Source organism: Coregonus lavaretus (genome assembly GCF_964263955.1).
Source record: "Coregonus lavaretus genome assembly, chromosome: 33".
Taxonomy (NCBI): domain Eukaryota; kingdom Metazoa; phylum Chordata; class Actinopteri; order Salmoniformes; family Salmonidae; genus Coregonus; species Coregonus lavaretus.
In genome coordinates, this window is record NC_140020.1 from 13,581,950 (window position 1) to 13,722,333 (window position 140,384).

Sequence of the window (140,384 nt, forward strand, 5' to 3'; positions counted from 1 at the left end):
GTATTTAGTCAGCCACCAATTGTGCAAGTTCTACCACTTAAAAAGATGAGAGAGGCCTGTAATTTTCATCATAGGTACACGTCAACTAGGACAGACAAATTGAGATTTATTTTCCCAGAAAATCACATTGTAGGATTTTAAATGAATTTATTTGTAAATTATGGTGGAAAATAAGTATTTGGTCACCTACAAACAAGCAGGATTTCTGGCTCTCACAGACCTGTAACTTCTTCTTTAAGAGGCTCCTCTGTCCTCCACTCGTTACCTGTATTAATGGCACCTGTTTGAACTTGTTATCAGTATAAAAGACACCTGTCCACAACCTCAAACAGTCACACTCCAAACTCCACTATGGCCAAGACCAAAGAGCTGTCAAAGGACACCAGAAACAAAATTGTAGACCTGCACCAGGCTGGGAAGACTGAATCTGCAATAGGTAAGCAGCTTGGTTTGAAGAAATCAAGTGTGGGAGCAATTATTAGGAAATGGAAGACATACAAGACCACTGATAATCTCCCTCGATCTGGGGCTCCACGCAAGATCTCACCCCGTGGGGTCAAAATGATCACAAGAACGGTGAGCAAAAATCCCAGAACCACACGGGGGGACCTAGTGAATGACCTGCAGAGAGCTGGGACCAAACTAACAAAGCCTACCATCAGTAACACACTACGCCGCCAGGGACTCAAATCCTGCAGTGCCAGACGTGTCCCCCTGCTTAAGCCAGTACATGTCCAGGCCCGTCTGAAGTGCATTTGGATGATCCAGAAGAGGATTGGGAGAATGTCATATGGTCAGATGAAACCAAAATATAACTTTTTGGTAAAAACTCAACTCGTCGTGTTTGGAGGACAAAGAATGCTGAGTTGCATCCAAAGAACACCATACCTACTGTGAAACATGGGGGTGGAAACATCATGCTTTGGGCTGTTTTTCTGCAAAGGGACCAGGACGACTGATCCGTGTAAGGGAAAGAATGAATGGGGCCATGTATCGTGAGATTTTGAGTGAAAACCTCCTTCCATCAGCAAGGGCATTGAAGATGAAACGTGGCTGGGTCTTTCAGCATGACAATGATCCCAAACACACCGCCCGGGCAACGAAGGAGTGGCTTCGTAAGAAGCATTTCAAGGTCCTGGAGTGGCCTAGCCAGTCTCCAGATCTCAACCCCATAGAAAATCTTTGGAGGGAGTTGAAAGTCCGTGTTGCCCAGCGACAGCCCCAAAACATCACTGCTCTAGAGGAGATCTGCATGGAGGAATGGGCCAAAATACCAGCAACAGTGTGTGAAAACCTTGTGAAGACTTACAGAAAACGTTTGACCTGTGTCATTGCCAACAAAGGGTATATAACAAAGTATTGAGAAACTTTTGTTATTGACCAAATACTTATTTTCCACCATAATTTGCAAATAAATTCATTAAAAATCCTACAATGTGATTTTCTGGATTTTTTTTTCTCATTTTGTCTCTCATAGTTGACGTGTACCTATGATGAAAATTACAGGCCTCTCTCATCTTTTTAAGTGGGAGAACTTGCACAATTGGTGGCTGACTAAATACTTTTTTTCCCCACTGTACTTATTTCCCTCATTAAAATGCAAATCAATTCATAACATTTTTGACATGCGTTTTTCTGGATTTTTTTTTGTTATTCTGTCTCTCACTGTTCAAATAAACCTACCATTCAAATTATAGACTGATCATTTCTTTGTCAGTGGGCAAACGTACAAAATCAGCAAGGGATCAAATACTTTTTTCCCTCACTGTAGGTATTACAGACTGGGTCAGGGAGAGCTTGAAAATGTCAGTGAAGACACTTGCCAGCTGTAATCCGTCTGGCCCTGCGGCCTTGTGAATGTTAACCTGTTTAAATGTTTTACTCAAATCGGCTACAGAGTGTGATCACACAGTCGTCCAGAACAGCTGGTGCTCTCATGCATGGTTCAGTGTTGCTAGCCTCGAAGCGAGGATAGAAGGTATTTAGCTCGTCTGGTGGGCTCGCGTCACTAGACAGCTCGCGGCTGGGTTTCCCTTTGTAATCCGTGATAGTTTGCAAGCCCTGACACATCCGACGAGCGCCAGAGTCGGTGTAGTAGGATTCTATCTTGGTCCTGTACTGACACTTTGCCTGTTTTGATGGTTCGTCGGAGGGCGTAACGTGATTTCTTATAAGCGTTCGCTGCACCTGCTATAACATCTGGAAAATATGTGTACACGACCAATAACATTTTATTTGATTTGGCTTGGGAGACTAAGTATGAACCAGTAATAAGGTTACAATAAGCAGATGTTAAAATATATGTTGTTGTTGCTATTACATTCAGATGAAGACTACATTTTACATTTTAAATAATAAACCAGGGTTTCCCAGAGTGCAGAGATATCCTCCCACTCATCGAATAAGAGACATGTAATAAAAATGTAATTAACAGTATCTGATTCCACAGAAGTGGTAGCTCTACAGACACAGCTGTGTAACTTCACACAGTAAGGCCAGCAGGCCAGATGTCTGAAAAGAAGGTGAAGGACTGTTGTGAAAAAATGCACTGATTTCCTTCTGAGAGCTGGAGAGACTATATCCCCATGGCAACCTGCTCCTCAACATTGTCCTCGTAGTCTCTGCTAGTACATTCCTCAACCATGTTTGATCTCACCTCTAGAGTGTCAGAGCTGGTGCTAATAGGCCTGCTGTTGTTCTGAAATATTTTCTATCTTCTAGAAGATGGTTACATGATATTCAGTTACAGTTACAGTAAAAACGGTGGTAGATCTACCTCATTCATGGTATGTACTGTACAGTAGTAATGGAGAGTACTGAGTGTGCTGTGGTAATGCAAAAACAGCTGGAGGTTTGAGAAGTGGAGCGGGCTACAGATCAGGTCTAACAAACATCCTGACAGGCTGACCTTTACTCTATGTAAACAATGTAAAACTAAAGTGATGGGCAACACTTAGATAATAGACACTACATACCATTGTCTCACGTCAGAATGTGCGACGGCCATCTGCAACTGCGTGTCCCATTAGAATGACACCATCTGACGGAAGACATTGCACTTCATACTGTTGCATCACAAGGTCACATATAGCGCCTCTCTATGGAGGTAGTATGGAATGATTATTTGGTTGAATATGTTGAAACCAATAGTTTCTCATTATATTCAACCAGCCTTCTTTCCCTAATGAGATTCACCACATGAGAATCCCCAAGTGATTATTCCAGTTCCAATCCTCACCTCCTCCAGTGGAATACAGAGATTTGATATGCTCTTAACACATTTCAATGACTGTCACATGAAAAGCTTCATTGGCTCTGTTATGTGTGTCATTGCATTTGTTTTCAGGTCACCCTTCTGGTAAATTCATTTTCGTTCATTCCCAGTTTCTCTGTTGGAAATGGAGTTTGCAATCGTGGAAGAATGTGTATTTCATTACATTTACATTTACATTTTAGTCATTTAGCAGACGCTCTTATCCAGAGCGACTTACAGTTAGTGAATACATTTTTTATTTTATTTATACTGGCCCCCCGTGGGAATTGAACCCACAACCCTGGCGTTGCAAACGCCATGCTCTATCAACTGAGCTACATCCCTGCCGGCCATTCCCTCCCCTACCCTGGACGACGCTGGGCCAATTGTGCGCCGCCCATGAGTCTCCCGGTCGCGGCCGGCTGCGACAGAGCCTGGATTCGAACCAGGATCTCTAGTGGCACAGTTAGCACTGCGATGCAGTGCCTTAGACCACTGCGCCACTCAGGAGTTTAGATTCCCATCACAATGCCAGGATAGAGCAAATGGAGGATTATTTGCTCAGACAGTGTTTTTAGTATCCATCTTCTTCTGCATTCATCATGTAGCCATGCCTCTGGAGCAAGAGGCAAGGCAGAGCTGATTTTAATCACAATGCATTTTTAATGGCAATGATCATTCAATTAAGAGAAAAATAGGCACAGTTACAATACTAATGTGATTCATCATAATTCGTTCAGGGTATCTGAACTCATCATCTTAGGTTTGGTCACAAAAAATGGGTATTGATTTATTACTAAATGTAATAAGAGGTGATACTGTAAAGTGCTGCAGTCACCATTAATGATTTAATGTGTGTACTGGCATTAGGCAAATCAACTCGGCTAACACAGAGATGTGCATATGAAGGGAAAAAAGGGAAAGGGGATACCTAGTCAGTTGTACAACTGAATGCATTCAAATGAAATGTGTCTTCCACATTCAACCCAACCCCTCTGAATCAGAGGTGCATCTGCCTAATCGTGTGATTCACAGTCACGTTGTCTGTACAGTACATGCTGTAGCAGTATATTCTGCTGTGGTCTTAAACACTGCCAGTTTGATGTGATATTTCAAGATGTCAAATTCATAATAGAGAATAGAAATGGTTTTAACATACAGGCCCTGCAGGCAGCAGTGTGATAGCAGGAAACACCACTACACAATCAGACATTAACGTCACAAACACCCAATGGATCTCTGAGTGGGTACCATTGGATTTCTGCAGAAACTGAGATTGGCTGCCACCTGTGGGGGTTTCCCTTTGTAGTCCCTAAACCTGAGGTACATACGGAGGATTGATACTGACTGGCCACTTTATGCCAGACAGCCAAAGTACACACCCCTGCCCGATGCATCCTCCGTCTCCATAGAAATAGTGTCAGCTAAAAGCCCCTCCATCACACGCAAACAGCAGATTAATTGCCAATTTTCCTGGATATTTTTTATCTCCCCATTTCATACAATAATAATGTCAGATTTTGCTTCATACATTTTTAAGCATATTACAGACCGCTGGCAGGAATGTCCTCATCCTGTCCAGCATAACATCAGGAAATAAAGGTAGAAATTACTGAAGTCATGTGTGTCTGATTGCCGTACTCTGCTGCACTGTGGCACCAGGGTGATACAGTATCTTATTCTGTCTGAACAAGTCTTTGTTCCATTACACAGAGAATACACTGAGTTTTCACATGCATTTATTATTACTGATCACTGAACATTGGTTATTGGATATAGATTAAAAACATATGTATGTTTTAGAATAATCACTTCCAGTCAGATTGAATTGCATTGGTTATTTATAGCATTATTAAAGGTTGTCAGGTCAGAACAAAGGGAATCTCTTGGCGATATAGATCAGTGTCCTGCATCTTAGACAGCCTTTGCTGTGAACTCTGATAAACACAGGCAATACCATGGCTGCACTGACACAGGGAGAATCTCAATTGTATACTCCTCGTGTCCTCTCTCCTAGCCGCCATCTCAAAACCCATTGGATGAGAAAGTCATTGGTCCACCCCTCTGACCTTCTCCTCTAATGGGTTTTGAGAAGGAGGTGAGGAGAGAGGATGCGAGGAGTATGCAATTGAGATTCTCCCCTTGATAATACAATCAACTCTTCCTCTCTCTCAGCTGAGACAAGCTGTCTCAGTCTCAGAACACCTGAACTAAAAGCTTGGAGGTAGTATCTTAGTAGGTACAGTCTTCCCCTCACTCCTAATGCCTAAGCTGTGTTCGAATACCCATACTAACATACTGTATACTACATACTTAATGAGTATATACTACATACTATTTGTTCATTTTTCAGTATACTGTAAATGAACGGTATCCTTTCAGTTGAGTGTACTAGCGCTTTGCCTGTCTACCGGAAGTTGCTGTTGATATGCAACTTCTTGCTAGCATAACAAATTACTAGCTAGACATCTTATGACTTCCTTAACAATGTCCATTGAGAAAGCACAACGACTATACCACTTCCCTAAGCTAAGAATGACGTGAATAATCAAGTCAATAAATGTTTTCCTCCATCTATATTTGATGTTTCATTATTTGTGTCCATTCCTATGTTAAAACCTATATGGCTCAACTCGACAAGCGATGCACTGGATGCGGCTCGAGACAGACATACCTCACACAACTATGTAATAGTTAATATACTGGCAAGTTCGATGTATTAGTAGCCAACTAACGTTATGTAGCTAGCTAACATACCGGTACATATAAGCAACTGCTGTAATGATATGCTATGCGGTTCGTAAGGCTAGTAGCGTAGCTAACAACTTATTTGAAAAGTCATTACTTTTTTATTACATTGCTCAACATTTTTTAAACATTTGTCATAATTAGTTAAAGGAATGAATATTTACTTTTTGTACTTACATTTGTATCCGCTCTCGTCGGACTTCAAATCTGAAAATGTTGTGAAGCCACACCTTTTTTCTGAAGAATTGCATTATGGACCCTAAAAGCATATTCGAACACAGCTCTAGTCTTCAACCATCTGGTCTGTCCCATCATTTAGTAGGAACATTGTTGACCTCATGATCCAACATCCATTTAGTCTTAGATTTCCTTGATTCATGATTTGATATTATAGAGCACCTTTCCCATGTATTTTTAATTAAATGTACAATGTTAAAAATGCAGTACTGTATCAATAGGTTGATGCCTATCGAAGAGGGTATTCATTGTCTGCAATCCATGTGAAAATCTATCTTAACGTGTGTATGAATACTCGTTAGAGTGAAAATGTCACCAACTTACAAAACAACAAACCAAAGATCTTGGATTTTGGATGCATGATATCTAACAAGATGGATCTTTGCACTGAGTGAGAATGAAGCTGAGTGTTGATTGAGGCTGTTGAGAATGAGACCCCCGGCCCTAAACCAATCTTCACCTTCGGGGTGTCAGTTCCCTCGTCTCACCAGGAAATACACTGTAATTAAAGCCTATAGTGGTGACAGGTAGTAATCTGGCCTGGCTCTGGAGTCATTAGGACCGATGTGTGGGCTACAACCATAAGAAGAGGGAGGGGCGAAGCAGCAGGAGCTACTGGATCTATTTCAGTCTAGAGTTTATACGTTACAGATCAGCGCTCCCAGGGGACGTTTTAATGAGTCATGGGCTCTAGAGGGAATGAAGCTTCCAGCCTGTACTTCTATGCCACTCTGGGAAAATACCATCTCAATAGAACAATAGACAGGGGAGTCATCAGGTGCTATTGTTATTCTACCCCCACAAAGGGCAAGTGTCAAGCAAGTGGTGAATCACTGACAGTTAGTTGTTATACCGTTTCCATAAACATCTAATCAACTGTAATTCATTAATGTTGATATCAATCTAGAACAACGTCAGAAAATAATCCGCTTGTCTATGCCAGAAAAGGTGTAGCACCCAACTACTGTAGCTCTCAGTGTCTTAAACATTTTCAAAGTGTAGTTCACAATGCTGACATACCAACCCATCCACTTCACACCTTCTATAACTTCAAGTACAGTACAATACAAAAATCCAAACACAAAAGTTTCTGACAGGAGAAATAGCTGTGGGGACTTCACTGCTATCTGCTTTAATGAAAAGGTAATTCCCATCCAGAGTGAAGTGCCGCTACACTCCTCTGCCTGTAGGATTCAGATGAAAGACAGATGAGTCTGCAAACCAAACAAGGCAATGATACCAAGGTGTGCTCCCTTGGACTTGGTTTGAGCTATTTGAGGGTAGTGTGTGGAGTCTGGAGCCCCCTATGTGGCCAGCTCATCAACCTGCTGGGCCACATACAGGACAGATAAGGACAATCATATTTCATTGTGAACAAACATACAGTACAACATACAGTAGACATGCCACTCAACACAGCTGGTGATGTTGTGACAATGGAGCCTGTCAGTACACCAGTATGGGATGCATGACACTGGATATTGTAGTACACAGGAATAAGTTGAGGACATTGTTAATTTGAGAATACAGTATTTTCAGTTCACATGTTATTGCAGGACCAATGATGGAATCCTAATCAACCTCACACACACACACACATTACATGCTGATGAATTTATTGGGTTGCTATGCCAACCATGGAAAAACATGTTTCTACAGAGAGGCTGGAATCTCATTGTAATCCTTGACGCCAATCAAACAGCAACACAAAACACTGCCAATTAGGAAGGAACTCAAATCTACAAAAGAGCACAAGAAAAAGTGTGATGTTACATTCACAGTGAAGACATTAAGTTACCTAACAACTTTTCATTGACAATCCCAATGCATATTCAGACATTTCAGACAGAAGTTGAGGGATATAGTATACTTAACTAATTAATCTTAGATTTGAAGTCAAAGATTGAGACAGATCCTAAAGACAGGCTGTATCTGGGTTAGGCTTTTACATGTCAGGTAGAGTCAGTAAGGGAATATGTTCTGCTGCTACTACTAATAGGAACATTCTCCACAGCTTTGCCCTAGCAGCCCCAGACTCCAGCCTGGAACAGACAGCCAAAAACACTTCAGTCCTGTGGGATCTGCTGCGTTCTAACCACTAAATGCTGTTCCCTGGCAATGACTGGTATAAAGTACACAGTCAAAAACCGCATTAAAAGGAAAGTTACAATTTGACAAGACTGTTCTCTACAAGCAGAATAAACACAGAACAGACATACATTATTTACATTAAGACGTGCTAAGAGTTTGTAATCAAGTATGACCTTGAAGCTTTTTTTATTCACTATAAAGTCGTCTCCATTACGGCTCCTTACCTTCACCGTTATATACTGTACTTTTGTGTTCAACATCTTCTGTTTTATCCCCTTCTGAAAATCCCAGATGTGAACTTGGAATCAGTGAGAAAGGTTTTGTACTGTAAATGTGGTCCCTAGAGCCTTTAACTTCACAACATAGCTCTGTAATGCTGTTTCCAAACTTGACAATACTTTCCAAATAATCCCCTTCTGACAGCTAGGATCTCTACTGTAGCTACGTGTTAAAATACATGGCTCTCTCAATTCATGTTACAGTGAACTTGTGGAGTGTAACTAAAATGTAAATGTAAAAATGTGATATCTGTACTGCAGCGAGTTGGGGTTCGCCACATACCTTTATTTTTTTAGGGGTCCCCTGTAGCTCAGTTGGTAGAGCATGGCACTTGCAACACCAGGGTTGTGGGTTCGTTTCCCACGGGTGGCCAGTATGAAAAATGTATGCACTCACTAACTGTAAGTCGCTCTGGATAAGAGCGTCTGCTAAATGACTAAAATGTAAAATGTAAATAAAACATACAGTCAGGTCCATATATTTTTGGACATTGACCAAGTTATTATTATTTTAGCGGTCTACCACAGCATATTGGAGATGAAATTAAATAATGAATATAAGCTAATTTGAGAGTATTTACATCCAAATCGGGTGAACGGTGAAGGAATTACAGCACTTTTTATATGTGGTCCCACCCTTTTTAAGGGACCAAAAGTAATTGGCTGCTCAGCTGTTCCATGGCCAGGTGTGTGTTATTCCCTCATTAGTTAATTTACAAGTAAGCAGATAAAAGGTCTAGAGTTGATTTCAAGTTTGACATTTGCATTTGGAATCTGTTGCTGTTAACCCTCAATATGAAGTCCAAAGAGCTGTCACTGCCAGTGAAGCAAGCCATCATTAGGCTGAAAAATCTAAACAAATCCATCAGAGAGATAGCAAAAACATTAGGTGTGGCCAAATCATCTATTTGGTACATTCTTAAAAAGAAAGAACGCACTGGTGAGCTCAGGAACACCAAAAGGCCCGGAAGACCACAGAAAACAACTGTGGTGGATGACAGAATAATTATTTCCCTGGTGAAGAAAAACCCCTTCACAACAGTTGGCCAGATCAAGAACACCCTCCAGGATGTAGGTGTATCTTTGTCAAAGTCAACAATCAAGAGAAGACTTCACCAGAGTAAATACAGAAGGTTTACCACAAGATGTAAACCATTGGTAAGCCTCAAAAACAGGAAGACCAGATTAGAGTTTGCCAAAAAACATCTAAAAAAGCCTGTACAGTTCTGGAACAACATCCTATGGACAGATGAGATAAAGATCAACTTGTACCAGAATGATGAGAAGAGTATGGAGAAGGGAAGGAATTGCTCATGATCCGAAGCATACTACCTCATCTGTGAAGCATGGTGTAGGTAGTGTTATAGCGTGGGCATGTATGGCTGCCAATGGAACGGGTTCCCTTGTATTTATTGATGATGTGACTGCTGACAAAAGCAGCAGGATGAATTCTGAAGTGTTTAGGGCTATATTATCTGCTCAGATTCAGCCAAATGCTTCAAACCTCATCGGACGGCGCTTCACAGTGCAGATGGACAATGACCCAAAGCATACTGCGAAAGCAACCCAATAACTTTTTAAGACAAAGTGGAACGTTCTGCAATGGCCAAGTCAATCACCTGACCTGAATCCAATTGAGCATGCATTTCACTTGCTGAAGGCAAAACTGAAGGAAAAACGCCCCATGAATAAGCAGGAACTGAAGACAGCTGCAGTAAAGGCCTGGCAGAGCATCACCAGGGAAGAAACCCAGCATCTGGTGATGTCTATGGATTCCAGACATTAGGCAGTCATTGACTGCAAAGGATTTGCAACCAGGTATTAAAACTCACAATTTAATTTATGATTATGTTAGTTTGTCCAATTACTTTTGAGCCCCTAAAATTGGGGGGCTATGTATAAGAACAGTTGTAATTCCTACACGGTTCATACAATAATTTTGACAAAACCCTTCAATTAAAAATTTAAGTCTACACTTAAAGCACATCTTGATTGTTTCCTTTCAAATCCATTGTGGTGGCGTACAGAGCCCAAATTATGCAAATTGTGTCACTGTCCAAATACTTATGGACCTGACTGTATTTCACCTCAAAGCAGGCAAACAACTTCCCATGTTGTCCCAGATATGATGGCAGATGGGCTGTATTAAAGAAACCATCCCCTTTCTTTTTTGGAGAAGAGGAGGAGAAAAGGAGTCAGCAATAGCAATTACACAGAGGTCAAGCTGTATGTCACTAAATCTACAGCATATGCCATGCTTATGCAAAACATTTTGCTGTTACACACTGGTTCCAACCGTTGTGTCTTTGTGAGACGCGGTGTGGGTGAACGGATGATCTCCGCATGTGTATTTCCTACCGTAAATCATGGAGGAGGTGTTATGGTGTGGGGGTGCTTTGCTGATGAGACTGTCTGTGATTTATTTAGAATTCAAGGCACACTTAACCAGCATGGCTACCACAGAATTATGCAGCGATATGCCATCCCATCTGGTTTGGGCTTAGTGGGACTATCATTTGTTTTCAACAGGACAATGACCCAACACACCTCCAGGCTGTGTAAGGGCTATTTTACCAAGAAGGAGAGTGATGGAGTGCTGCATCAGATGACCTGGCCTCCACAATCCCCCAACCTCAACCCAATTGAGATGGTTTGGGATGAGTCGGACCGCAGAGTGAAGGAAAAGCAGCCAACAAGTGCTCAGCATATGTGGGAACTCCTTCAAGATTGTTGGAAAGCATTCCAGGTGAATCTGGTTGAAATAATGCCAAGAGTGTGCAAAGCTGTCATCAAGGCAAAGGGTGGCTATTGGAAGAATCTCAAATATAAATATATTTTGATTTGTTTAACACTTTTTTGGTTACTACATGATTCCATATGTGTTATGTCATAGTTTTGATGTCTTCACTATTATTCTACAATGTAGAAAATAGTAAAAATAAAGAAAAACCCTTGAATGAGTAGGTGTGTCCAAACCTTTGACTGGTGCTGTATATTGTAAAATGTCCCGAGATAACAGCTATACTACATTGATTGTGATGGCCAGAATATATTACTGTTCCATAATCACATTCAGAAAGATGTACCACAAGATGGATTAAAGACAAATCACAATGAAATACACAATAGTTTTATCATAACCCACGTGGGAGGGAATAGTCAAGACGCAAGCCTACTGTATCTGTGTTCTTCACTCATACAACAGTGTTTACAGAAGTGGAAAAACGGGAAGTCCCCCCTGAGGCACAATCCATTAACAGAATACTAAAATTATTTCAAATGTTGGTTGATAAGCATTCAGTGTTTGGGTCCAAGCCGTTACTCACCGACACTCAAAGTGATGAAAGAAGAAATCATTATCACTCCTACTGTCCCCTGTGTCCAACACAAAACATCAAACTCATCTTTTAACAAACTGTATTTTACATCCATGTTTGTATTCTGGTATATTTTATATTCTGGTATATACACTTGGCAGCTTCTATAGAATGAAAAACAGGTTTAAATGCATCCAGTAAACTAATGAGACCTCAGGGGAGAGATAAAGGAAAGGGTGTCTGGTACATGTTTATCAGGGACAGGTTAGAAGAGCCGTTTACACAGCCACACACATACACACACACACACACACACACACACACACACACACACACACACACACACACACACACACACAGACACACAGACACACAGACACACAGACACACAGACACACAGACACACAGACACACAGACACACAGACACACACCCTCAACAAGGTACAGAGGCTCGCTGTGAGGAGTGATAACACAGAGGGCAGAGGTCAAATGCTTATACTCAAACATTCTGCTTCAGAGAAGAACACCTGCTGTAACTATATTTCTCCCTAATGAATCCCTCTCCCTCCTTTCCTCCTCTCTCTTGCAAATGGATGTATAGCCACACAAGCAGCTGTGTAAACACTCAGCCACCTTTATATGTAATATAAATGGCAGAGAGCTGCAGGCTCTGGTAAACGAGAACAAGCCAGCAGTACTACCAAAGTAACCAGTTAATAGATAAACATGTTATGATAGTCAGATATGAAGTTGTGCTTCATCCTAGATTTTCAGTGCCCTATCAGATTCTGTCTTCTTCCAGTGTCTGGCTGTGCTCCAGTTGGGAGAGATCGGGAGAGTCCACAAAGATGAGACAGACAGCAGGACTGATGGACAGAACAGAAACCCAGCTTGTCGTGCTCAAAAACCTTTCAGGGCCTGGCTAATTGCCACCCTGAAAGAATGGAAAAATGTGCGTCATTCAAACCCTATTGAAGCAGCTGGCAGCACAGCCTTGTTTTCAGGAACACCGTTTACACAAAGGTTTCAAACAAGCCATAATATAAAATTGCAGCAATAACACCCTGCTCAATGCAAAAGAGCAGCCTACTAATTAGAACCAAATCTCAACTCCCAGCCCTTCCAACCCTGGCCTAAAACAGCTCCTCACAGACAGATGTACTTTATAACAATGTCTCCAAGACACCCCGGTAAATATGAACACATCATCAGCTCTGCAGTCCTCCACTGCAATGCCTATACAGTGCCTTCAGAAAGTATTCACATCCCATGACTTTTTCCATATTTTGTTGTGTTACAGCCTGAATTCCAAATGGATTAAATTTAGATTTTGTATCACTGGCCTACACCCAATAACGTCAAAGTGGAATTATGTTTTCGAAATTTGTATAAATTAATAACAAATGAAAAGCTAAAAATGTCTTAATGCGTCAATAATTATTCAACCCCTTTCTTATGGTAAGCCTAAATAAGTTAAGGAGCAAAATGCGCTTAATAAATTGCATGGACTCACTCTGTGTGCAATAATAGTGTTTAACATGATTTTGGAATGACTACCTCATCTCTGTACCCCACTTATACAGTACAATTTTCTGTAAGGTACCTCAGTCAAGCAGTGAATTTCAAACACAGATTCAACCACAAAGACCAGGGAGTTATTCCAATGCCTCGCAAAGAAGGGTACCTATTGGTAGAGGGGTAAAAATAAAAAAAGAAGACATTGAATATCCCTTTGAGCATGGTGAAGTTATTAATTATACATATGTGACTTTACAACAGTTACAGAGTTGAATGGTTGTGATAGGAGAAAACTGAGGATGGATCAACAACATTGTAGTTACTCACAATACTAACCTAAATGACAGAGTGAAAAGAAGGAAGTCAGTACAGAATAAAAAATATTCCAAAACATGCATCATGTTTCCAATAAGGCACTAAAGTAAAACTGCAGAAAATGTGGCAAAGAAATGAACTTTATGTACTAAATACAAAGCATTATGTTTGGGGCAAATCCAACACAACACATCTCTGAGTACCACTCTTCATATTTTCAAGCATTTTGGTGGCTGCATCATGTTATGGGTATGCTTGTCATCATCAAGTACTAGGGAGTTTTTTAGGACAAAAAAAAAACAGAATAGAGCTAAGCACAGGCAAAATCCTAGAGGAAAACCTGGTTCAGTCTGCATCCAACAGACACAGACAAATTAACCTTTCAGCAGGACAATAACCTAAAACACAAGGCCAAATCTACATTGGAGTTGCTTACCAAGACGGCATTGAATGTTCCTGAGTAGCCTAGTTACAGTTTTGACTTCAATCGGCTTGAAAATCTATGGCAAGACTTGAAAATGGCTGTCTAGCAATGACCAATTTGACAGAGCTTGAAGAATATTAAATATATTGTACAAGAATGCTTCACCTGGAATGCTTTTCCAACAGTCTTGAAGGAGTTCCCACATATGCTGAGCACTTGTTGGCTGCTTTTTCTTCACTCTGCGGTCCGACTCATCCCAAACCATCTCAATTTGGTTGAGGTCGGGGGATTGTGGAGGCCAGGTCATCTGATGCAACACTACATCACTCTCCTTCTTGGTTAAATAGCCCTTACACAGCATGGAGGTGTGTTGGGTCATTGTCCTGTTGAAAAACAAATGATAGTCCCACTAAGTCCAAACCAGATGGGATGGCGTATCGCTGCAGAATGCTGTGGTAGCCATGCTGGTTGAGTGTGCCTTGAATTCTAAATCAATCACAGACAGTGTCACCAGCAAAGCACCCCCACACCATAATACCTCCTCCATGCTTTACGGTGGGAAATACACATGCAGAGATCATCCGTTCACCCACACTGCGTCTCACAAAGACACGGCAGTTGGAACCAAAAATCTCCAATTTGGACTCCAGACCAAAGGACAAATTTCCACCGGTCTAATGTCCATTGCTCGTGTTTCTTGGCCCAAGCAAGTCTCTCCTTCTTATTGGTGTCCTTTAGTAGTGGTTTCATTGCAGCAATTCAACCATGAAGGCCTGATTCACATAGTGTCCTCTGAACAGTTGATGTTGAGATGTCTGTTACTTGAACTCTGTGAAGCATTTATTTGGGCTGCAGTTTCTGAGGCTGGTAACTCTAATGAACTTAACCTCTGCAGCAGGCGTAACTTTGGGTCATCCATTCCTGTGGCGGTCCACATGAGAGCCAGTTTCATCATAGCGCTTGCTGGTTTTTGCGACTGCACTTGAAGAAACTTTCAAAGTTCTTGAAATGTTCCGGATTGACTGACCTTCATGTCTTAAAGTAATGATGGACTGGCATTTCTCTTTGCTAATTTGAGCTGTTCTTGACATAATATGGACTTGGTCTTTTACCAAATAGGGCTATCTTCTGTATACCCCTTCTGTATATTGACTCAAACGCATTAAGAAGGAAAGAAATTGCACAAATTAACTTTTAAGAAGGCACACCTGTTAATTGAAATGCATTCCAGGTGACTACCTCATGAAGCTGGTTGAGAGAATGCCAAGAGTGTGCAAAGCTGTCATCAAAGCAAAGGGTGGCTATTTGAAGAATCTCAAATATAAAATATATTTTGATTTGTTTAACACTTTTGTTATTTCATAGTTTTGATGTCTTCACCATTATTCTACAATGTAGAAAATAGTAAAAATAAAGAAAAACCCTTTAATGAGTAGGTGTTCTAAAACTGACTGGTAGTGTATATAATGTACATATTGGTATGTATGAAAGACAACTCCTGATTTAACCTTGAAGAAGCATTATGCTGTGGAGTGGGATCAACAGATATCAATTTATGTGTAGAAACAGAAAGCACTCTATCCGGTTCCGGTGGCATTCATTGAAACGTGTGCCCTTCGTGTTTTGTGTGTGCAAAATAACTATGAATTAACAGACTTTTCTAATAATTGTCAACATATAACACTATATTAAGGTATATTCACTGTATTACAAGGAACAACTAGCAGGTCTATTTCACTCCAGCAGCTAGCATAATCTGTCCGTTCACAATTCACCTGTGGGAACATGGCGGCTCTCAACACCCAACAACAGAAAGAGTACTATTCGAGAGATTGTTCGTGAGGAAATTACCTCTGCACTCGACTTGCAATTAAAACAGGTAAATTAATCTCTTGCACTGCTCACTTCTAAAGTGGAAACCTACTGAACTAAAGTGGAAAGTTTGGCCAATGTGACAGAGGGGCGACTCCATGACCTGGAAACAGCACAAACTAAGTCAGAGGGGGAAAATCTATCTCCTAAAGAAGAAATAGGAATCACTCGAACACCTTTTCTGTAAATTCAATGTGCGGGTCACAGGACTTGAAACTGGTGTGGAAGCAGGCAACCCAACTTCCTTCATGACCAATCTTTTCTATGAACTGTTTGGGCAGGAGAAGATGGGTCCCATGCCACTGATAAACATTGCGTACCGCACGGGTCCTCTCTGTAACGGATCCCTCTGTATGATTGTACGAATCCACAGTTTAGAAGTCAAAGGGCAAGTTGTTCGCCTCGCAGCAGAATCGGGGACTCTGACCTATGCTGAGAAGAGGATCAGCATTTACCCAGATCTGAGTGCCGAGCTGCTGAAACGGAGGGCGACCTACAACGAGGTGAGATCCCAGCTACACAAGCTAAACCTGAGATGCGGCTTCATCCACCCGGCAAAACTCATCTTGACCTTCCAGAATACAACACACACGTTTTCCACTGCCAAGGAGGCTCAAGACTTCTTCGAGAAGCACATCAAGCCCAATACACAAGGGGACGAGCCGATAGATTTAGGCTAACCCCAATTTGACTGGCTCAATATTCAGGTATGTCATACACGCACAATCATGCAGCCTAGGCTATGGCTGTGATGCTGAACTCGGCATAAGACAATGATGAGGACACCCCCACAATAGGGTAAAAAAAAAAAACTATTATTGCTGAACATTGGACTTCATTATTATTGTATTGCCTATGGTCCAGGACATTAAGAAAATGATGACTCCATGGCAATTAATGAACAATGGACAATATACTGAAGTGTCATACAGACTGGAGCTGCTTCCTTGTGTGGGGATACAGCGCATTGCATCCCTATATGGGCTAATTATGGCAATATAAATGGGAAACTATTCCCCTATTTTTTATTGTCCTACTGTTTGAGAATAGATGGCCAGTCCTATATGGGCTACCACACAATTCCTTTTTTGTTCGTTTAAAAAAAAATCTTCCTGTTGATGGCTGTCCCCTTCAGTTTACTCTGCTGAATTAAGCTCCCAGGAAGTACTTGGCCTACAGATCTAAATTATAGACTGCATTTCTTGCACATACCCTGTCCTTTTTTAGGTGTTGTTATTGCTTAGTAGAGAACCTAAATGCTTAATACAAATTGACGGTACATTTATGTTTAAGGCCATTTAAACCATATTGCTAATAATAATAATAATCATGAGGATAATGGATGAAGAGCTATTATTCCTACAGCCATCCTATTTTACTGTCTAGGCTTGCATTTCTGTTATATCTAGCCTACTTTTTTCATTTTCTTTAATTAAACCACCCTAACTCATCAAGTATACTAACTTAAATGCAAAGTTCTGAAGGGGTAAATGGTTACTTATTTTGTGTTGTACTTTTTTTTATTAATACCTAAAATAAAATACAAATAATATATATATATACAGTGGGGAGAACAAGTATTTGATACACTGCCGATTTTGCAGGTTTTCCTACTTACAAAGCATGTAGAGGTCTGTAATTTCTATCATAGGTACACTTCAACTGTGAGAGACGGACTCTAAAACAAAAATCCAGAAAATCACATTGTATGATTTTTAAGTAATTAATTTGCATTTTATTGCATGACATAAGTATTTGATACATCAGAAAAGCAGAACTTAATATTTGGTACAGAAACCTTTGTTTGTAATTAATCCATGACGGCGTAGTGTGTTACTAATGGTTTCCTTTGAGACTGTGGTCCCAGCTCTCTTCAGGTCATTGACCAGGTCCTGCCATGTAGTTCTGGGCTGATCCCTCACCTTCCTCATGATCATTGATGCCCCACGAGGTGAGATCTTGCATGGAGCTCCAGACCGAGGGTGATTGACCGTCATCTTGAACTTCTTCCATTTTCTAATAATTGCGCCAACAGTTGTTGCCTTCTCACTAAGCTGCTTGCCTATTGTCCTGTAGCCCATCCCAGCCTTGTGCAGGTCTACAATTTTATCCCTGATGTCCTTACACAGCTCTCTGGTCTTGGCCATTGTGGAGAGGTTGGAGTCTGTTTGATTGAGTGTGTGGACAGGTGTCTTTTATACAGGTAACGAGTTCGAACAGGTGCAGTTAATACAGGTAATGAGTGGAGAACAGGAGGGCTTCTTAAAGAAAAACTAACAGGTCTGTGAGAGCCGGAATTCTTACTGGTTGGTAGGTGATCAAATACTTATGTAATGCAATAAAATGCAAATGAATTACTTAAAAATCATACAATGTGATTTTCTGGATTTTTGTTTTAGATTCCGTCTCTCACAGTTGAAGTGTACCTATGATAAAAAATTACAGACCTCTACATGCTTTGTAAATAGGAAAACCTGCAAAATCAGCAGTGTATCAAATACTTGTTCTCCCGACTGTATATATACAGTGGGGGAAAAAAGTATTTAGTCAGCCACCAATTGTGCAAGTTCTCCCACTTAAAAAGATGAGAGAGGCCTGTAATTTTCATCATAGGTACACGTCAACTATGACAGACAAATTGAGAAAAAAATATCCAGAAAATCACATTGTAGGATTTTTTATGAATTTATTTGCAAATTATGGTGGAAAATAAGTATTTGGTCACCTACAAACAAGCAAGATTTCTGGCTCTCACAGACCTGTAACTTCTTCTTTAAGAGGCTCCTCTGTCCTCGACTTGTTACCTGTATTAATGGCACCTGTTTGAACTTGTTATCAGTATTAAAGACACCTGTCCACAACCTCAAACAGTCACACTCCAAACTCCACTATGGCCAAGACCAAAGAGCTGTCAAAGGACACCAGAAACAAAATTGTAGACCTGCACCAGGCTGGGAAGACTGAATCTGCAATAGGTAAGCAGCTTGGTTTGAAGAAATCAACTGTGGGAGCAATTATTAGGAAATGGAAGACATACAAAACCACTGATAATCTCCCTCGATCTGGGGCTCCAAGCAAGATCTCACCCCGTGGGGTCAAAATGATCACAAGAACGGTGAGCAAAAATCCCAGAACCACACGGGGGGACCTAGTGAATGACCTGCAGAGAGCTGGGACCAAAGTAACAAAGCCTACCATCAGTAACACACTACGCCGCCAGGGACTCAAATCCTGCAGTGGCAGACGTGTCCCCCTGCTTAAGCCAGTACATGTCCAGGCCCGTCTGAAGTTCTGAAGATCCAGAAGAGGATTGGGAGAATGTCATATGGTCAGATGAAACCAAAATAGAACTTTTTTGGTAAAAACTCAACTCGTCGTGTTTGGAGGACAAAGAATGCTGAGTTGCATCCAAAGAACACCATACCTACTGTGAAGCATGGGGGTGGAAACATCATGCTTTGGGGCTGTTTTTCTGCAAAGGGACCAGGACGACTGATCCGTGTAAAGGAAAGAATGAATGGGGCCATGTATCGTGAGATTTTGAGTGAAAACCTCCTTCCATCAGCAAGGGCATTGAAGATGAAACGTGCTTCATGAGGTAGTCACCTGGAATGCATTTCAATTAACAGATGTGCCTTCTTAAAGTTAATTTGTGGAATTTACTTCCTTCTTAATGCGTTTGAGCCAATCAGTTGTGTTGTGACAAGGTAGGGGGGGTATACAGAAGATAGCCCTATTTGATAAAAGAACAAATCCATATTATGGCAAGAACAGCTCAAATAAGCAAAGAAATGACAGTCCATCGTTACTTTAAGACATGAAGGTCAGTCAATACTGAACATTTCAAAAACGTTGTGCAGTTGCAAAATCCATCAAGCGCTATGATGAAACTGGCTCTCATGAGGACCGCCACAAGAAAGGAAGAGCCAGAGTTACTTCTGCTGCAGAGGATAAGTTCATTAGAGTTACCAGCCTCAGAAATTGCAGCCCAAATAAATACTTCACAGAGTTCAAGTAACAGACATCTCAACATCAACTGTTCAGAGGGGACCGTGTGAATCAGGCCTTCATGGTCGAATTGCTGCAAAGGAACCACTACTAAAAGACACTAATAATAAGAAGAGACCTGTTTGGGCCAAGAAACACGAGCAATGGACATTAGAACACTGGAAATGTGTCCTTTGGTCTGGAGTCCAAATTGGATAGTTTTGGTTCAAACAGCCGTGTCTTTGTGAGACACGGTGTGGGAGAACGGATGATCTCTGCATGTGTAGTTCCCACCGTAAAGCATGGAGGAGGAGGTGTTATGGTGTGGGGGTGCTTTGCTGGTGACACTGTCTGTGATTTATTTAGAATTCAAGGCACACTTAACCAGCATGGCTACCACAGCATTCTGCAGTGATACGCCATCCCATCTGGTTTGGGCTTAGTGGGACTATCATTTGTTTTTCAACAGGACAATGACCCAACACACCTCCAGGCTGTGTATGGGCAATTTGACCAAGAAGGAGAGTGATGGAGTGCTGCATCAGATGACCTGGCCTCCATAATCCCCCGACCTCAACCCAGTTAAGATGGTTTGGGATGAGTCGGATGGCAGAGTGAAGAAAAAGCCGCAAACAAGTGCTCAGCATATGTGGGAACTCCTTCAAGACTGTTGGAAAAGCATTCCAGGTGAAGCTGGTTGAGAGAATGCCAAGAGTGTGCAAAGCGGTCATGAAGGCAAAGGGTGGCTACTTTGAAGAATCTCAAATATAAAATATATTTTGATTTTTTTAAACACTTTTTGGGTTACTACATGATTCCATGTGTTATTTCATAGTTTTGATGTCTTCACTATTATTCTACAATGTAAAAAATTGTAAAAATAAAGAACAACCCTTGAATGAGTAGGTGTGTCCAATCTTATTATATGGAAGGTGTACTGTTTCTGTGTTTTAATGTAGGTGTACTGTTTCTGTGTAGGTGTGTTTTCATTCAATTTTTGTTTTCCAAACAATTCCCTTGAGACATAAAAAAAAAGATGGGAAGGAAGTTGTGTTGGGGAGAGAGTTGAGTTATTGACTAGACTGGTGGTGGCTCGGGTTGGCTAGGTGGTCTGGCTGAAATTTGATATAGAGGATGTCTTAAAGACAATCAAAAGTTGTCTTTGTACTTCATTTTTAAGAGTTGTTCATTTGTTAGGCTATTGGTTAAAGGTGCAACACAATATGTATTTATTGAATTATCATGGATCTAGTACAGTCTTATCAATCACTTAAAACATATTTAATAATCTCTTACCTTGCTTGATGACTGGGCAATTTTCCCTACTTTTTATTGATCTAAATAGAGACAGCTAGAAGGGCCATGGGTCATATTAGATTGTGTAGAAATGCAGGAAATGTGCTTTAGATGCCCCCCAAAATGGGAGGGCCCCGACACCCCCAGCCAAGTTATGTCCTCCTCTGCAAATAGCACTGCTGGGGGATTTAAAAAGTCAGTCAATCAATCAATAATATAATAATACTCTTAGCAAAAATGTTTTTTAATTTACAATATGTAGAATCTATGAGAATAGAAAGGTTCAGAACTTTTGTGAAACATCACAGCACAGTTGAAAAATATATGGCAAATAGAAAGGTTCAAAACTGTTCAGAGATAGATGGGAGGGGTTGAGTGGAGTTGAAGGATGGGACTAAAAACAAACAAATGATAACTATTGTCAAATATACTGTGTCCATTAAATGTATATAGTATGTACAGTGAGGGAAAAAAATTATTTGATCCCCTGCTGATTTTGTACGTTTGCCCACTGACAAAGACATGATCAGTCTATAATTTTAATGGTAGGTTTATTTGAACAGTGAGAGACAGAATAACAACAAAAAAATCCAGAAAAACGCATGTCAAAAATGTTATGAATTGATTTGCATTTTAATGAGGGAAATAAGTATTTGACCCCTCTGCAAAACATGACTTAGTACTTGGTGGCAAAATCCTTGTTGGCAATCACAGAGGTCAGATGTTTCTTGTAGCTGGCCACCAGGTTTGCACACATCTCAGGAGGGATTTTGTCCCACTCCTCTTTGCAGATCTTCTCCAAGTCATTAAGGTTTTGAGGCTGACGTTTGGCAACTCGAACCTTCAGCTCCCTCCACAGATTTTCTATGGGATTAAGGTCTGGAGACTTGCTAGGCCACTCCAGGACCTTAATGTGCTTCTTCTTGAGCCACTCCTTTGTTGCCTTGGCCGTGTGTTTTGGATCATTGTCATGCTGGAATACACATCCACAACGCATTTTCAATGCCCTGGCTGAGGGTTCTCATCCAAGATTTGACGGTACATGGCCCTGACCATCGTCCCTTTGATGCGGTGAAGTTGTTCTGTCCCCTTAGCAGAAAAACACCCCCAAAGCATAATGTTTCCACCTCCATGTTTGACGGTGGGGATGGTGTTCTTGGGGTCATAGGCAACATTCAATCTCCCTCAAACACAGCGAGTTGAGTTGATGCCAAAGAGCTCGATTTTGGTCTCATCTGACCACAACACTTTCACCCAGTTCTCCTCTGAATCATTCAGATGTTCATTGGCAAACTTCAGACGGCCCTGTATATGTGCTTTCTTGAGCAGGGGGACCTTGCGGGCGCTGCAGGATTTCAGTCCTTCACGGCGTAGTGTGTTACCAATTATTTTCTTGGTGACTATGGTCCCAGCTGCTTTGAGATCATTGACAAGATCCTCCCGTGTAGTTCTGGGCTGATTCCTTACCATTCTCATGATCATTGCAACTCCACGAGGTGAGATCTTGCATGGAGCCCCAGGCCGAGGGAGATTGACAGTTCTTTTGTGTTCTTCCATTTGCGAATAATTGCACCAACTGTTGTCACCTTCTCACCAAGCTGCTTGGCGATGGCCTTGTAGCCCATTCCAGCCTTGTGTAGGTCTACAATCTTGTCCCTGACATCCTTGGAGAGCTCTTTGGTCTTGGCCATGGTGGAGAGTTTGGAATCTGATTGATTGATTGCTTCTGTGGACAGGCGTCTTTTATACAGGTAACAAACTGAGATTAGGAGCACTCCCTATAAGAGTGTGCTCCTAATATCAGCTCGTTACCTGTATAAAAGACACCTGGGAGCCAGAAATCTTTCTGATTGAGAGGGGGTCAAATATTTATTTCCCTAATTAAAATGCAAAGCAGTTTATAACATTTTCGACATGCGTTTTTCTGGATTTTTTTGTTGTTATTCTGTCTCTCACTGTTCAAATAAACCTACCATTAAAATTATAGACTGATCATTTCTTTGTCAGTGGGCAAACGTACAAAATCAGCAGGGGATCAAATACTTTTTTCGCTCACTGTATAAGCTGGAAGTAGAAGCCTAAGTGTTGTTGTCCATTAGTTTACTCCAATTAGGGGAGGGATGGTAGGGTTAGGGGAAAATAATAAAGGAAAATATATGTAAAAAAATTAATACTGTATATATTTACAAAATATTACATGGAGGATTGGAAATTATGCAGACAATTACATTGATGGAAGCCACAATCTGCAATATTAAAGATGATCTACCCTGTAAAATAAATAAATATATATATGTATTTATTTATTTATATTATTATTATGTCCCCCCCACTTCTAAAACCAAAGTTGCGGCCCTGATAAACACAGATATTCAACGGTTTTCCAAAATGTTGCCGTCCCATCTCGAGACTTACTTACCCAAATTGGTCCAAAATGACCAAAACAGGGTTTGTTAAAAAACTTTTATCCTTGGATAACCTCCGTCAACTATTACATATCTTAGATGCTTCATCAGAAACAACAGCTCCTTGGACTATATTATCTCTCGATACAGATAAAGTTTTTGATAGACTAGAATGGTCATATCTCTGGTCTGTCTTAGAACATATGAGAATTGGCTGCAATTTCATTAATATGATTAAAATACCATAGGCCAATACCTCAGCCATAGTTGTAACAGGCAATATTGGTTCTGCTCTATTCAGAATCACTAGAAGCATCAGAACAAGGCGATCCAATTTCCCCTTTGCTATTCTTATTATCCATGAACCCCTGGCCCAGGCAATTCGTCAATCGAAGGAAATAACACCAACTTCCCTAAACTCTACTTTTCACTTAATCTCATTATATGCAGACGATATTTTACTATATCTAGACAATGTATTTGAATCGCTCCCAAACACATTGAAGATCATAGATAAATTCAGCTTCATCACAAGTTATACAATTAATCTTCTCCAGCCCCCGATGGAGGACTCCATCTCTACTTATGGAATCCCAATAGTTTCCCATTTTAAATATATGGGAATAGATATATTTCCTTCTTAGATAAAACCATTTCCAGAAACTTTAACAGAACGCTCAAATCAATTCAATCTGACCTCAGTGTCAAAATGAATATATTGCAACGGCTGAATTTCTGTAGTTCAATGCTTCCCATTCTGGTTATTAGGATAAAATTATTAGTTTCAAAACGTATATGGCAAGGTAAACGATCACGGATAAAATGAACACATTTACAAAGAGGGAAAGCCGTAGAAGGACCATCCTTTAAATTGAATTTCCAGGCACTAGCATTTCGCCACATCCTAAATTGGTTTAGGCATGATTCTTCTGCCCCCTGGCTGAGTATAGAGAGAAATATGGTGTATCCTATTGCCCTGGAAGAGGTGGTCTTCACTGATATATCTCTTAAATAATGTAAACTACGCTTTGGTCCTATTATTGCTCACACAATTTATATTTTGGCGCAAAATTGAAAAACAATATAACTGGGAATCAAAATGGCATGCCCATACTCCAACATTTAAAAATAATGCCTTGATATCTGGAGGGCGGCCTTTTGCATCCCCCCAAATGTTAAAATGTGGAATCCGTACCCTTACCGATATCATGGACAGTAATGGTTTGAGAACATTTCAAGATTTGAAACATACGGACATTTTACCAGGCAACTCCTTTTTTCTATACTTACAACTTAGGTCAGCTATGCTGGCCTATCGAGTCCCTTGGGAAACCAACTACCGAACAATCCAATTATGGGATTTATAAATAAATTATCTGGGTTCCCAAAAGGACAGATCTCTATAATATATAAACAACTTTTGGAAAGCGCATACTCTGAGCTAGCCATTAAAAAAGTATGGTCCACAGATCTAATTGAATCTGAACAACCCTTTAACTGGAAAAAGAATATGAAAAAATATGACCTTGGCATCCCTTAATCCGAACCATCAACTTTTTACATTTGTTCACAGACTGTATAACACCACTGATAAGCAACCTCTGTTGCTGGGTGGGATGGGAAGGGGTGGGAGGCTTGCTTTCTTCGGTAAGCATTTATTTGATTGTTTTTTGCCTGTAACCCCCACCCTCTGAAAAAATTATGACAAAACGAAATAAAAAGCTGGTAAAAAAATAAAAACGATCTGTTGATATAGTACATTAGCTACAGCAGTTCCATGTGTTTGGGCTGGTCAGAGTGTGGGTTTAGGAGAAAGGTTAAGACCATCTCATCCCATCTTCAAATCAATGAAAGGTAGTGGGTCCACTTCCCACAGTACTGACTTTCTGTAGACAGCAGTCCTACATTTACTATGGTCAACACAGGGGGTCAAACAATCTTTTCAGAGATGAGCAGAATCAATAGGTGGAAGAGGAGGAAGAGAGAGAGAGAGAGAGAGAGAGAGAGAGAGAGAGAGAGAGAGAGAGAGAGAGAGAGAGAGAGAGAGAGAGAGAGAGAGAGAGAGAGAGAGAAATTACTGAGAACGTGTGATCTTGAAAACTGAAATAACCTTGTGTTGATGCTGAGTGCTGGTGACTAGAAATAGTCCGCTGGTTTCAAATGAAGCCTGATGGCATGCATAGAACATTGGCAACTCTGGATGAATACATAACAAAACTCCAGAAAGGAATTGAAAATGCTTTTGTAGTCTCACCAACATACAAATGGATGTTATATGCTCATTTCCTATCTAGGAGAGAAAAAATGGTGACTATACAGTATGCTCCCCATGACTGTCAGCATCAACAGTAATGATAACGCCAATGACCAATTTAACCTTGATTAACCACACTATTAGAAGCCCCTCCCTTATGTCTCGTCCAGTGACCGTCAATATGATTGACAGGCATGTGATTGAATGCATATAATAGAAGTGTGATGGTGGGGCAATGAGAGTGGGCCCAGACCTGATCAATGTAGGGGCACATCCACTTACAGATGTAGGATCTTAAATTTGAGCCAGTTTGCTACAGCAGGAAAATAACCGTGCAGCAGCAGGAAATTTGAGGGAAAATCAAGTCTGAAATTACAAAATTGAAATTACAAACTTCAGAAGCCTTTTTAAACCTCAAATACACTACAAGTTTAAAATCTCCAGCATTGCAGGAAAGATCCCCTGCAACAGGGTGATCAAATTAAGATCCTACATCTGTACGGTCTCTCCTCAATCATGGTTTAGTATCATGGTTTTAGCTCCTAAAGTCTGAGGAGGTCTAAACATGACTGCCTAATTAATCCCGTCTCTTCTGGGTTGGGGCTAGGTAATTACAGTTGTAGTCGGAAGTTAACATTCACTTAGGTTGGAGTTATTAAAACTCGTTTTGCAACCACTCCACAAATTTCTTGTTTACAAACTATAGGTTTGGCAAGTCGGTTAGGACATCTACTTTGTGCATGACACAAGTACTTTTTCCAACAATTGTTTACAGACAGATAATTTAACTTATAATTCACTGTATCACAATTCCAGTGGGTCAGAAGTTTAGATACACTAAGTTGACTGTGCCTTTAAACAGCTTGGAAAATTCCAGAAAATGATGTCATGGCTTTAGAAGCTTCTGATAGGCTAATTGACATCATTTGAGTCAATTGGAGGTGTACCTGTGGATGTATTTCAAGGCCTACCTTCAAACTCAGTGCCTCTTTGCTTTACATCATAGGAAAATCAAAAGAAATCAGCCAAGACCTCAGAAAAATAATTGTAGACCTTCACAAGTCTGGTTCATCCTTGGGAGCAATTTTCAAACGCCTGAAGGTACCACGTTCATCTGTACAAACAATAGTACGCAAGTATAAACACCATGGGACCACGCAGCCGTCATACCGCTCAGGAAGGAGACGCGTTCTGTCTCCTAGAGATGAACTTACTTTGGTGCGAAAAGTGCAAATCAATCCCAGAACAACAGCAAAGGACCTTGTGAAGATGCTGGAGGAAACAGGTACAAAAGTATCTATATCCACAGTAAAATGAGTCCTATATCGACATAACCGGAAAGGCCGCTCAGCAAGAAAGAAGCCACTGCTCCAAAACCGCCATAAAAAAGCCAGACTACGGTTTGCAACTGCACATGGGGACAAAGATCGTACTTTTTTGAGAAATGTCCTCTGGTCTGATGAAACAAAAATAGAACTGTTTGGCCATAATGACCATCATTATGTTTGGAGGAAAAAGGGGGATGCTTGCAAGCCGAAGAACACCATCCCAACCGTGAAGCATGGGGGTGGCAGCATCATGCTGTGGGGGTGCTTTGCTGCAGGAGGGACTGGTGCACTTCACAAAATAGATGGCATCATGAGGAAGAAAACTTATGTGGATATATTGAAGCAACATCTCAAGACATCAGTCAGGAAGTTAAAGCTTGGTCGCAAATGGGTCTTCCAAATGGACAATGACCCCAAGCATACTTCCAAAGTTGTGGCAAAATGGCTTAAGGACAACAAAGTCAAGGTATTGGAGTGGCCATCACAAAGGCCTGACCTCAATCCTATAGAAAATGTGTGGGCAGAACTGAAAAAGTGTGTGCGATCAAGGAGGCCTACAAACCTGACTTACACCAGCTCTGTCAGGAGGAATGGGCCAAAATTCACCCAACTTATTGTGGGAAGCTTGTGGAAGGCTAACCGAAACATTTGACCCAAGTTAAACAATTTAAAGGCAATGCTACCAAATACTAATTGAGTGTATGTAAACTTCTGACCCACTGGGAATGTGATTAAAGAAATAAAAGCTGAAATAAATAATTCTCTCTACTATTATTCTGACATTTCACATTCTTAAAATAAAGTGGTGATCCTAACTGACCTAAGACAGGGAATTTTTACTAGGATTAAATGTCAGGAATTGTGAAAAACTGAGTTTAAATGTATTTGGCTAAGGTGTATGTAAACTTCCGACTTCAACTGTAATTGCTACATTTACTATCAATACAGCATTAAAACATTGTTTTCCACATTGCATTTTCACCCCAAAAAATATTGGGATCTGAATATTGGGGCGCGACTGAGACGACCTGGTCCAATTTGGGTCCCGAGGCAAAACCAGTTGAGAACCACTGGTTTAGATCATAGATTAATCCTAATTACATGCTAGTAGACACAAATCCTCCTTTCAAAATATTAGTTGTTTCTGGCACCATGGAGGCCTATACGACTATTCATATAAAAGCAGCACACCCTGGCCCCTACACTCTTTCAAAACCCAGCCTAACCACACACTTAAACCTGTGACCGCCCCACAAACCAGAGCGCATGATACCCATTCAAAACCCCAGTTAGTGTGCCAATGTAACGGGACGCAAGCGAGCTGTGGAAATGTCAGTCATGACTAATTCCTGTGAAGCAGTATGGCCGAGTAAGAGACACACGGCCTGATGGAAGAGACTATTATACCAGCTGATTCCATTATGAGAGAGGGCTCAACTCATCCAGACAGTGACACTGTGCACATGGAGTTTGATCACACACACACAGCTCTATCTGTCTGGAACTGAGCTTGACAGAGCTTCAGGGTTTTGTGTTGTCTAAAGCCAAGCAGGAGGTGTATTCTCTTACTATGGTACAGCAAGACCTAGGACCCATAGAATAGCCACCTACAATGCTGAATGCCATTGAATAGCCTACATCTGTATCCAATAATAAGCACAGTGATCGTTTGATGTTAAGCACAATCTCTCTCCGGAGAACATGAGAGCCAGTGATACAGAGAAAATTCCTTAAAGCTAGAATCCTTAATTGAAAAAATAAAGCAGCCACTCTGTTTTGGGAAAAAGCTGAGGGATGGGCCTGGAGAAATTCAAACTCAAATTCATAGATAGAGCAATGGATGCAAGGACTAACCATCCATGATATCAAAATGATAGTTTTAAATCATGTTGAGATGATTACAAACTTTGGGGTAAATAAAACTAATATTTTGGGTTATGATGGGGTACGACAGCTGAACTAAGCTCATGAGGCATTTTCAAGAATCAATGGGTATATTTCATGAGGCATCTTCAAGAATCAATGGGTATATATCATTAATTTAGAAGTCCAAAAATGGATGTAGCAACCAAGGATTCTATCTTCAGTTGCTACAGAAATCGCCAAGAAACCATGATGCCTGGCAGTGCAAAATGTATTTGTTGCCAAAATAAGCTAATCAATGGGAGAAGAGGATACATTCTAATTCATTGATCATGATGGTTGGAAGTCATCATTAGTGGTCAAAGTGTTTGTCCCACAATCTGATAGCTGAGCGGTGACGGTAGTTGCTAGGGTCGAGGGATTAATCACACTAAGCACATCAAAGTTTTATCCGATGGATTTCTCCATCTATGCAAATGAACAAGAAACTACGAAAACAAGAGAGCCTCAGAAATGGCCTGATATGGAGATGATTGAGAAAATGGCTTTTTAATCGCAGTATCCCAATGGGGGGGGGGTTCAGAATTGCTCATTAAGTGTTGTAAATCCCTCCTCTAATCATATCAGGCAGAGTCTTTATATCTTTAGTGTGCAGGGAATATTCTCTCATGTTTATTTAACAAACACTGTATATTGACAGCATGCGATAGCTGAACTTAATTAAGTTCAAAGACGCAGTGGAGAGTAAAGCCTATGTTTTTAATCAAACAGTGCTTATCGTGCCAATAATGAAAGTTAGGGAACATCACCTGTTTATAGACCCATGGGGCGGCGCACAATTGGCCCAGTGTCGTCCAGGGTAGGGGAGGGAATGGCCGGCAGGGATGTAGCTCATTTACATTACATTTACATTTTAGTCATTTAGCAGACGCTCTTATCCAGAGCGACTTACAGGAGCAATTAGGGTTAAGTGCCTTGCTCAAGGGCACATTAACGTCATTTAGCAGACGCTCTTAGCCAGAGCGACTCACAAATTGGTGCGTTCACCCTATAGCCAGTGGGATAACCACTTTACAATTTGGGGGGGGGGGGGGGGGGGGGGGGTTAGAAGGAATACTTTATCCTATCCCAGGTATTCCTTAAAGAGGTGGGGTTTCAAATGTCTCCGGAAGGTGGTGAGTGACTCCGCTGTCCTGGCGTCGTGAGGGAGCTTGTTCCACCATTGGGGTGCCAGAGCAGCGAACAGTTTTGACTGGGCTGAGCGGGAGCTATGCTTCCGCAGAGGAAGGGGAGCCAGCAGGCCAGAGGTGGATGAACGCAATGCCCTCGTTTGGGTGTAGGGACTGATCAGAGCCTGAAGGTACAGAGGTGCCGTTCCCCTCACTGCTCCATAGGCAAGCACCATGGTCTTGTAGCGGATGCGAGCTTCAACTGGAAGCCAGTGGAGTGTGCGGAGGAGGGGGGTGACGTGAGAGAACTTGGGAAGGTTGAACACCAGACGGGCTGCGGCATTCTGGATGAGTTGTAGGGGTTTAATGGCACAGGCAGGGAGGCCAGCCAACAGCGAGTTGCAGTAGTCCAGACGGGAGATGACAAGTGCCTGGACCAGGACCTGCGCCGCTTCCTGTGTAAGGCAGGGTCGCACTCTCCGAATGTTGTAGAGCATGAACCTGCAGGAGCGGGTCACCGCCTTGATGTTGGCGGAGAACGACAGGGTGTTGTCCAGGGTCACGCCTAGGCTCTTTGCACTCTGGGAGGAGGACACAGCGGAGTTGTCAACCGTGATGGCGAGATCATGGAACGGGCAGTCCTTCCCCGGGAGGAAGAGCAGCTCCGTCTTGCCAGGGTTCAGCTTGAGGTGGTGATCCGTCATCCATACTGATATGTCTGCCAGACATGCAGAGATGCGATTCGCCACCTGGTTATCAGAAGGGGGAAAGGAGAAGATTAGTTGTGTATCGTCAGCGTAGCAATGATAGGAAAGGCCATGTGAGGATATGACAGAGCCAAGTGACTTGGTGTATAGGGAGAAAAGGAGAGGGCCTAGAACCGAGCCCTGGGGGACACCAGTGGTGAGAGCACGTGGTGCGGAGACAGCTTCCTGCCACGCCACTTGGTAGGAGCGACCGGTCAGGTAGGACGCAATCCAGGAGTGAGCCGCGCCGGAGATGCCCAGCTCGGAGAGGGTGGAGAGGAGGATCTGATGGTTCACAGTATCAAAGGCAGCAGACAGGTCTAGAAGGACAAGAGCAGAGGAGAGAGAGTTAGCTTTAGCAGTGCGGAGAGTCTCCGTGACACAGAGAACAGCAGTCTCAGTTGAATGACCAGTCCTGAAACCTGATTGGTTTGGATCAAGAAGGTCATTCTGAGAGAGATAGCAAGAGAGTTGGCTAAAGACGGCACGCTCAATAGTTTTGGAAAGAAAAGAAAGAAGGGATACTGGTCTGTAGTTGTTGACATCAGTGGGGTCGAGTGTTGGTTTTTTGAGAAGGGGAGCAACTCTCGCTCTCTTGAAGACGGAAGGGACATGGCCAGCGGTCAAGGATGAGTTGATCAGCGAGGTGAGGTAGGGGAGAAGGTCACCGGAGATGGTCTGGAGAAGGGAGGAGGGGATGGGGTCAAGCGGGCAGGTTGTTGGGCGGCCTGCAGTCACAAGTCGCAGGATTTTATCTGGAGAGAGAGGGGAGAAAGAAGTCAAAGCATAGGGTAGGGCAGTGTGAGCAGGACCAGCAGTGTCATTAGACTTAACAAACGAGGATCGGATGTCGTCAACCTTCTTTTCAAAGTGGCAGATGCTTGGAATTTAGAGTGGTAGAAGGTGGCCTTAGCAGCAGAAACAGATGAAGAAAATGTAGAGAGGAGGGAGTGAAAATATGCCAGGTCGGCAGGGAGTTTAGTTTTCTTCCATTTCCGCTCCGCTGCCCGGAGCTCTGTTCTGTGAGCTCGCAATGAGTCATCAAGCCACGGAGCTGGAGGGGAGGACCGAGCCGGCCGGGAGGATAGGGGACACAGAGAGTCAAAGGATGCAGAAAGGGAGGAGAGGAGGGTTGAGGAGGCAGAATCAGGAGATTGGAGGGAGAAGGATTGAGCAGAGGGAAGAGATGATAGGATGGAAGAGGAGAGAGTAGTGTGAGAGAGAGAGCGAAGGTTGCGGCGGCGCATTACCATCTGTGTAGGGGCAGAGTGAGTAGTGTGGGAGGAGAGTGAGAGAGAAAAGGAAACAAAGTAGTGGTCGGAGACATGGAGGGGAGTTGCAGTGAGATTAGTAGAGGAGCAGCATCTAGTGAAGATGAGGTCAAGCGTATTGCCTGCCTTGTGAGTAGGGGGGGACGGTGAGAGGGTGAGGTCAAAAGAGGAGAGGAGTGGAAAGAAGGAGGCAGAGAGAAATGAGTCAAATGTGGACATAGGGAGGTTGAAATCCCCCAAAACTGTGAGGGGTGAGCCATCCTCAGGAAAGGAACTTATCAAGGCGTCAAGCTCATTGATGAACTCTCCAAGGGAACCTGGAGGGCGATAGATGACAAGGATATTAAGCTTAAATGGGCTAGTGACTGTGACAGCATGGAATTCAAATGAGGAGATAGACAGATGGGTTAGGGGAAAAATTGAGAATGTCCACTTGGGAGAGATGAGGATTCCTGTACCACCACCCCTCTGACCAGATGCTCTCGGGGTATGCGAGAACACATGGTCAGACGAGGAGAGAGCAGTAGGAGTAGCAGTGTTTTCAGTGGTGATCCATGTTTCCGTCAGCGCCAGGAAGTCGAGGGACTGGAGGTTGGCATAGGCTGGGATGAAGTCAGCTTTGTTGGCAGCAGAACGGCAGTTCCAGAGGCTGCCTGCGACCTGGAACTCCACGTGGGTGGTGCGTGCAGGGACCACCAGGTTAGAGAGGCAGCAGCCACGCGGTGTGGTGCGTTTGTGTAGCCTGTGCAGAGAGGAGAGAACAGGGATAGGCAGAGGCATAGTTGACAGGCTGTAGCAAATGGCTACAAAAATGCAGAGGAGATCGGAATGAAATGGGCTAAGCATCTGGGAGCGGAGAGAGCAGGGCCTCCCTCACCAAAAACTTCTACCTCAGAAACTAAAATTGTTTCACTGAACCACCCGAACAAAAACTCTCCCAACTTCCGCCTTTAGAAATCAGAATTGTTGTGAACCACAGCGGTTCAATGTTTAAAGGAATAGACTCAACCCACTTTATTCAGCTAGCCAACTATGACACCATAGCCAACTAGCAAGCTAGCATCCAATAACAATAACACACCGTTTAGCACCAACACTTGGTCACAACAAACCACCAATAATGTGATAACACACTAAACAGATCATTCGTGTCTGTGTCAAGTTCCTTTCATGACGCAGCAATGATTAGACGTTGGCTAGCTAGGACAAGTATATTGTAGTTAGCTACTACAGTACAGCTAGCTGGTCGTGTTGGGGAGCTAGCAATGGCCACTGTGTTGACTTTGTTTGAAGAACGGCTAGCTAGCTAGCTTCGTGCTACAGCCGGCACGGCCGAGGACACTGCCAAGACACAGTAACTACCCACAACAACCCACGAAGCCTAGCTATGACGCCGTAGCTAACTTGCAAGCTAGCATCCATTAACACACAATTTAGCATCAATACTTGGTTACAACAAACTGCCAAGAGTGTGTTAGCACACTAAACAGATAATTCAAGTCCGTGTCTAGTTCCTTTCATAACGCATAACGCAGCAAAAAATTAAACGTTGGCTAGGACTACATTAACATTGGAAACAGCTCTCCAGCGTTGCTAATCGTTACCAGTAGCTACCCGCTAGCTAGCTAGCCTCGTGCTTCGATACTAACCTACAATTACCTACGGAAACCTACAATAACAACAATACTAACCTATAATAAATACAATACCTAACTACAGCTAACTACCTACCTACGATCTAATACATGGTTAAGCAAAAAATTAAACGTTGGCTAGGACTACATTAACATTGGAACCAGCTCTCCAGCGTTGCTAATCGTTACCAGTAGCTACCCGCTAGCTAGCTAGCCTCGTGCTTCGATACTAACCTACAATTACCTACGGAAACCTACAATAACAACAATACTTACCTATAATAAATACAATACCTAACTACAGCTAACTACCTACCTACGATCTAATACATGGTTAAGCTTTACTCTACACCATATGAGAAGCTTACCTCCTGCTTACCTCCATCATCAGCATCTGGCTCCGAGGCGCATTCCTCTGAGACAAGGCCATACCCCAAACTATTCAATAAAATGGACATCTGTGCCCAGTGCAGGTTGTCATCTCCGGACAGTCCCGTATCTCAGCCCCTTTTCAGGTGTCCCAACTTTTCTTTTTATAAAAAATGTATTAATTCAGACTACAAGAGCGTAGACCCAATGACAATCGCTGACAGGCTCTTGAACAGCTTCTATCCCCAAGCAATATGATTGATAAAAATGTTGGTGGAGCTCAGTTGGTAGAGCATGGCATTTGCAACGCCAGGGTTGTGGGTTCGATTCCAGTATGAAAATAAATAAATAAATAATGCACTCACTAACTTTAAGTCGCTCTGGATAAGAGCGTCTGCTAAATGACTAAAATGTAAATAATAAGTAAGTCTTAATCCTTTTAAATCCTATATATGAACAACTGGAAATAGCTCGGGGATTTGGAAGACAAACGACAGTGATCTATTATCAATTCTGATTTCAATTGTATTCTGAATAAGTAACTGTTTGGGAGAAGTATAGAGACTTCCACAACAATACAGTCAGAGGTCAGTATAATAGCAAAGTCAATCTATTTTCTATCACATGTACTACAACTAAACAAACCAATCAATAGACATTCACACAGATAACCTTTCAACAACAGCTTCACTCAAAATCTCTGTTGGCCAATTACACTCTCTCAAATATCCAGTTTACTTCAACAGACCAGACGTTTCCATCAAACCCATCATACTTTCTCAGAGAAATGATAATTATACAAAGTGATGGAGACTCTCTGTATGTTTACGACATCATAGCAGGATAACAGGGGCTAACGTCTGGATTGCCCCCCAGCACTGGGGCCAGGGCTGGGTAAACTATTAACCAGGCAGCAGTAAATCATCTTAGTAAACACGGGGTTGTTTAAACAACAGAACAAAGTCTAAATCACCAGTGGTATTTCTACAGCAGCGTGTCACAGGACCAAAGGCCTCAGTCTCACCATCACCAGCTCCAACCATCAGTATGTCCAGCTTGGTGTTGTTTCTCAGAGAGGTTCTCAGGGAGGTCCCTGGATGGCTGCTGTGGGTTGTGGTCTTCCTGCCTGTCACTCTGCTGCTGATAAAGATGATTGTTTACCTGAACTGGAAGCTGAAGGAAGGTAATTAAACTGCACTCTGTTTGGTCTGTAATAACAATGAACAAATGAGTGATTCTGGACAATGTCAGTGATCTAAAATTAGACAATATACAATTATAATAATAATATGCCATTTAGCAGACGCTTTTATCCAAAGCAACTTAGATGATATAAAGATTGTCAATATCTGTAACTTGTCTGTAACACCTTACTTGTAGCATAGTTACTGGACAACCAGCCTGTGTAAACCTGGTAGGATTTGACCTGCTGCATATTACTGAATTACAGCTGCATTAGCATAGAAACAGCTCTACTTTTCAAACAAACAAAACCACCATCATTTTAACAATTTTGAGAACATTTCCCGTCTGAGAGAACTGTAACAGTCTTTGGAAAGCGGCTTAGTGTGGAGCTGGCCTTAAAGGCTCAGTCACTGGTCAATATTTTCTCCACTTCTTCATTACTGATGGTATTACTGACGGAGCTCTGCCTCAGCAGGGATCAGACCTCACAGCTTTCAAACAGTGCTGGCTGCAGACAGAGGATGTGACCACACACACACACACACACACAAAGAGACTCTCTCCTTCCTTTATATCAGTAGAGGCAGAGTTGTCTTCAGCCCCTCACCCCAGGGAGATGGCCTCCAGGCTGAGCTACAGAACCACATTCTTTAAAAGTGTTTCCTCTCAATCTTAAATAAGCATGCCCCATTCAAAAAATTCAGAACTAGAACAGATATAGCCCCTGGTTCTCCTCAGACTTGACTGCCCTTGACCAGCACAAAAACATCCTGTGGCGTACTGCATTAGCATCGAACAGCCCCCGCGATATGCAACTTTTCAGGGAAGTCAGGAACCAATATACACAATCAGTTAGGAAAGCAAAGGCTAGCTTTTTCAAACAGAAATTTGCATCCTGTAGCACTAACTCCAAAAAGTTTTGGGACACTGTAAAGTCCATGGAGAATAACAGCACCTCCTCCCAACTGCCCACTGCACTGAGGCTAGGAAACACTGTCACCACTGATAAATCTACAATAATCGAGAATTTCAACAAGCATTTTGCTACTTCTGGCCATGCTTTCCACCTGGCTACCACTACCCCGGCCACCAGCTCTGAACCCTCCACTGCAACTTGCCCATGCCCCCCCCCCCCCGCTTCTCCTTCACACAAATTCAGACAGCTTATGTTCTGAAAAAGCTGAAAAATCTGTACCCCTACAAATCAGCTGGGCTAGAAAATCTGTACCCTTTCTTTCTAAAATTAGCCGCCGAAATTGACGCAACCCCTATTACTAGCCTGTTCAACCTCTCTTTCATAACGTCTGAGATCCCCAGAGATTGGAAAGCTGCCGCGGTCATCCCCCTCTTCAAAGGGGGTGACACTCTAGATCCAAACTGTTACAGACCTATATCCATCCTGCCCTGCCCTTCGAAAGTACTAGAAAGCCAAGTTAACAAACAGATTACCGACCATTTCGAATCCCACCGTACCTTCTCCGCTATGCAATCCGGTTTCCGAGCTGGTCATGGGTGCACCTCAGCCACGCTCAAGGTCCTAAACGATATTATAACCGCGATCGATAACAGACAGTACTGCGCAGCCGTCTTCATCGACCTGGCCAAGGCTTTCGACTCTGTCAACCACCGCATTCTTATTGGCAGACTAAATAGCCTTGGTTTCTCAAATGACTGCCTGGCCTGGTTCACCAACTACTTCTCAGATAGAGTTCAATGTGTCAAATCGGAGGGCCTGTTGTCTGGACCTCTGGCAGTCTCTATGGGGGTGCCACAGGGTTCAATTCTCGGGCCGACTCTATTCTCTGTGTATATCAATGATGTCGCTCTTGCTGCTGGTGACGCTCGGATCCACCTCTATGCGGACGACACCATTTTGTATACATCTGGCCCTTCATTGGACACTGTTAACAAACCTCCAAACGAGCTTCAACACCATACAACACTCCTTCAGTAGCCTCCAACTGCTCTTAAACACTAGTAAAACTAAATGCATGCTCTTCAACCGAACGCTGCTTGCACCCGCCCACCCGACTAGAATCACTACTCTCGGCGGGTCTGACCTAGAGTATGTGGACAACTACAAATACCTAGGTGTCTGGTTAGACTGTAAACTCTCCTTCCAGAATCACATTAAGCATCTCCAATCAAAAGTCAGATCTAGAATCGGCTTCCTATTTCGCAACAAAGCCTCCTTCACTCATGCTGCCAAACATGCCCTCGTAAAACTGACTTCGGCAATGTCATTTATAAAATAGCTTCCAACACTCTACTCAGCAAATTGGATGTTGTCTATCACTGTGCCATCCGTTTTGTCACCAAAGCCCCATATACTACCCACCATTGTGACCTGTACGCTCGTTGGCTGGCCCTCACTACATATTCTTTGCCAAACCCACTGGTCCAGGTCATCTATAAATCACTGCTAGGCAAATCCCCGTCTTATCTTAGCTCACTGGTCACCATAGCAACACCCACCCGTAGTATGCGCTCCAGCAGGTATATCTCACTGGTCATCCCCAAAGCCAACACCTCCTTTGGCCGCCATTCCTTCCAGTTCTCTGCTGCCAATGACTGGAACAAACTGCAAAAATCTCTGAAGCTGGAGACACTTATCTCCCTCACTAACTTTAAGCATCAGTTGTCAGAGCAGCTTACCGATCACTGCACCTGTACACAGCCATTCTGAAATTAGCCCACCCAACTACCTCATCCCCATATTGTTATTTATTTTGCTAATTTGCACCCCAGTATCTCTATTTGCACATCATCTTTTGCACATCTATTATTCCAGTGTTAATACGAAATTGTACCTATTTTGCACTATGGCCTATTTATTGCCTTACCTCCATAACTTACTACATTCGCACACACTGTATATATATTTTCTGTTGTATTTTTGACTTGATGTTTTGTTTACCCCATATGTAACTCTGTGTTGTTGTTTTTATCGCACTGCTTTGCTTTATCTTGGCCAGGTCGCAGTTGTAAATGAGAACTTGTTCTCAACTGGCTTACCTGGTTAAATAAAAATAAAATAAAACATCACACAGGCAGAGACGACGGGCTGGGGGGAGGATGTACACCTGAGAAGGGGAACTGTTGATGGCCCCCTACTGGATATTGCCCTGCTGGGTACAGTACAGCCCTCTGAATACTCACAGGACATGCAGACACAATTGTGTTTCTTGGAGAGCACAGTGGATGGAGATGCTGAATATAAGTACTGAGTACTATCCACCGCCAGATCATGGATAAAACACCAGCTAAGCCACAGAGTGAAGCAGCAACCTGCAAAGGACTAGAATATGGAATTCCAAATCACTGTTTACAAACTGTTGGAATGCAGAGACAATGTGCATTTTTTATTACTAAAATGATCGTGTGTATTGTACCATCAGTATTAAATTCTAAGAATGCTTCAAGTTCTTTTCGGATGATTCCATATGGTTGAAAGGTCACGGAACCCAAAAGTCCACAATAAGCTTCTGCACATTTCTTTTCATTATCTGAGCCTCCTCTAAAGCACTGATGAAAACCTGTCTGAAAATGGTCTGTATTTTTTGTGCTTCAACTAGAATGAAAGCAAGAATGCAAAGATTTTTTGCAGCTGAAGGATTTGGTGTGAAAAGGAACCAAAGTCGTCCAATTAGAGAATAACAAACGTTTATTTAAACAGTGTTACACAGAGGGTGAGGTGGCTGTGGTGGAGAGGGTGAAAACACAACAAAATGTTCAAGCTGCTGAAAATCTAAGATGATCTGCTATACACAGGGTCCAAAGAGCAAATTGACACCGTCATTGGGTTTGGTGGGGTTGGTCAGATTGCAGAGAGCGCTAGGCATGAGGCAGCCATCTCCTTTATCTACAGGTAAAATATTAAAATGGTGGCAATTTTGTGTTTCTTTTAGTTGTCAAAAAACAAACCCACCTCATCAACATCTACAGTAAATCAGTTTACAGATAAATACAAAAAAGTTTAAAAGATTGCAAAACAAAAATAACATTTTCTACAAATATATTTCTGATTATTGATGCCGGAAAGTTACGGAAAATAAAAAGTTTCCAAATATTTTTTTTTTTAGGGAGGTATTGGAAAAGCACCTGCACTTTAATGGAATGCTTCGGTTTTTACTGCATAGAGAAGAAAATGTGTTGGCACTGTATTACAATGTATAAAATGACACTGTACTTCGCCCTTTGCTGGTCCCTTGGAAACTCACCCAATTAAATGAATTTGCTGTTCTTCCTTTCCCCCCCAAAAAACGGATACAATTTTGACTCCAAGACAACATGGAACAAGACCAGGTCCGAAGCTAATATACCCACTTAGTCTAACTACCTGTCGACATGCAGCTGCATGAATCCAGGAAGATAGATATTGAAATGTACTTTCTCATAACATCAGCTGTCTGTACATACTAGGAATGTGAATACTGCTCAACAATAAAAATGACCACTTGATAAATCCTACCTGGTTTTAATAATGAGAAATTTTTTCTTCTTTTAGCAAAAAGCACAAAAGAATAAAAACATGCTACAAATGTTAGCTAAGTGGTTATCTTCTGAGTGATAAAAAAAGGAAGGTGTGCGATGAAACACAGACACATAGGAGTTCAGCCTCTGGGTTGTCTTCACCTTGTCTTCTCACCAGGTTGACTCTTGGTTTGGGAAATTACAGGAGATTCTCAAAGATCCATGTATGAACTTCACAGGCTCTTCAGCTCTGAGAAAGACAGAAGGAGAGAGGAATGAATATTATATTCAGCCTGAAGGAGTACCACCAACTGGAGTAATTTAAAGGTAAGGTCCAAATATGAAGTGTCTAGAGCTCTAATTGAAATCACCTAAAATAACTCGGTATGGTAATGCAACTGCCTTGCACTGATTAACAGTGATTATACAGTTGATCATATCTACTCTTTTCTAATTTAATTAGGAAGAATTCATCTGCTTCAGTGAAAGTGGCCAAATCCTGAGCTTTAGTGCTTATACAGCATACATTTGATTTTCATTAGATACTAGCCTATTGGATTAAAAGCCACCATCTCCTTGGGGCAAACCCAAACCAGCTAGTACTCCATAGCCTGCTTCAAAGTATATTGATGAGAGAGGTATCTCTCACGTCATGCCAGGTAGGTAGTGAGGAGGGAGACTACAGCGAGACAAAAGTACTTGATGATCTGACAAGAGCTGCCGCAGCATTCTCATTGAAGGGTACACACGCTGCTTCACCAATCAAAGTGTTACTCTATTCTCAGCAGCCGCTGCAGACATGCTCATTTTCCCCAGAATTCAGCAGAACTGGAGAGGCATGACAGAACTAACACTCGGGCTGGGCTGGCTCTGGATGGGGCTCTATCTGGGCCACCTCTGAAATGGAAATGGTGGAAATAAATTGACAACTTTATTCAGTCCACTTTCCTCTTGGCAGTTATTGCATTGCTGAAGTGCAGAGCAGGCTCCGCATGGAGATGGATTGCAAACCAAAGCTTTACTATAATGTAAACAAGTCCCTGTGCATCGGACAACTGCCATGATGGGCTGTCCGGGACTGTCTGAGCTTGCCAAACGACCCATGCATATACCGCTATATGGACAGGGTGGAGGCAGAGCAATGAGCTAGTTTATACAGAGTAATACCAAAGTAATGAAGGCATATGATCCACCCAGCACCCATGGATCCGCTGTCCCTAACAATTGGCTCGGAGCCTCATCTTTGCTGTGGGTACATTTTATCCTATTGTATGGACCCACTTCTGGCTCATATTTGATGAGCCCATAGATACTGCTTTGTGACTGAAGTAATTGAGGTGTTTTCAAAACAATTCTCTGGGATTGATCCAAGCTTTATGAGACCTCAATGGATTGTAATGGTTCCATGTCCAAAGGTTGACAAGGTCGAGTGACTGATGAAAGAGCTATTGTGAAGGGCATTTCAAGCTAACCACCTACAGGGAATATTTGTTTTCTCTTCTCCTCCCTTACACCAATTAATTAGCATAGTCATTAATCTGCTGTTCCACTGTGTATGAAGTGTCATCTGTCTAGTGTAGAGTGTGCTGCCACAGTCTGCCAGCACTGTGCATGTTAGAATACAGACAGTGATGTCACAAGGTTAGTGAAGCCAGTAAAACAAAACATTTTGCTCAGACAAAATGATACATCTGCAGATGTTTTGGTTTGCTGACATTTTGTATGAATTTTGACAATTCATCCCAAAATAGCTCAGTCATAAATGCAGACAGAGCAACCGGGGAGTTAACAGAGAAGATGAAGAACTCAAAGAAAAAGACACAGAGACAGTTAGTTCCACCCTGTGGGGGACTTATTTCCAGCTGATGCCTCTGATGTGCTGTCGGTTTGGGCTAGTAGGGCTACTGTAGAGTCAGAGCAGAGGGACTAACCCCTCTAATCACCACACCCCGGAGCCTCCTGGTGGCTTCTGTTCCTTACCTGGTGCCTCAGTCCTCGCCCTCCTCTGCCAGCTCTGTCTCTTTGTGGACCACCACCCGGGTCACTGACATGTCAGGGTGCTGCTCTTTGGCTTCCTTTATAGCCTGGGCCAAGGCCTGCCCGGGGTGGCAGCACGACCCGGCAACAACACACCCAAAAGGAAAGGGAGACGATGGCATTAACGGAAATAATGGAGCACAAAATAACAGAAAACAAACAAAATGGAGGCATTATGGACACAGATGAGAAAAGTAGTGGTGGCAACAACAACAAAAATCTGCAAAACATAAAATGAGAGGACAAAGGATGGGAGGGGTTGGGGAGGGGGAGGGACGTACAAATGGAATGGCTTGGACGTCTGCCCATGCTTGTCCCTTTGGGGTTTGGGGTGAACTTCTACTGTGGAAACATATGTTGTTGTGAATATTTGTCCGTTCTACAGGGACCTCTGTGTGGAGTGTATCAGTCTGCTGTACTCTTTAGTTTAATCACCAGAGAACAGATAAATTAGCAGAGCTCTCATACAGAGGTAAAATAAACTCTTGACACTATAAATCAGAGAGCTGGGTCTTGTCACAGGAATCAATGCATCTCTTTCAGCTGAGATATTCACTACACATAATATGAGCGAGGGATTGATTGATTACAGTTGGTAGTATGGCATATGATAGATTCTCATATCATATTTCCATAATTAAGTATAAATGTTCACTAAATGGACAAATGTGACAGAATTGTATTAGGCCGACAACTTCCATTCAGTAGTACAAGCTGCTGTGGTATACTGTGTAATTGGTTCCCACCAGAGGACGTGTCTGATTGGTGTGACTGACTGACGCTCACCTGATCGTGGTCGATGTCTGAGTCACCGGTGATAACAATGCGCTTCTCGATCCTGGTTTCTGAGAGACCACCTTTTAATGTCTGCAAACAGCCAGATGTCCAGGATAAGTGCACAGACATACTGTACTAGTAAAACAACAAATCCATCAGGAGGCTTAAATTATGCACTGAGCTGATTTTCATGAAATTTCATTTAGAAGTATCCCGAGTATCTCCTTGTGGACATGTGTGCTCCCATGGAGGAGTATTTAAAGAGAAAACATCCCCAGCTATGTGTATAAATGAGTTTGGTGCCACCAGCAAGAGAGCATAGGAAAACCAGAGATCTTCAGGCGCCTGCTAGCAACACTGTCCAGCAGTGCAGGTGCACCACTGCTGTTAGGCGTCTGCTTAAGCCAGGTACGGGGGCTGGTGTTTGGCATCTAGGAGTCTGCATCAAGTCACAACAGAGGAATGCTGCCTGGGCTGGGTAGGTGCCAGCCCCAAGCATCGACACTACAGAGTTGGCTGCTCTTCATTTGCACAAAGATTACACTGAATAATGCTGCCAGATTGGAATCCAGTCCTCCCAGCAAAACAGTTTTCATACCATGGTGTTTACACAATGGACCAGGGAGAGCTGGGCCGTTACCTTGGAGATGGATGTGGCTTTGAGGTTACCATGGCAATGTGTGTGGTTGCCATGACGACATGTGGTTACCTTTGCGGTGTGTTTGGTTGTGTGGTTACCATGGCGATGTGTGTGGTTACATGTAGTTACCTTGGTGATGTGTGTGGTGGTGGTTGTGCACAGCGACTCAGATGTAATGGTTTGGGCTGTCATAAGAACGCCTGGTTCACCGTCTCCACTGCCGTCCAGCTGGAGAACAAACACACAGAGCCAGTTTGAGCATCATATTACCCGTCTGAACACTAGCAATATAGTTGTGGTGGGCTATCTAAAGAGTGGTCCTACCTGTGCAGCCTCGTATGTAATGGTCTTGGTCTCTGTGTGCACGATGGGAACTTCCTTAGTGGCAATCTCCATCTTCTGGGCCGCAAACGTGTCTGAGATGGTCACCATCTCTGTCTTCACCACAGGAGGCTGGAGGGCAGGGAGGGAGAGTCAGGACAGACACACACCCAAGCTGGTCCACTTCACTACGCAAATAACACATGCAAGGGCAAAGCAAACACAGCACAACCTCTAAAGTAGAAGGAACAGAACTCACGCACAGGCTGCAAATGGACGTTACAAAATTTCACATAACTATAAACTACAATCTCTTTGGCGTAACCATGCAACCAAGCACATGCAAGCTAAGTTACCAACTGAAAATGCAAAAAGGCAAATTAAGTCAATTTAAGTAATTATGATGTAACTGCACAATGCATTTTTGCTTTGATCTTTGCCACAGGCGACCAACAGCACGACACAGACATGCATTGACGTTCCCACAAATGAACGTTGTGACATTTAAGTGGTTGGGAGGACGAGTCCTTGAAGACAGTCACGGTGGTGCCTAAATCCAATGAATGCCAACGACCAGGCAATAACACATCTCTCCCAAGCACTTAGACAAACAAAGACCCTATACAGGGGAGGAGACACTCCCCATGCTGTAACACACACAACATGCAGTGCACAACAACAACGCCTCCACTCCCATGCAATTCACAAACACAGGGCCCAGGGGCGACCGATACATAGTGCTCACAGTATGTATAATGTATGAAGGGACACAGTACAGTACGTAGAGTAAAAATAAAACACCAACAGAAACGTGGTGCACTGAGGTGGTAATGATTACAGTGAAGTAGTCTGGGGGGTACAGATTGACAGAGGAGGGCAGCACTTTGGCACAGATCCACAACGGAAGGTGCTGCTGCTGGGGGATATTAGCCATTATTTCTTACGATTATCACTTATCAACATTTCACTTCCTTCGAAAAATAGCCCAAGCGATCGCTGTGCAGGTGAAAGGCCTTCAGATAGCCGTTCATTGCTGTGACGCTCAGGTGCTAAGCGAGAGAAGCATGGACAGACAGAGTAGAGAAGCAGCAGGTAGGTGTGTAGGTACAGTAGGAAGCTAGGTATGTAGTAGGTAGGTAGGAGGTGGGTGGTGTTCAAGGTCAGAAGTGCGTGCACGGCTCAGCACTACGCAGCTCTGGGAGACAGCAGGCATTCATTTACCTCAGAGCAACAAATAACCTGGGGGAGGCGCTCCGTCTCAGCGTGAGACGCGTCCCCGTTGACTCTGGGCTCCTCCTCTTCCTCTTCTTCTAGGGCCACCAGGCTAGGCTGGTCCTCAGGGGCCTCGGCGTGCCCGTAAGGGGCCTCGTGAGGGGTGACCAGGATGTCCTCTGTGCTCTCCTCCTCCTCCTCGGGGGCTTCGGCCACAGGGGCCGTCTCTGTCTCTGCCACAGGGGTTTCTTCCACTACTGCAGGGGCAGGCTTGGCCTCTTCCTCGACCTCTGAGAGTGGTTCTGGCTCTGCAACTGGCTCTGCAACTTGCTCTGGTTCCTCATGGTCTTTCGCTTCCTCCTTCTCCTCTTCCTCAGGCTCTTCTTTGATCTGGTCCACTGAGGCGCTGACAGTGACCTGGGGGTGGTACTCCCCCGCCTCCTCCTCCTCGCTCTCACTGTGGCTGTCCGAGGACACGCTCACAGGCCTCTTCTGCTCCTCCTTCACTTCCTCCTTCACTTCCTCTATCACTTCGTCTTTGGGCTTCTCGACCTCTGTCTCCACGGCGACAGGGGTGACCACCACCTCGGGGGTGGTGATGGTGACGGAGCCTTTGGGGGCCACCCTGATCTCCTCGACGACTACTGTCTCTTCTATCTCAACCTCTGCTGCCTGCCACGTCGCCTCGTCTGATTTCTGTTTGTCATCTGAACTCTACACCAGAGAACAAAAACAACAAACGGGATGGAGAGAGAACAACAATAACGTAAAAGATGACCACACAACCCAACAAAGGACAACAACAACAACACCAACTAAAAAACCCAACGTAACAAACATAAGGATGGATGGAAATGGCAACAGATGGAGAACAGCCAGCATAATGGCAAACAGCAAACAGAGAGATAGATGGATGAATGGCTGGAAGAAGAGATATCTGGAATAAAAAAAGATAGATGAGCTGGTGGTTAAGAGTATGTGTGGGGGAGAGATAGCAGAAGGTGGGGATGTTAGATGGGGGGGGACCACCTTAGCGACCGTGTCCACTGTGAGGTCAGGGAGAGGCTCCTGGGTTCTGGGTGGGGGGCTCCTCTGTGGAACAAAGGCAACCAACAGGCAGCGGTCACTCACACACATCAGCATGGCATCAGGAATCACTAGGGTTAGTTACCATAGCACTGTACAGGTTCCCCTCTGAGCAGGTTAGGAGGAAGAGACTCTCTCTCTCTGCCATGCACAAACATTACCATCTCATTACCCATCTGTAGGAATAGAACCTTTAACAGTTCTACATAAAAACATATAGTGTAGTAACACACAGAACACTTAAAGAAGTCAGAACATGAGCATTCAGAGAAAGAAGTGGCGAATGACAGAAGATAATGAAATGTCAAGAAAATATTCACGCCGAAGTTTATGGCCAGCCTTGTTTGCTCTATAATCTCTTACAGCTTGTGTACAAAATTAGTATGTCATCTGCGAAGAAGGTTATCTGCAAATACTTAGAATTGCATCATACTGTGCATCGCCAAGCCAATGACACATATTGTCACAATAATGTGTATACAGTGTAAATTCGGCCATTACTTTGATTGTGTGTGGTGGTCTGGACTGGTCATGAACTTGCTATAGCAGCAGAGAGATGGAACAATGGACAATACATTAGTTGTGGCATGGTAACGACACTGATGTTTTGTTGGTTTTATTTGATCTGTACTGAGGAGCACCTGGGCAGTGAGTGGAGCTGAGGCCATTGGGCCAGAGAATACAGCGCCAGCGCCCTCTGCTGTTCTTAATGGTGCTACAGCCGGGGTCAACCAGACCAGACTCACAGGCAAATGTACTGAATAAAATGGAGGTAATTTCCTCTTCTAAGCTCTACACGGGTTAGAGAATGACAAAGCAAAGAGGTCAGAGTTAGAGGACGGACAGACACACTTATGGAGAGAAGAGAAGAAGAATAGTTGTCACTTTCACAAGCTAGTCTACACAGTACAAAAACACAACAGAAGACATAGAAGTGCCCTTAAAACTATACAGTGGCTAACGGCGGCAGAGTGACATCACAGAGAAACTGGAGAGAGGAAAGCTGGAAAAGGTGACAGAGTAGAAATGTTCAGCTCTGAAACACAGAGAGAGACAGGGATGATGGAGGTTTGTGTTCTAAGAATGAGGCAGCACATCTGCAACACACAGACATGCCACACACACACACACACACACTGTTTATCACACAGGTCCAGGACCCAGCCAAGGCCTGTGTGTGAACACTATCACCTTTCTTGTTGGGTGTAGACACAGAGTGACAAGAGGCATGCAGTACGTCACTCAACACAGTCAAACACAGGTCTGAAACACAGGGTGGGAAATCACAAGAGGAGACACTTGAAGTAGGAACTCAAAAGTGAGGCTTGTCCAGCTGAAAGGAGGAGGAGCGTTTACACCGACGCACAAGTGCACGTGAATGAAGCATACCGTTTTGAAATAATACAGCAGTGAAAATTAAAGCTCAGAAAGAATGGAATTTTCAACAGTAGTGCAAATAAGCCCTTATGTTCTGTGTAAATTCAAAACGTAAGAGGCAGAGAAAATTGTGAACAGCACAGAAAAACAAGCGCAAAAGAACATTGGTTGGTGCAGCGTGACATATTGAAATATAATGTGTAGCTACAGCTCAGAACAGAAATAAAAGAGACCACAGTGCTTAAGATCTGGACAGACAGTCACTAAACTCTCAGAGCAAAAGGACAGTCAGAATTAATTCGATTGGAGGCTGACGGTTCATAACAGCCACAGGGTGAAGTACAGTAGAGAGAGAAGCTCAGCCAGCCATTGGCTGAGGGAGAAGAGAAGCTAGCTCAGCCATTGGCTGAGAGAAGAATAGTATCTACAGGTAGATTAAGGAGCCCACAGACAGCGGCCCTCGTGTGACAGTTGGGATAATGGGTAATATCTTTAAATCCACTTAACACAGTCAGTCAGAGAGATGGGAGAGCGAGACAGCGAGAGCGAGAGAGAGAGAGAGCAGCAATGCAATCCAGTGACGTGTGGAGAGGACCGACAAGTGATATTCTTAGAGAGTGATCTACTCGTCTGTTCAGGGGACTAGTGGAGGGGAGGTATGGAGTGCTGCTGAGAGTTTGTGGAATTAGGACCACAGAGAGAAGGGGAAGAGGGAGAAGGGGTGATACTTCTATATCCAACTGTCACATCATAATCAAACATAGAGAGTCAGAACCAGGGGATAGAGGTTGGAGCCAGGGCCTCCCTGCAGACTGGAGACAGATCAGAGAGAGGTGGAGACAGGGAGGAGAGTAGAGGACATGCAGGCAGGCTGGTGGGACAGGAGGACACGGCTGGACACGTACCCCTTGGGCCTGCAGACGCAGGCTGGTAGCCGGGCTGGCAGTGAGGCGCTTTTCCCACTGACTGGGACGCGGTTCAGGGGTGGCCTCCATAAAACTGCGCTTTAACTCACTAATGCTAGCCTGATGTTTCAAAACATCCTCCTGAGTCTTATCCAGGTCCTAGCAGTGTCAGGAGGACGCCAAACATAGCCATGGTGGAGAGGACAAAATGGGGGAACAACAGACAACATGTGCATTAGTCTGTAAACCATGATAGTAACAGGATGGACGCCAAGCCTCACTGACTGCCCGTTTATGGTTCATTTTAGTGTGTGTATGGGTGAACCGTTTTAGACCTAGCTCAGAGTAAAGAGTGCATTTCCTAAGGAGCCACCAGGAGGCAATATCACTCCACAGAATGTACAGGGTATTAGTGGGTACTACTTATTTCAAATGGTCATGCACACTGTCCCAATCCTGACCTCACTCTAACTAGCAGGTAACAATATCCAATTTAAAGCACTCTGGGTTCAACTTGTTGTGACCCCTTTTAGAGAAGAGGATGTAGAAAACATCCACACTGATCAAGGGTTGTGATGAGAGAGGCATCAGTGAGGCGAGGCTTTATGAGTTTTACCCTTTAGTTCAGTAGTGAACATCAAAACGTGGAACTGCCAGTGGAACCCAACCAGAGGGATACATTTTCCCTTTATGAGACTGTTGAACAAGGACTTTGAACTGCGTTAGTCTTGTTGTAACACAAGTCAGCAGGTGTGAAATTATACATCGCATGGTTCTACTAAGCTATATGGAAATGTTTTAAGGTCATACCAAGGCTCATTTAGCCATTTGATTTAGAATTTTTAGACCCCTTGAAGTATCAAAAAAACATAAAATAATTGGATGAAAAATTACTTTTGACCTTATTGCTATTAGCCAATACAAACGAATTGAATAACCGATTCACTACATGGAACAACAGATAATCCCCAAAATAAATCTAAAGGAAGTTTGATCTGAAGTGTCTGTCCTATATATGAGAGATATAAGAAAGATCAGGAAACATTTGTTACACACACACACACACACACATATATATACATATATATATATATATATATATATATATATATATATATATTTTTTTTTTTTACATGTATTTAAACCCTTATTTTTGCCACAAAACAGTCTCCATATATACTTCCATTAATTTTTTCAACTGGTACAAGGGGACCTTCAGACGAGTCTTGTGAGGCCTGTGGGCGTCCTAGAGCAAAACAACCGACATGTACGTGTTCGTGAGAGTCTCACCTTTCCACAGAGGGGAAGTTTGTAGCCCAAACAGACCGAAGTTGGCAGATCGGCTGTGCCGACTTCAGACGAGTCCCAAGACGCGTGTGGGGGTCGTAGAGCAAAACGGAGGACAAAATCGTGTTCTCATCTTTCCACAGAGGGGTCATAACAATATGATCCAGAGGGGTCATAACAATATGATCCATAGAGGGGTCATAACAATATGATCCACAGAGGGGTCATAACAATATGATCCACAGAGGGGTCATAACAATATGATCCACAGAGGGGTCATAACAATATGATCCATAGAGGGGTCATAACAATATGATCCATAGAGGGGTCATAACAATATGATCCATAGAGGGGTCATACCAATATGATCCACAGAGGGGTCATAACAATATGATCCATAGAGGGGTCATAACAATATGATCCATAGAGGGGTCATAACAATATGATCCACAGAGGGGTCATAACAATATGATCCACAGAGGGGTCATAACAATATGATCCAGAGGGGTCATAACAATATGATCCATAGAGGGGTCATAACAATATGATCCAGAGGGGTCATAACAATATGATCTTTGTGATGTCTCATGGTCTGGATGAGGTGGATTGAGACACATCCAATGCAAAAAAACATCTCTAGCTTAAACTGATGGATTTTTATGCTAATTAGATTTCCGCAGGGGCGCAGACGTCGAATCTAGGGGGTTAAATACTGTAAAAAGCCATTCTGGTAATCACACGATTTTAAAGGGCACTAATGACAGTTCCACGTTTCTAATGTGTGAGATTAGAGAACACTCTGGGTAGGTTTAGTTTGTTATTACACCATTACAAATTCACAACTCAAATCAAGCCAACCAGAGCAGGAAAATCCCTATATGGGTTAGGGAAACAACATTAGTCCTGTTAAAAACACACCACTGGAAAATACTAAATATCCAAAACAATTTTCAAATCAATAACAGGAGAGGGTAAGCGCTCATCAGCGGTCACCCTCGCCCCAATAAACCCCAAACCCTGTTTGGTCGGACATGCACCCCATCCAACATGCAAAATCATGCATTGGTGTTCAAACACACACACACACACACACACACACAGAGCTACACACAGAGCCTGAGAGTGAGAGCTAAACTGGAGTAGACAGTCTGGGACAGGAGCCAAGAGAGAGGTCACAGGCATGGGCTTTGATTCCCTTTAGTTAGGGGCCAATAGTTATCACAGTCATACCAACCTCCAACATTAAATTGCTATGTCTGACATATATATTTTCCCCCTGCACTCTCAACTTTCCGCTCTGTGGAATCAAAAAATGAAGACGCATTTGTGAAAAATACATAAAAAATGAAATAAAATGCCCAAGCAGCCAGAGGTGAGAACCTGTGCAGTCGGGACAGTTCCAGTACAGAGCAGAGGCTGTGGAGACTGGGACACAACTACACTGGACGTCCACTACTGGTCAGAGCAGACCACAATGGACCCTCTCCAAACCACACGTCACCTTAGCTGTGTAGTGATCAACTCTAATACTAATATGTAGAGATAGAGAATATTTACTCCTCACAATGTAGAGCTTATTTGGGTGTTCATCCTTAGAATGCTGCAGCTAAGGCAAGCCTATCCAGAACAATGTCCTATCCTCATCATGTTCAGCTGTGGTGGCGTGTGGTTGAACAGCAGTGTGTTGTGCTCCTTTTGTAAGCATGAGAAAAAAACCATACACGTGTCACAGAGCATCACAGTGGCACCAGCACAAAGAAACCAAAAACAAAGCCTACATTCCTGCCGCAAAAGTGAAACCCAGCATACAAAATAAAGAGCAGAGAGGATGTGAAAAAACCAAGATGATCTATAGACAAATTCACCATCAAACAACCAATCACAGTTAATCAATCAATCAACCTGCTGGGAGGAGTCTGGCTCATCTCTTTTCATCTGTGAGTGCCCAGGAGAAAAGGACATGTTAGTTTGACACCTGCACTGCCCAGAGCTCCATGTTTATACTGTATTACAAATAATCTTAAAGGTGCAGTATGATGGTAAAGATGGCCACTGCCCTCACAGACCTCAGTGCCTTCAGTAGGTGTGGCCGCCGCCCCTTCGCTAGGCTCCTCCTCTACCTGTGTGGTCTTTGTAGTGGGAATGTTTTTTTGTCGGGGAGAAAGAAAAGGTGAAATGGATGATGGAAAAGCTTGATTCCAAGCAGCACCACCTAACGGTACAATGTCATGTGACTGAGGGAGGAGCGCCCAGGCTCTGCCCACATGAGAGTGAGGCATGATGGGATGGGGGGGGGGTGCACATGCTGGCCTCGGGATATTGGTCATTTTTCTGTGTAGAGCTGATTCAACCATTGTGTCATCTGTCATTTCCTAATTTATGTTTCTTATTGTTGCCTAAATGTCAGAAACTGTGGTGTATTAAATGTCAGAAACTGTAGTGTATTAAATGTCAGAAACTGTAGTGTATTAAATGTCAGAAACTGTGGTGTATTAAATGTCAGAAACTGTGGTGTATTAAATGTCAGAAACTGTAGTGTATTAAATGTCAGAAACTGTGGTGTATTAAATGTCAGAAACTGTGGTGTATTAAATGTCAGAAACTGTAGTGTATTAAATGGCGACTAATAACAGTGAACAGGACAGGGACAGGGGGTGCAACACTGCAATAACGTCCTTATAGGGCAAAACTAACTTGATAACAGAGCTATATATACAGTTGAAGTCAGAAGTTTACATACACCTTAGCCAAATACATTTAAACTCAGTTTTTCACAATTCCTGACATTTAATCCTAGTAAAAATTCCCTGTCTTAGGTCAGTTAGGATCACCACTTTATTTTAAGAATGTGAAATGTCAGAATAATAGTAGAGAGAATGATTTATTTCAGCTTTTATTTCTTTAATCACATACAGTTTACATACACTCAATTAGTATTTGGTAGCATTGCCTTTAAATTGTTTAACTTGGGTCAAATGTTTCGGTTAGCCTTCCACAAGCTTCCCACAATAAGTTGGGTGAATTTTGGCCCATTCCTCCTGACAGAGCTGGAGTAACTGAGTCAGGTTTGTAGGCCTCCCTGTTCTGCCCACACATTTTATATAGGATTGAGGTCAGGGCTTTGTGATGGCCACTCCAAAACCTTGACTTTGTTGTCCTTAAGCCATTTTGCCACAACTTTGGAAGTATGCTTGGGGTCATTGTCCATTTGGAAGACTCATTTGCGACAAAGCTTTAACTTCCTGATTGATGTCTTGAGATGTTGCGTCAATATATCCACATAATTTTCCTTCCTCATGATGCCATCTATTTTGTGAAGTGCACCAGTCCCTTCTGCGTCAAAGCACCCCCCACAGCATGATGCTGCCACCCCCGTGCTTCACGGTTGGGATGGTGTTCTTCGGCATGCAAGCATCCCCCTTTTTCCTCCAAACATAACGATTGTCTTTATGGCCAAACAGTTCTATTTTTGTTTCATCAGACCAGAGGACATTTCTCCAAAAAGTACGATCTTCGTCCCCATGTGCAGTTGCAAACCGTAGTCTGGCTTTTTTAATGGCGGTTTTGGAGCAGTGGCTTCTTCCTTGCTGAGCGGCCTTTCAGGTTATGTCGATATAGGACTCGTTTTACTGTGGATATAGATACTTTTGTACCTGTTTCCTCCAGCATCTTCACAAGGTCTTTTGCTGTTGTTCTGGGATTGATTTGCACTTTTCGCACCAAAGTACGTTCATCTCTAGGAGACAGAACGCGTCTCCGTCCTGAGCGGTATGACGGCTGTGTGGCTGATTTCTTTTGATTTTCCCATGATGTCAAGCAAAGAGGCACTGAGTTTGAAGGTAGGCCTTGAAATACATCCACAGGTACACCTCCAATTGACTCAAATGATGTCAATTAGCCTATCAGAAGCTTCTAAAGCCATGACATCATTTTCTGGAATTTTCCAAGCTGTTTAAAGGCACAGTCAACTTAGTGTATGTAAACTTCTGACCCACTGGAATTGTGATATAGTGAATTATAAGTGAAATAATCTGTCTGTAAACAATTGTTGGAAAAATTACTTGTGTCATGCAAAAAGTAGATGTCCTAACCGACTTGCCAAAACTATAGTTTGTTAACAAGTAATTTGTGGAGTGGTTGAAAAACTAGTTTTAATGACTCCAACCTAAGTGTATGTAAACTTCCGACTTCAACTGTACACTGTAAATCTACCTGTATATGAACAAGGCATGTACAGCCAAACAGATGGGGAAACAGGATTAATTATTATTATTTTACAACACTAAAAAGCTGTAAATTATTTTGCTCGTATTCATTTAACACAAACGATTTATGACAGAGCAGCCAATACTGGTACAATAACAATGATTGTCTTAAGAACTCATTTAAAATCTCTGAAGAATGGCGAAAAATTTAAATTCTATTTAGTAATTTTAGACAGAAAATCAAGGGTTTTAAGAAGAAAGGAAACGGGAGAGTGAAACGTAACGGGGAGGGAGGAGCTGACAGGGGGAGGGAGGAGCTGACAGGGGGAGGGAGGGAGGCAGAACACACAGACCTCTGGCCGAGGTGAGGGGTGGAAGGAGCTGACGGGGAGGGAGGGGAGGCAGAACACACAGACCTCTGGCTGAGGTGAGGGGTGGGAGGAGCTGACAGAAGCCGGGGGGGGGGGGGGGGGGGGGGGTGACATTTAGGCAGCGGGGTCACACAGCTGGTCACACAGCTCTTCCTGCAGCAGGAAAGTGTGGGTGTCGGTGTGTGTGTCTAAGCAGGGCGTGGCCACGGGGGCATGAGCGGGGACAGGTGCCTTAGGCTCCAGGTAGCAGATCGACAGGGCCAGGGGCATGGCCAGGAGGAAGGCCAGAGCCAGGGACTGGGAGGCAGACAGCAGCAAAGCCAAGATGAACATGAATGAGGGCACCACAGAGGGGGAGGAGAGGGGCAGGTAGTGCTGCAGCCCCGCGGGGACCAAGCAGGCAGCACAGTCCTGGGGCAGGCTGGGGAAGCAGAGGTAGCCGTCCTCGTCCAGCAGAGAGAAGGGCAGGAGGCCCAGGCGCAGGCCCGTCAACATCCCCAGCAGGGAGAAGCCCAGCCTGGACTGAGCCGCATCCTTGGCCTGGACGGGTGACCCTTCCTGGGGCTCTGAGCTACAGGTTAGGGGGGAGGGGGGAGGAGAGGCCTCTAGAGGCTGGTGATGGTAGTGCTCTGCTGCAGCCAAGCTGTCTGCATGCTGCTGGGGGGTAAAATCAGGAACCCAAATACCCGGGTAGTCCCCATCCCCATCTAGCTGGCCCCAGGATAGGGGGTCGTCCTCCGAGATGTCAGACAGAACGTCCAGCTCAGAGATGGTGTCGAGGATGGGAGGGAGGGATGAGTTTGAGGAGGAGGAGAAGGACAGGGGGAACATGAAGATTGACTGCACAGTGATTGACCCGTCGTTTCCCCCCACATGTAGACACCATGCAGGGAAGGAAAGGGTGAGGGGGAAAAACACAAGCAATAATCACAACCGAGAGAAGAAACAAATGTGTGAAAAATGATAAACGTTAACAGGAAAGAGTGTGCAGGAAGAGAGAGGAGAGGGGAGAAAGAAACACACCATTAGTCAGTGAGACGTGTCAGGTCAGGGGTGCAGCAGAGTGACACGGGTGAAGACGAGGGGGCAGTGTGAGAGGTCAGGGGTCAAAGGTAAGGGGGTGGTCCAGGAGGTGCTGGGGGAGGAGGGTTAAGCACATTCTACATCTGTACAACAACAGGATCAGAACTGACAACACTAGTGGACAGAGGCAGAGAGTCAGAGTAGATAACAGGAGTAGGAAGAAACTAAAGCGACCCAAAAGCAGGTAGGTCTTTGCGATTGAGTTAGAGATTGAGATACAGCACAGTCATACTCTGGTTGTTCTCATTCAACTTGAATTCAAAACTCTATTACTTTCAGCTCTGTCTCCTTAATATTAACTTCCAGGTAAACCCCCAGAGAACCATAAATATTCCATGACCATGGCAGGACAACATCCCCCGGACAAGAATGCAGTTAGTGGAGTCTCGATTAATATCACAATGGTAGGAGGGGGAGAGGGGGTCCTCTTGGTGTACATTAGCCCTAGTACAACTAAGACAGTGCCCCCAATGAGCTGAGCCTTTATCACTGAAGAGATGAGCCTCTGAATCTTTTCCTCTCAGTACCACAGGTTACATAATGAACTAATTACATGGCTTTTATGGCCAAGTCACTGTTAAGTAAGGATGACTATGATCCTTTATACAGGAGTTAGCACGGCACGAAGGAGACAGTTCAGAATGTCATCCTATAGCTCGTAATTCTAAGCTAGACCGTAGACATAATTAATTGAGTTTCCTGTAGTGAAACCTTGGGGGCATTTCTTTAAGATAAAATCATTAGGCATCAGTCACAGACATAGACAATTCATTTCCAATCCAACAGGATGTCTGGTTCTTCCTTGAAAGAGAAGAGATTGAGTTAGATCATCCCCCTCCCTCCTCTCTTACCTTGGAGTCAGAGGAGAGTTCCAGGCCAGGCTCCCTGCCGTTCTCCACAGAGGTGGGGGCTGAGTCCTGGGCCTCGATCACGTTAATCACTGGAGCTGAAGGAGCACAGACAAGACAACACATATTCAAGCTTTATATAATATTAATATTCTCCATTCATTTATGCATACTTCAGAGAGCTCTTCAAATCAGCACACCATGCTAATGTCAACGCCTGGCCAGCAGAAGGTGCTCTAACCCCAGAGCACAGTTTAATCAGGTCCATATGAACGATTTCTTACCCCGCCTTTTGTGGATGAGATAAGACCAAGATTGCATGGATTCATAGTACATACCAGACATGGCTATTTGTTTTGGTATAGTAAATGCCTATGTCCAATAGCTATTCAGATGGAAAGGGGTAAAACTACATTTTACATTTTAGTCATTTAGCAGATGCTCTTATCCAGAGCGACTTACAGTTAGTGAGTGCATCCATTTTTCAAACTACAATTGTCATGCTAGCAGTAGTGTACAGTAGTGTACAGTAGTGTATTTAGCAGTGCCAACACACACACTGATTCAAGCAGACCAGACTGAGCGGTGCGGTGTAGTCGTGGATTTTTGGGGTTTAGTAGTGAGGGTTTGATATGGTGGTGTGATACATAACCTGATATCGTCAGTAACCGACCGTGCCACCCACAGCACAGCCGCCACTCCCTGTATTGATGTGCAATGTGAGAGTGGGATTTCTCCAGAGACCAGAACCAAATTCTCTTCAGCTAGCCCTGTCTCATTCAGAGTCCCAGTCCCACACCTGCTGTGACTGTATCTGAAGCTCTGGGGGCCCTAGTCAGGGGCCAGAGCAGAGAGAGAGAAGTCTCCACGGCTGGCCAGATGGAAAACAAAATGGTTCCCTCCCGCCCTCTTCTTATCTATCCCTCTACTACAGAGGAACGTGAGGGAATTAATAGCACAGTGAATTGGGCTGATGATAAATGATCAAGAGGCTCAACAGAGAGGCCCTACATACAGGAGGGGAAAGGAGGAGTGAAGGAAGCAAAGAAAGGATATTCCAGAGCAGGCCCAGGTTAACTCACAGCTGGAGTGAGTAGAGTAACCCTTAAATAATGAATGGCCCGGCTCTAGTGCACATGGGGTATTTGGGACTGTTGATTTAGTTATCCTAGATTTACAAGCTAGACAGAGAGGGAATAAAGGTGAAAGCCCTGGTCTTGCTAAATGTTATTGTAGGCTATTCATGGAAACGTAGAGTATCGAGTTATCGGCATTCCTTTGGTGATTCATGTTCCTCTAGGATTCTCCTCCTAGATTAGTGCTGCTGAAGTTGGACGCAAAACACTGACCAGTCAATATGACACACTAATCTTTCTGTCAGACGAGGCACTGTACATGTTCAAGCTTCACCATATAATTACTACTTCACTTTCAGCTACAGCGTCACCTGCATTCAATCTGCATAGCAGCCGGCCAGTCCTGTATTACTGTATTTTAGTCTAATTCCCCAAATCAAGCAAAGGTTTTGCTCAGAGCAATTTCTAGAATGCTTTTATGGTGGGAAATAGGCCTAATAACTTATGTGAGCCTTGGAATGACAACATCCTTCATGCTTGTTAATGCTTTAGTGGCACTGTTTCTTTCCCATGTTAAATGTGCAATGTAATGTATACAGCCCGGGTCCAGTCAAAGAAACACATTAAAATCCCCTGGTCAAGAATGAGTCCAGTTTCATCCACAGTCCTTCCCAAAGTTCCAACAAAGGGAAACAGATGTTGGAGCCATTTCCTGTATATAGCCAATAGCAATGATAGTGAAGGAATATGTCATGCCTACAGCTAAACACTGGCTGACATTGTACAGGACACTGCAAAATGGTTATTCTAAAAACACTTGGAAGAGAGACAAATAGTAGGCTATAGGAATGATCATCCCCAGTCATTGCAACATGTTTGACTAAATGCAAAACCACTAGCCTACATGGTATATAACACCAGCATAGTTCAGCTCACAAGACAGTTTGAGCTGACTGTAAAACTAGGAGGATAGTGGTGCGTTCCCTCTAAATTTTAATGGTTGGCATGGGAACAGGATGCATGCTGAGGCATGTTGATGATTGCTGTCACACGGAACATCTGAACAGGGCTATTTCTGTACATCTCACGGTAATGGTTTTCCTCTGATCCTGCGGGTCCATTGTTACTTTCTCTACTTCTCTCTCTCTCCGTTTTGGAGTGTCTCCCCAGCAGTTCATCTAAATGTCTCTTTGATGGCAGGGCTGAGGTAGCCTGTGGTTCTGTGACGGCCCCCCTACTGTGTCTGCACTGAGCTGACTGAATGAGAACTCTCATGGTCACAAAGAGACCGGCTGCTTGAGACACTCATCTCCTCGCCTGCAGACTTAGCTATGGACCGACTCACACTCATTACCAGAATACCAGCGCTGCCCATAGTTCAAGGTAGTGGGCACTGTGCATAAGAATACGTCAACCCAAATCCCAACTGTGTGTGTGTGTCGTCTAGTGCCACTGCCTACCTCCATCCAGGCTTCGTGAGATGCGCTTGCTGGAAGTGCGCTCGAAGTAGGGTGCCGGCCTGTCGATGAGGGTGCTGGCTTGTCGTGTCTGGGCCTGTGTGCGCCCACTATAGCGGAACTTGGAGCCCAGCGTGAGGAACTTGGCTTTAGTGGGCGCTTCTGGAGTCATCAACCTGGAGCGAGAACATGACCAAAATAAGATAAAACTATTCTGAAAACAAAACAAATACCGTATCATATACAGTGTGTAAAATCCATGTGGATATGTTATTTCAGTTTACTGGATGACAGTGAGAGTATATAGATAAAGAGTACTATCTATTCTCACGAGAAAAAAAATGAAAATGTCCTGCCTGTGACCTAGGCTAACCGCTGAGACGGAAGTGATAAACCTAGCTATCTCTGTGTGTAAATAGAGAGATTATGGATGACTCATGAAGACCCAGGTAAAAGGGATCCATTCAACAGTCTCATTGTTTGTCAGTGACCGTAAGTGAACATGAGCTGTGAAACAAGTCAAAGTCTGGGCGTCGAAGAGTAAGCTATCTCCTATTCTCCGTCGCTGGCTCTGCTCTTTGTAACAGCTGTGTTTGGGACTAGATATTATTGGGAGACAAGGGTGGTGGGGGAGCGGTGGTCGAAATCCTCCCTGCCCCTATCCTTAATCTCCCATGGCGACAGGGCTTTCCTGTCCGCCCATCTCCACCCCCCCATTCGCTTTGCAGGGCCCCTCACTCAGACATTTTCTCTCTCTCTCACACACACTAACCTAACAGGTCTTTGCCCAGCCTGAGGGGCCGGGGGGGGCACTTAAGTCCATCTTTCTAGTGGTGTCAGGTTAAGCCATACTAGGGTTGTCTCCACAAATAAGGCACAGTAGGACGGGGTCTGTTCTGTTGTTTAACCCAGGGGCATGTAGGCCAGGGCTGATTTCAACCCAATTTAAACACGCTGGCCCTGGGCGTGCTGCTGGGGTGTCAGGGTGTCTGGGGATCCCATCATGATCTCAACAGCCCGGCACGACTTCTCCGTTCCAGCCCAGCCAGGGCCTGTCATGACATCATGACCTCACAACACAGTTCAAGAAAAGCCGCTCTTTGGCCCAAATCGCTAATAAGCGGGGCGATTTATATCAGTGTACAAGACCATTAAAGTGGATGGCAGGGTTTGTAATTCAAACTTGACAGTATAAGGAGAGTCATTACTAGGAGTTGCTTTAGTACACAGAGGATCTGAATGACAGGAGAGAAGAGCAGGAAGAGAGGGGTGCTACAGGGCTTTTAGATATTAGTGGTTGGGTTGAAGGCAAGCCAGTGCGTCATTTTTGCTTTGTGTTTGTTGAGGCTTGTCTCTCCCCTCCTCGTTGTCCGTGCCAAGAACAAAACAGCTCGATCAAACAGCCGAGGATCTTCATGCCATATCTGGTTTCAATTTGGCGCGTGCCGACACCCCTCTTACGAACTGTCAAATAATGCGAGGCGCAGCAGGTGGGATTTATTACATGACTGGTGACGCAACGCACTTCCGCATTGTCTCCATACTGCTGTACTTTTTCACCCCGGACGCTTTATCTGGTCATAGATCTGCAGGACCTCCTCCAGCCGAAAACAAAACGAATTAACATGATGCCTTCTCATTGCAGTCGCTGTACTCTTAATATACAGGAGAACTATCGCCTTATGGTGAGGATAGCTGAGTTGCAAGCCGGGCTTGAGATGCAATCGTTAGGCAAGGGCAATTTAAGTGTAGGAAAGGATGATACAGCGTCCGTGCCACCAGTAAATACAGGTAGTGTTAATCCCCCTGCACAGTCCCCACAGCTGAACATTTTCTCATGGCTTCAGGAAAGAAATACTGTTTGCATGCTCAACAGGTGTCGATCATTCATCTGATAGAAACTTTTAACCGGTTTTCGCCACTAAGCAACGAGTCGGAGTCAGAGTCCAAGCACTCTCAGCTCTCTCCTCCACCCGTTATGGGGTCTGAGCCGCTGAAGCCTCCCACCATTATCTCGGACAAATTGAAAACCTTAGTCATTGGCGACTCCATTACCCGCAATATTAGACTTAAAGATAATCATCCAGCGAGCGTATATTATTTACCAGGTGGCAGGGCTACCGACGAAAAGGTTCATCTGAAGATGGTGCTGGCTGAGGCTAAAACTGGGGACAATTGCTTCCTTAATGATACAGCCCTGCAGAGTGGAAGCTAAGGAGACAGTTTAAGCGCATGATAACTGCCATGGCTTTAGGCTTCGGACGGAGAAGCTGCCTGAACAAAGTGCATAACGGCTGTTCCACTCAACTGTGCTCATTCTCCCCTCTGTCTTTTCATTGGACAGGAAGTATCGAAGGAACCTACTGCTCCCTAGAGACCGTCCAATTACACACTCCAGTTGGTACACACTTCACAGTGTGGGAGGGGGAAACCATTTAACGCTGTCCACTGACATGGGCTTGGACTGTCTGTGTTAGCATAGACACATTTCACGGAGTCAACAGGTTAGACAGGGCCTATAGATAAAGTTGCAATGTGGAACAGAACACTTTAATGAAAGGTGCAATCTTTCAAAAACAACAGACTTCAGAGGACCTAACACACGAGTTATTCCTGGTTCAGACAGTGCGTTCGAGGTGAACAGGATTAGGTTAAACCGATGTAGGGGTCGTTGACATGGGAGCTGAGTGTGATCGTTACCTGAAGAAGGTGTGATTCTCCACGCAGACCTTCCAGACCCTCTTGGCAGAGCGGTGGTTGGGCAGCTTGAAGCCCACGGTGCTCTCAAACAGCTCCGTCTGGAAGACATCAGAGTATAGAGCTGAGTTCCCCTGAGTACTAGAACTAGCCAAATTAGAAAACATATGCTCCACAAAAGACGAGATATGGGCCAAACCCCATAAAACCACCTCTCCTTCCACAAAACTAGTTTGAATTGGGCCTTGAGAAAGAAATACCTAAATGTCAGCATTTTCATCTCCACAATCAAACCATCTCCTAACATTGTCAGTATTTTGCTCAATGATGGAGTCTCTTTCCTACGGCTGATCTCTGGAGAGGGTTTTCGAAAGGACAACAGTAAAATGTGGAAATGTCTTGTTTTTCCTCTGAGAGCGGTGCTGTTCCATACCTCTCCCGGCCTGATTTTGATATAGAAGTTGCTGCGTTTATAGGAGATCTTGAGGATTTTGGGCCAGGCAAAGCGGTTTATCCGGAGTCGGTCTTTGTAGATCAGCAGGCCATTGGCACACACTCCCAACATGATGTCCACTCCCTCAGAGTCCTGCAGACACGAAGACAACAGCCAAAGCAACAGTTCAGCAAAGTACAATGAACAGAAAACACAGTCACGTATGCAGCAGTACAGACAACATGGATAGAGAACAGACAACATTCTCAGATTTCAGTTCAGAAGATTTTTAATATCGCCAAAGCTCACAATGGAATTAGATTACATATTACATACAATTGAATAAGGACGGATATTCAATCATCCCACCATAACTCAATGCTAAAGTTGTTATCGAACTTGCATGACGCCATAAAGGGCCTTTTAAGTCCAGGACGTATGGATAGTTCGATACTGAGGGACTATTGATTTGTGTTTCAACTGTAAAACGAGGAGGAAAATCCATCGCCACTGATGGGAATGGTGACTATTAGACACCAATGCATGGCTTTTAACCACTGCAGCCCTCTCACTCCCCATGGCCTTGACATGCTTTTCCACACAACCTTTTTCCCTCCCTGCCTGTCTGCCTACCTACCGAAAGAGAGAGAGGACATGAGGGCCTGAAATGCACCTTTCTCACTGATTACTGATGGTTGGGATATGAACTAAGAGCTCTCCCCCATTCTCTTATCTCCCCCCTCCCTTCTCTCTCTCGCTCCGTCCCCCCTTCCCTCTCTCTCTCTCTCTCTCTCTCTCTCTCTCTCTCTCTGACCAGCAGAACATTTCTGGGAGTATTTTCAACCCATGTCCAGTCCACCGGGAGAGAGAAGGTTTCATTCCACAGGGCTGTTCCCATGCCGATGGCCCAGTGAAAAGAGCTCCGGCTCCACCAAATGTGTTTGTACAGCTGATGCGGTGATCGGCCCGCTCTCTGCTTTAGCTTTGTGTTTTCCGCCTGCCTCTTTCTTCCACTCACTGCGCACCACATCAAAGGAGCCTCCATGAGTCTTGTGTGCTCTCAAAGGCGTTTCAACAGACTTTCCATACACAAATAATGGAGCGTAGTAGAACAGTTCCTCGACTAATGACTAAGTTTGGATACTGACCAGTAGGCTATGCCTCCTTGTTAAGAGCTTACAGTTCAATCATATTTTTTACGGTTATGAGGTTGACATTTTCTCATCGCAGGGCATTTTATAAACATCACAAATGTATTTCCTAGTATTTCCCCAAAAATGTATACAGGAATGATTTCTTTAAAATTTCTGCTTGGACATTTCAAAACCCGGTGCCGTGTGTCAGTCACCTTGGCATGGTGGAGATCGACGCCATACATCGACAACTTCTTGGCGTTTTCTAAGAACTGGGTGTCTGCTTGAGCAGGAGTCATCCCCCTAGAATGGTAGACAAAACATAGAACAATCCCATATAAACAAACACAGCGGTGAAAAGTTAAAGTCAATAATAAATAAATAGATAAATGGCAGGTGCTGAAAACAGGGAATTCAAAATATGATAATCACAGGGTTTAGTAAGGCCAGGGGTAATTTCCAATCTAATTTCTATACAGGTGTCTTTCCCCAGTCCCCACAGCCGGGTGGGTTTAAAGAGGCCCCTTCAGCTATGACTTCAATGTCAGTGTCACTTCCTCTTGCTTGCATTAAAGGGATAGTTATCGCTGAACTATCCCTTTAACACCACAAAGCCCTGACCTGTGAGTTTTGTGGAGCTCGACAACCTTCTCCTCCATCTCTTTGGTCTGTGAGGGGGCAAACTGTAAGTCGCTGATGTAGTCGAGGCGTTGCTCATCGGGGTCGTGGTCTCCCAGCTCGGCCTGCAGGGAGTAGGAACCCAGCAGAGAGTGGGTGACGAAGGAGCAGGGCAGACGCCCCGAAGCTATGTCCTGCCGGAGCTGAAGGCACAGGAGATATCTACAGGGAGAAAGAAAGAAAGATAGAAAGAAAGATAGAAAAGTTAGAAAAGATAGAAAAAAAGAGAGAGAGAGAAATAAAGAAAGAAAAGAGAGAGATGGGAGAAAGGGGTGGGGGAGGGAGAGAAAGACAGATTTACAGTCTATAACCACATTTACATTTAAGTCATTTAGCAGACAATCTTATCCAGAGCGACTTACAGTTAGTGAGTGCATACATTTTCGTACTGGTCCCCCGTGGGAATCGAACCCACAACCCTGGTGTTGCAAGTGCCATGCTCTACCAACTGAACTACACGGGACCAGACGAGGCATGACATTTCATTGAGGCATGAAATAGATTTTGTACATTTGGTCTGTACGTTTCTCTTGACACTAACCCACTACTTCAGATCTGACATAACATGCACAGGAACACTGTGGGTTGTGAGTGGGGTGTGTGTGGGGGCGTTTTCCTGTGCCTTACAGTACGGCAGCAGCCTGCACTCACAACAGCAGAAATAACGTGTGTGTGGTAACGGCACACTGGGAGAGAAAAAAGGTAGGTGTGTGTGCAGATGATTGCCCTCGACTGCCTGTGACCTTGGATCTGGGGCTGTGCTGAAACTAAACTCTGGAGGCTGAAGACAGCTCCACTGCATTCGATACTGCTGCAACCTTTTGACGGGCGCAGATCAAAGAGGGCATTTCTACGCTAGATTAGGGAGTGCACGGGAGTGATCCAGGTGAGGGCTCAGAGCAGAGTGTGATGAGACACTGGGGGAACAGATGTGGTGTGTGGCTGTTTGACCTCTGTTTCCTGATGAAAGAGACAGTACAGTACCTGGTAATATCCTCGGTTAGCTGGGATGGATCAGGAGGGTAGAACTTGACATTGAACGCTAACTGCCAGGAGGCATCTGTGGAGAGAGAACAGAGAGAACAGGACTCGTCTGATTAAAAGACTAAAGGAAATACATTATTTATTATCATAACACAAGATAACATATTATACATTTCTCTGAGGCGCCAGGCCACATGTGTTCAAGCCTAGATGAAGTGTCTCCGGCTAAGCATTTGGGTGAGCGTTTGTATGTAGAGGAAGGCAATTTTGCATTTAGTGTCAAATAACCAACACAGAAAAACAAGCGATGGCGGAAGCCTCCTGAGCCAGATGTGCTAAGAAGAACACATCACTGCTCCAACAGCTGTGCTCATCGACTGTCCGTAAGGAGAGTGTGGGTGTGGTGGGAGAGAGGGGCAAAGAGATGGAAAGAGGAAGAGAACACACTGGGAAGGAAGGAGCAGCTGTAAGCAATTACACAACAGCTAAGACCCACGAGGAGAGGCTTTGAAGTGGAAGTTTGATCAAGCCTGGAAAGACATGGGCCAGCCTGGGGAGAGTCATTTTGATTTGGTCCTGCACAAAGACTAATCTAAAATGGCAGAGTAGAAACAAGGCCTTTAAAAATTGCACTCCCTCTCTGTTTTGAGTTTTCATCATTGGACACGCCGAGGAGATTTTCTCAGTAAAATAGACTACATTTGGATTCAACCAGCTAGCAGAGAACATTTCAGAACCACACGTTCAACAAATCCCACAAAGGGTTTTTAATCAACTTCAAATCTTCAACACAAAATCATGATATGGATTCACTTTTACATTAGCAACCTACTTTGAGAATGATAGAGTTGGGGTCAGATGGGGGCCAGATGGGCTTAAGAGCCCTTTGCAGGGCTCCATGTTATACTTCCTGTTGTCAGCGATAAGAGAGCCGCCATGTGAGATGAGACAGGATTAGCAGTGCTAATACACACTACCTCCTCATCTCTGTGTGTGTGTCCAGTCACAGACCACTGGCTTGATGTGGCGATGCCTAGAGCCACGTCAGCAATAGGCTAGGGCTGGCTGTCACCTAGCAACCGCTAGCTGAGAGGGGGGGTAGCACTAGCCTGATTTCACTCGGTGAGAGAAGAGATGGATGATGACAGTCTCTCTCCCTCCCTCTCATCTGGGTGGGAGACATGTTATGCAACAGCTCAATTTACAACAAATTTCCACCGTGTCCTGACATGTCTTAATGGTCTTCCCACTCTCTTTCCCTGAAATGTATGGTCCGAAACGTATTAGGAATTCTGGCTTTTTCATCCAGAAAAGGGATAATGAAATAATAAGATGTGGTTTTCTGTGTCTGCTCATCAGTGGAGAGAAACAGTAATGTCCTTTTTGTGTAGCTGCAGGCGAGTGAGTGTCTCTGGTCTGGTCTGGACAGTATGCTGGAACAGTAATCATACAGGGATTCGCTTTCATTCTTCCCAGAACCCCAGTCCTTGTGAGAAGGAACAGAAGGGAAGAAGAGCCAGGGAAGGAAGGAATTACATTGACTGTGCGGAGAAAATTACATTAAATTTGGGGAGGAATTCACTTCCTCTCTTTTCAAGTCCGCACAACATCATAGAAAATCATACAAAACATGCTCTCTTAAAAAACATCCACAAAACACGAGAAGGAAAACCATGCCAAATTCACACATGCTTAGCGCGGGCATGGGATACAGGATGTGTCATTAAAGAGGAATTCAAAAAATTACCCCACACACTAAAGTGGCACTGTTCCTCTCCTGTTACAACAGTGGTCATATTGTAGCTGTTGTCCTTTGGCCAGACCGAGCAGAGAGGTCAGTGACCATTTGAGGAAGCTAGGGGCAGTTTAAAGACTGATACACTGGAATGTGAGGCAGCTGTCTCAGAGTCAGACACAGCAAGTCACATGTTTGGATGATCACACTTCACAATGAATGAGAGGACGGTTAAGTCACTGGTGCTACTGGGATGGGGGAGCTAAACACATGACTGTCTCAATCATAGGGCCTAATACCACTTGATCTGTCCAAGAACATTGTACTTTCTTGGTGTGTGTGTGTGTGTGTGTGTGTGTGTGTGTGTGTGTGTGTGTGTGTGGGGGGGGGGGGGGGGGGTAGAGAAACTGTGCAGAACAGTAGCTTCAATGGTCCCATTAGGTGTAGTATTTCAGGTGTGAAAGAGGACAAAAATCGAGAGCAAAAAACGGGTGTCATCTAGCACAGAAGCAGCTTGGGAAATCAGGGTCATTTTCTAAGTGAGCATTCATGGGCAGACGCATACAAAGTAAGCGTTTTTACAAAAGATGACCTTCAAAAACTCAGCTGTGGTGGTGTGACAGGGGCACAAGGGATTTCAGTCTCCCCCTCATCTCTGGCCTGTTTTTCAATTTTCAATTATCCTTGAAACGTTCCAGTCTGAGTCACAGGCTGCAGATAAATGGGTCTGAGCTGAGGCCTCAATTCATGTGATAGGCTAGCCTCCATTCCCCAGTCACACACCATAGAGTACTATTACAGGGCACACAGGCATAGGGAGGGGAGTGCCATATCATAGAATCATATCCACCGGCAGCAATACACCACTGGTCTGTGAAATCATACACAATAGGTTCAGTAAGTGAAACAAATAAAAACCTTCTCCGTGTCTCTCTCTCATATCACATCCACCCACACGCGTGTGACATCAGGTCCATCCGTAGTCAAGCTACACCGCATTTCTTTGGAAAAATAATGACTGTCAGGGCAATTTCCTCCCCGCTGCTGCGCTCCATGTCTTTTTATCTGTCCCCGAGGATGAGGCCAGAGAGCTCAAACCCCAACCAGACAGAGCACAGCACAGGCCATCATCTTAATAAATATGGATTTACCGCATATGTTAAAGGCCAGGTAGCAGATAATGGACGTTATCTGATATTCATCAGAAAGTATTCAGACCCCTTGACTTTTTCCACATTTTGTTACATTACAGCCTTATTCTAAAATGGATTACATTGTTTCCCCCCCTCAATCTACACACAATACACCATAATGACAAAGCAAAAACAGGTTTTTAGAAATCTTTACTAATTTATAAAAAATAACTGAAATATCATATTTACATACAGTGGGGAAAAAAAGTATTTAGTCAGCCACCAATTGTGCAAGTTCTCCCACTTAAAAAGATGAGAGAGGCCTGTAATTATCATCATAGGTACACGTCAACTATGACAGACAAATTGAGAAAAAAAAATCCAGAAAATCCCATTGTAGGATTTTTAATGAATTTATTTGCAAATTATGGTGGAAAATAAGTATTTGGTCACCTACAAACAAGCAAGATTTCTGGCTCTCACAGACCTGTAACTTCTTCTTTAAGAGGCTCCTCTGTCCTCCACTCGTTACCTGTATTAATGGCACCTGTTTGAAGTTGTTATCAGTATAAAAGACACCTGTCCACAACCTCAAAACAGTCACACTCCAAACTCCACAATGGCCAAGACCAAAGAGCTGTCAAAGGACACCAAAAACAAAATTGTAGACCTGCACCAGGCTGGGAAGACTGAATATGCAATAGGTAAGCAGCTTGGTTTGAAGAAATCAACTGTGGGAGCAATTATTAGGAAATGGAAGACATACAAGACCACTGATAATCTCCCTCGATCTGGGGCTCCACGCAAGATCTCACCCCGTGGGGTCAAAATGATCACAAGAACGGTGAGCAAAAATCCCAGAACCACACGGGGGGACCTAGTGAATGACCTGCAGAGAGCTGGGACCAAAGTAACAAAGCCTACCATCAGTAACACACTATGCCGCCAGGGACTCAAATCCTGCAGTGCGAGACGTGTCCCCCTGCTTAAGCCAGTACATGTCCAGGCCCGTCTGAAGTGCATTTGGATGATCCAGAAGAGGATTGGGAGAATGTCATATGGTCAGATGAAACCAAAATATAACTTTTTGGTAAAAACTCAACTCGTCATGTTTGGAGGACAAAGAATGCTGAGTTGCATCCAAAGAACACCATACCTACTGTGAAGCATGGGGTTGGAAACATCATGCTTTGGGGCTGTTTTTCTGCAAAGGGACCAGGACGACTGATCCGTGTAAAGGAAAGAATGAATGGGGCCATGTATCGTGAGATTTTGAGTGAAACCCTCCTTCCATCAGCAAGGGCATTGAAGATGAAACGTGGCTGGGTCTTTCAGCATGACAATGATCCCAAACACACCGCCCGGGCAACGAAGGAGTGGCTTCGTAAGAAGCATTTCAAGGTCCTGGAGTGGCCTAGCCAGTCTCCAGATCTCAACCCCATAGAAAATCTTTGGAGGGAGTTGAAAGTCTGTGTTGCCCAGCGACAGCCCCAAAACATCACTGCTCTAGAGGAGATCTGCATGGAGGAATGGGCCAAAATACCAGCAACAATGTGTGAAAACCTTGTGAAGACTTACAGAAAACGTTTGACCTGTGTCATTGCCAACAAAGGGTATATAACAAAGTATTGAGAAACTTTTGTTATTGACCAAATACTTATTTTCCACCATCATATGCCAATACATTCATAAAAAATCCTACAATGTGATTTTCTGGATTTTTTTTTCTCATTTTGTCTGTCATAGTTGACGTGTACCTATGATGAAAATTACAGGCCTCTCTCATCTTTTTAAGTGGGAGAACTTGCACAATTGGTGGCTGACTAAATACTTTTTTTCCCCACTGTAAGTATCCAGACCCTTTACTCAGTACTTTGTTGAAGCACCTTTGGCAGCGATTACAGCATCGAGTCTTCTTGGGTATGATGCTACAAGCTTGTCACACCTGTATTTGGGGAGTTTCTCCCATTCTTCTCTGCAGATCCTCTCAAGCTCTGTCAGGTTAGATGGGGAGCGTTGCTGCACAGCTATTTTCAGGTCTCTCCAGAGATATTCGATCGGGTTCATGTCTGGGCTCTGGCTGGGCCACTCAAGGACATTCAGAGACTTGTCCCGAAGCCACTCCTGTGACGTCTTGGCTGTGTGCTTAGGGTCATTGTCCTGTTGGAAGGTGAACCTTTGGCCCCAGTCTGAGGACCTGAGCACTCTGGAGCAGGTTTTCATCAAGGATCTCTCTGTACTTTGCTCCATTCATCTTTGCCTTGATCCTGACTAGTCTCCCAGTCCCTGCCGCTGAAAAACATCCCCACAGCATGATGCTGCCACCACTATGCTTTACGGTAGGGATGGTGCCAGAATTCCTCCAGGCGTGACGCTTGGCATTCAGGCCAAAAAGTTCAAGCTTGGTTTCATCAGACCAGAGAATCTTTAGGTGACTTTTGGCAAACTCCAAGCGGGCTGTCATGTGCCTTTTACTGAGGAGTGGCTTCCGTCTGGCCACTTTATCATAAAGGCCTGATTGGTAGAGTGCTGCAGAGATAGTTGTCCTTCTGGAAGGTTCTCCCATCTCCACAGAGGAACTCTATAGCTCTGTCAGAGTGACCACTGTGTTCTTGGTGACCTTCAATCCTACAGACATTTTTTGGTACCCTTCCCCAGCTCTGTGCCTCGACACAATCCTGTCTCTGACCGCTACGGATAATTCCTTCGAACTCATGGCTTGGTTTTTGCTCTGACATGCACTGTCAACTGTGGGACCTTATATAAATAGGTGTGAGTCTTTCCAAATCATGTCCAATCAATTGAATTTACCACAGGTGGACTCCAATCAAGTTGTAGAAACATCTCAAGGATGATCAATGGAAACAGGATGCATCTGAGCTCAATTTCGAGTCTCATAGCAAAGGGTCTGAATACTTTTGTAAATAAGGTTTCTGTTTTTTATTTTTAATAAATGTGAAAAAATGTTTTCAAACTTTGTCATTATGGGGTATTGTGTGTAGATTCCTGATAATTTTTATTTATTTAATCCATTTAAGAATAAGGCTGTAACGTAACAAAATGTGGAAAAAGTCAAGGGGTCTGAATAGTTTCCGAGGGCTCTAACTCAAAATTATTAGTTAGTTTACAATTATACAATTTATGCTCCCCACATATAAAAACCACGACGACTGCCGGAAAGCAGTGAAAGCAAGATCGTAATTCCTATGACTCACAGTGGAGGAACATATTGCCTGTAGCCTACTGTACATGGTAAGCTGGTGCGCACTAAGTAGCACTTCACTTTTTAGTATAGAAAATGTGAGGATTTTTCTGAAATATTGACAACATAGACAACTACAGTCTTTATACAATAGAAAATCTAATTTTATAAATTACATGTGGAAAAACGTATTTGAGTGTGTGTAGGGTGGCAGGTACCAACGCGGTTAAGAGCGTTGGGTCAGTAACCGAAAGATCGCTGGTTCAAATCCCCGAGGTGAGTAGTTGGAAAAAAATAACATGTCGATGTGCCCTTGAGCAAGGCACTTAACCTAATTGCTCCTGTAAATCGCTCTGGATAAGAGCGCTTGCTAAATGCCCAATTACGCAAGTGAACAAGCGTGAACACGCTGGAATTAGAATGCGCGGTAGTAAATGAGAGAAAACAGACAGCCCGCGAGTGTCAACGCCATCAAGCACTTCAAAGTAAAAAGCAAGTCTATTTTTCTTGCGTTTACGCGAAGCAATGCTGATAAAGTGAGCTGATAAATTGCCAGTTTGTGCATGTTACATCTGGAATTGTGACAAGTATAGTAAACAATTGTATATTTAGTGTTTATAAGTTTAGCTGCCAGTGCCAATAATACATATTTGAAAACAATAACTTTATGCCTTCCTTTGTTGATTTCAAGAACAGGCATATAGCCTAGGCAGGCTACGGCTGGGAAACTCGATGAACTCCGTTCAAGAGAGAATATTGTTATGTGGAAAGAACGAGACTAGCTCAATTCTTTATAAACTGCTAGGGTGTATTAGCTACAACTCTCCTCACATAACATAACATAACTCTCCAACATAACAGGAGGCAGGTACTGTGGCTCCCATAGGACATTAACTAGCTCATACCAGTGACAAACCTAGCTATGTTATCGACATGTGGCAGTCCACAAAATCTAGCTCACTTATTTTGCCAGCTAGAAAGAAATAGCCACAAATTCATTCAGAAATGGAGGAAGAGGATAGCTAGCTATAGCAAGCTAACGTTAGCTGCTGCCACTTCAACAAGAAGCAACTGTGACCACATTGATCCTAAGATCCCAAAATAAACTTTAAATAAACTAAAAATCCACAATCCACCCCTCCAAAAGAAAGCAACGCCACCCGATCGGATCCATGACCAAAGCCAGAGCCACAGAACAACCAAATTGCAGCCCCCACAAACAGCATGAAAAGCACACTTTCCCACAGGCTTGTACCATCTATGACAACATCAGCAGTTAGCTACCAACAGCTGGCAGACATGTTAACATTTTGTTCGTTTTATCAGTGTTATTTGGATGGAAGACATGAGCTAAAGGTATAGCTAGCTAACATTAGCATAGAGCAGGGATGGGCAATTGGCGGTCCGCGGGACGCAGGCCTTCGGATCAATTCAGTCGGGGTACTGTTGTGAGTTACAATAGTAGAATACAAGGTGCAATTTCGAAGTTTGGTTGTGCATCAGCAGTTTCTCTTGTTATGTCAGTCACTGATAGTCCAGCAAAAACAATGTGGGATTGTTACATTCGTTTTGCGGCCAGTAATCTAAACTTGTTATCATGGTGAAAGTACTGGCTGGGGGGCCCCCATTGATTTTCTTAGTCATGGTGAAATTACTGGCTGGGGGGCCCCCATTGATTTTCTTAGTCAGTCACACTCAGATATCATATTAAAAACGGGAAACATTCCTCTCCACCCCATGGCAAAATGAGTAGAATTGCATGAAATTACTTACAAAATTGCTAAAACTAAAATGTTTTGCTTGCAGTGTGTGCGAGCCCCTGCGGCCCCTTATGATTATTTAATTGTGGCACCACCCCCATCAAAGTTGCCCATCCCTGGCATAGCTAGCGCTTTCATTTACCCAGTTCACTTCTATGCCAGTGATAATGCTCACGGCTGTTTGAGATGCTTTAGAAGCCACATTAATGGTAGGGACAGCATCCACTTTGAGAAGCAACTTCTTGTTGAAGTCATCCTTCCATTGTTGATAGCCCTGGAAGTCAACAATGGGATGAAATGTGCCCCCGCAGACTGACGAGTAGACGCCCAATTAGCCCACCTAATTTTAAAACGTATCCTACTTTGTATATGTTTTCAATTCACCATGTGACGCTGACCACAGGGCATTGTGGGATTATTTTTACCAAGTTAGAGATGAGTTGGAGAAAACCTCAAACCCAACATTTAGAACAACATTATAACAATTGATTTAAGTTTGTAATTTGGGAATGTTTTCTTGGGGTGCTCTAGGTTACTATTATATACGTTTCTGGCATTGAGAAATAGGTGCTACACTGCCTTTAAAGAAAATGGAGTGTGCCAATATCTACCATTTCACTGGATCCCACAGGCAGGCAGTGACCATAAACCCCTAGTGATCTCAGTTACAGACCTGGTAGTGAACTCTGCCTGCCCACAGACCTGAATCAGTCAAGTCAGTATAACAGTGGTCTCACTTATCAGCAAGTGCTCCAGATCCTTTGTCTTTATCTCACAGAGAGCAAACTGTGGCTGACAGTCAAGTATAGGGCATCTGTTCCTCACTCATTGATCCAAGGTGTTAAAGTAGTTCAAACAAGACAGAGATAAGGCTAGAAAATAGACATAGCTTTGGCTGCTGGACAGCCAGGTAGAATGGGGATTTCTTTGCTCACGGTCATCTGCTCTTAAATGTTCGACAATAACACATGAATCACTATCAGGCAGCACTCTGGGTCTTTTTTGCACCAGGCAGGGGTCCAACACATGAAGCAGCCTTCTGACTGCTGCATCTTTCAGAGGGAGGATCCCATTCCCTTTCTCGCCCCTGAAGGAGGGCCCAGCCCAGCCCAGAGACCCTGATCATGATGTAAACGGATACATCAAGCTAAAGAGAGAGAAAGAGGCCAGTTTTGGGCCGCTGTAGACTTTAACAGCAGGGTAACGCATCCCAGGCCCTGGACAGGAAAGTACCTCCGCTCGGAGCTGCCGTTCCCATGGCTAGAGTGAATTCCCTCCGGGGCATACTGTGTGTGTGTGTGTGTGTGTGTGTGTGTGTGTGTGTGTGTAAACGCCTGGTCGGTGTTACTGGCAGTGCTAAGTGCTCTGGACGTATCAGACTGGCGATGGGGGGGCGAGCATCCCCCTTCTCTCTGCCCTGGCCGAGAGGTTCAGCAGAGAGCAGCCTCCCTCCACTCAACACACGTCATCCCAAACGCATCCCCCCAGCCCCATCCAGAATTACTGCAATCCAGTGACCAGATGTGAAAAGAGCATGTCACCCCAGCAGAAGAAAAATAACGTGTATCTGCTCAAGATCCAGTAAATGTCAACAGTAACATTAGTTCTATTGGAATAGAGAGTTGGGGGATAGAATGATAGGGGTGCTTAGCTAGGGGAAATTATAGGGTATAGTGTGGAAGCCTTTCATTAGGTTGGTATGTACAGTAAAGCCAATTAGTGTGAACTCCGGTGGCCCTGTTACTTAATGAGACACTTCATACAGAATGTTTCAAAAGGTTAAAAAGCCACAACTTACTGCGGATCTGACGTTTGATCTCCTTTGTAGGGTCAAGCCAGCACTATAGAAGAGAAACAAAGGAGATATTAGCTTTGGTTTGAACAAGTATACAGAAATTCTAACACACAGTATCTTCCCTGTTGAGTAACCATGGTGATTGACAACTCATGTTAGAAAAATGCAGGCAATATTTTTATTGTAAAAGCGTCCATATTGCAAATAACTACTTGGTAAGACTATACCACCTAAACATAGAACACTAATCTAAATACACTAGGCCTTTTTTATTTCCCTTCTCAAATACTGTAGTATATCAGGTATGTCAAGAAAATCCTAAACATGACACAGAAGGAAGCATTTGGCACAGAGCTGCTGTAAAGAGCTAAACTCTCAATTTGGCACCAATCCAGACTCCAGACCACTAGACAGACACAACAAAACTAGCCATGGTTGTCATTACTGGTCTGATCCCTGAACTGCTGTGCACCACTTTCATATAAACGAACACACATGATGAAAACACATTCCACTAAACTACAGTCTAGCCTCTTCCCTCCTCTCCACCCCCCGCCCCTGTGGCTAGCCTGCAGTTTCCAGTGTCAACGTGGAACTAAGCTCAGCATTCTCTCCCAACAGTCTCCCTCACTGACTGATCTGGAGCCTGCAGACAGACTGTGGAGCGTGTTGACTGTCTGTCATTATGCTCCAGTTACAGTGTGCAGGCTAGAGTTTAACATCCAGGCCCAAAGCCATAAGATGTGAGGAGGATACGGTCTGTGAACAAGGCCTGGTTTCAATTGCTATTTTAAATCATTTTAAATACTTTAGGTGTGCTTGATTGATTGGCTGTTGCAATGGAACCAATAGAAGTCCCAAAAGTGCTAATCAAATAGTATTTGAACCAGTGTTGGGGTCAATTCCATTTCAATTTCAATCAATTCAGGAAGTACACTGAAATTACACTTAGGCCTATCCTCAATGCTTTTCAATTAGGAACATTCTGAATTTGAATTTTGTTTACTTTCTGAATTGAAATGGAATTGACCCCAACACTCATTTGAACCCAGGTCTTCTGTGAAACAGGCCTGCTTGGCAGTGGGCGAGAGCAGAGGAACTTTGGACTGAAGTTTGTGAGCGGAGCCTCGTTTGTCTCCAACCAGTGATATTACAGAGCTCCCCAATAAACTGTGTCCACAGAGATATGGAAAAGAACTAATGTTATTCCCTGGAAGCATATCTGGGTTCTCTGGAGGTTTACTGCACACTTCAGTCATCCTGTGAGGATGGGCTGGACTTAGTACACAGTGAAGTACTTTATCATCCATCTGAGTTTCAAGAATCACTGTTGGTTCATTCAGGCCTTTGTTAAAACAATCAATTATATGGTCTATTAGGCCCGCTGAAAGGTTTGGAATGTCTATTGATCATGAGGGATATTATGCGGTTGCAGTTACAAGTCAAGCCATTAGTCATTGTAGTAGAATAAAAGTCTAGCTAATTATTTAATTGAGGAACAATTAAAAGTTTTAGGACATAAATGCAAAAACATCTGTGCCATTAGGCGAGAATGTTGTTTTATGAAGTAGTTAGGTCTAAAGTAGTACTGGTACTTCAGAAACAAAGCATACTTTAAAAAAATTAATGGATTGGAAGGCTTTTGTCATGTGTTCCCTGTTCTGGAAAAGCCTATCTTACTGTACATGTAAAAAATAAAAAATAAAAAAAAGACTTTACCGTCTGGTCAGCGTTGTCTTTGTAACTCAACCCAAAGTAGTCCTTCTCCAGTAGGTTCAGGGCTTCACACACTTTGAAAAACAGGTACTGGCCTTTCGCCCGTTTCTGCAGAGTGACGGAAGAAAAAAGAGAAGAGAATGAAAATCATGACACTAATCATAAATTATAAAGAACAGTTGACATTTATATATAACGACCTACAACAGCAGCGAGGCAGATTATTTAGAGAACTGGGCTCGGGATAAATATTTCTAACATCATTCCTCATGAATTTCATTTAACGGAAAACGCTCTTACAAAACTTAAATGACAACCTTAAATTACACAATTCATCTTTCACAGTTCGTTACGACAGGGTTCATTTATGTGGCTCATGAACACAACAGCTGTATGGTTGTGTGCAGAAAATGTCAGATAAACTCGAGAGAATGCACTCCCCCGGGGTATCTCTTGGGTGTGAGCTGACATTTGCCCTGCAGACAGACAGACAGACATGCAGCAGTTTGGGACTGCTTGGCAGCTCTCTTCAGCTGGCCCTGTATTCACCTGCACAGCAGAACTAGACACAGTATGGGCATTACAGGAAAATCCCCACAGAAGCCCATGGATTGCGTGATCACTGCATATTGGTCCTTTGACACTCATGGAATGAAGGAGCAATTTGGGATGAATTGCATTGTGGACAAAAGGGACAAACTCTACCACACACTACCTCCTCCGGGTAACACATTGCCTCGGCCGGAGGGACAATAACCATAAAAAGTCCACAAAGGACAATGACACTGCATTCTAGACAGAGGGGGATGAAGGGAAAAAGAAAGAGGGCTGTGCATTTGTGTTTCTCCTCCTTGGGAGAGTTGAGACATTTAAGGTATGCTGGTATCCAGAGAAAGACACTGTTGAGGCTTTTTTAATGCCTCTTTTCTCCTCTCTCTGGCAACAGACACTGTTACATGAGATAGTCTGCAGAGAGAGAGAGAGCGAGAGAGAGCGAGGGACAGAGAGAGAGAGAGAGGGACAGAGAGAGAGAGAGGGACAGAGAGAGAGAGGGACAGAGAGAGAGAGGGACAGAGAGAGAGAGAGAGGGAGAGAGTGAGAGAGGAGAAAAGAGAGGGCTAGAGAGAAAAAAAAGAGACCATCAGCAAGCAGCAACATCTTATCAGCTGGGAGGCAGCAACATCCTGGTAGCCAGAGGAATGCAGCCCTGAGAGACATGATTTGGCACCAGGTGGATTCTGAGTTGTGTGTGTCTAAGGTGTTGCCTTTGTTTGGTTTCAAATAAACCTCTTTACACATGACCTTGCATCTTCCGCCATGGCACGCCCCTCTGCGCTACATATTGACCAATCAGAACGGGAACTGTCATTGTAAATAAGAATTTGTTCTTAATTGACTTGCCTAGTTAAATATAGGTTAAATAAAATAAACAGAAGGCTGATGGGGAGGACAAATGTTCAGGGCCAGCTCTTTCTACTACTAAAGCACTTTAGTGCTGACTGGTCAACAGAATAAGTATTGTGGCCACACAGCAAAATGGATTTTACACACGTTTACTATTGATAATGCGGAAGACATGCCTTGGAGTACATTAGGCAGCACTGTAAAAAACAAACAACATAAAAAACAATGTCAGTTCGCTCATTAGGCAGGAGATTTCAGATGCTTCAAATTGAATCTTGGGTTACAGTGCAAATGCAATGGAATAGGTCTGTGCCCTAGCTGATAATTGTGTCTGACCGAGAGAGACTGCAGCACAAGCAGAATAGTCTTGATATGAATTACTGTCTCCTGCTCCGTGTCATGTAATTCCCAATAAAATGTTTGATGGCTACATCTCATTGGAACGAGAAAAGCAACCTAATCTTATTGGTGGCTGTAAAAGTACAGAGTCACAGACGTCAGGTATTAGACATTCCATCCATATAGGCTAACACAGTCTCTTACAGCCTTTTCAAAAACATCACAACGTTATTTACGCTATGTTCAACTGGAGGTGAGGTAAACACATATGACCCAAAGCCCCACGGTGTTGTTGAGGTAGATGCTCCTTCCTGAGGGCTGTCGTTACCGAGTCAACGCTCCATGGAAACAAACTTTGGCAAGGGAGGCAGATCATCCACTATGGGTCTCTATGGACTGAAGCCATCCGTTACAGAGGTGGAGCTAGGCCTATGCTACGCTAGCGAGCTACTAGCTAGCCTCATTAGGATTCTTCCATTGGCCAGCGCTCTACAGTGCAGGTCGATTAGCTCAGTCATTAACATGCTAACAGAAGGCACTTCAGGACCAAGGGCTTTGCCCTGTCAGCTTTAGCCTTGGAAGCAGCGAAGAGTAGAGGCCACAGCAATAGTATTGCCTCATTTGCAATCACATGCCAAGCGAGTTTGCGTACGTTTTACGACAGTGTTTGTGTGTACATTCCCTATGCATGCGCGCCAAGCTTTGACTTGACAAGTTGATGATTAACCTGTATTTTTTATCTTTATGGTGTAGACAGAGCACCAGAAATCTTCTTTGGGAACATAAAGTCATGCTTTGGCACATTACAGTAAATGAGTGGTTGAATTATGAATGCTAGCGAGTTGCCCTGAAAACACACAAAGTGTGTTCAATAATGCAGCGGTGCAGGCGATGATGCATACCGTGCAATGTTCAATTGTCATACTGAACCAAGCTGAACCAGCCCACAGAGTAAAATGGTGGCACAGCCAACAATACACCCAGTGAGGAGGACTAGCAGGCCAAGTGGAGATGGGTTAGAGCTGGGTGCAGGGCTGCAGCCTAATTGAAATTGGCGGGTTGGAATAAGCAAAAGGCCTGGGCTGTCTGCTAATGATTTAACAGAGCACATGGTTAAACGGTATAAAGGCAATGCTACCAAATACTAATTGAGTGTATGTAAACTTCTGACCCACTGGGAATGTGATGGAATAAATAAAAGCATTTCACATTCTTAAAATAAAGTGGTGATCCTAACTGACCTAAGACAGGGAATTTTTACTAGGATTAAATGTCAGGAATTGTGAAAAACTGAGTTTAAATGTATTTGGCTAAGGTGTACGTAAACCTCCGATTTCAACTGTACGTATCGTGAGATCCCTGGCAATTCCCAGCCCTATGATTCCTATAAGGACACTCAAAGGGTATACCTCAAAAGGCTTTTTTTAGATTTGCATCATAAAAAAACAAACAGTCCCAAAGTAGGCCTACACATTGTCCTACTACCAAACTAATGACAGATTTGGCCAAACATCTAGGCCTCATTAAACACTGGGAATCTACACGGAAACCCAAACTGCTTCTACTCATTTGGCTTTATGGGAGCATTCCTGATGGTCTGGATATTGTTTTACAATCAGAGAAGGGACGGTTCCGTCTCTGGGGCATTAGAGACAGGGTGGGAGAGAGGGACAGGGTGGGGAAAGAGACAGAGGGGAGTGTCTGACTCAAGAATCCTAATATCCAGACGTAGTTTTATAATTTCCCATAGGCTTTTAGAGAATCAGCTTGAAACACTCCACCTCTTCTTCTCCAACATGATGAGAATCAAATCCACACGCAGAAAAATCTAGAAAATGGTGGGGAGAGAATGTGACAGACAATAACCCAAACACCCTTAAAAACCTTTTGGTTCCTATCTGCCAATACAATGTGTCTGCATTCACTGCAGAGAGAGAGGTGTGTATGTGTGGTGTGATGGTGAGGCTGGTCTCTCTGGATCCCCAGAGCTCTCGGCTGTTCCAGTGGATTAGACTCAAACGTGTCCATGGGGACTGGAGCCCTAATGCTCGCTGAGCTGGATGGCTAAATAATGCAGCAGGACTCTGTAGCCAAGCAGAGTGCAGTGGAGGCAACATTGTACTGCACAGAGCCACGCCATTGGCTGAAGAGGAGAGGACCATGTTGCTGCACTGTCTGACTGTGCCCCTCATCTCTAATGAGCCCCAGACGCCATTACTGTTTGTTGACACACCAACATATTACGGTTTCATCACTCTTATATTGCAAGGCACTCACAAAGCATGGGAAAATACTGTATGCGTGAGGACAAGGATGTACTGTACCTTGAGTTGCAAGGCTTTGTCAGAGTGCATGAGAATCATGCTTTATGTAGTGTGTTTCTATGACAGCTAATGCAATAGACGCTAGCTCTCTTGCTGGTACTACAGAGTGAGTGGAGATGGATTTATAGGCTAGTCCTCTTTAGATATGCATCAATATTATTTTCCAGTACACTGACATTACAGAAAGGGTTGATTGATGGAAGATCAATAAAGTAGGAGACAGGAGTATGAAGGATTGGATAATCAGAGCGTCGTAGTCATTAACCTGTGGCCCAGTGCCCAATGGCGCCTCATGCCCATAACACCACACACACGATGATCCCTCTCTGGATCACAGGCCCATCCCACCAGTGGATCCACTCTACAGTCAGCAGCCCAGACCCCTGGATGAGCAGGAGGAGAGAGACGTATGAGGAAGAAGAGGAGGAGAGAGGAAGAGGAGAGGGGAGGGAGGAGAAGGAGAGAGGAGAAGGGAGGAGAAGAGAGGGGGGAAGAGGAGCGCGCCGCCCAGGCTGCAGTCTACCAGAGACACCTCAATGCCCCACTGAGTCCTAAGGGCTCGGTCTGCCTGGCCTGGGTGCTACACAGCCCAGCAGAGAGACGGGTAGAGAGACCCAGATAGCCTCAGAGAGAGTTCCAGCAGGTACCATTCTGCACTGGTTTCAGTGTAACTTCTCAGGTTAGAGATAATAGAGAGTACCTTGGAGTCAATCAGAGAGAGAGTAAACTCAGGCTGTGCTATAGTTTTTTAAAGAGTTATAGCCCTTATTTGGCATTGACACTAGCTATCAGTTGCATGAAGATTAAGGAACTAAACAACAAGTATGAGAGAAACCTATAAATCATTTTTAGAAAGGGAGACCGTTGAGAATGTCCGAAGTGGCCCTAGTGTGTTACCATGAGATGTCATTGTTTTCCACTGAGGGATACTGTTGCTTCTCCCCCCAAAATGAAGGTTCATCTCTGGAACGCTTTGTTGTCCTCGTTCATTTTCTAAACGCTCCCAGATAGACTGCAGTGGAGGAATTACATCTCATTATAAATTTGCCACTGTCTTCTGGCTGAATACTCCCCAACAATGGCATTTACTGATGCCTCAGCTTTTCTGAAACTGCGAACAAAGCTGTCCCTGTTCAAACATCACTGTGCACTGAGCAATTAGTGTTGGGCCCCATTCACAAACTAAACCTCAATCTCAAAACGCATGTTCAGCGGCCCTGGGATCCACCATTAACACTGTCTATCACACAGTGCAACCATCTCTAGCCTCAGATGGTAAAATGACTAGCCTACACATGAATAACCAATGAGACAGTCAAAAGCAATAACATAATAGATCGGAGCCTGGTGAGGTAGACTTAAGCAACCGCTACCAACTAGCTTTAACACTTGACTTGTAATTATGAATAGAGAAGCTCCATCCATCCAACTGAGTGGATCATTGGATCACTGCCCTCTCTCTGTCTCTTCTCCCTTCCTCTAGTATTTTATATGTAGAGATAACTGGCTAACTGACTGGAAGATATGATGACTGGTTATGAGTTTGCAGTCTGGGTTGGTTGGTTTGCCATTTGTCTGAGGGGGGACAGCAGATGCTACAGGTTTAATCTGTGGGGGGCTCAGGACCCCCCGCTAATCTGCCCTGCCCGTGGAGGTGGTGGGCTTCAGAGAACCAGACGAGAACACCAGACAAGCCCCCGCCGTGCACCCTGCTTTTACCCCAGCCAGGCCCTGGGGCTTGGGCGGGGTGTCACCCGCCCCAATCCCTCCAACGTCCATCATGTCCTGGTCAGGGGCTAAGGGTCGGCCCCCTCAATCAGCTCATTGGCTGATCGTTTACCCACCTTCATCAGCACGAGCGCTTACCCCAGTAGTGCATTACATCAGTGGTTCCCAAACTGTGGGGCGTCAGACATTTCCAGATCAACTAGCCCATGTCAGCTAATGTTTTTTCGCTAGGTTTTTCCCACATTGATTTTGTTGTAATGTTTGAGTCACTCAAATATAACAGGAATACACATTAGACATCGCAAAATGTATGGAATTGCAAGAAAATTAGCTTTAAAACTGCAAAATGTTCTCTCCACCAACAAGAGGAGTGTGAACTGCTTGTGTTACGTACAGTGCACAAGATGTTCCCCAATGCTGGAAGGGGAAAGTTTGGGAACCCGCGCATTACTCCCACCCATACTCAGGCTTCACGTGCATCCGAGGGCATCCAGCTCTCCACCAGACACAGGCCCAGTCCAGTCCAATGACCTCCCAGTCCTAGATACACAACACCGGTCATTCCACCCACATCACTCAAACCCATGGAAGAACCCAAACGGAGCCAGACTTAAAAACGCCAGCAGCAATTCTCTTAGATTGTTCATTTAGAGTGAATTCACTGCAGGGGATGGTGCCTGCAAAAACACATGATGTAGGCTATTTACTTCTCATCATCCGACAGTACATTAGTACGCAAATGAAAATAAACTTGAAGGCAGAAGTGATGAGGGGGAGTAACAACATGGAAATTACACACTAAGGAACTTGATCTATGGTCCAATGTAGTGAAAGCTAATTCACCTGCTTTGCACAACGGAATCTAATAAGCAACCATGCTAATTATTACCTGGCTCAAGACCAACAATAATAATCTATTGCACTCCATAGATGGGCCTAAATCTACAATAAATCCTTTAATCTGGCTGAGATTTAGACCTACCAAACACAGTATTAGCAACGTCACTTGTGTTGTCATGGTCCCTGAGAGAAGCAGAGTCAGCTAAATGGTTAATCTCAACTCCCTGATGTTCCCTTCTCTCGGTACTCTCCTCTCCCTGCTGTGTGTCCTAGTTAGTCGGGTGATTCTTATGAAACCAGTTTTTGCCATGGCAGTAGCAAATTGAGTTAGAAAAATACGATGCATCTGCAACAATCAACTGGCACAGTGTTTTCTTTTAAATAAATGTTACATTTTCATCTGAATTTTGTACATTTTCAACCCAAATTCTCATTACCGAAATGTGTCCGGATTAAATTCGCAGGTCATTTTATACAATTTTACTTTAGAAAAACCTAACTTATTTGAATAAAACACCAGATATGTTGCTGTTGTTTGTCCATAAACCATAAAAATAGTATCTGTCGATAGTGTTTCTCGTTACATTAACACTTTATGAAGTTGCTGTAAAAACTAAATCGTAACAACAAAAAAATCACCCACGAATCATCATCTAGAGGAGTACTCCTTAGATGAACACAAGTTAATTTAATTTCTTCACTTATATGCCTTCAAAAACGAGGATCTTATTCTCAAATTCCCCCTTTACGATGCTTGACCTTCTCATTACCTAAATGACTAAAAAGCTCAAATTGGGAAAAACTTAGAGAACCATTACCTTAACAACATGGAGGCATGAATGGGCTTTAGTGATGTGGTCAATTGCTTGCCGACTCGTCATGGCGGTCTCCTATTACTTCCAGATTGAGCTAAGGGCCTCATTACAGATATAATTTACTTAAAACCCCCCATCTGGAGTTTGTGTTTCAGTAAAGAGCAACCCCGCAACTTAAAGGAGGATATCCTCCATTTTGACATGTGTACCTGTTTTAGCATTTACCTACACTGTAGTTTGATAGCCCAAGACAGTTTTTGGTCCATATCCCACCTATTTAGATACTTTATTGGCATATCATGTTATGCCACTTGCCCATAGGATACCATTCAATTTAGAAATACATCTAAAATACATGAGAAGGGCTTACCAAAAAAAAAACATCAAAATAACTAATTAGAGGTAGAAAGGATTGGCGCACTCAAGAACAACAAAAAGAAGCAGAGATTGATTTATTTTTGCTCACTTCAATTCCATTGTACAGGATGCGAACAGGTGACTGACATTTCAATTTTAATCTGACGTCTTCCTGCTGTCTCGAGGAGGACGTCAGCTTGACGTCGAAACGTCAGTCACCTGTTTGCATCCTGTACAATGGATTAAAGTGAACTAAAATAAATAAATATTTTCTAAAAAAATTTGAGTGCTCCAACTCCTTTCTACCTCAATTTAGTCCTTTGGATGTTTTTCTTGGTAAGCCCTTCAGGACTTTTGTCATTGTTGTTGAGCACCCCTCCATTCCTTTGTTTTCTGAAGCGCAAAGGCCCATCTGAACTCACATCTAAAATACCTTAAAACCACTCATATTCACATCCTAATACACCAATAGTGGCTGTAAAGACCATGGAGAAATTACTTTTTTCCACCTCCAAAATCATTACCGTAATGCACCAATATTTAGGAGATATTAGGAACAACAAAATGTATACTTTAGTAATTTTGGCTTAATCTGATAGTGTGCCTTTTGTACATCAAAATAACATGAATACACATGTAATTATGACTAAAAAACTAGATTCAGAAAAGGTTATGAGAAATTCCTTAATAAATGTTTATAATTAAATGTTTTATATATTTGTTTGCAGTGTTAAGTTTAACTCAGTCCTTTTCATTAGGTGAGCTAAAAAAGCTTTATTAGCAATTGATTCGTTTATAACTTTTTGGGACGAAAAACTGTTGCGGTAATTATCATTTTTTCGAAATTGTGGTAAAATGCATAATATCTCATCAATAAACAATAATAATGAAACCGATAAATACAGATCATAATCTTAGTGCTTCAAGAGTAATTACGGTGGAAACGATTAAAATAAATAAATAAATATATACAGTGAGGGAAAAAAGTATTTGATCCCCTGCTTTGATCCCCTGCTGATTTTGTACGTTTGCCCACTGACAAAGAAATTATCAGTCTATAATTTTAATGGTAGGTTTATTTGAACAGTGAGAGACAGAATAACAACAAAAAAATCCAGAAAAATGCATGTCAAAAATGTTATGAATTGATTTGCATTTTAATGAGGGAAATAAGTATTTGACCCCTCTGTAAAACATGACTTAGTACTTGGTGGCAAAACCCTTGTTGGCAATCACGGAGGTCAGACGTTTCTTGTAGTTGGCCACCAGGTTTGCACACATCTCAGGAGGGATTTTGTCCCACTCCTCTTTGCAGATCTTCTCCAAGTCATTAAGGTTTCGAGGCTGACGTTTGGCAACTCGAACCTTCAGCTCCCTCCACAGATTTTCTATGGGATTAAGGTCTGGAGACTGGCTAGGCCACTCCAGGACCTTAATGTGCGTCTTCTTGAGCCACTCCTTTGTTGCCTTGGCCGTGTGTTTTGGGTCAATGTCATGCTGGAATACCCACCCACGACCCATTTTCAATGCCCTGGCTGACGGAAGGAGGTTCTCACCCAAGATTTGACGGTACATGGCCCCGTCCATCGTCCCTTTGATGCGGTGAAGTTGTCCTGTCCCCTTAGCAGAAAAACACCCCCAAAGCATAATGCTTCCACCCCCATGTTTGAAATTTTACATTTACATTTTAGTCATTTAGCAGACGCTCTTATCCAGAGCGACTTACAGGAGCAATTAGAGTTAAGTGCCTTGCTTAAGGGCACATCGACAGATGTTTCACCTAGTCGGCTCGAGGATTAGAACCAGCGACCTTTCGGTTACTGGCACAACGCTCTTACCCACTAAGCTACCTGACGGTGGGGATGGTGTTCTTGGGGTCATAGGCAGCATTCCTCCTCCTCCAAACTCCTGCGAGTTGAGTTGATGCCAAAGAGCTCCATTTTGGTCTCATCTGACCACAACTCTTTCACCCAGTTCTCCTCTAAATCATTCAGATGTTCATTGGCAAACTTCAGACGGGCATGTATACGTGCTTTCTTGAGCAGGGGGACCTTGCGGGTGCTGCAGGATTTCAGTCCTTCACGGCATAGTGTGTTACCAATTGTTTTCTTTGTGACTATGGTCCCAGCTGCCTTGAGATCTTTGACAAGATCCTCCCGTGTAGTTCTGGGCTGATTCCTAACCGTTCTCATGATCATTGCAACTCCACGAGGTGAGATCTTGCATGGAGCCCCAGGCCGAGGGAGATTGACAGGTCTTTTGTGTTTCTTCCATTTGCGAATAATCGCACCAACTGTTGTCACCTTTTCACCAAGCTGCTTGGCGATGGTCTTGTAGCCCATTCCAGCCTTGTGTGGGTCTACAATCTTGTCCCTGACATCCTTGGAGAGCTCTTTGGTCTTGGCCATGGTGGAGAGTTTGGAATCTGATTGATTGATTGCTTCTGTGGACAGGTGTCTTTTATACAGGTAACAAACTGAGATTAGGAGCACTCCCTTTAAGAGTGTGCTCCTAATCTCAGCTCGTTACCTGTATAAAAGACACCTGGGAGCCAGAAATCTTTCTGATTGAGAGGGGGTCAAATACTTATTTCCCTCATTAAAATGCAAATCAATTTATAACATTTGACATGCGTTTTTCTGGATTTTTTGGTTGTTATTCTGTCTCTCACTGTTCAAATAAACCTACCATTAAAATTATAGACTGATCATTTTTTTTGTCAGTGGGCAAACGTACAAAATCAGCAGGGGATCAAATACTTTTTTCCCCTCAAAAAAAAGTATTTAGTCAGCCAACAATTGTGCAAGTTCTACCACTTAAAAAGATGAGAGAGGCCTGTAATTTTCATCATAGGTACACGTCAACTATGACAGACAAATCGAGATTTTTTTCTCTCCAGAAAATCACATTGTAGGATTTTTAATGAATTTATTTGCAAATTATGGTGGAAAATAAGTATTTGGTCACCTACAAACAAGCAAGATTTCTGGCTCTCACAGACCTGTAACTTCTTCTTTAAGAGGCTCCTCTGTCCTCCACTTGTTACCTGTATTAATGGCACCTGTTTGAACTTGTTATCAGTATAAAAGACACCTGTCCACAACCTCAAACAGTCACACTCCAAACTCCACTATGGCCAAGACCAAAGAGCTGTCAAAGGACACCAGAAACAAAATTGTAGACCTGCACCAGGCTGGGAAGACTGAATCTGCAATAGGTAAGCAGCTTGGTTTGAAGAAATCAACTGTGGGAGCAATTATTAGGAAATGGAACACATACAAGACCACTGATAATCTCCCTCGATCTGGGGCTCCATGCAAGATCTCACCCCGTGGGGTCAAAATGATCACAAGAACGGTGAGCAAAAATCCCAGAACCACACGGGGGGATCTAGTGAATGACCTGCAGAGAGCTGGGACCAAAGTAACAAAGCCTACCATCAGTAACACACTACGCCGCCAGGGACTCAAATCCTGCAGTGCCAGACGTGTCCTCCTGCTTAAGCCAGTACATGTCCAGGCCCGTCTGAAGTTTGCTAGAGTGCATTTGGATGATCCAGAAGAGGATTGGGAGAATGTCATATGGTCAGATGAAACCAAAATAGAACTTTTTGGTAAAAACTCAACTCGTGGTGTTTGGAGGACAAAGAATGCTGAGTTGCATCCAAAGAACACCATACCTACTGTGAAGCATGGGGGTGGAAACATCATGCTTTGGGGCTGTTTTTCTGCAAAGGGACCAGGACGACTGATCCGTGTAAAGGAAAGAATGAATGGGGCCATGTATCGTGAGGTTTTGAGTGAAAACCTCCTTCCATCAGCAAGGGCATTGAAGATGAAACGTGGCTGGGTCTTTCAGCATGACAATGATCCCAAACACACCGCCCGGGCAACGAAGGAGTGGCTTCGTAAGAAGCATTTCAAGGTCCTGGAGTGGCCTAGCCAGTCTCCAGATCTCAACCCCATAGAAAATCTTTGGAGGGAGTTGAAAGTCTGTGTTGCCCAGCGACAGCCCCAAAACATCACTGCTCTAGAGGAGATCTGCATGGAGGAATGGGCCAAAATACCAGCAACAGTGTGTGAAAACCCTGTGACGACTTACAGAAAACGTTTGACCTGTGTCATTGCCAACAAAGGGTATATAACAAAGTATTGAGAAACTTTTGTTATTGACCAAATACTTATTTTCCACCATCATTTGCAAATAAATTCATTAAAAATCCTACAATGTGATTTTCTGGAGAGAAAAAATCTCATTTTGTCTGTCATAGTTGACGTGTACCTATGATGAAAATTACTGGCCTCTCTCGTCTTTTTAAGTGGGAGAACTTGCACAATTGGTGGCTGACTAAATACTTTTTTCCCCCACTGTATATATTTTTGTTGTTGTTGTGAAGTGCCAGTTTCGTGAGGTTGATGTCCTGTTGAGATCATAATCTGCAGAAGCAGCAGCAGTAGTAGTACACATCAGAGGAGCTAAAAATAGCCCCGGGCTCCACCGGTAGCATGGGAGGAAATAACAATGGGTCTGACATGAAAACCTGGCAATCTGTTCAACAGGATTATACGTAACGCTCTCCTCCTCTTCCAGCACACAACAACATTATCGTAATGAGGTTCATCGAATAAGGAGAGGCTGCAGTGGACAGCTCCAGTACAGCCAAGGGATGTTTTCTCCTGGGACAATACTATGTCAACAACATGACAATGGTTCTGAATTTTCTTAGCGCAGATACACAACTAGGCCAGGGGTGTCAACCTCATTCCATGGAGGGCCTAGTGTCTGCTGGTTTTAGTTTTTTCCCTTTAAATTAAGATCTAGACCAGTGGTTCCCAAACTGTGGGGCGCGCCCGGAGGAACTCAGTCCGGCTTTCAACTTACTCTTGAATGTTGTAATTGGGTAGTGCATCATCAGTTTTCCTCTTGTCATGGCAGTCATTGCATACCTTAGAGAGCTATTTAGAACTTGTCAGAAATGTCCAGATCAACTAGCCCATGTCATCCCCCCAAGAAATTCCCCATATTTTGTTGTAATGTTTGAGTCGCTCAAATATCACGAGACATGGCAAAATGTATAGAATTGAAATAAAATGTACTTTAAAACAGTTCTCTGTACCCCTTGACAAAATGTGTAGAATTGCAGGAAATAAGTGTAAAACCTGCAAAATTGTCTCTCCACCAACAATAAGTGTGTGAACAGTTTGTGTCATGAACAGTGCTTGTGCCCATAGAAATAGATGTGGAGGGCACGGGATGTTCTCCAATGCTGGAAGGGGGGCCTGAGTAAAAAAGTTTGGGAACCCCTGAGCTAGACAACCAGATGAGGGGAGTTCCTTACTAATCAGTGACCTTAATTCATCAATCAAGTATAAGGGAGGAGTGAAAACCCGCCGACACTCGGCCCTCTGTGGAATGAGTTGGACATGTGAACAGGCTATTCATCTGTCATAACACAGGATTAAAAGGTAGCCAATTTTTTCCTCTGAAAGATAGCAAAAAGGCAATTACCGCAAGCTTCAAAATAACCTTGGGACTCTTCACAATATACACTATAGTAAACACTTAAAATACTAGTTTAACATCTGGTCTGACTTCTATCACCAATGTTCAACCATATGATCTGACGTGATCAGAAACTACTATATTTAGGGTCTCGTCTGTGATCTGGACTTTGATATAGAGCGTGTTACTTTTCTTAGAACAATGGGAAAGACTAAAGACACTCACCTCCACCTCGCAGGGGAACTGGCTTCCATCAAGCATGGTCACATGACACATCACCATCTTCACCTTCTTGGTCAGTTTCAGCGGCGACTTGATAAAATAATGTCCTCCCTCAGGCTTCAAGCTCTCTTCCTCGTCTTTCTTCTTCTCTCCTCCTTCCTCTGTCTCTTTATTCTCCTCCTCCACTGCACTCTTCTCCTGAGATTCCTCTACTGCTTTCTCCTCCTTAGCAGGCTAGACACAAATCACCAAGAGGAGAATCAGAGACAGAACACAGGCCATTTTGTCAACAGTGATTTGTCAAAGAGTAGCCTAGTTCTGCTTAGTGCCATAGATTGTCAGCACAGCTCTGCGAGAACCATATGAGTATAACTTTTATCGCAGTACACACCACTTTTAACCAGCAGAACTCATGTTTTCCATTGGCCTGATCACTGCAGATGATGTCATTGGGTGGATAAAAATTGAAACATGGAAAAGGGCTGGGGTTTGGCTGGAATATCGACAAGCACAACGAGGAGATGTTATCCTGCAGCCTAATAGCTACTGTCAGCAAGCCAGCAAAGAAGCAGACCATCTTGATAAGTAAAGCTACAGTAAACATAGTAATCTGGGTTCTCAATTCAATAGTTGAATTGAAAAACAACTGCAAAGATAATGGAGAGACAGTTAGGGGTGTGTGTGTAGAGTATTTATATGGCCAATATAGGCTAGTATACCTGAGTTTCTGCACTGCCAGTGGAATGATTCTCCTCTTCTTTTTCCTCTGAATTCACTTCCTCTTTCTGTTCTGGCTCCGCCTCTCCGTTCACTTTCTCTTCTTCAACCTGTGGTTCAGCTGCTGTGGGCGATGATGTCTGCTCTGCCTTGGCCTGTTCCGCCTTCTCAACCTCCTCCTTCACCGGGACCACACCTCCCTCTTCCTTGGGCGTCGCCTGGCTCTCTTTGGGTCCCACCGTGCTTTGAGACTTCTGCCTCTTAAGCCATGGAGGGAGGAACCTGGAGATGCCTTTCTTCTCTGAAGCTGGTGGTGAGGCTGGGGAGTCCTCTCCCTCCTGTGCTGTGGCGTTGTCGGCAGGCTGGGCCTCTTCCTGGTTCTCCTTGGCCTCTGCAGGGGCCTCTGCTGAGTCTGTTGCCAGAGCGGGGCTTTCGTTGGCGGACTGCTCGGCGGCCTCGTCTGTCTGGGTGGTGGCTGGTGGTTCTGGTTCAGGTGCTGCAGGCTGCTCCTCCGCCTTCTCCGGCTCTTTTTTCACCTCCGTCTCAGATCCCACCTCTGTCGTCATGGTCCCCAGTCACACTGCACACAGAGAAAGAGAGATAGGGAATAGAGTTAAACCAGGAGAAGATAACATATCTAGTGATGTGAGTACATATGATACTAGTCTATTAGTAAATGGGTGTCGTTGTCGTCATGTTGCAGGTAGGTCAAAGTGTATATCAATTCTAGTCTACACTGTTATTTTCTTTCTCATGCAACACAACTGGAAAAACAAAGATGACGCAATAATACCAGCTGTATTTTTGTCAGCCGTGATTCATTTTGGCAGATTTCGACATGATATAATTGGAGCGTACTAAAATGGCATGTAGATAAGGGATGTGCAGTGGCCATCAATGGCTGGTTGCTAAGGAGCTAACTTAACTGCATCCCCCACCAGAGAGGAGCAGTGGCCCCAGGCAGAACCAGGCTTCAACCCAAATATCAGTGACAAGGGAGCGGCTCCGCACAACGCACTTACACTTATTCACCATGACAACAGGACTCAAAAGGTAAGAGATTCAGGTTTGCCACGCCCATCTCTCTCAGTTTCACAGAAAATCATGGAATGATATTAGAGCCGAGTATCTGGATAATGGTGTTGAGTTTCTTGGAGAATGTGAATCCATGTTGGAAGTGTCATGTTCCAGAGAGGAGGACATACCCTCTGTGAAATGAAATGGACAAAGTGCTGCAGGGTAGAGCAATGACTCAGCCAGTCTCTATAGAGACAAATTCACTTAATCAAATTATCTACCCTGACTAAATCCATTTATTTCCTTTCTCCTGATAACAAATGTGATTGTATTGAAAATCTGTTTTGTAAAAGAGATTAACCTTAGCTGGCTACCTCTAGAATCAAGTCAGAATTTATCAATTAAATGTACCTGGCATTCTATGGTTCACTGCAGTTACTTTTGTCACAATCAATGAGAGAGGAGCACACGCACTTCATGGAACAATATTCAGAACTAGGCAGCATGCAGGGGGATTTATAAATAGAAAATGGTCGCTCGCGCATGACTGGCCACTCTATTGAGGGAGGAACAAAACAATTTTATGGTCATTTTTTGGGTTCCGCACATTTTACAGCAGGTCATGTGACACACGTTGACACAGAGGAATTAAGGAAGGCAGCAACTGAGAAGACTCAGGGAACGGTTGAAAATGTAACCAAGAAAAGGACATTCTAGTATTATCCTATCAAGAACTAACAGGGGTGAGGGACACTTCGGTAGCCAAATGTAACCGAAAGAACAGGCTAGGAGGACACATTCCGGGCTTCTTCAGTTCAGATTCATCTTAATCAAGTTGCAACAAATAAAATGACAGAGCCCAAAAAGTAAACTGTGTAGATGACACGCATCAAAAACAGTGAGCAACTTAACCCAACGAATGGCATTATAACGGACACTGCTTCCTCACTGATGTGTGGGCTACATTCAGGACACATGTACAAAATCACAAATGAAGACGTGCTGTGTAGGCCTAGGCTACACCTCAAATGGTTGAAATTCGACCTATAAATCACACAATCTATTCTAAAGAAATAGGTGACATCTAGGCCTAATCTAATCAAGAAAATGCTATTTTGAACTTAAACATCAATACACTGAATAATGCCCCTTGAATATAGGGCAGGCTCAGTCTGGTATATGAAATCACAACAGAGATTAAATGAAATAGAATACCATGTTGAATACTATAGCCTGCAGGTTCAAAACTCAACAGTGAAATCCAGAGCATATTTCTACCAACCTTGCAACAGGGGAGCGACTATCTCAGCCATTCAGTGGTATCATGGCCTGGCCAACCCAGCAGAGTGCAGGCAAAATCACAAATCTGCAAACGCTTGCACATTATGGGAGTTTGTGAAACAACACAGCCTGTCAGAACCAATCAATCCTTGTCAGCAAAAAACAAAATTGTGTCTCTATAGAGAGACGTGACTGACATGCTCTAACCTCATGCCATCAGATATTTTCTTTAAGAAGCGAATATCATCACAGACATTAGCCAGTAGACACAATAGACCGGAAGTCATAGATTGCCTCAACACATACATAAATACACACTGGTCCTGGAGGTGGGTTATGGTTAGCCTAATTGTTTATGCTTGTAAAAACATGCGTCTCGGTTTACGTTGTCTATATAATCATCACTTACGCTAGGAGAACTGTGGGTGTGACAGTCAGAGGTATTTTAAGCGTGTGTGTGTGTTGGCTGTACACATCCAGCTCAAGTGTAGGCTACATGGAGGTGTTGAGTGATGAGGGACTTGGCTTATCTCCAGTCGTATCAAACCCTTCACCTCCCTACACCACATCAGCATATCGCCTCATTACACTAATTAGGCACATTTTGACAATTAGAGTATACACCGAATGTGTATTTACTGGAAAGGAGCATCAAGCTTACTCACGGTGCACTTTCACCACCCTGTGAAGTTCATCATAACTTATTTAATTTGTAGCCTAATAAACTGCATAGTTTCCCGAGTTATAGTGGGAGGACCTAACACCATATCATTGGTTATTATATCAATATTTGCGCATAAACAGTTTGCACTGTGATTTCTCACATAATACATTTTACCGACACAAAAAGATCCCACGTCGGACAAACAAATTATCTGTCGGCATTTATACAATTGTACAGGAACTTCCTGTTTCCATCACAGCGGTCGAGATTTATTTTAATACTCTATGACTCTCTGGTCATTCCCAATTGGCTGCGGTGTGTTTGTTGTTATTGTACTGTTCAATAGTGTCTCTTCCTCTTAATGTGAACCATAGGTAGTGCAGAGAGCAGAGTCTGCAGCTAAGTGTGCTGCTGTGCTGTGTGGCTGGCTGGGGATTGTTTTGCTTAGTGTCTGCGCCCCACGAGGCATACCGTACCGGGATTGCTGCAGCTTCAAAAGGATCTGCGACAAGCAGGCTTTCATTTCCCCCTTATCCCACGACACTACCCTCCAATAAAAACAACACACACATCCCCCAACAGTGGCAGGAGAATACTATGAAAAGGCTGCCATGGCTCCTTCCATTGCTGCAGAGCTGCCATTCTGTTTCATCTTTAGACACAGGTTAGCTGTTTTATTGTAGCACGGTGTTGCGTTTCTGTGTATCAAGCCATTGAAAGAAACGCCCTTGTATCTCCACGCTTTGTGACAATACCACATGTGGAATTTTGTCTGCACGCACACACACACAATGTCACCAACAGAGCACACATGCATAATGAATACTCACGTCTTATAATCACACACAAGGCATGACAATGTTGTGCTTGGGAAAACAAGGATGTCACTGCAACAACAACCAAGACAACGCCCCTCAATGATTAGTCCAACTGATTAACAGCGGGACATTGACTAGCTAAAGTCAAATTGCCAGTATTTTGTTCCCAAATTCCAAAAGAAGAATATTCGGTTTATCCCCATATCTACTCAATCTTGAACCACAAGTTCCTGGAATGGCTGCATCCTGAGCACTCTTTGTGTCCCGCTAAACTCAAATCAGCTGACCTGTCATTCTATGAAAGTGAACGGTAGATGAAGTGCATTGACTATTAGCCAGCCGCGTGAGCCTCAGAGAAGTAGCCTCAGTACAGTAAGCCAGTGCACAGTTGTGGTGCAGGGCTGGGTGTGGGTGTGAGCACTAAGCAGCGCCTTACCGTGATCTCTCCCCCTCTGATGGCCAACTCAGACTGTCCTTTCCTGTCACCTTCCTGTGCTCTATTCCAGCTGATCAGCTTCCTGCTCTACACGCTGCGGTTATTACCGCACTCAGCACCAAACTCAGGGGGACAGACAGAGCCAGAGAGAAGAATAAGGGTGAGGAGAGGGAGCCAAACGTGGCTGAGAGAGAGATAACGGGGAGGGAGGAGGGATAGAGTGAACGAAGGAGGCAGACCCCACCCCTGCTGTGTATGTGCCAAGAGAGGGGATGTTAATGGACACTTGCGTTCAGGGACCAAGCGCTTGCTCTCCCTCTCCCCGCCAGTCGTGTCCTCTCCTGTCTCCTCAGGGGACACTTCAATCCAAAGCTATAGTTTAACAGTCTCAAACCAGCTCTGTGCGGCAGTAGATAGCTAACTACAAGATTTAACATGCTAACCACTGTGGTTTGGCTCCCATCTAAACCTAAATGACTGGAGTTTAAAGAGCTCTGAGGAGCCGGTCCTCAAACGATCCAGTTTTACACACCATTCCAGAGTGTAGACAAGAGGTAGGCCTATTCTCAGCAGAACAGAGACTTACAGTACAAGAATCAACCTGGTCCTCTAAGGTAATATCTTATGTTTCACCGAGTCGTGGCTGAACGACGACATGGACAACATACAGCTAGCGGGCTATACGCTACATCGGCAAGCTAGAACGGCTGACTCCGGTAAGACAAGGGGTGGCGGTCTGTGTATATTTGTAAACAACAGCTGGTGCACAAAATCAAATACTTAGGAAGTCTCGAGGTTTTGCTCGCCTGAGGTAGAGTATCTTATGATAAGCTGTAGACCACACTATTTACCAAGAGACTTTTCATCAATATTTTTCATAGCTGTCTATTTCCCACCACAAACAAATGCTGGCATTAAGATTGCACTGAATGAGCTGTATAAGGCCATAAATCAACAGGAAAACGCTCATCCAGATGCAGCGCTCCTAGTGGTCGGGACTTTAATGCAGGGAAACTTAAATCCGTTCTACCTAATGTCTACCAGCTTGTTAAATGTGCAAACCAGAGGAGAAAAAAACTCTAGACCACCTTTACTCCACACACAGAGACACATACAAAGCTCTCCCTCGCTCTCCATTTGGCAAATCTGACCATAACTCTATCCTCCTGATTCCTGCTTATAAACAAAAACTAAAGCAGGAAGCACCAGTGACTCGGTTAATAAAAAAGTGGTCAGATGATGCAGATGCTAAGCTACAGGACTGTTTTGCTAGCACAGACGAACATGTTCCGGGATTCTTCAGATAGCATTGAGGAGTACACCACATCAGTCACTGGCTTCATCAACAAGTGCATTGATGATGTCGTCCTCACAGTGACCGTACGTACATACCCCAACCAGAAGCCATGGATTACAGGCAACATCCGCACTGAGCTAAAGGGTAGAGCTGCCGCTTTCATGGAGCGGGTCTCTAACCCGGACGCTTATAAAAAATCCTGCTATGCCCTCTGACGAACCATCAAACAGGCAAAGAGTCAATACAGGACTAAGATTGAATCGTACTACACCGGCTCTGATGCTCGTCGGATGTGGCAGGGCTTGAAAACTATTACAGACTACAAAGGGAAGCACAGCCGCGAGCTACCCAGTGGCACAAGCCTACCAGACGAGCTAAACCACTTCTATGCTCGTTTCGAGGCAAGCAACACTGAAGCATGCATGAGAGCACCAGCTGTTCCGGATGACTATGTGATCACGCTCTCCGTAGCCAATGTGAGTAAGACTTTTAAGCAGGTCAACATTGACAAGGCCGCAGGGCCAGACGTAATACCAACATGTTTCAAGCAGACCACCATAGTCCCCGTGCCCAAGGACACTAAGATAACCTGCCTAAATGACTACCGACCCATAGCACTGACGTCTGTAGCCATGAAGTGCTTTGAAAGGCTGGTCATGGCTCACATCAACACCATTATCCCAGAAACCCTAGACCCACTCCAATTTGCATACCGCCCCAACAGATCCACAGATGATGCAATCTCTATTGCACTCCACACTGCCCTTTCCCACCTGGACAAGAGGAACACCTACGTGAGAATGCTATTCATTGACTACAGCTCAGCATTCAACACCATAGTGCCCTCTAAGCTCCTCACTAAGCTAAGGATCATGGGACTAAACACCTCCCTCTGCAACTGGATCCTGGACTTCCTGACGGGCCGCCCCCCAGGTGGTAAGGGTAGGTAACAACACATCTGCCACACTGATCCTCAACACGGGGGCCCCTCAAGGGTGCGTGCTCAGTCCTGCAATCCAGGACCTCTATACCAGGCGGTGTCAGAGGAAGGTCCTCAAAATTGTCAAAGACTCCAGCCACCCTAGTCATAGACTGTTCTCTCTGCTACCGCACGGCAAGTGGTACCGGAGTGCCAAGTCTAGGTCCAAAAGACTTCCCAACAGCTTCTACCCCCAAGCCATAAGACTCTTGAACAGCTAATGATGGCTACCCGGACTATTTGCACGGCCCCCCCCACCCAATCTTTTTACGCTGCTGCTACTCTGTTAATTATTTATGCATAGTCACTTTAACTCTACCCACATGTACATATTACTTCAACTAGCCGGTGCCCCCGCACATTGACTCTGCACCGGTACCCCCCCTGTATATAGCCTCCCTACTGTTACTTTACTTCTGCTCTTTTTTTCTCAACACTTTTTTGTTGTTTTATTTTACTTTTTTATTTAAAAAATAAATGCACTGTTGGTTAAGGGCTGTAAGTAAGCATTTCACTGTAATGTCTACACCTGTTGTATTCGGCGCATGTGGCCAATATAATTTGATTTGATTTAATGGCATAAGCATGCGCTGCCCTAAACTACCTTTTGGCCAAATCTTTATCCCAGTATTAGTGCTAACATCACACATTATACTTATATTAAATTATACTTATGCAAAGAAGTATTTTTCTATTCTACTGCCATTTACTTTGTTCGTATTCTTATCTTGTATTATTTCTTATTGTTGTTGCATTGTCGAGAAGGAACCTGCAAGTAAGTATTTTGTTGGACGATGTATACCATGTGTATCCTGTACATACGACTAATAAACTTGAAACATTGGGTGACAGATGGAAGGACTAAACTCATGTCAATGTACAGTGAAACAGATGGATCTACAGTAAACACGATAGTGGGAGTTAACAGCCATGTGTCCAACATGGTACAGTTGTACAGCAGAGAATGGCGCAAGGGGACTCTGCATTTTTTAGGGAGGGGCACTCTGAAGAAGAGTCGGTATCCCCAAAGTGTGCCCTACGAAGGGGTGCGTGCCCCAAGAGAGATCAAAGCTGTGTGTCGTGCAGAGGGGAGGCGGGATGGATAAGAGGGTGTCTGTCGGGAAGCCACAGCCCCATCACTGGGAGGGTCACCGCAGGATTAAACTAAGAGGAATGTCCAGATGCCCCAAAGGATGAAAAGACCACAGACAAAGGGGTTCATGTCCCCGGGTCTCATGGCACTAGACGTACATTTTCTCTTTCCTCTGAAGCCTTCGGCGACTGTCTTTTTTTTGGTCATTTAGCAGACACTCTTATCCAGAGCGACTTACAATTAGTGTATCGAAGCACATCAAGTACGGATTCCTTTATTGGAGATCAAACAACAAGTTTGGCTGTTAAATGGATACGGAGAAGAGCAAAAAGCCACAAGTGTTGGAACAGAAGCATTCATTTGTTCCACTGTGTAGAGCACTGCCGAGAGCACAAGACTTTCCTGAGGAACACGTCTAAACCAAACTTTATGTGCCCCATCTGGGATTTAGGAGTTGCTATAGCAACAGGAAGTTCCCAGTTGTGCATGCAGCACACACTGTTACCTCGGCAGTAACACGCAGCTAGGGTCTCAATGGCAGGATAAAAGCCAGTTTGAATCAGTGTCGCTCTAGAGTTCAGACCAGAGTATGTGAGCGGAGCAAGCCCAATTTGACTGGAGATCGGAGCGAGTTTCCCAAAGGCTGGAGCATCGGCCTTCTCACCCGCTCCAATTTCACTCCAATACCGCTCATTTAATGAGCTCAGGGCATGCCCGGCCCAGCATGCTTTTTTGTAGGCTACTTGTGTGCTGCTATAGCCCCTTGCTTTAACTATTGTCATGTAGTTTGTTAAATATTTTCTATAAAAAACTGATAACACACAGGAGCACATCAAGGTGACTTAGAAAGATGAAGAGGACCAAGAGCATGAGAGGGAGTGTGGTGATGTAGTGTCCACAACTAAAGAATCATTGTGGAATCTGAGAAGACACATATCCCGAAAGCATGATGGTGTACTACGTGCACATAACATAAAGGAGTGTGTCATTGTAGCAAAGTATATACAATTGAAGTCGGAAGTTCACATACACCTTAGCCAAATACATTTAAACTCAGTTTTTCACAATTCCTGACATTTAATCCTAGTAAAAATTCCCTGTTTTAGGTCAGTTATAATCACCACTTTATTTTAAGAACATGAAATGTCAGAATCATAGTAGAGAATGATTTATTTCAGCTTTTATTTATTTCATCACATTCCCAGTGGGTCAGAAGTTTACATACACTCAATTACTATTTGGTAGCGTTGCCTTTAAATTGTTTAACTTCGGTCAAACGTTTCGGGTAGCCTTCCACAAGCTTCCCACAATAAGTTGGGTGAATTTTGGCCCATTCCTCCTGACAGAGCTGGTGTAACTGAGTCAGGTTTGTAGGCCTCCTTGTTCGCACACTCTTTTTCAGTTCTGCCCACACATTTTCTATAGGATTGAGGTCAGGGCTTTGTGATGACCACTCCAATACCTTGACTTTGTTGTCCTTAAGCCATTTTGCCACAACTTTGGAAGTATGCTTGGGGTCATTGTCCATTTGGAAGACCCATTTACGACAAAGCTTTAACTTCCTGACTGATGTCTTGAGACATTGCTTCAATATATCCACATAATTTTCCTTCCTCATGATGCCATCTATTTTGTGAAGTGCACCAGGCCCTCCTGCAGCAAAGCACCCCCACAGCATGATGCTGCCACCCCCGTGCTTCACGATTGGGATGTTGTTCTTCGGCGTGCAAGCAACCCCCTTTTTCCACCAAACATAACGATAGTCATTATGGCCAAACAGTTCTATTTTTGTTTCATCAGACCAGAGGACATTTCTCCAAAAAGTATGATCTTTGTCCCCATGTGCAGTTGCAAACCGTAGTCTGGCTTTCTTAATGGTGGTTTTGGAGCAGTGGCTTCTTCCTTGCCGAGCGGCCTTTCAGGTTATGTCGATATAGGACTCGTTTTACTGTGGATATAGATACTTTTGTACCCGTTTCCTCCAGCATCTTCACAAGGTCCTTTGCTGTTGTTCTGGGATTGATTTTTGCACTTTTCGCACCAAAGTACGTTCATCTCTAGGAGACAGAACGCGTCTCCTTCCTGAGCGGTATGACGGCTGCGTGGTCCCATGGTGTTTATACTTGCGTACTATTGTTTGTACAGATGAACGTGGTACCTTCAGGCGTTTGGAAATTGCTCCCAATGATGAACCAGACGTGTGGAGGTCTACAATTTTTTTTCTGAGGTCTTGGCTGATTTCTTTTGATTTTCCCATGTCAAGCAAAGAGGCACTGAGTTTGAAGGTAGGCCTTGAAATACATCCACAGGTACACCTCCAATTGCCTGAAATGATGTCAATTAGCATATCAGAAGCTTCTAAAGCCATGACATCATTCTCTGGAATTTTCCAAGCTGTTTAAAAGGCACAGTCAACTTAGTGTATGTAAACTTCTGACCCACTGGAATTGTGAAACAGTGAATTATAAGTTAAATAATCTGTCTGTAAACAATTGTTGGAAAAATTACTTTTGTCATGCACAAAGTAGATGTCCTAACAGACTTTCCACAAATTTCTTGTTAACAAACTTTAGTTTTGGCGTGGTTGAAAAACAAGTTTTAATAACTCCAACCTAAGAGTATGTAAACTTCTGACTAACTATAACTATAAATATATATATATATATAAAATACAGTACATGTCAAAAGCTTGGACACACCTACTCACTCAAGGGTTTTTCTTTATTTTTACTATTTTCTACATTGTAGAATAGTGAAGACATCAAAACTATCAAATAACACATATGGAATCATGTAGTAACCAAATAAGTGTTCAACAAATACAAATATATTTTAAATTTCTAAACACCCACCCTTTGCCTTGATGACAGCTTTGCACACTCTTGGCATTCTCTCAACCAGCGTCATGAGGTAGTAACCTGGAAAATTTGAACGTTTCTTCAAGTGCAGTAGCAAAAACCATCTATGATGAAACTGGCTCTCATGAGGACCGCCACAGGAATAGAAGACCCAGAGTTACCTTTGCTGCAGAGGATAAGTTCATTAGAGTTACCAGCCTCAGAAATTGCAGCCCAAATAAATGCTTCACAGAGTTCAAGTAACAGACATCTCAACATCAACTGTTCAGAGGGGACTGTGTGAATCAGGCCTTCATGGTCGAATTGCTGCAAAGAAACCACTACTAAAGGACACCAATAAGAAGAAGAGACCTGCTTGGGCCAAGAAACACAAGCAATGGACATTCGACCGCTGGAAATGTGTCCTTTGGTATGGAGTCCAAATTTGAGATTCTTGGTTACAACCACTGTGTCTTTGTGAGACGCGGTGTGGGTGAACGGATGATCTCCGCATGTGTAGTTCCCACCGTAAAGCATGGAGGAGGTGGTGTTATGGTGTGGGGGTGCTTTGCTGGTGACACGGTCTGTGATTTATTTACAATTCAAGGCACACTCAACCAGCATGGCTACCACAGCATTCTGCAGCGGTACGCCATCCCATCTGGTTTGGGCTTAGTGGGACTATCATTTGTTTTTCAACAGGACAATGACCCAACACACCTCCTGGATGTGTAAGGGCTATTTTACCAAGAAGGAGAGTGATGGAGTATTACATCAGATGACCTGGCCTCCACAAGCCCCCGACCTCAACCCAATTGAGATGGTTTGGGATGAGTTGGACCGCAGAGTGAAGGAAAAGCAGCCAACCAGTGATAAGCATATGTGGGTACACCTTCAAGACTGTTGGAAAAGCATTCCAGGTGAAGCTGGTTAAGAGAATGCCAAGAGTGTGCAAAGCTGTCATCAAGGCAAAGGGTGGCTATTTGAAGAATCTCAAATATATGTTTTATTAATTTATTTGTTTAACACTTTTTTGGTTACTACATGATTCCATATGTGTTATTTCATAGTTTTGATGTCTTCATTATTATTCTACAATGTAGAAAAGTAAAAATAAAGAAAAACCCTTGAATTAATAGGTGTCCAAACTTTTGACTCTGTGTGTGTGTGTGTGTGTGTGTGTGTGTGTATATATATAAAAATCTGATCTCTTAAAAGTTCCGTTCCATTATCTATACAATCGGCTATCATTGATTTTGGCCCAATAGGACTGACATATTAGCTCTTTCAAGGAGCTTTCTGTTTTGATATGGTTATTTTGCATAAAAACGTTTAGGCCTACCTATAGAGAAAAACTAAAACAACAACTGCATCCCTACCCAGCCTGGCAAGAGTGGCCCGAAGGGTGTTTAGCATCCCCAGCGGCTCTGCAAGAACGGAGAGGGTATACTCCGCTGCTGGCCTGCTCTCCAGGCACCATCGCATGAGCCTGAAGACAGACTCTGGCCAGACTAGTGTTTCTTAAAGTGAATTCAAAAAGGCACTAATAAGGCTTTTGTTTCATTAAATTTGTATTAAATTTGTATTTGGTTCTAAGTAAGTCACAGCCTATATGTGCAATTTATAGACTATAATGATTTAATACAACAAAATGTTGATTAAATGCTGAGCACTTAAAAGGGATAATCCACCCCAAACCACAAATTCCTATGATTAACAGTGTTAAATACGTGAAGAATAAAAAAATTGTTAACAAATGTTTCATTTTGTTGTTATAACAAGGTTGGTAGAAACGTTTTGGGAAATCTGTTGCAGCTCAAGTCTACTACAAAACCCACAATGCAATGCTAGGTAGCTAGCTAGAAAACATAGGTACACACAACAATACCAAAGTCAATATCTGCATGTGAACAAACTGCACTATCAATTTAGGAGTCTATTTCACAGAGTTCAACTTTCAGTTCGTCTCTGCCCAGAGTGAGACCAGTGTACATTTATTTCCCACAGAGATATTATGTACGTTGCGTACGTTGCCCATGCGTCGTCAATGGGCCACGCGCTGCATTGTGGGCTATTCTGGGACAAGGAGTGCTCTCCTTCAAGGAGTGAATGGGAATTAATTGGGCGCTAGCTCAAAAACTGAATGTTAGCATGAATGTCATTAACAATTAGAACAACATTGCAAATATTTTCCAAGATGTGAGATAATTAACTTGTTCTCTGTAATATTGCATAGCTTTGGAATTGGGACATTGCGTACTAGAGGAAATTAGGCAGGTTTCTTGAATCATACCCTGACTTTGAGAAGGGATAACGTGACGATTAGTTTAGCAACAGCGTGACGCAGCATGACAATGTGAATGCAATGAGTTCGCAGTCAGTTGGGTGGGGAGTTTCTCCATTCATTGCCCAATGGGATTCCCATCTCCTATTTTCAGTAATATCTGTTTCCCACAGACACACATTGCGACATCGTACTTGAAGGAGAAACGGAGTTGAATAATTTAGTACACTGTTTAGGTTGAGCACATCTAAGCAATATATATATACACGTTGTCATGACAATATAAAACGGATGGATGTGTTCTAGACAAGTATGCCCATACCATCTATTGGTTGATTTGGCGATCTGGAGTGCAGGTCATTGTTGTAAAAGCGTTATTAAAATGTGATTACCTATCGTCAGTGACGATAATTATGTAGCTATGACGCGTTCCTACACAATTTCCTGATTTTCACAGACACCACTTAGAAGTTAAATCATGGGGAAACGTTTTATTTTACCCACTGATAGAACATAGGCGTTCACCAAATTGACAGGAGTTAAGATTGGTATTTCTGGGAGTGGCTTATTTGTTTTAATGTTCCTGCCAGCCTAGTGTGTTGCACTCGCAAATGCTTCACAATGTATTTATTTGTAAGCTAGAGCCTTGAAATAATAGGCTAATAATATATCCTAAAGAATTACTTTTCCTTCCTTCTTAGGCTACCCGTCTGGCTCCTGACCTATTCAGTAGGGGTGTAACGGTTCACCAAACCCACAGTTCCGTACGTATTGCGGGTTTGGGGTCACGGTTCAGTTACAGTACAGCGGAAAAATGAAACTCCAACATTTACTGTAGTTACTTGTTGTTTATTTGGCAAAATACGCAAAAAGCACCCTATTTGTGGCCCAAGTCCACCATCCAGTCCATCATTCACAATGTTCCTGGCATTGTCTGTTGTGACAGGGATTGTCACAGTAGAGGTCTAAAAAGTTGGACCCGTTCCAAAATGGACCTGGGGCTTCCCCACCCAGACAAATACATTTTTTTAAATAGAGACCCGTTCCGAACGGCCAAGGAGGGAGGGAGGGAGAGGAAGCAACCAACCGAGCCGACTTGCGCTAGTAGACTAACTTCTAGCTTGTCATAGCTAGGTTATTTATCATCCAATATGATTACGTAGTACCTGTCTTGACTGCATCAAACCGAGAGAAGCTAGTTGGCTAAGATTGCTAGCTAGCCAGTTAGCTAGGCTAATTGAGTCTGCATGCACTTCCTTCAGTTACAAATAACACCTCCATTCAGATTATTAAATAGCAGCCTACCTGTTGACCCTTGTCAATTCCTTCAATTCCATCTTCCATTGATTAGATAATCTCCTAACTTTGCCACACGGAGGCTCGATGACTGTATTAGCGCTTTGGTGACTTGTGATTGGCCGACAACAACAAGCTACACGCTTGCCACTGCATATGCTATCCTCGTTGAGCAGTGGCGAACATACTACACTGAACAATATAAACGCAACATGTCAAGTGTTGGTCCCATGTTTCATGAGCTGAAATAAAAGATCCCAGAAATGTTCCATACAAACAAAACGCTTATTTCTCTCAAATGTAGTGCACAAATTTGTTTACATCCCTGTTAGTGAGCATTTCTCCTTTGCCAAGATAATCCATCCACCTGAGAGGTATGGCATATCAAGAAGCTGATTACACAGCATGATCATTACACAGGTGCACCTTGTGCTGGGGACAATAAAAGGCCACTCTAAAATGTGCTGTTTTGTCACAACACCGCAGATGTCTCAAGTTGAGGGAGCGTGCAATTGGCATGCTGACTGCAGGAATGTCTACCAGAGCTGTTTACAGAAAATGTAATGTTCATTTCTCTACCATAAGCCGCCTCAGTTGTTTTAGAGAATTTGACAGTACGTCCAACCGGCCTCACAACTGTAGCCCACATGTATGGCGTCGTGTGGGCGAGTGGTTTGCTGATGTCAATGTTGTGAACAAAGTGCCACATGGTGGCAGTGGGGTTATGGTATGGGCAGGCATAAGCTACGGACAATGAACACAATTGCATTTTATTGTTAGCAATTTGAATGCACAGAGATACCGTGACGAGATGCTGAGGCCCATTGTCATGCCATTCATCCGCCGTCATCACCTCATGTTTCAGTATGATAATGCACGGCCCCATGTCGCAAGGATCTGTACACAATTCAAGGAGGCTGCAAAGTTTTTTTTAAACTGTATTTGTGACCAACAGATGCATATCTATATTCCCAGGCATGCGAAATCCATTAAGTAGGTAGGGCCTAATGAATTTATTTAAAAAAAAATACAGATTTCCTTATATGAACTGTAACTCAGTAAAAGCTATGAAATTGTTGCATTTATATTTTTCTTCAGTATAACTCTTGGTCCATCCCTGTTGTAATCGACTGTGACGCCAAAATGTTCATAGAACTGGAGATATAAATGATGCAGGATCCTCCAATTTTGGTTAATCGATCCCACCGAAAAAATAGGTGTTGGTTAAAATGGTGCTTGAGCGATTAACGGGATTTCTGACCGCTCAACTCTGCTCACATACACTGGTTCTGACACTGCTGAGAAACTCCACAACATGGGGAAATGTTAAGTGTGCAGTGCCTCAGACTCCGTGGTGTAGAACAAATTGCTCTAATTAAAGTGTTGATGTTAAATGAGAAAATCATGTTATGAGATGCTGGAACAATTTTACTTGGATATTTAGGCAGAAGATTTGTTGGTCAATACCAGTAAACTCAAATATCTTCACTTATGAGGTTGCGAATTTAGAGTTTATCAAGACCTAGTAGCTTTATCCCATGTGTTAAAACCCACTTGTATGCGTACTGAGCCACCTACACCTAACGTAACCTCAATTCCTATTCTCTCTCATCTCGACATCCTTGTTTGCATAGTAATCTCCTTTGTGGTCTATGAAGTCCTCCGATAGTCACCATCCATCCCTGAGGCAGTGACTGCGAGACCAACGTAGTCTCCTCTACAATGACCTGCTGCCTGTGAGTGCACAACAATCCCGTGATCAATCACTGTCAGCCGCTGGGCTACTGTGCCCCACTGTTACACCAACAGCCCAGCACTAACAATCTCCCTCACACACACTCACCACACACTACAACAGCCCTTCTGTCTGGCTCTCACAGGGCCTGGTTGAGCACTGAAGGACTAAGTGGTAAGCCATTTATGGTGGCTTGAAGGGAAAGATAATATAGAGATAGGAGTCTTAGAGTTAACTTGTGTTTCTTTTAACTGAGAATCCATGAGAGTCACTGGTTTAGATAGTGTCTTTGAAGGAGAGATTTAGGCCCCTAGATTAACTCCTCTCATTCCCATCAGTTACATGATCTAAATTGCATTCAGTTCATCTCCAGCCACACACACACACAGGCAGCTAACCATGCTTCTTTACCTGCTTTGGACACCAGAGAATGCTGCAGCTAGTTAACAGTAAAAATGAAGGGCATCAAATGTGGCTCTAGGATTTGCAAGTGAAAGCAGTTTGTTGATGACGGGATGATCTTTATCATGTCACAAACTGTACAGAGACAATAGGGTTTACTGTTGGTTCAGGCTAATATTAGTCGGATCTACATATTACATCAGAGAGAAAGGTAAAATAGACAGTAGTAAGTACACATGAGCTAGAGCCTATCCCATGACATGAGCACACAACCAAGGGAGCCAAGGGGGTAAAGCACAGAAACGCCAAGTTCAGACTTGATAATGCTGATATCAAGACCGACTTAGACACATGCCAAATATAGCATTGTGAGAGTCCTATTTTTCCTCGCGTCCTCAACTGTTCTTCTTCCCAGAGATAAAAATAAGCTCTTGGCTGCAGCACTGCAGACTTTGCTGTGGCGAGGGGCAGAAATCCAGAATCAGGGCATATCACTTAACCCCCGTCCAGAGCGCTAGATTCAGCCTCAGTCCCAGCTTCAACCCCTGCTCCAGCCAGGGCTGGATTTCGTCAGCCTGCTCTGGGAGCCCACACCAAACGCTCCAGAAGGATTGCAAAACAGATTCATATTGAGCCCTTCTTCATGATGTGCTTAGCTTGAATGATAACTTTTTTTGTGGAATCTCATGTAAAATAATCTGGGCAGGAAAACTAAAAGTTTTATAATGAGCCTGTCAAAATTCCTAGCATTTTCTGTAAACTGACAAAGATGCTGCCAAAAGATTTAGGCTCAAATTCCATCAGACATCAGATTTTTACATTCCTCTGATATTGATGACACAGAAAACAACACTACATACAGTACAGAGGCATTATCATACAGCTTAATCAAACCCAGAATAACACCCATTTAATCCAGACAGCTGTTGAGTCTGGTGGAGTTGTTATTGTGGATTAAAGTCTGGGGAATGACGGACTGGTGATGTCATGTCTTTTATTCCGTGGGCCCAGCCCTGGAATGGACCTCCTGAGGGAACACATCTGGGTTCTAGAGCACCGACCACGTTCCGCCCCGGAGTCCCACCCACCCACAACAGACTGGATTCTGGAGCCAGAGGTTCAAATGTTATTTGTCACATGCGCCGAATACAACAGGTGTAGACCTTACAGTGAAATGCAAACTTTCAAGCCCTTAACCAACAATGCAGTTTTAAGAAAGAATACGTTATTATTATTTTTTTTACAAATACAAGTAACAAATCATTAAAGAGCAGCTGTAAAATAACAATAGTAAAATAACAATAGCGAGGCTATATACAGGGGGCACCGTCTGTCACACAACCTTGGATCGAACCCGGGTCTGTAGTGCCACCTCAAGCACTGCGATGCAGTGCCTTAGACCGCTGCGAGCAGTGTGTCAAGAAACAGTGCGGCTTGGCAGGGTCGTGTTTCGGAGGACACATGGCTCTCGACCTTCGGCTCTCCCAACACAACACATTACTGAGAACTACTCTCCATACTTTCAAGCATATTTGGTGGCTGCATCATGTTATGGGTATGCTTATGATCATTACGGACTGGCCTCCTGAATGGCGCAGCGGTCTAAGGCACTGCATCGCAATGCTTGAGGCGGCACTACAGACCCGGGTTCGATCCAAGGTTATGTGACAGCTGGCCGTGACAGGGAGACCCAGTCGGCGGCGCACAATTCGCCCAGCATTGTCCGGGTTAGGGGAGGGTTTGGCTGGCCGGGATGTCCTTGTCCCATCGCGCTCTAGCGACTCGTTGTGGTGAGCCGGGCGCTTGCAAGATGACTTCGGTCGCCAGTTGTACGACGTTTCCTCCAACACATTGGTGCGGCTGGCTTCCGGGTTAAGCGAGCAGTGTGTAAGAAGCAGTGCGGCTTGGCAGGGTCATGTTTCAGAGGACGCATGGCTCTCGATCTTCGCCTCTCCCGAGTCCGTACGGGAGTTGCAGCAATGGGACATGGTAGTTAGTCTTAACACAAGGCCAAACCTACACTGGAGTTGCTTACCAAGAAGACAGTGAATGTTCCTGAGTGGCTGAGTTACAGTTTTGACTTAAATCTACTTGAAAATCTATGGCAAGACCTGAATATGCTTATCTAGCAATGATCAACAACCCATTTGAAATAGCTTGAAGAATTTTGAAAATAATAAAATGGGCAAATGTTGTACAATCCAGGTGTGGAACGTTAAATCACTGCCAAGGGTTCTTCTACAAGGTATTAACTAAGAGGTGTGAATACTTAGGCAAATTAAATATTTCTGTATTTCATTTTTAATAAAGTTGAAAATAATTTTTACGTTTTCACTGTCATGAAATCAATAAAATTGTTGCATGTTGCGTTTACATTTTACATTGATAGAAGACACAATCTGCAATATTAAAGCTGATCTAGCCCACTTAACTTTTCTACTATGGGGGTATTTCTAAAAACCTGTTTTCGCTTTGTCATTACGGGGTATTATGTGTAGATTGAGGAATATTTTTTATTTTATTTTATCCATTTTAGAATAAGGCTGTAAGGTAACAAAATTTGGAAAAAGTCAAGGGGTCTGAAAACTTTACGAATGCACTGTATGTCTGCTACAAAAGGACAAGAGAGAGCCATGAGAAAAGTTTTGATCAGACATGGAAATAAAATTGTCTCCCTATTTTTAAAAAGAAGAATGGAGAATGAGCTATGAAGGAAAAATACTGGAGTTTTAGTGCAGGTAATGCCAACTAGCACTACTACTACAGTAATGATATGAATCATTTAAAAATCAGGTGTTTAGACTTGTTCTTGGCTCTGATGACAGTAAATCACCAAACTGAAAATGTTCCCATGATCTGTTTTACTATACACTTAGCTCTTCACCAGCAGTCTTTGCGGGACATCCCTGTTTTTGGCATGACACAAAGTGATCATTCATAACACTCAGTGTGTGACTGTATGAGAGAGAGGAGACAGGACAGCAGCAGAGCAGCAGCCTGTTCCGCCAGGCCAGCTCTGCCATAGTCGTGATAGTTAGGGGCCATGTTTGTTTTCCAGAGAAGGAGCCATCAGCACCTCCTGCAATCTGCCCTAAACAGCCCCGTGACCTTTGCCCCCGCAGAGCAGGCCCGGGGTAACAGGAAGTCTGACGTGGTGACACACTCCATCCTTCCCATTCAGGCCTGGCTGTTTCCTCAGTCTCCTCCACTAATCCCCATCCCTTTATCTCTCCCTCTCCAGCATGAACACAAGGGCCTTTTTGTCTCACTAAAGGGTATGGAAACCAGAACTATGCAGTTTACAAAAGAACATCCTCACGGTGTGATTTACTTTGATTTCTTTTATCATGGCTTATGGGGAGTCCAAGCTGTGTTTACCTTTTGAAGGAAATTCAAAGCTTTATCTTTTGACACGCAAACTCACATTTCCACACTACACAAACTGAAATCCTTCAGCAGCTTAATCAAGTTCCTTACAAGAATCAATCCAGCTAAATCTGTGGGCAAATGAGAGCAGTCAAGAACTTCCTTCTATTTCTCTTTAGCTGGGGCTAAGAAAGATAGCGGTCCAAAAGAGATGATTAGGGGCAATAGCCTCCTCGGTTTACTAAAGCGATCTCCTAATAGTGGATTAAAGATCTTGAGGATCCCTCCGTTTGGCACAGGCTACTTGTAGCAGTGGAGGATACAACAAGGGGTTCTGAACACGGCTCCAATTAGTATTCCACAGTGGGGACGGACACATTTCAGCCAGCAAGAGAGGACCCTCGGAAGGATAAAGTCTTTGCGGTGATCATCACTGGCATCACCCTACGGAAGTGGAAATCAGTGGCGCAGACATTTTCCTGATGGGAAAAGTGGGAAGCGACACAGGGCATTCATGATTTTCCAGTAAATAGAGGGGCTGCACTGCCTACACATCTTGTTTATACAGTATCATGTTCAAATCAATTTGAGATACATTTGGACATGATGTAGTCCCCTGTAGCTCAGTTGGTAGAGCATGGCGCTTGCAACGCCAGGGTTGTGGGTTCGTTTCCCACGGGGTGCCTGTATGAAAATGTATGCACTCACTAACTGTAAGTCGCTCTGGATAAGAGCGTCTGCTAAATGACTCAAATGTAAATGTAATACAGCTTGGGGTTTTATCACTGCTCCACCATGTAGGCTACACCAACATATAGGGGCATGACCAACAGCCTCCACTTCTGGGAAGGCTGGAAATCTTCTATATTCGCTGAGCTTGTCTGATGCTTTAAGCACACAGTTTGATTAAATAATTAAAGACAAACAAATGACTAGAGGGAGTCCGACCAGCAATTTATTTGATTGTGCCAGGCCGGGCTCAGACTTACTGCGCAAAACAAAAAGACAGCGAGTGACTGACTAGCACCAGCTCTGTCTCCCTCGCCTCCCTGCTGCAGCGACCACCACAGAACATCAAAGTGTTTATCGCGCTGTCCGTGTTGCTGAAGACAAACATGATTACTGAAAAGTACTGTTACCGAAATCCCTCATTTGTTTAGGAAAAACATTCCCTATTCCCTCAACCCTTGCTGTCTTTACGTGACACATGTATGCATTGCATGCATGTGACCAAAGACCTATTCGCACTGGACTAGTATTACGAGATAACATTTGTTATGTAATTATTACACCAGAATGTCCGTTATTCCAGGAGACGATTCGGACGGGTTTTGTTTTTTTTCGAAACTGCCCCCTGTAATTCATTATTTTTTCCCCAATAAATTGACAGTTATGAGGGTAGTCTGGAGGTTTTTAAAAGCCATATCTCAGACTAGCCAATAAAAATAAAAGATTAACATGGGCAGTCTGAGATATGGCTTTTTCTTTGCAACTCTGCCTAGAAGGTCAGCATCCCGGTGTCGCCTTTTCACTGTTGACGTTGAGACTGGTGTTTTGCGGGTACTATTTAATGAAGCTGCCAGTTGAGGACCTGTGAGGCGTATGATTCTCAATATAGACACTAATGTATTTGTCCTCTTGCTCAGTTGTGCACCGGGGCCTCCCACTCCTCTTTCTATTCTGGTTAGAGCCAGTTTACGCTGTTCTGTGAAGGGAGTAGTACACAGCGTTGTACGAGATCTTCAGTTTCTTGGCAATTTCTCGCATGGAATAGCCTTCATTTCTCAGAAAAAGAATAGACTGACGAGTTTCAGAAGAAAGTTATTTGTTTCTGGCCATTTTGAGCCTGTAATCGAACCCACAATTGCTGATACTCCAGATATTCAACTAGTGTCAAGAAGGCCAGTTTTATTGCTTCTTTAAATCAGCACAACAGTTTTCAGCTGTGCTAACGTAATTGCAAAAGGGTTTTCTAATGATCAATTAGCCTTTTAAAATGATAAACTTAGCAAACACAACGTGCCATTGGAACACAGGACTGATGGTTGCTGATAATGGGGCTCTGTACGCCTATGTAGATATTCCTATTTTTATATCAGTCTTTTCCAGCTACAATAGCCATTTACAACATTAACAATGTCTACACTGTATTTCTGATCAATTTGATGTAATTTTAAAAATGGACAAGAAAAATTGCTTTTCTTTCAAAAACAAGGACATTTCTAAGTGACCCCAAACTTTTGAACGGTAGTGTATAGGCGTTTCATTCTACAGCATGCACGATTCATATAATTGGTTTGTTATGTTGTCCACCCTTATGTGAGACGGAGCAGTTAACTACAAATCTCCAACATATCCCCCCTTTGGGACTTTATAGGTCCCACATCATTACACACACAAATTATACAGGCACACAGATGTATATAGTGACTAACATATGATTCAATAGGTTTTAAATCTTCTTTCCATAGCCCCTATTCAGTCAGATTATATTATCAAAAAGTAGCTGTTCCCATTTATATTCCTAATACCCCATCCCTACTGTTTTACTAGGTCTAGCCATGTGTGCTCTCCCTTGCGGACACCTCCCTGACAACTTTTTCTGAGTCAAAGCAGAACCTGTTTAGGGGATTAAGAGCCATGTCCGTAGACACTTGTAACCGGACTCCCTCTGCTATATACATATGCTACTTAGGTAATACAATAGGGAGGCCTAACTTCACTTATCCATTGTTATCTGGTTTTCATAACCTATTTAAACTGGTCTTTCTAGCAGACTGGAACCTCTAGGGTCTTCATCATCACTAATGTAATATGGAACAGGATACACAGTGAGGGAAAAAAGTATTTGATCCCCTGCTGATTTTGTACGTTTGCCCACTGACAAAGAAATGATCAGTCTATAATTTTAAATGGTAGGTTTATTTGAACAGTGAGAGACAGAATAACAACAAAAAAATCCAGAAAAACGCATGTCAAATGTTATAAATTGATTTGCATTTTAATGAGGGAAATAAGTATTTGACCCACTCTCAATCAGAAAGATTTCTGGCTCCCAGGTGTCTTTTATACAGGTAATGAGCTGAGATTAGGAGCACACTCTTAAAGGGAGTGCTCCTAATCTCAGCTTGTTATCTGTATAAAAGACACCTGTCCACAGAAGCAATCAATCAATCAGATTCCAAACTCTCCACCATGGACAAGACCAAAGAGCTCTCCAAGGATGTCAGGGACAAGATTGTAGACCTACACAAGGCTGGAATGGGCTACAAGACCATCGCCAAGCAGCTTGGTGAGAAGGTAACAACAGTTGGTGCGATTATTCGCAAATGGAAGAAACAAAATAACTGTCAATCTCCCTCGGCCTGGGGCTCCATGCAAGATCTCACCTTATGGAGTTGCAATGATCATGAGAACGGTGAGGAATCAGCCCAGAACTACACGGGAGGATCTTGTCAATGATCTCAAGGCAGCTGGGACCATCCATAGTCACCAAGAAAACAATTGGTAACACTACGCCATGAAGGACTGAAATCCTGCAGCGCCCGCAAGGTCCCCCTGCTAAAGAAAGCACATATACACGCCCTTTTAAGGTTTGTCAATGAACATCTGAATGATTCAGAGGAGAACTGGGTGAAAGTGTTGTGGTCAGATCAGACCAAAATGGAGCTCTTTGGCATCAACTCAACTCGCCGTGTTTGGAAGAGGAGGAATGCTGCCTATGACCCCAAGAACACCATCCCCACCGTCAAACATGGAGGTGGAAACGTTATGCTTTGGGGGTGTTTTTCTGCTAAGGGGACAGAATAACTTCACCGCATCAAAGGGACGATGGACAGGGCCATGTACCGTCAACTCTTGGGTGAGAACCTCCTTCCCTCAGCCAGGGCATTGAAAATGGGTTGTGGATGGGTATTCCAGCATGACAATGACCCAAAACACACGGCCAAGGCAACAAAGGAGTGGCTCAAGAAGACGCACATTAAGGTCCTGGAGTGGCCTAGCCAGTCTCCAGACCTTAATCCCATAGAAAATCTGTGCAGGGAGCTGAAGGTTCGAGTTGCCAAACGTCAGCCTCGAAATCTTAATGACTTGGAGAAGATCTGCAAAGAGGAGTGGGACAAAATCCCTCCTGAGATGTGTGCAAACCTGTTGGCCAACTACAAGAAACGTCTGACCTCCGTGATTGCCAACAAGGGTTTTGCCACCAAGTACTAAGTCATGTTTTGCAGAGGGGTCAAATACTTATTTCCCTCATTAAAATGCAAAATAACATTTTTGACATGCGTTTTTCTTGATTATTTTGTTGTTCTTCTGTCTCTCACTGTTCAAATAAACCTACCATTAAAATTATAGACTGATAATTTCTTTGTCAGTGGGCAAATGTACAAAATCAGCAGGGGATCAAATACTTTTTCCCCCTCACTGTAAGTCTGGGAGATTGATATCGCCTACTCCTGTTTTTGCATAATGTCCTGGTTTCCCTGGGACTGGGATCACCTCTGTCAAGTTCTTGCCCCATTCGGTTCTGTTCCTTACAGTCATTTTTCTCACAGTCATTTCTTTTATCGTGGCTTCGATCAGGCGTGATTTCACCATAGGCAGTATGCAGCAAAAGACCATTCCCATTACCACCAGTGTTACGCCTATCATTATGATTGCCATATTTGCAAACACTTTCCCAGAGTTAAGTCCAGCCAGTCCCAGGTGTCAGCATCATGCCCAGCATTGTCCTTAACTTCCTGTCTAAGTCCTTTAAGTTTATTCATAGCATCAGCAAAGGATCCTTCTCGTCTTTTTCACTGCTGGTGTGCTAATACTGGTGGGAGGCTCTTCTCTCTGCTCCGGCCTCCAGTGCTCGTTACTGGATCCAGTCAAAGGCAGAGAAGTAAATCGTGGGGAAGTCTGGGGGTTCTGGAGGTCTGGAAGGTCTTGGGGGTTTGGAAGGTCTGTCCCTCGACTAAGGGAATCAACCAGAGCATGTAACTCATCAACAGCATTCCCGCTGCCACCTCCCTCCACCCTTTGATTTTGGCTGTCTTCAGCAGGGAGTGGGGATTCTGTTTGAGTTTCCATCCCCTCTCCTTCTGTTCCTGTTGCCTCTTCTTCCCTATCGGATGTTTCAGCATCCTCCGTTTCCTCATCTCCAAGTCGCCGTTCCCTTTGTGGTACTCTGGTGCAATGGTTTAGGTGGTACCAAGTCGTGCTTCCCTCTATCTGTACAGCTGTTGGTGTGGCCTGGCTGACGGTGTAGGGCCCCTCTTCTCTTGGCTCGTTCCACTTTCTCCGGAAGACCCTGACGTAGATCTTGTCCCCTGGTTCCACTGCTCGTGGTGGGTCCACCTCTGGTTCTGGAACCCTGCTTTTCTCCTGTTGATAGATACAGTTGAAGTCGGAAGTTTACATTCATTTAGGTTGGAGTCATTAAAACTCGTTTTGCAACCACTCCACAAATGTCTTGTTAACAAACTATAGTTTTGGCAAGTCAGTTAGGACATCTACTTTGTGCATGACACAAGTACTCTTTCAAACAATTTTTATTACAGACAGATTATTTCACTTATAATTCACTGTATCACAATTCAAGTGGATCAGAAGTTTACATACACTAAGTTGACTGTGCCTTTAAACAGCTTGGAAAATTCCAGAAAATGTCATGGCTTTAGAAGATTCTGATAGGCTAATTGACATCATTTGAGTCAATTGGAGGTGTACCTGTGGATGTATTTCAAGGCCTACCTTCAACCTCAGTGCCTCTTTGCTTGACATCATGGGAAAATCAAAAGAAATCAGCCAAGACCTCAGAAAAAAAAATTGTAGATCTCCACAAGTCTCGTTCATCCTTGGGAGCAAATTCCAAATGCCTGAACGTACCACGTTCATCTGTACAAACAGTAGTACGCAAGTATAAACACCATGGGACCACGCAGCCATCATACAGCTCAGGAAGGAGACGCCTTCTGTCTCCTAGAGATGAACGTACTTTGGTGCGAAAAGTGCAAATCAATCCCAGAACAACAGCAAAAGGACCTTGTGAAGATGCTGGAGGAAACAGGTACAAAAGTATCTATATTCACAGTAAAACGAGTCCTATATCGACATAACCGGAAAGGCCGCTCAGCAAGGAAGAAGCCACTGCTCCAAAACTGCCATAAAAAGCCAGACTACGGTTTGCAACTGCACATGGGGACAAAGATGGTACTTTTTTGAGAAATATCCTCTGGTCTGATTAAACTAAAATAGAACTGTTTGGCCATAATGACCATCGTTATGTTTGGAGGAAAAAGGGGGGCCTTGCAAGCCGAAGAACACCATCCCAACCGTGAAGAACGGGGGTGGCAGCATCATGCTGTGGGGGTGCTTTGCTGCAGGAGGGACTGGTGCACTTCACAAAATAGATGGCATCATGAGGAAGGAAAATTATGTGGATATATTGAAGCAACATCTCTAGACATCAGTCAGGAAGTTAAAGCTTGGTCGCAAATGGGTCTTCCAAATGAACAATGACCCCAAGCATACTTCCAAAGTTGTGGCAAAATGGCATAAGGACAACAAAGTCAAGGTATTGGAGTGGCCATCACAAAGCCCTGACCTCAATCCTATAGAACATGTGTGGGCAGAACTGAAAAGGCGTGTGCGAGCAAGGAGTCCTACAAACCTGACTCAGTTACACCAGCTGTCTGTAACTTCATGTATAGCACTTAGTTGTCTAATGTACTCTTTTAGCTCCATTTCTAATTGCCCTAGAGGTGGGCCGCCATATGGTCCTCTAAAGGACGGGTACCGGCATAGGTCGACCCGTAAGCATTTCATGTGGTGTTAGGTGCGTTATTCTGTTAGCATGCATGCGATAACTCATTAGTGCCTTAGGTAGGGCATCTACCCAGTTCAATTTCGCGCTGGCACATATTTTACAAATGTTTGCTTTTATAGTCCAATTTACTCTTTCTACCATTCCCTGAGACTGGGGATGATATACACAGCCCAGTCTTTGTTTTATGCGCAGCAGTTGCATCACTAGTTTTACCATTCTCTGAACTGATCTCTGTCGGAATTCCAAATCATGGCATTACTTCTCATCAATTGTTATTACTGTTCCTGACCCATGGTCCTTGGACGGGACTGCTTCCACCCATCTGCTGAATATATTACTACTAACATGTATCTTTTACTATTAACTGGTCTTATCATATCCACAGTCTATTACTAGGTGCTTAAATGGTCCTTCTGGTACTGGGATGTGTCCTATTGTTGTCGTTATTCCTTTCCTGATATTATTTTGTGCACGTTTCACACTCTGCTAGCCTTGTGTCTACAGTTGCTTGCATGTATGTATGGAGACCAAAAACCTTGTTTTTATTTTATTTTTCTTATTACTTCCCCCTTGCGCAATGGTCAAAACCATGCGCATTTGCTATAACTAAGTTCAATAAGGTGGTGGGAGCCACAATTTGTCCATCATGTGATCTCCATCATTTATGTATGTCTTCGTAGCCCCTCTTTTCTCCCACATGGTGTGCTCATATAATCCAGCTCTGTCTTGTATTTTGATTATATCATCTATTTCCGGGGCTGCTTCTATTAGAATGAGTGGGGTTTGGATTGCCACCTTGCATTTGAATGCTATTTTTGCTGCTTCATCTGCCGCATTATTTCCTCTGGTAACATAATCATTCCCTTTCTTGTGTGATTGAAATTTAACAATTGCTATTCGTTTTGGCAACAGTAGCGCGTTCATTAGTTCTTGCATTTGTTCAAAGTGCAAAATTGGGCAACCATCTGTCTTTCTAAATCCCCTTTGATTCCATACTGCTCAAAATAGGTGGCATACCCTGTGTGCATATGCTGAATCTGTATAAATCTTTACTTCTTTATCTTTCCCTTTGTTGCATGCTGCCGTTAGTGCTTTTAGTTCTGCTAGTTGAGCAGAGCATGGTTGGTCACAACATTCACTGTCTATGGTGTAAAATTGGTTATCTACTCCTTTCCTTACTATTGCATAACCAGCATGATTGCATTCATAATCCCTGAAACAGGATCCATCCATAAACAATTCTTCTGTAGCTCCCAAAATCGGAATTGACATTAAATCTGGTCGTAATTTGGTAAATGTCAGGGATTCTGCTATACAATCGTGTGGGTCTCCTTCTGTTTCTATTGGGATTCTTTCTGCCGGGTTAACTGTAGTACACCGTTTTATGGTTATGTCTGGATAGGTTAACAGCGTCAGATGTTCGAATAGCCTGGCATTGGTCAGCACAAAACTTGCCTTGTTCGATTAATTCAGTTATTTTATGATGAGTATAGATTACCACCGGGTATCCCATTGTAATCGTAGATGCTATATCATATGCATATTGTACAGCTGCCAACCCTTGGTAGCATGGTGGGTAACCCTGTGCTACTGAATCTAATTTGGTACTATAAAAAGCTATTGGCTGCCTTCGCCACCCTACATGTCTCTTGTATTAGTACTGTGGTTGCAAATCCCTGACAACGGTTGGCTGCATATAAAAATAAAGGTTCCGTATAGTCTGGAGTCTCTAATGCTGGGACCATTTGCATTTCTTGTTTAATTGTTTCTAATGCATCACCATTCCATTTTATCCTTGCCCTCAACTCTTATTCCCTCTTAAAAAAGGGGCTGTTTTTCTGCATAGGCTTCTACCCAATCCAAACTAAATTCTGTCGTTCCTAGAAACGTCACCATTTGTCCCACTGTCTGCGGTATTGAGGCTTTACTTAACCCTTCCAGTTGTGAGGGCGCTATTGCTTTAGTCTGTTGGGCTATAGTTCTTCCCAGGTATTCCGCCTGTGATTGGCAATACTGAAGTTTTTTTAATGTCCTCCTTCTGCTAGTTTTTTCAGTATCCTGATGACACTGTTCTATCGTGGTTGCACATACCAGTAGGTCGTCCACATACTGTATCAGTGTTCCTTCCAGTGTTAGATCTTCTAGATCAGCTCGCAATACCTGATTAAATAAATGAGGCTAGTGCTTAAATCACTGGAATTCGTGTATACGTATATTGCTGATTTTTGTATGTAAACGCAAATAAATGCCTACTTTCTTCTGCTAGGGGCACACTAAAAAATGCCCCACATAAGTCTATTACTGAAAACAAATATTCCACCAGATGCCAAATGGTTAAGTGTGTGTGGATTTGGTACCTCTGATTGGTAGTCCTGCACGACCTCATTAACCGCTCTCAGGTCGTGGACAAGCCTCCATTTCTGTTTGTCTGCTTTAAGTACTGGTAGTAGTGGTGTATTACAGTCACTCTGGGTCTCAACCAGTACTCCTGCCTCTATCAGTCCCTTTATTGTAGCCTGAATTCCTGATTCCAGTTTCATCTGATATTGGTGTTTCCACTGAGGTTTTTTTATTTGCTTTTACTTTAATGCAAATCGGATTGGCTGATGTTACCCAAGCCCACATCCGTGTCATGCTTTGACGATACTTGTTCTGGGATCATACTTTCCATTTCTCTCTTTAGCTTTTCCTGCTTTGTCTCTTCCTTGACTACCTGCATTTGTTTCTCTTCGGTTACTTCCACTTGTGGTTCCCCCATCATTTCTGCAAAGCAGAGGACTTTTATCAGGTTGTCAGCAGACTGGAAAATCTATGGATTTTCTGTATTTTCCCATTGTACTCTCAGCCTTTTTCATCATTGGTCCTAGGTCTTTTGCCTGATATCCCTCAGTCACTAGAAGTGTTATGTGAGGTTCTGTTCCTATTATCTGAAACCAGTTCTGTATAATATCAGATCCCTGGGCATCCTTAGTATCCCTGATTCGGTCCTCCATGGGTTCACTGGGTCCTGTGGAGCCTGTGTCTGAGACTGCTGCCATGCATCTGAGCTGGTGCCATTTCTTCGCCAATTGTCCTGCTGTGGTAGCCTAGGCAGCAACGGGTTGGTAGGACAATTCCTTCTTCTATGTCCTGATTGATTGCACCCCCAGCAAACACCCCCAGCAAACATCATGTCCTCCATTTTGGCCACCCCCACCACCCTGGGCAACAATGCCTTCAGGTCTCCCGTCGCCAGCAGTTTCCCCATTGTTTGTTCTTCAAAACATTCTAATCAATTTTTCTGCTCCTTCATGCATGTTGGGCAGTCTAGTCACCAAGCCTTCCAGGTCCTGAGATCCCCAGGGCACACTTTTGTCCCTTTTATCAAAATAGGGTATTGAGCCTTGTATCTTTCAGTTTTTTTATTGTCTCTGTCCCTTAATCTTTTTTCTGATTTCTCCAGTGAGCAAGTACTACCTCGCTTAGTTGTCACTATGGATTTGTTCCCTGCTTTTTCTTCCTGCTTTTTTAATTGTTTCTCTAGCCCCCTCTACTCTTGTTCAGAGGCAGCACAATTTTTTAATTCTTCATCATTACATCATCCCACTCACTTTGCCCGTCATAATCTCGTCCATTTTTTCCATAGTTTTCCAGTTCTGCTAACATGCCCCTCAGTTCTCCATAGCAGTCCATATCTAGTTTTTGTTCTCTTTTTTCTATTGGGGTGGAGGCCTGCTGCTTCACATTTCCTTCCATCTTTACATCTCATTTTATTTCCACCAGTCCTGTAACCTGAGGGTATTGTGCCCCTTGAATGTATGGTGGGGGTGCAATTAATTTTTACTTCTCTTTTTCTATTAATATCATTCTAACTTTAGCCATGCTTTCTCTCCACCCCTTGCCTTACTCCCAAAACATTTTCAAAATCTCTTTTTCCTCTCTCTTTCTTTTCTTCCCTTTATCATCTCCTGCTTTATAGTTTATTACTGTATCCATTTCCTCACACTGCCACATCAAACGTCCCTTCTTTTGGCCATTTTGATGCCAGGTTATCTTTCCCCATTTTCCAGAGATTTTTCCAATCTCTTCTTTATTCAATGAGAACCTTTTCTTTATTACTTCTATTGGTGTTCCTGCCATTTCTATTCCTTCTATTCTTGGTCTTCCTACCGCTAGTCTCAATTTTGTCTCAGTGTCCCTATCAGGATGTAAGGTTTAGTAGTATTTTCTTTGTTTTTCTCTTCTGTTTGTTCTTTTAGTATTTTTGCTCGTTTTGGAATAAACCACTGGACTTCTCTTAATACTACTCTAATTTTTCCTGTCTGTCCTTTCCTCTCTCAAAACCATATTCTTCTCCCAATGCCAGCCAAGGTTCAACTTGTCTATTGGTATTACTAGAAAGTATAGCCCTTTTTGATCTGCTAGCTCTTCAAGAGTTTTTCCAATTTTTTGTACTTTCCAGTTCCTTCCTACTATCCCGGCCTACTCCACATATGGCCACTTCTCCTGTGTTTCTTTTAGTATTATTTGTATTCTTTGTTCCCTTATTTCATCTCCCATTAAGGAACCACTCTTGCTCTCCTGTTCTTAGATATTTTCCCAGTGGTCCATTTAGCCTTGGTTTATTCGACCACACACTGTTTTCCCCTATCAGTATCCACATTAGTTTCCTCTTAAATATCCCTCCAGTTATATTGCAGCGATCTATGTTTTCCGTATCTACATTTTTGTATCCATTTTCTCATTCTGTGTACAGTGGGGAGAACAAGTATTTGATACACTGCCGATTTTGCAGGTTTTCCTACTTACAAAGCATGTAGAGGTCTGTAATTTTTATCATAGGTACACTTCAACTGTGAGAGACGGAATCTAAAACAAAAATCCAGAAAACAACATTGTATGATTTTTAAGTAATTAATTTGCATTTTATTACTTGACATAAGTATTTGATACATCAGAAAAGCAGAACTTAATATTTGGTACAGAAACCTTTGTTTGCAATTACAGAGATCATACGTTTCCTGTAGGTCTTGACCAGGTTTGCACACACTGCAGCAGGGATTTTGACCGACTCCTCCATACAGACCTTCTCCAGATCCTTCAGGTTTAGAGGCTGTCGCTGGGCAATACGGATTTCAGCTCCCTCCAAAGATGTTCTATTGGGTTCAGGTCTGGAGACTGGCTAGGCCACTCCAGGACCTTGAGATGCTTCTTACGAAGCCACTCCTTAGTTGCCCTGGCTGTGTGTTTTGGGTCGTTGTCATGCTGGAAGAACCAGCCACGACCCATCTTCAATGCTCTTACTGAGGGAAGGAGGTTGTTGGCCAAGATCTCGCGATACATGGCCCCATCAATCCTCCCCTCAATACGGTGCAGTCGTCCTGTCCCCTTTGCAGAAAAGCATCCCCAAAGAATGATGTTTCCACCTCCATGCTTCACGGTTGGGATGGTGTTCTTGGGGTTGTACTCATCCTTCTTCTTCCTCCAAACACGGCGAGTGGAGTTTAGACCAAAAAGCTCTATTTTTGTCTCATCAGACCACATGACCTTCTCCCATTCCTCCTCTGGATCATCCAGATGGTCATTGGCAAACTTCAGATGGGCCTGGACATGCGCTGGCTTGAGCAGGGGGACCTTGCGTGCGCTGCAGGATTTTAATCCATGACGGCGTAGTGTGTTACTAATGGTTTTCTTTGAGGCTGTGGTCCCAGCTCTCTTCAGGTCATTGACCAGGTCCTGCCATGTAGTTCTGGGCTGATCCCTCACCTTCCTCATGATCATTGATGACCCACGGGGTGAGATCTTGCATGGAGCTCCAGACCGAGGGTGATTGACCGTCATCTTGAACTTCTTCCATTTTCTAATAATTGCGCCAACAGTTGTTGCCTTCTCACCAAGCTGCTTGCCTATTGTCCTGTAGCCCATCCCAGCCTTGTGCAGGTCTACAATTTTATTTACATTTTACATTTTAGTCATTTAGCAGACGCTCTTATCCAGAGCGACTTACAGGAGCAATTAGGGTTAAGTGCCTTGCTCAAGGGCACAGACAGATTTTTCACCTAGTCGGCTCAGGGATTAGAACATCCCTGATGTCCTTACACAGCTCTCTGGTCTTGGCCATTGTGGAGAGGTTGGAGTCTGTTTGATTGAGTGTGTGGACAGGTGTCTTTTATACAGGTAACGAGTTCAAACAGGTGCAGTTAATACAGGTAATGAGTGGAGAACAGGAGGGCTTCTTAAAGAAAAACTAACAGGTCTGTGAGAGCCGGAATTCTTACTGGTTGGTAGGTGATCAAATACTTATGTCATGCAATAAAATGCAAATTAATTACTTAAAAATCATACAATGTGATTTTCTGGATTTTTGTTTTAGATTCCGTCTCTCACAGTGGAAGTGTACCTATGATAAAAATGACAGACCTCTACATGCTTTGTAAGTAGGATAACCTGCAAAATCGGCAGTGTATCAAATACTTGTTCTCCCCACTTGATATGTACACCTCTAATGTTATTACTTTCATGTTTTCTGTCACTGTGTATTCCACTGTTTCACATCCCCTTATCTGATATCTAAATTCGCTTGGTTCTCTGTAGTCGACGTTTTGGCATTTATTTTCTATTTTTCCCGTCCGTTCAGTCCTCTAGTTTTTACACCAGAGCGGTATCCACGGTTCTATTTTTTCCATCCGTTCAGACCCCTAGTAATATATTGAATATCCGAGGGCGGTATCCACAGATTCTATTCTGCCCGTTAAGTCCTCTGGAGTTCTACTTTCTTAGTTCTCCAAAGCGGTATCCGCAGGTACCTGCCTGTTCAGTCCTCTAGTGCTATATTCCCTTAACACACCTAGAGCGGTATCCACAGGATTTCTCTTATGTTAACATTCATGCATGCTTTTTGTCTCTTTTCAACAACAAAAACAAACTGTGCTTTTTCCTACATTTAGCCCGTAATTTGGAGAGACCTCCGATACCTGACCTCCGAATCAGCTGATCCGAACCACACAAACTTCTATACTAAATAGTAAGAACGCTCCTCATAAGGCAAGGGCTATTTTCTCATCTCCTCATTCTGCTGCTGCCTCCAGCATTATTCTCAACACCAATATGCTGGTTAACTTTTCTATTATGCAAATAGCAACATGGTCTAAGAAAAGGCGCTAATTCAACAGCACACTGATGCGTTTCAGAACCGTGGACAGCGACTGCTATCCAACGAGGGAGAAAGCGCATTTGTTATAAAATAATATTTTTATTAGTGTTGCACCATTGTTCTTATGTAATATAACCCTATACAATTTCAGTAGCACGTCCACAGCCTCCACAATGATATATTATTTGCTACTGCTCGACTAAAGAAATCTCTGTCGACCAACAGCCTATCGACCAAACGATTAAATGGGGTCAGCCCTACCGAGGACAGACAATTTTTACATGCTACACGCTTAAGCACTCGGCGGTCCCGTTCTGTGAGCTTGTGTGGCCTACCACTTCCCGGCTAAGCCGTTGTTGTTCCTAGACGTTTCCACTTCACAATAACAGCACTTACAGTTGACCAGGAACTCTAGCAGGTCAAACATTTGACGAATGGACTTGTTGGAAAGTTGCCATCCTATGACGGTGCCACATTGAAAGTCACTGAGCTCTTCAGTAAGGACATCCTACTACCAATGTTTGTCTATGAAGATTGCATGGCTGTGTGCTCGATTTTATACACCTGTCAGCAACGGGTGTGGCGGAAATAGACAAATCCACTAATTTGAAGGGGTGTCCACATACTGCTGTATATATAGTGTACCTGTGCACAGAGGGCTCCAGAGGAGCATAGCACTAGGAGGGATTGAAGAACATCTGTGCCTCTGACTTCACTAATTGTTGTGCATATTCAAAAGGTGCATTTCACTAAACTAATGTTTCCCATCTTTGAAACCTACAGCAAAGACATATAGGCCTAGTACATTAAACAGCTCCATGTCCTTCTGTGAACAGTCAGAGTATAAGAACTTAATCCCAAAACAAATGGAAAAAAAACTGGCAGTAAAATCCCTTACCATGGGGCAAAAGACTCATGTATGGCCACATAACTAAAAATACAACACCATTTGAACTCAACACCCCAGGGGTGCTGTAAATTTGAAAAGAATGCAACTTTCTTTTTCCTAAGACAAATGTGCCTAGATTCCAAGACAAGTATAATTTGATCCAAATTACCTCTGTGCTTTATTGACATGGAAAGCCCTTGCTGCAAAATCGGACTCCTGCAGATAATCTCTTTTTAACTATGTTTGGGAAGGTTCCAAGCCACAGGAACCCAAGCTAAGGGGAACAACCTCTTTTTCATCCTATCTGTTTCAAAGCAGGACAATTGCTAGGAGATGGCAAACTCCCCCTTTCCCCAGTAATGAGCAGAAAATGGCATTTATTGTGCCATTCAAAGGGCTGATAGATTTTCTCAGAAGCTGCACTTCGACATGGTGGCTTACTACTAGAGCAAGTAATTTCTGGTCACGGTTGACTTTTGTTTAGCTACAGCAATGAACCCAGCTTGTTGCAACCAAGTTCAGTTGAGAGAATTGTGTGGAGTTTTGAAGGTAACTGAATCAAAAGCCTTGTGTTGGATTGGAAAGGTCATCTTTGAAAAATGCTCAATATGAAACTGAGAATCAACAGAGTTGGTGTTCCACAGAGTGTGTGATCTTTATTTGTTGAGTGATTCCATAAGAGCCTAAACCATTGTGACAATCCCTGTGGAAAAACAGTGGCCAAGGCAGGATGTCGGGAACACAGTACTCTAAAAGCGGGATGTTCCCATAACCCTTCCGAATGGTTAAGCAATCTCTCTCACAGTGAGCAGCAGAATTAGGAGACTGAGTGACACGTAGAGTGGTCTGTTCCAACAGTAAGCTCACCACAAGACCCAATGTTGGAGTAAATCCCCACCTCACTTTTGTCCAATCACAATCTGAGGTACTTACCTGTAGTGACAGTATGAGGTTGACATTTCAGAGCTCTGGTATTTCTTCCTCCTTTGCAACAATTTAGAATTGGCATATCAGTTTTTGATCTGACAGCTGGCAATGGTGGCAATATGAAGCATTTTAATGGTTAGTGAGTCTACTCTGAGAAAGTAAAGTTGAAAGCCTACAACACAGATAAGTCCAACCACCACTAACATGTGGGGGAGGGGCAGGGTCGGTGAAGAGGCCTGCACATATGAGGACTACACACAATGTCATTCATGCTAAAGTACACAGAAGATGGAACAAGTTTCCAGTACTTCTGAGGTCCTGAACAGAGGAAAGGGGACACATGCCACCTCGTTGTAACTTGAAAGAGATAGCATCAGCTTTTGCCTGAAGTAGCCTAACGAATACCCTATGGTGGCCGCTTATATTTGTCCTATTTCACACATGTACAAGTGTGTATTCATGTGTGAATTGGAAATCTGTTTTTTGCATATCCCAACTCTCCCTGAGACACCCTTGGATAGTGGGGTCACAGCCAGGGTCTACCATCATCAACGGTGACCCTGGAGCAATTAGGGTTAAGTGCCTTGCTCAAGGGCACATCGGCAGATGTTTCCCTTGTCGGCTCCGGGATTCAAACTAGAGCCCAAGATATCTCAAGCAAGGCTGTCATTCCCATAGATTGTGTGTCCGGCGTGGCCCAAAAGCCCCAGACACAAAACCCAGGATTTGTTGTACCATAACTTCCCACTGAAATATTTAACAATTAAGTGTGTCTTAAAGACCTTGTTCAACTCTGTGCCACAGGAACATAGCATTCTTTCTAGTAAAAGTGGCCTAGCCTATCCCTAGACCCATTTACTAATAAAGCACAATAAACTAGAATAGCTGGATGTTCAACAATTCAACCAGGGAACCCACCTACACTCAATAGGCCAACTACCAAACCTACTGCACTCTGACAAGGCACCAGTAGCTTCACACAATAACTCACTGTCCAGTGTACTGCCATGCTACCCACTGTCTGTAATTATGTGATAAGCAACCCCCCTAACAATTAACCATGTCTCATTAGGCCGTCTGACACAACAAGCCACAATGAGGCACTGTGTTCACTTTCATCCTTTCAAACAAGTGAACTTGCAAGTAATTTGCAGGCGGAAGTATTGACAAGTCATGAAGCATAACTTAGCATTGCATCTCATCATAAATGTCATGAGTATACTCTAAATGATGTTTAGGCCCAATGCTTGCTGGCATTACAGAGCACCATTTAACATCCAACACTCTCCTCCTGCAAACACGTAAAGTTTAATGTATGACTCAGAGTACACTTGGTCACCTGATGACACATCAACATGTACTGATGGGCAGCACATCTCAAAGCGGATTACCCGTAGTCTGGATTGTTAGGATTGCCATTGTTTTATCCATTTCATTCAGTGGATCCAAATTAAAACGATTGGTCATGTGGATGGGTAACTATAGGCAACATGTCAGCCTCTAATTAAACCAATATGATTCAGGGAATAACTAAATAACTGCAACATTAGCATCGTTTTCTGACCATGATATAATGTATTCAAATATAAGTTGTTGCAACTGTGTGGGCTACAAGGGAGTTTAAAACTCAATGCCATTTCTTTACTGCAGGAATTGACAAACACATGGATTATGGTTTAGGTTAAAGGGAGGGGCGGGTGGGGGCTACCACTATAGTTATGCTTTGGGTGAAGTTTTAATTACACTTGGCTCTCCTCCAATGCAGCTTGTCCTGCCACAAGTCTACACGTGAAGCGTTCCCTTGAGGTGAAGGCAAGCCATCTGTATGCTATGGATTTGGTTGGAAGTGTCACACAGATACAACACAGAGAGACCAGAGAGGGATGGGAGAGAGAAAATAATACTCAACGTTCCAGATTCATGACCTTACCAAGTTCCAAAACATCATAGCTACTACTTTAATTTTTAGTGACCGTCCATCCTACAGCCACAACAAAAGAAAGATGGAGCCAGGAGGGGGCACAAACTTGTATAGCAATGTTGAAACAAAACACATGGACATTTTAGAAAGCATAGCGTTTGTTATCCGCTAGCTTTCTGCTTTGCTAATGAAATCAAACAAACAAACTGTGGCAGTGGGTCGCTGACCGCACGTGCCGTTTCTGCACTCATGACTCCTTTCGAAAGCTTGTATCAGGATTTGAGTGAGTCACTGTAAAGAAAGCCAAGTAACGGATAGATAAGTTTATTCATTGCGGTATGTCTAACAATGCCAACTTTTTACGATGATTGTAGTTAACATTGGCTAGTTAACAACAATTCTCAATCAGCCATCTCATCAATTATCGATGGTGCAGTATTCGCTCGTGAGTTGTGCTGCTAACATTGGCACTCTCTCGCTTTAGTGTTCTCTGCAAGCTATATAGTTGGTATAATTTACCCTAGCAAACCAAAATATAGCTGGGCATATCCTGAAACACATAGCTAATGACGTCGATAACTAACATTAACTAGAGAAACTTGCAGGAGCTTCCAACAAATGGAAGCTCCTGCAGCCAATGCACGCACACACATGGTTATAGAAAAGGGTTGATGATTAGCTACCCCTTGTTTATATAGTTACGGCATGCATGTTTCACAGAATCAAATTTAGCGAGCAAGCCAGCTGTCTTTTGTAAAATGTTAGGTGGCACTTGAGAGAACCAAGTAGCTAATTGACAGTCATTGATTTTAAATCAGCCAGCTAATTTAACTGAACCAGTAACGTATCTCTGCATGAAACCTCTAACGCCCAGAAAGAAAGTTCCGATTCAAACTCCCATTCTCCAGTTCTGCACGCGTTATAGTCAAAATACGTTTGTTGATAACCAAATATGCAGTTTCGCTGGACAACAACTAGTATCTTAATTTACTCCAGTTACGGCCAGTATAAACTTCCAGAAAGGGTCGGACTATATAAACATTAACAAGCAACCGAAAAAATGCCTATTCGACAAGGAACAGATGGAGATGCTCCAATACGTACCACATAAATTGAGTTTTTTAGCTGCATGGCTTGCTAGCTTACCAGTTAACTAATTCATACCAGCGAAAAGCATTTTGAAATGTTTTATGACTTTACCACATAGCATTGCTAACTATCTAGCAGGCTACAATGATGTAAATAGCGTTTTAAAAGCACTGATTTGTTAACCTCACTTATCAATCTACCAATTGTGTGCAAATTAGGTAGCACCATAATCAACTTACCTGATGCAGTTCAGATGAAATAAGAAACACTTTTACAACGTGGTCCAGTGAAAATGTGCTCTGGCGAACCTCCTAAAATTGAAATTCCCAGACCAAAATCTGTCGATAATACACTAGCTCCGCCCAGTACAAAGAAAAGCATGTGCCTCTCCAATTTAATTGGCTTAGGCAATTTACAAGTATCAGAGAATGCATTGTGATTGGTTCCTCTACCAGTCTGTAAATGTAGGCGTGTTCTATTGGTGGCCTAAAATGATTTACATATTGTGTTAGGCGTGAAGTGGCTCCCACTACTGAAAATATATTGTAATTGCAATGTTTTTCGATTTACAGTAGTATCCAATGATATTTGGACGCGCTAGAAGACCAGTACTTAAAGCCTTTAGTCATATCCTTATTCTACTCCTCCTCTGTTCCTCTGGTGATGTAGAGGCTAACCCAGGCCCTGCAGCCCCCAATATCACTCCTACTCCCCAGGAGCTATCATTTGTTGACTTCTGTAACCGTAAAAGCCTTGGTTTTCTGCACGTAAATATCAGAAGCCTCCTTCCTAAGTTTGAGTTATTCACTGCGTTAGCACACTCCGCCAACCCTGATGTTCTAGCAGTGTCTGAATCCTGGCTTAGGAAGGCCACCAAAAATTCTGAAATTTCCATCCCCAACTATAACATTTTCCGTCTAGATAGAACTGCCAAAGGGGGTGGAGTTGCAATCTACTGTAGAGATAGCCTGCAGAGCTCTATCATACTATCCAGGTCTGTGCCCAAACAGTTTGAGCTTCTACTTCTAAAATCCACCTTTCCAGAAATAAGTATCTCACTGTTGCCGCTTGCTGCAGACCCCAGCTGTGCCCTGGACACCATATGTGAATTGATTGCCCCCCATCCATCCTCAGAGTTCGTACTGCTTGGTGACCTAAATTGGGATATGCTTAACACCCCGGCCATCCTACAATCTAAACTAGATGCCCTCAATCTCACACAAATTATCAACGAACCTACCAGGTACAACCCTAAATCCGTAAACATGGGTACCCTCATAGATATCATCCTGACTAACTTACCCTCTAAATACACCTCCGCTGTCTTCAACCAGGATCTCAGCGATCACTGCCTTATTGCCTGCGTCCGTAACGGGTCCGCGGTCAAACGACCACCCCTCATCACTGTCAAACGCTCCCTAAAACACTTCAGCGAGCAGGCCTTCCTAATTGACCTGGCCCAGGTATCCTGGATGGATATAGATCTCATTCCGTCAGTAGAGGATGCCTGGTTGTTCTTTAAAAGTAATTTCCTCTCAATCTTAAATAAACATGCCCCATTCAAAAAATACAGAACTAAGAACAGATATAGCCCCTGGTTCTCCTCAGACTTGACTGCCCTTGACCAGCACAAAAACATCCTGTGGCGTACTGCATTAGCATCAAATAGCCCCCGCGATATGCAATTTTTCAGGGAAGTTAGGAACCAATATACACAAGCAGTTAGGAAAGCAAAGGCTAACTTTTTCAAACAGAAATTTGCATCCTGTAGCACTAACTCCAAAAAGTTTTGGGACACTGTAAAGTCCATGGAGAATAAGAGCACTTCCTCCCACCTGCCCACTGCACTGAGGCTAGGAAACACTATCACCACCGATAAATCTACAATAATCGAGAATTTCAACAAGCATTTTGCTACGTCTGGCCATGCTTTCCACCTGGCTACCACTACCCCGGCCACCAGCTCTGCACCCTCGCTTCTCCTTCACACAAATCCAGACAGCTGATGTTCTGATAGAGCTGCAAAATCTGGACCCCTACAAATCATCTGGCCTAGACAATCTGGACCCTTTCTTTCTAAAACTAGCCGCCGAAATTGTCGCAACCCCTATTACTAGCCTGTTCAACCTCTCTTTCGTAACGTCTGAGATCCCCAGAGATTGGAAAGCTGCCGTGGTCATCCCCCTCTTCAAAGGGGGTGACACTCTAGATCCAAATTGTTACAGACCTATATCCATCCTGCCCTGCCTTTCGAACGTTTTTGAAAGCCAAGTTAACAAACAGATCACTAACCATTTCGAATCCCACCGTACCTTCTCCGCTATGCAATCTGGTTTCCGAGCTGGTCATGGGTGCACTTCAGCCACGCTCAAGGTCCTAAATGATATTATAACCGCGATCGATAATAGACAGTACTGTGCAGCCGTCTTCATCGACCTGGCCAAGGCTTTCGACTCTGTCAACCACCGCATTCTTATTGGCAGACTAAATAGCCTTGGTTTCTCAAATGACTGCCTCGCCTGGTTCACCAACTACTTCTCAGATAGAGTTCAATGTGTCAAATCGGAGGGCCTGTTGTCTGGACCTATGGCAGTCTCTATGGGGGTGCCACAGGGTTCAATTCTTGGGCCGACTCTTTTCTCCGTGTATACCAATGATGTCGCTCTTGCTGCTGGTGACTCTCAGATCCACCTCTACGCAGACGACACCATTTTGTATACATCTGGCCCTTCATTGGACACTGTGTTAACAAACCTCCAAACGAGCTTCAACGCCATACAACACTCCTTCCGTAGCCTCCAACTGCTCTTAAACACTAGTAAAACTAAATGCATGCTCTTCAATCGAACGCTACTGGCACCCGCCCACCCGACTAGAATCACTACTCTCGACGGGTCTGACCTAGAGTATGTGGACAACTACAAATACCTAGGTGTCTGGTTAGACTGTAAACTCTCCTTCCAGACTCACATTAAGAATCTCCAATCCAAAGTTAAATCTAGAATCGGTTTCCTATTTCGCAACAAAGCCTCCTTCACTCATGCTGCCAAACATGCCCTCGTAAAACTGACTATCCTACCGATCCTTGACTTCGGCGATGTCATTTACAAAATAGCCTCCAACACTCTACTCAGCAAATTGGATGTAGTCTATCACAGTGCCATCCGTTTTGTCTCCAAAGCCCCATATACTACCCACCACTGTGACCTGTACGCTCTTGTTGGCTGGTCCTCACTACATATTCGTCGCCAAACCCACTGGCTCCAGGCCATCTATAAATCACTGCTAGGCAAATCCCCGCCTTATCTTAGCTCATTGGTCACCATAGCAACACCCACCCGTAGTATGCGCTCCAGCAGGTATATCTCACTGGTCATCCCCAAAGCCAACACCTCCTTTGGCCGCCATTCCTTCCAGTTCTCTGCTGCCAATGACTGGAACAAATTGCAAAAATCTCTGAAGCTAGAGACACTTATCTCCCTCACTAACTTTAAGCATCAGTTGTCAGAGCACCTTACCGATCACTGCACCTGTACACTGCCCATCTGAAATTAGCCCGCCCAACTACCTCATCCCTATATTGTTATTTATTTTGCTCATTTGCACCCCAGTATCTCTATTTGCACATCATCTCTTGCACATCTATCATTCCAGTGTTAATACTAATTGTAATTATTTTGCACTATAGCCTATTTATTGCCTTACCTCCATAACTTGCTACATTTGCACACACTGTATATAATTTTTCTGTTGTATTTTTGACTTTATGTTTTGTTTTACCCCATATGTAACTCTCTGTTGTTGTTTTTATCGCACTGCTTTGCTTTATCTTGGCCAGGTCGCAGTTGTAAATGAGAACTTGTTCTCAACTGGCTTACCTGGTTAAATAAAGGTGAAATAAATTGTAAAAAAAATTATAATTGGTTGAAATATTGCCTTTCAGTTTCTTTTGGAAATGAATGTGGAGCAGAAACAACACAGGATCATTTTGATCTGGACAGACTAAACATTTTTTTAAAGACTCAATTTAGTATCACAGACCACAGTGTCATATGTTCAAGTTCAACAACAGCAGCATCAGATGAAGTATATCAACAGCTTTACTTGGCAAAACAAATAAAGAATGGACCACCTTGCTGCAAGGTTGTGCATCAGCACACACATCACAACCATTAGCACTTTCAGTTGCCATCAAATAACCATTACAGATCAGATATTCGGTTGTGGGCACTGAGGATCAATAGATACCATTACAGGTCTAGGAGGTTGAGCGTTAATTATTAATGCTTGATTGCCTCTTATAGTATGCTTGTAACTAAATGGATCGATGGCCTTGTCTTTGTTTATTACCTTAACATAGACATGCTAGTACTTAATGCACAAGGTACATTAAGTTACTTACTGGTACATTGCCACTGTGTTGTACTTCATAATAGGACTGTGTTACGGAGGTCTAAAGGGTCACTCACAACACTGTCATGTGATAGGGTCATATGTCAAAAGGCCTACATCAAACCATGATGAAACCAAAACCAACATCTTAATTTCAGCCAACCAAATAATACATATAAAGTAGGCTGAGGAATCACATTTAAAATATTTTTTTTTGTCAGAAGGTTTTGAAAGGTCAATTTCAAATATGATTAAAGCACAAATGTAAAACATTTATCTTTCTTCACACATCAAAGTAAAAGTAACTTCCAACTCACCAGCAGAAGATGACCATAATCCCAGTTGAGAGGCACATCCACCGATTCATCCCAAGAGATACAGGTGCATAATAAAAGCAAAGGGAGAATTAGGCCTATAATTCATTTCATAGTTTCATATGCTTTCAGAGGTTGAGCAACATAAGATCACACCCATATACTGTAGACTTTACATTTTACATTTTTAGTCACTTAGCAGACGCTCTTATCCAGAGCAACTTACAGTTAGTGAGTGCATACATTTTTCATACTGGCCCCCCGTGGGAATCGAACCCACAACCCTGGCGTTGCAAGCTAGCCAACTAGCATCCAGGATCCAAACAACCGGTTTTATAACATTGCATTGCCTCTGGTTATTGAAAGAAATGTCCAAGACTGGTCTATTTATGTATGCTGTAGGCCTATGTATTTGTTTAGTCTGTTTCATTAAAATATGTTTCCACCCCGTTTCGAACCGGGGACCTTTCGAGTGTGAGGCGAACGTGATAACCACTACACTACGTAAACAGACAGAAAAGGACAGAAGTCATGGATAATATTAGGAATGCCCACAAGTCTACCACCCATAATATCCCAACTGGAGTACCACAGTAAGAGCAATAACATCCATAAAAACCAGCGGTCAAACAGGGAAATGGTTCCAACTGTTCTTCCACCATTCATTTTCCCCATAGGTGTTTCTTGTAGGCTTACCCTGGCATGGTAACTGTGGAAATCTCTCTAGGACAAAGCGGCTTCCATAAACACATTCGCCTGTATTTACCCCCCAAAAATGAAACGCTAATTAGCTGCTAATGTGGCTATCATAAAGAACTACAAATGCCATGATGATCTGGACGAGACTGCCGAATCGAGGCAAAGGTAAGAATCTCTGGATTAACTATCTAATGTTAGCTAAATGAAGTAATGAATAAATTGGCTACATTTCTTTAAATGGACAATTCTGTGAACTGTCTTGTACAAGTTTTAAATTGACACAATACCTGTTAGCAAAGGTGTCAGCTAGATATGAAGTGCAGGAGCTTGCAGGGATTTGTAGTTTTGCATGATGTCTACTTTGATGCTAATTAGCATTTTCGAATCTGAGCGTAATACAGCCAAATACATTGACACAAGTCACCTTGTCCGAGAGAGATTTACATGGTTATCAAAACGTCACGCCAGGGTAAGCCTACACGAAACACAGCCCTTATTTTAAGTGTTTCTAAAATCCCCTATGAGAGAAATTAATGGTGGAAAAAACGGTTGGAACCATTTCCCTGCTTGACCGCCAGGTTTCATGGGTATTATAACACCTCCACTGTGGGGCTCTATGAGCTCTAAGGCCCAGATTCTGACCCGAGTTAAGCATGCCTAAATGGAACGTAATTCCCTCTGTATGCGCTTTTCTCTCTATGCGGATTCTGACCTTGAACTTAAGCATGAGAATAGCCTGCTATTAACCCACTATTCATTTGACGTGGAGCTCAAATAAATGAAGTTGTGGCGGAGGTTTGTCTACAGATTCGCCATATTCTGACCTTGACATAATTCCAACACCTTTACCCGTGAGGAAACCATCAATAAGGTTGAGTGAACCTGCCGGTTCCAAGTGGAAAAAGCATCTACTTTCTTTTATCCAATAGAAATAACAGCATTCTCCATGCACTGTAATTTATAAATTGATAAGAGCTATTGATAAGAGCTAGATAAATGAGTAATCCGTTTGGAGAAGGGGATTGCAAATACACATAGCAATTGTTTTAGATGAATTGTCCTTATGATCCCTGGTGACGAATGTGAAACCAGCCATATGGAAGCAAACTGAAATTCATATCAACATGACATGTATTGCAGCCCCTTTTCCACAGTGAAATTGGATATAAATAGCTGTGCAGGCGGCTCCCACCCGGTTACGTAACCCTGCACCTTAGAGGCTGCTGCCCTATATACATAGATTTGAAATCACTGGCCACTTTAATAATGGAACACTAGTCACTTTAATAATGTTTACATATTTTTGCTTTACTCATCTCATATGTATATACTGTATTCTATTCTACTGTATTTTAGTCTATGCCACTCCGACATTGCTCATCCAAATATTTATTTATATATTTCTTAATTCAATTTTTTTACTTTTAGATTTGTGTGTATTGTTGTGAATTGTTAGATATCACTGCACTGTTGGAGCTAGAAACAAAAGCATTTCGCTACACCCGCAATAACATCTGCTAAACATGTGTATGTGACCAATAACATTTGATTTGATTTGATTAGCTGGTTAGAAAGGAATTTTAATTGTGTGCCATCATAATTTGCGTAGATGAAATTTGGAGACCCAATCTATAGGCTTCTGTAGGGCTGAACCTGCCGAGTTGATGTATGCGCTTTATTTTAAAACGAGAAGTAAGAGAGAAATGATGTACCTCAATAGTTTTTCCTGTTTAAGCCACAGATGATCAATTACAGTCAGATAAATCCTAGTTCCAGTTGATTAGCATGATATGTGCAGCGATACTACCAGGGAATCAAACTGTCCTCTCTTAGAGGTTGCTCTAGGTTAATAACATTACCTGTGGTAGAAGAGCTAGGTCAGGTTCGCCTTCGATGAGGCAAATTCCAGTAGATCTAGGTCCCCTTACTACTGACCAATGAGGAGGGCTAGTGTTAAAGGAAACAGTGGATTAAGAGGGAGAGAGAATAAGTACTTGGAGCAGTGACTGTCACACTCTGTGTACACGTAAATCCTCTTGATGCTATCTTGGGGCTGAGTCTTGAACACAGTCAGCCTGGTTCAAAATACTATTTATAAGGCAGTGTTTGACTGATGATTGAGATGACAGTAACTGCTCTCTTCATAACCTTTTCATGCAATAGCCTCTCTGTAATGTCATAAATGGATTCCATGACGCAGGATGACTTTGCGGTGTACAGGTGCATGACAGTGGAGCCGATTGAATGACTCAAATGCCATGAATTTTAATCCTCCACTTTATAATCTGTTTTATGACTGCACGCACATGCCTTTAATGACTGGCATTCAGTACATACCGCAATCAATTACACATCTTTGAGATGATTATGTACATTTCAAGAATATTTCTGTGTAAGAATAGGTCTTTTGTTTTTTGTGAAACACAAAGCTACAATTTACATGTAAAACATCTTAAAATGGTGGTCCTATGAATGATAGCTGTTGTTTAACATTGCACCCAAATTTTCATTCTTCTATTTACTATGAAAAATGCATCAACAAAACATGCACTGTAACCTGATCCTTAGTTCCTGTGGTACACATATCCTGGAGGAAGGAACTTTTAGCAAATATAAGCGTTTCAGATTCTCACTCACCTCAGAGATTGTGTACTTAAACTGACATAGGCACCAAGGGTTAAGATGGGAAGATAGGCACTCCAGGCGTTCACCTGTCTGCTTTTGTTCAGTTCAAGAACGAGTCGCCAATCTGGTCCTGCTATTACACCTGTTCCCTTTTTGTGATAGCAGGTATCTCCCCCACAACCTGAAACCAAATCCAGTGGTGTACAGTTACAAAACACAAACAAAGGCATGAACGGTAGAGGGAAGAACATACATTAGCCTTTTTTTTTCAAGGCATTGTTTGTTCTGCAAACAATACAGGTGTTACCTGAGGAGAGGATGGTGAACAAGGAAGAAGTACTGTGGTGTACTTTTAAAAGATTGTATGGAAATGTAATGTTAATGAACATTTTTTAATATCATATTTCAATACTGTATAAGCTCAATGTTGCATAATGACAAACTACTGGCTTGTTTAGAGATCTGCCCTTCACTTCAAAGTGTGTGACGTCTGTCTTTATTACAGGAAGGTGTATATTATGTATTGATTTAATCAATATTTTCCTGCCAGTTATTTAAATACATGAAGAAAAGAGACATACAGTTATAAGAACTCTATTCTATCTATTTTGTGTATCGTTTGTTCTAGGGCTGGGTTGGGTGGTGTACACTAGGCCATCTACACAGCATGTGTGCGTTACCATCTCCCGAGGTCCTCCGTTACTATAAAGGGTGTGGCCTAGTCTAATTTAGGCTAACAGGGCATAAACGGATACTCTATCACCACCTGCTGCTGGCTATTTGTTTTCAGGAAGTACCAGTATATACGCACAGAAAGGTGATTGACAACTCTCAAAATGTAGTGACACATTTTTGCTCTGAATTTAGCTGAAGGAAAATTATCTTGTAAATACCTTTTCTATATCAATCAATCAATCAATTTTATTTTATATAGCCCTTCTTACATCAGCTAATATCTCGAAGTGCTGTACAGAAACCCAGCCTAAAACCCCAAACAGCTAGTAATGCAGGTGTAGAAGCACGGTGGCTAGGAAAAACTCCCTAGAAAGGCAAAACCTAGGAAGAAACCTAGAGAGGAACCAGGCTATGAGGGGTGGCCAGTCCTCTTCTGGCTGTGCCGGGTGGAGATTATAACAGAACCATGCCAAGATGTTCAAAAATGTTCATAAGTGACAAGCATGGTCAAATAATAATCAGGAATAAATCTCAGTTGGCTTTTCATAGCCGATCATTAAGAGTTGAAAACAGCAGGTCTGGGACAGGTAGGGGTTCCATAACCGCAGGCAGAACAGTTGAAACTGGTATAGCAGCAAGGCCAGGCGGACTGGGGACAGCAAGGAGTCACCACGGCCGGTAGTCCCGACGTATGGTCCTAGGGCTCAGGTCTCTCAGTTGGCTTTTCATAGCCGATCATTAAGAGTTGAAAACAGCAGGTCTGGGACAGGTAGGGGTTTCGTAGCCGCAGGCAGAACAGTTGAAACTGGAATAGCAGCAAGGCCAGGCAGACTGGGGACAGCAAGGTGTCATCATGCCCGGTAGTCCTGACGTATGGTCCTAGGGCTCAGGTTCTCAGAGAGAAAGAGAGAACGAGAGAATTAGAGAGAGCATACTTAAATTCACACAGGACACTGGATAAGACAGGAGAAGTACTCCAGGTATAACCAACTAACCCCAGCCCCCCGACACATAAACTACTGCAGCATAAATACTGGAGGCTGAGACAGGAGCGGTCCGGAGACACTGTGGCCCCATCCGAAGAAACCCCCGGACAGGGCCAAACAGGAAGGATATAACCCCACCCACTCCGCCAAAGCACAGCCCCCGCACCACTAGAGGGATATCCCCAACCACCAACTTACAATCCTGAGACAAGGCCGAGTATAGCCCACAGAGGTCTCCACCACAGCACAAACCAAGGGGGGGGCGCCAACCCAGACAGGAAGATCACGTCAGTAACTCAACCCACTCAAGTGACGCACCCCTCCCAGGGACGGCATGAAAGAGCACCAGCAAGCCAGTGACTCAGCCCCTGCAACAGGGTTAGAGGCAGAGAACCCCAGTGGAGAGGGGAACCGGCCTGGCAGAGACAGCAAGGGCTGTTCGTTGCTCCAGCCTTTCCGTTCACCTTCACACTCCTGGGCCAGACTACACTCAATCATATGACCTACTGAAGAGATAAGTCTTCAGTAAAGACTTAAAGGTTGAGACCGAGTCTGCGTCTCTCACATGGGTAGGCAGACTGTTCCATAAAAATGGAGATCTATAGGAGAAAGCCCTGCCTCCCGCTGTTTGCTTAGCAATTCTAGGGACAATTAGGAGGCCTGCGTCTTGTGACCGTAGCGTACGTATTGGTATGTACGGCAGGACCAACTCGGAAAGATAGGTAGGAGCAAGCCCATGTAACGCTTTATAGGTTAACAGTAAAACCTTGAAATCAGCCCTTGCCTTAACAGGAAGCCAGTGTAGGGAAGCTAGCACTGGAGTAATATGATCAAATTTCTTGGTTCTAGTCAGGATTCTAGCAGCCGTATTTAGCACTAACTGAAGTTTATTTAGTGCTTTATCCGGGTAGCCGGAAAATAGAGCATTGCAGTAGTCTAACCTAGAAGTAACAAATGCATGGATTAATTTTTCTGCATCATTTTTGGACAGAAAATTTCTGATTTTTGCAATGTTACGTAGATGGAAAAAAGCTGTCCTTGAAACAGTCTTGATATGTTCGTCAAAAGAGAGATCAGGGTCAAGAGTAACGCCTAGGTCCTTCACAGTTTTATTTGAGACGACTTTACAACCATCAAGATTAATTGTCAGATTTAACAGAAGATCTCTTTGTTTCTTGGGACCTAGAACAAGCATCTCTGTTTTGTCCGAGTTTAAAAGTAAAAAGTTTTCAGCCATCCACTTCCTTATGTCTGAAACAATATTGTAATCACCTCACCCCATTATCGTTTAGCTATTGTACCAGTTAACAGAAACATTGAGTTTCAGTTTCAGTAACAAAGCACAGTGAAGGTTAGCCCTTGATCATGACTCTCAGTTCCATTACATTACACAGAGTCATTGGATGAAGGCGTCTTTTGTACGGCTTTTTTGTTAAGATCCCTGCTGCTCGGTCTGAACATTAACACGCATCTCTTGCGGTACGGTTTTGGAAGCATAAGGTCCTAATCTTTCATATCAGAGAGAAATCTATTACAAAAAACAAAACGTTAAATTGATACACAACTTTATAGGGTTAGTGTTCCCACAAGGTCACATCTCCATGTTACATCACGTGTTTACAGAAGACAGCTGCATGAACTGTTATCACCTATCTAGCATGCTCCGAACACATGTATTGTTTGTAATGGACGAAGGCTGCCAGAAACGTGTTGTCACTGGAAAAAACGATCTCGGCTGCAACAGTGATAAAGCCGGTTAAAACCAATGATTTATATATACACTAGATGACTACAGGGGGGTGCTGGTTTCAAGCCACTGCGCCTCCATCTTGGCACTCCCTCACCGTTGTAAAAAAAAAAAAAGCTATAGAAATGCATTTACTAATGTCTACATTTGTTTTTGACACGTTTATTCTATTACAGACACCTTAATGCATACTTTTAAATTATATTATGTGAGCTAAACATACACATTTAAAATAAAAATAAAATATAGAAAAACATTTTACATTATACTTTTTTGAAAGTGCTAATGTTACTGTCCCCACTACAACAACATCTTTGTCCTTCAAACATTTAAATGAAATACTGTAGAATTCCCTTCATTCCTATGGAGGACTGCTTTTCTGAGGAGTGCCAATGTGGCCAACTTGTGGCTTCAAAGCCAATACATAGCATTAGCATTC

General features: G+C 43.3%; 1 protein-coding gene across 1 annotated transcript; it reads right to left on the reverse strand.

Moving 5' to 3' along the window:
* Window positions 1-40,022: 40,022 nt before the first annotated feature.
* LOC311108689 (protein 4.1-like) lies at window positions 40,023-94,112 on the reverse strand. The gene is made up of 22 exons (XM_084151407.1): window positions 94,023-94,112; window positions 90,233-90,810; window positions 89,517-89,747; window positions 75,986-76,090; window positions 74,270-74,312; window positions 64,642-64,717; window positions 63,601-63,819; window positions 63,195-63,282; window positions 61,847-61,999; window positions 61,417-61,514; window positions 58,720-58,892; window positions 56,187-56,281; window positions 51,743-51,805; window positions 51,579-51,611; window positions 48,390-48,548; window positions 46,051-46,113; window positions 45,031-45,735; window positions 43,813-43,941; window positions 43,618-43,716; window positions 42,858-42,938; window positions 42,015-42,130; window positions 40,023-40,284 (listed from the first exon to the last, which is right to left on the reverse strand). Exons 2-21 carry the CDS (start codon window positions 90,794-90,796, stop codon window positions 42,023-42,025), a joined length of 3,285 nt encoding a protein of 1,094 aa, XP_084007533.1. The 5' UTR covers window positions 90,797-90,810; window positions 94,023-94,112; the 3' UTR covers window positions 40,023-40,284; window positions 42,015-42,022.
* Window positions 94,113-140,384: the final 46,272 nt, after the last annotated feature.

What these genes read in the sequence shown, in the direction of transcription:
- LOC311108689 (XM_084151407.1), bottom strand. Translation starts at nt 90,796, where the DNA reads ATGACGACAGAGGTGGGATCTGAGACGGAGGTGAAAAAAGAGCCGGAG. An exon ending in CTCACGAAGCCTGGATGGAG is followed by an intron (nt 56,282 to 58,719) that starts GTAGGCAGTGGC and finishes GTGCTCCTTCAG; the next exon opens with CTCCAGTGATTAACGTGATC. An exon ending in AACTCTCCTCTGACTCCAAG is followed by an intron (nt 51,806 to 56,186) that starts GTAAGAGAGGAG and finishes CCCACTACAAAG; the next exon opens with ACCACACAGGTAGAGGAGGA.